The sequence below is a fragment of the Betta splendens genome, chromosome 2 (genome assembly GCF_900634795.4).
Source record: "Betta splendens chromosome 2, fBetSpl5.4, whole genome shotgun sequence".
NCBI lineage: Eukaryota > Metazoa > Chordata > Actinopteri > Anabantiformes > Osphronemidae > Betta > Betta splendens.
The window spans coordinates 20,103,757-20,245,577 of NC_040882.2; the positions used below are offsets into that span (position 1 = coordinate 20,103,757).

At 44.9% G+C, this 141,821-nt stretch overlaps 1 protein-coding gene across 6 annotated transcripts; it reads right to left on the reverse strand.

The window, feature by feature from the left end:
• Positions 1-10,660: 10,660 nt before the first annotated feature.
• htr2cl1 (5-hydroxytryptamine (serotonin) receptor 2C, G protein-coupled-like 1) lies at positions 10,661-97,495 on the reverse strand. 6 transcript variants are annotated; one of them, XM_055506996.1, is made up of 10 exons: positions 97,276-97,495; positions 90,503-90,801; positions 50,953-51,069; positions 32,206-32,304; positions 27,926-28,833; positions 20,858-21,058; positions 16,531-16,694; positions 16,295-16,445; positions 14,857-15,092; positions 10,661-14,512 (listed from the first exon to the last, which is right to left on the reverse strand). In XM_055506996.1, the coding sequence occupies exons 5-10, from the start codon at positions 28,299-28,301 to the stop codon at positions 13,952-13,954; spliced, it is 1,689 nt and encodes a 562-aa protein (XP_055362971.1). In that variant the 5' UTR covers positions 28,302-28,833; positions 32,206-32,304; positions 50,953-51,069; positions 90,503-90,801; positions 97,276-97,495; the 3' UTR covers positions 10,661-13,951. The 6 variants fall into 6 exon arrangements, with proteins under 6 accessions (XP_055362971.1, XP_055362972.1, XP_055362973.1 ...); XM_055506997.1 differs by lacking the exon at positions 97,276-97,495 and adding an exon at positions 90,909-91,007; XM_055506998.1 differs by lacking the exon at positions 32,206-32,304.
• Between the last annotated feature and the right edge of the window lie 44,326 nt (positions 97,496-141,821).

Here is a 141,821-nt window from a genome sequence, read left to right on the forward strand (position 1 = left end):
TTACTTTTAAAAACGTTATAGCTTAAATATGTGTATACTCTTCTCAAGCATTAGAAGAGACTGTCGATTCCAGTCTCATGTTTGTATTTCCATTGCTAGCACCAACAGCGTGTTAGCCCCTCCACTGAGGAAGACCCTTGAAGACCACTTTGATGTGCGAGGGCCTTGGATACACAGCACAAAGGAGCTGCATGTTAATACTGTACACCACGCTTCCTGCCAGCCAATACCAGAACAGTGGGCAAATAGGTTAAGAAGCAGCATTAGCTATGTGTTTAATGTTCACCTATTATTATTATAATTATTATTGAATGGTTCAAGGGTTTTTATTGTCATTTCAATCCAAACAGTCATGTAGAGTGAAACAAAATGACATTCCTCTAAAATTACAGTGCTATAATGACGACAGACCTAAACACAAGACAACACATTATTTAAAAAATTTAAAATAGAATAAAAGCTCCAAATCATAAATCTAGAGCTAAAGATTTTTAAATAAAAGCTAAATGGAAGAAGGTTTAAAATCCAATGTAGTTTAAAAGAACAAGGGTACGCCAGTTAAACATACAGCAACATAGCAACCATAGGTGACAGTTCCTGTTTGGTTCACCTCTGACTCCATTCACAGTTCCATTGTTTTCATATCGTTAGTTGATGGATTAGTATTATAAAAGTCCAATCGTGGTCTCTGCTCATATCAACATATCACTATAAAGTCTGGAGTTATGAGAGCGCTTGATGACAGATAGGATGGGAAATCCCTTAATCCTACTCCCAGTTCTACCGTCATCCATTTATCACCACCCACAGCCACACTAAGAAGCCCACCCACCCACACTAGAGCAGTTCCCAAAATAAGCCTTTACGCAAGTAGCTACAATGAGTCATTAAAGCACAGACAGATGTCAGTTTCTATAACAGCTTCTGTGGAAAAAACATTTCCCCATATTCACCATTCATACTACATAATTAATCTTTTTCCATTTGTGTTTCACATTGATTTAAAATGACTTCACTTTAAAGTAAAATAAATTATATTTTACAATATTAAATATTGTTTTTAATGTTTCTATCAACACTGCTCTGTAATGTCTTTTACAGACATCATTTTGATACCAAAAGAGCAATAACTGCAGCATCAGTCACGCTAAGTCTGTTACTAAACCAAGTACAAATACGCTAACAAATGTTTGATATCGTTCCACAATATCTAGTCTAAATACACTATATGCCATATTACCTCGAATACAATAGTTTTTTTAATTAATATTAATAGTCTGATGACATATAATTAAAATGACACAAAACATCAAGGATTGATTCATTTACAGTACTTCCTCCCTCACTCACAGCTTTCTAATTGTTTGTTTAAAGTGACCTCCTCACTAACCCTGAGACAATGAGGGCTAACAGACTCAGCAAATGACCAGCATGCTTTTAAAAGGTCATTAATGGCTTGAAGGAACGTTGTTTCAATTGATCGGGAATCTGACCAGGCCTTATTGATCCAGGACTGATCTGAATTAAGGAGATAAATCAAAAGATGAATGGCACTGCAGTAACTCCACAACTCAACTAATCCTGGATCAGTCTCGCCACATGCAAACCTGCTTTACGAAATATTAACGACCACATGGCACCGACTGGTGCATTTGTCTGTGGTTTTATTGAATCCTTATCGCCTACTTCTCTAGCAACATGTTACTGTACTATGTTGCTTTGCTGCCACCTAGTGAGGCCACCAGTAAAAAAACAACTACAACATCCACTTAATGTGCAGAAAGAAAATGCTAATGGGAAATAAAAAACAAACAGTAGAAGAAGAAAGAGAAGTGTAAATGAAAAGGAAGACGGAAACCAGTTATAACGGCAGCGAAGTTAAAAGACAGGCTGTCCTGAGAGCATCAATTATTAATAGCAGCACAAGATTTCCCCTTTGATCGGTCAGACGGGATAATGACTGGTAGAGCTAATGAGGCATGGAATGAATGAGGCTGGAATCCAGAGCACAGAGCAGCAGACAATGCACCAGCTATTAGACAAGTTCAGCCGGCGTACAGCATCCACTGTACGTTCAGGCTTTGACAGCATCCTACAGCACTGAGTAAGCAGCAAGAGGTCTGACTCCTGGAGAGCAAGCAGCTGAATGACCACTAACCGTCTCAGTCTTTCAGCAATGTTAACGCTGACACCAGCTGTTCTTTTCCTGCATGTACAGTATTAGAATGACCTCAAACATTATAATGGCAAGACAATTTGAAATCATAATGTCTTTGTTTGGGATTTTGTAGAAAAAAGAAAGAAAAGAGAGAACACTGGACTCAGGTAGAGTATGAGGACAAGGTGAGTGCCTCCGCGCCACCACAACCTGTTAAGGCTATAAATACCACAATAAAATACAAAGATCTGGAACATTTGAGTCATCTGCCATTTCAGGTGGCGCTTAATGCGGGTGAGCTTTGAACGGTCATGCTGAGCCACGCTCGCTGACTGCATGTCACATTTCCCCAGCTCCGGCTTTGACTGTTACAGAACAGAACAACAGAAGGAAACAGTTTAGAAGTCAATAACACGAGTAGGAGCAAAAACAAGGGAGCAGATATGGACCATTTGACCAGAGCATAGAAAGACGTGTACACACACACGCACACGCACACACACACACACACACACACACACACACACACACACACACACACACCGAGTGGAAGACAAAGAGGCTGTTGTGTGTCTGAGTGGCCTGGCTTTTCACCGCGCTGGTTTCCATGAGAACACAAGGCCGAGGGAGCGAACAGGTGGTCACCTCAAAGAGCACTGCGACACATCCTGTAAGCTTTTACGAGCAGGCTGAACAAGCCGGACAGCGACACAGAGTCGCTAACGAAGTAACAGGCCGCTGCTGGGGTTTACTACAGCGCGCCCTCCCTCACCTGCCTGTCACCACCAGCGGCTGAGGACGCGTTTGGACCTAGAAGTACAAGTATTAAACAGCACACTGGAAAAATTATGAAAATGGTGAAAATCATTAAAATTAGCACAAGTAAACTTGAAATTTAAAAACAATGAAAACATTTTGTCTATAAATCACTTTGTGTAGGAATCAATTACTCTAAATGTGTGTTGGTGAGAATGAAAGACTCATGAGGATACACTAGTAGCTGTTAATAGCTGGAATAGTGGTACTAGCCGTACTACTACAGTAATGATGACATCAAGATAAGCACAGAGGTGTAAACCTCAGTGTGGTTTACCACACCTCCAGCAGGAAGCTCATTTCCACATTAAAGTATAATTATGCACAGCACGCAGTCTGCCGCCACTGGAGGAGTCGTTATTAGTAAAAGCTGATCAGTCATCTCTTTTTAATAAGAACACCACCAGTGCTGCACAAGCAACACAGTGAAGCGCACTCGGTGAATTAAAATGTCATTTTGCTGCCTATTCTGCTGAGAATACAAACAATCTGCACGGAGAACCACTGCACTGCACTCACAGCTTGCATTAATTAAGCACAGTAAATAAACAGTCATTTCTGTTTCTTCTGTTACTCCCTCGGCTAGATGAGGCCTGCTTCATTTGCAAGCTGATGGGATTTGTGGCTCATGTGTAAGAGCCCTTCAGTAAATCTTAAAATGCATAGTTTGGAACGGAGGACTGTCTTCTTAATCAGTGAGTTTCTTTGGAGAGCTGCATCTATGAAGCTCAAGAACTCTCACACAACACTCACATTCTCACAAACATGACGTTATACACAGTCAAGTCCCTGAGCTCCACTGATTTCTGTCGGTTTAGAAAGCGTAGACGCTTGTCTTTCCGACCATATAAACCATTTCCAGCAACAACAATCACAGCGCAGTCACCAAACGCTCAAAAACCAATAACCATAAGTGCATTCATTTTCCATCACTTACTTTTGACAACTTCTGAACCACCAAACGTCGAACATTCGCGTGTGTGGTCTAATTCTGTCCATTACGATGTAATTCAATAAAGCCTTTAGGTCCACAACACATATATGTATATATGTATGTATGGTCCGAAAACTGCAAGTGTTCTGTTTTTTCCACTTCTGTGAGCCATAACTTGCTAAATTTTAAACCGAAACGAACACGGAGGATCCAAGATGGAGGCCGCTAGCGTCCCGCTCTATCGAGACCGAACCAGACGGAAAATGCCCATGTATGGGTAACCATGGCAACCCTTAGCCAATGATCTGAACCCCCCCCCCCTCCCCCATGCGTCTGGAGTTAACCTCGTAAATGCTGGATGAGAACGGACAAAGCAGCCGTGTAGAGGAGAAAGCGCTGATTCCGTACACACACACACACACACACACACAACCGTCTGCAGCCAGGTCAAAAGGTCAAAGAAGAAGAAAGAAGCCTGCTCATACTGTACCTATGAATTAGGACCCAGATTGTTACATAAGCTTTCAGGTTACAGTAAACGCTAATTTAGCATTATAGGGTTGTTCGACAGCCTGTAAGCTTTCATATGAGCCTTTCCTGGTGTTTGTAGGTTGATGCAGGCAAGAGATGTGGCCTATTAGGCTTGGTTGAGTTTTTCAAAGAAAAGACATTTGCTATTAAAACGTGAATGCTCAGAGGTGCTCTCGGGTGTATGTGACCTTGGCAGTGCAAAAACATTCTTTTCCAAAAGGCATTTCATAAAGTTGAGGGCGAACATCAGGGTCAATGTTTAGGTCCGTTGCTGTTTTATATATTAGTTAAGGGTCAAAGGTTCATGTCCAACTACTACATGTCTTACTCTTACAAGCATTGATATATTAGTGTGCTGTACCAACAGAGTCTTCATTGTTGAGACCTGACCTCAACATCATTTATCACTTCTCGGACGAACTAGCAACAAGGTAATTTCCCCCACACAGTGTTGAACAGATGACAACCATGGTTTAGTGTTCAACAATCCTGTGTAGCTCTAATTTCCAGGTCTCTACAAGCATTTAGCAGTGTGGTGTACTGTATGCACTGTCTGAGACAGTATGTACTTTATAAATCACTTTGTAATGAGCCACACAAGGAAGCAATGAGGAAACAAACAAATCCGAATACAGTAGCATTTTCATTTGTAAACGCTAATGGAAGAACAAGCACGGACGATCTGATTCATCATGACTTCACATCACAGATCTCAAAGCTCCACATGTTTTTCCTGACAGATGGTGGACATCATGCTTCTGAGGAGGCACATGTCTGATCAGAAGACTGTGAATCATTCGCTGGAAAAATAAGCTGCACGTCCTTCTAATATAATATAAATAGACAAACAAGGTTCCTGCATTTAGATAATTAACACCTACATGCTGGAAAATAATTCAAATCAGCCATGTAAAGGTAAAACTACAGATGAGTGATCATCACCAAGGTTGTGTTTTAAAAGACGATATTACACAACATTTCAAATCTAGAGACACGCAGTGGGTGTACTGTACGGCTGAGGCAACCGTGGTATGTAACTCTGAGCAAAGTTGTCTTTGCATGAACACCCAAATATTACACACTATTACGAGCAACAGAGGTGATAATTAGAACAAAACTGCAAAAGCTCACGTCCAGTGTCCACAGCTGCAACAGCTGACCTGTTACACAAGCAGCGACTGTGTTGCTATTGTCGTTTTGCTGAGTGCTGAGGGTGTGTGAGTGTAGGTGCATGGAGGCATGTGTGACAAATACCACTAGAGCTGTGTGACATCATGCCTTTCACATGATAGTATAAACACCCAGGAGGAGGAGGAGGAGGAGCAGGCAGAGGAGTCGTCAAAGGGGTGAGAACATAATCACAATTCAATAAAGTTTTAATTTATAAATTTCAGTCTCAATCGCTTTAAATATCAGACAACATGGTCCCCTTTTATTTTGGCTCAAGTTTCGTCGCTTTCTGTCGACGCCCTGTTTGACGGCAGCTATAAATTGGACAGCTGTATTGTATTTGGGTTTCATGCCACCGCCACAGTCAGCAGCTGTCAGTGCAGCAGCTGCAGAAAGACATTTGTTCTCACTGCATTTTGTTGTCTGTTGAAGTCTCTGTGGAAAACAATAAGGCCGCAATCCTTCTTTTTGCAAAGCATTTCATTTTAATCAGTTTTTGACGAAAGGGGTTGAGTGTTCAGTGATGCTTCGATTTGACAAGAAAGGTCTAAATGATCCTGCAAATGGCCTGAACCAATAAAGAGAGGAAGAAAAGGAACAGTGTTAGTCTGGTTTATATCAGGATTCATGACAGCAACAAGGGGTGAAAGAGAAAAAGAAGACACAATGAAGAGAAAAGGTGGAAAATGAAATAAACAGAAAAAATAAAGAAATAATCAAAATGATGATAAAGACGAAACTGACAAAAAGGTCAAAAAAGGAAGACGTAAGAAGTAAGAAAAAGGAAAAGATGAAGAAGAAGAAACAAGAAAAAGAGCTGGTAACTAAGGTTGGTTGTATGTAAGTGTTTAGTAACATTTGGTTTGCTAATTGTGACACTCTCGCTCATGGATATGAACATCTACAGGACAAGGGGAAAGGAACAGCTTGGCAAATTTCTCTCAAAGAAAACCGAAATTTGATTCCACCTGTGTACACTTACACACACTAGCGACTAAGCTGTTCAGTGAATGAGGAGACTGCACTATTTTTATGCGACAACCCCGTGTGGAGCTGAAGTCACCATGTTGGCAGTAACGAGTTCTGACAGGTGTGTGTGACTGTGTGTTTGCGTGTGTGTCAGTTAATAGTGGCTCAGTGGGGTCCTAACCCGCAGCTGCTCACACTGACAGCAGGCTGTCTGATTGCATCACTGTTTCACTAGACACACACACACACACACACACACACACATTCACACACATACTCACACACACCATATTTAGATACCACCCCTCTGTCTCCAACTGAAATGAACTTTATTTTTCAGAAATCAGGTAAGGTTTAAGACCTTACACAACTAAACTGAATAGTATTGGACCAAGCACAGAACCCTGTGGTACTCCAAAGATATTCCTAATCCTAGAAAATTGTTGAATGCAGCACTAACAGAGGACAGGACAGAGACCAGACCATTGTCTGAAGATAATTAGTGACTCTTACCAGAGCTGTTCTAAATCCTGACTGAAAATCTTTGTACAGGTTATTCCCACTCAGGTGGTCAGATAATTGTTTAGCCACGATTTTTTATGAATCTTATAAATAAAAGGGTAACTTTGAAATGGGCCTATGGTTGGATAGTTCTCCAGGTTCCAGAGTAATTTAAAAAAAAAAAGGTTTAACCACAGCCACGTTAAAAGCCTGTGGTACATAGCCCAAATGTAAAGATTGGTTGATTTGATTTAATATGGACTAGCTAATTAAAGGTAGAACATCCTTGAGTAATCTGGTTGGGATTGGCTCTAAAAGACATGTGGAGGACTTGGAGGAGTTAATTATTGAAGTTAACTCCATATGAGTTATGGGGGGAAAGCTGTCTAAGTAGGACAGAGGACTTAATTTATTAAATTTATTAAAAATGATGGATCTAGACAGATTTCTGTCTTTTGGAGGTAGACACTGATGAATGTCTTCTCTACTGGTGATAATTTTATTAGTAAAGTAAAGGGTTTTAGTAAAGTCATTTCTGCAGAGATTTAAAGGGATAGTAGACTCAACACAGCTATGACTCCTGGGGTTGTTTTTGTTTTCCTCAGTTAAAAAGGAATAACATGTTTTTCTAGCAGCACAAAGTGCTTTTTTATATTGTATTAGACTGTCCTTCCATGCAATGCAGTTTACATTTATTTTGTTGGAACGCCGCTGCCTTTCTAGTTGTCAGAGGAGCCACTGTGTCTAACATTGTACATGGAGAAGCTGCAGAATCATCTACAAGACTGTCCACTGTAGCTCTGTAACTAAAAATAAAGTAATTAATCCATTAATGCAGCCCAAACAAAAGCAACCAAACACTAAAGCTGCTCCACACTGGCCACTGTGAGAGCGTTAAAGGCGTTAACGTGTCTGTGCTTGAGCCTTGTTTTGTGCTGCCTCCAAGTGGCAATGCTGCTCCACTATCTGCTCAGGTTGATAGAAGACATACGCTCATAGTTTATCTGTGCAGTGTTTGCTTTGTTCTCTATTTATTTATGTTTCGCTACATTATCATTTATTTTCCATGATGTTTTCTAATAGGTTTACTTCTCTCTGCCCCGGGAGCAACATTCCTCTTAATAACCGTGTTTCACACTGGTGACAAGCTCTGAGCAGGAAACTCCTTAAAGGCACATCAATCACAGGAGCGAACACATGCACATTTGATCTGCCTTCAACATCAAGTGACTGGTGAAGCAGTACCTTCAGGCTAGAAGTCATGACTATGCAGTAATGCGAGTACTAGTGCCTGTACTGTATACAGTAGTACACTATGGTGAGGCTTTATGTGAGCTCCTTTGTGTTGGGTCACTCACCTCCCGGTGACTTTCTGATCCTGTTGTTTGTGTATGTGTGTTTATGACGACTGCCCTTTGGTGATTTACCATGTGTGATGGTGTATTATTAGCACTGATGTTTCATACCCTCACTCGTGAACCAGACCTCGGGAAAAGGGTCCAGTTCTAAGATTTTAGAGGTCACTATAAGAGCATAAAAATCAGGTGGGGGGGCACTTCAACAAATCCTGTGCAGGAGGTTTTTAGTAGATGTAACAGTCATGTGTCAGTCTCTATGTTCCTCTCATCCATGCTCAGCAACAGTACAAACAGTACAGCTTCAAAAGATATTCAACAGCTTTGCTTGTTATTAGAGAAGCTGCTGCTTTAATTTGTGTTAAATGACAATAACTAACGTACTGTAAATCACATTGGGAGCTATTAATTTTTAGTGTAATCACATTACTGTATGTGCCTCCTGTTTTTACTTATTTCTAGTGACGCATGAACTTTGAATGTTTTAATGTTAGGCACATATTATTTTAAAGCTTTTCATACCTTTTTTTGCAATAAACACCCGCTATTTGTTTGCCACAAAACTTTGTATGGCATGTGGTTTGCAGTTACAGTATATATAATACATGGCACCTTCCTACTTTGGTGCTATTGACAGTACTCATTCACCCATTCACACACAGACCATTAGTGGGCTGAGCCACTGGGGAAAACTCAACATCTTGGCCAAGGAGACTTTGACATGTGACAGTAGGAGCCAGCAATTAAATCAAGATGATGGGCGGATGACTGCACTAGCTACATACTATACACGCATGCGCGCACGCAGGCACGCACGCACGCACACACGCACACGCAGGCACGCACACACACACATACACTTTTTTTTTTTTTTATTTTTTTTCTCGATGTTTTGTATTTTTGTAAATTGTAGTACTACTAATATTTCTTACTTTTGTTCAATTTTAGGCAGTATGTCAGGATACCTAGGAGACCCGCTGCTGTTCCCGGCGTCACCAGTGAGCGGCGCTGTTCCGTTAAATGGGAGATTAACGCGTCCTGCAGGTTGGGCTCCTCAGGGTTTGTCGCTGTCTGTGGTGCTGATTCCAACCACCGTCACAGCTCTGGACGGAGGCGTGGCGCTGTCCTCGGTGCTTATAACAAAGTCTTTATCTGTGCACATGCGTAGTTACGACCCCTGTCTCAATTTAGTATGATTTTATAGCGTATTTTGAAGTGAAATCACATAAAGACCAAAGCTCAGTCCTGCGCTTCGTTGCTGCACCAGCTCTGCAGGCTGGTTTGTCATTTGCACATTAGTATGCTACGTCAGCTCTGCTTTATTTACCGCTGCAGTGTGGCACTTAGTTGGATCCAATCCGTTTCCCCTGTAGTGCCGCTCCACGTAATGGTGCAGCCGTGGGTTTGAGGGGCGAATAGAGGACGATTTGTTTGCAGCATGTTTGCATTTCATCTCTATAATCAGAGTCACTCGTGCGAGCTGCAGCATCTTGATGACTCCAGAGAGGGGGGAAATGCAGTTATAAACATATTCCCTCATTAGGCGCTGATGGTTATGGAGGCGACGTGGAATTCCAGATTCCAGTTCCAGTTGTCGAGCGCCACTCTGTGGCCATGCGTGGTACTACAGGTAGGTCTGAAACAAAGGGGTGCACTAGGAAGTGACCAGCCTTTGTTGACATAGAGTTCTAAGCTGTACAGTCAGACAACTGTTTGTGTATAATAAACTATCCAGACTACAACAGTGTGATGAACTGAAGGGGTCATGACACATAACACAGAGATGGAATAAGAGATGATTCTTACATTCTAAACATACATACATATAGATTGTACTGTAAATTAAAAGAAGAACAGCACAACGTGACTTATGAAGGAACAGCTCTGATGCTCTTTGGAGCAGATTGGAATCGATTGTCCAAGTTTTTTGAACTCTTTCCAGACCAGGCCAGAAAATCAAATACGAGTCTCACTTATCATGGAGGATTAGGGCCGTCATAAAAAATGTCTTAAGTTTAAGGTCAACAACCTGGTGAAACATATTTATGTTGAAAATTATTGGAAAAAGCTTTATATTAAAAACAACCCAATTCATGTAAAATGTGGATTAACAATTTTATTCTCAGCAGGTTGGACAGGGTTAGAAGAGTGTGGATCCGTCAGGGATGTCTGACTTTATGACTGGACTGTTAACACTTTATCTAGTGAACAAATCACACAGCTGTCCACGCATTAGAATAATATTTTAATAAATAAATTGCAGCATCACACTGGAAAAAAAAACTCATGTACATTGTGTGACGGCCCCGATCATTGTATAAACTCAACAAGTTGTGTTCTAGACAAATACACACAAATCAAATGGTATTAAAAAACTGCTTCTGCATAAACAAAGAGCCAAGTCGCTGGTTCCGGAGCTGTTTACAGACAGAGTTACGCGCTGGGTGACACCGGTTGGAATCTATTGCCCATAAACCTCTGATTATTACACCTCCTACTGTATAGTCGACACGCTGACGACTGATTAGCAGCATTTGCTTTTCAAATTTGGTTTATTGAGCAGTTAATCTGTTACTGCCCATAAGAAGTCACTGACATTCACTGTGCTGCGCTGAGACGATCAAAACCACTGAGATGTCTGATGGTTGGCTGGGAAATAAGGGTCACGAACTAATGGTCATAGTCTTATACAGTAAGTTCTTTGTTTAATTTGTGGATATGAAAACAAACACAGCTTCTGGACAAAACTCTGCAGTATACGTTAACATCTTGTGCTAATTTGCCCGTGGATCGGACCTTTAAGCTGGGATTCGGCTCACGCTCATCTCCTACCGCTCACTCCAGATGAGGCTCTGTGAGCCTTAGCTGTCAATCAGATGGGAGGCGGGTTCACTCTGAACAGGCTGACGGTCCAGACACACGTGTATTTTAGAGTCTCCAGTCATTTTAGCAGTATGTGTTTGGAAGAATCAAGGAGACCTGGAGAAAAAACTGCAACCGCCACACAGAACGACACCTGGACCACGCTGGTACCGAACCCAGAACCTTCTGACTGTACAGAATAAAACTCTGTCTATAAACGGCTCCAGCTGTGTCTGTACACGCCCGTCATCACACTGTCACGTCATTGCAGAAGGGTGTGATTGCTGTCTGACACCGGGCCGGGTCAGACCCAGTTCAGTCCACCGTTGACGGGAACCCAGAGAAGAAGAACACGGACTCACTGACGGCCTGGCTGCAGCTCTGCTGCCTCACGCATGGATGCATCGCGCATCCTTCCTCCCGTCTGTGACCTTTATTGTTGGTTTAGTAGAACTAAATGCCCGCATGCTTTGTGTTGACTGCTCTTTGTTCTTCATTCTCTCCCTGCAAAGTGCAGACTACTCGAAGAAAGAGAGGAAGGAACTAAAACAAAAGGCCGAGTGAGGACGGATTGAACGACACTTCAAACATGCAGTGTCTGCAGGTCAAACCCCACGTGTGGGTTCGTCGTTAGCTCACGGAGACCTCTCCGTGTGGAGAGTCTGAGGCTGAGATGGGACAGAACCAGATGCGAGTGCCTCCTACTTGAGCTGCAGGCCTCAGGCTCCAGGTGTGACGGGTCCAGCGCAGGCTTTGACCTCCGGCTTCAAAGGGTTTAGAATAAAGAAAGTGAATCGAAACATGGAGGTGACATGTAAAGATTTTTTACTTATGAGTCAGATTCCCAAAACAGAACATTTCCCATAACTCATTACTTTCATTAGACTCCTGCACATTTCAAACATGTGCTAAACCTTGTGACATCATCAGGATTATTATTTATTATTACTATTGTTTTTGGAAAACAGAGTCACACTCATCATTACAGGTAGAAGTGGTGGAACGCCTGTAGTAGCTCTGTTGAAATACCCACTTAATGCATATGGTTTCATTTCTGTTGCAAGCGTGACCTTCAAAATTCAAATCCCACACAATGTTTGTATCGATGCAGATGCAGAGTGTGTGACAGATGCTGATAAAATGTGAGGGGGGGGGGTGGAATCAGCGTGACAGGGCTGCGAGGGTGACTCCTCGTCTCCATCCAGTGGGAGCCTGTCTCTTAGCGTATCGACTTTGTGTCCATCGCTCTGTGGACTTGGGGGGGTTTTACCCTCGGACTGAGCGTCTAAACAGCCGTTCTGGGTAACGGCGATGCTCTGATGGAGCGTGTGTATAAGGCTTTCTGATTAACATGCAAAAGCAGCAGTGTTGATTCTTTCCTCTTTGGCTTGTCTCTGTGCTGTCTAAGCAGAACCTCACCCTGGATGACGACAGAAAATCAAGGAGGTGACGAATGGTCGGCCTTGAACGTACAGTCTTGACTTAAAAAGAAGCACAAAACAGTTTTATTTGCTTGTTCATTGGAATATGTCTCAACTCCTAAACAGATAATATATGTGTGCCAACTAATGCGGGTTGAGACGTCCAGACAACAACCACTGATGTATAACGTGTGTGTATCCAGATATGAGCTTGAATCCTTAATGTAGACTGGATGTTTCATCGTGTCTGAGTCTAATTCATGGACAGACACTCATTCTAATCGTACCCTGTGATCAGAACATTTCTACTAACATCTGACACTGCTTCATTAGAGGGAAAACTACAGTAAGTCAGCCCTGTTATTTGGACAATCCTTCGAGTTGTAGGAGGTTTAATGAAGAAGCAATGAAACAAAGGATGAGGTGATGCACTCTAACAAAACTACCGTTCTTTTATTTTGAAATGTAGTAGTTGCTGTCACACTTGGAAGGTGGGTCTAGAATATAATCGTAATGAAGAGAAGCAGGAGCCTGTGTTGGACCGAAGGCCTGCCCCGTGGGTTTAGCTCTGGCTGTGACCTGTGTCACGTGGCCACCAGGTGGCACTGTGAGTCCGCGGGACACCAGCTGCGGTCGTACATTCCATCATCTCGGTCCCCGCGGGCGAACTTTGATTGCGGCCTTGAAAAGTTTCATTTGGAGTATAAAATCCCACGTGTGCCAGCTGAATGGCGGGATCATACAATACGAGCTGCAGAGGTTCATTCAGACTGATGTTCGACAGGCCCGACAAACAAAAGCACTGATTTGGTTTCGTTTGCTTGTCGCGGGGAGAATCCACGGGCGCCGGCGCTCGGCGGCGGCAGCGGCGCGTGCTGCTGCCTGCAGAGGGACTGCTCGCCTGGTCCACATCCCGGCTGGGACCTTAGCCCCCATGAGGGGCACCACGCGCGGTAACTGACGAGCACAGGTATAAATAAGTACAGGCATTCATTCTCCCACCAACAATTCAGCAAACAAACAGAAAACAAACGCCGGGTTCCATTCCACGCGGTTCAAGCCCTCCTTTCAGAGGACGCGCGGATGTAAGTAGTGCACGTCTGCGCGGGGATAAGGTTCCTCATCCAGAGCGAGTCCCCTGGCAGCGCGGGCTCACGGCAGCCCGGCCGAAGGCTGCGGGGGCGCCGCTCGGCCCGGCGTCCGGCGGGAGAAGACGCGGCACGGCGGCGCGCGGTCACACGCTGCTGGTGCGCTCCGCGGAGGCGGGGCCGTAGCTCAGCAGCGACAGCTCCTGCTCCGCCTCCGTCTCGGAGAGCGCGCCCGCGTTCAGGCAGTCGCTCAGGCTCTGCGACACCGTTCCGACCTGCGTCCCGTCGTCCGTGGTGTCCTCCGGGTCCACCGCCAGCCGCCCGTTGTCCCCCCTGCCGCCGTTGCGGCAGTTGCTGTTGCGGTCCACCCCCGCTTTGCCGTGGCCGCCCGTCAGCAGCGGGGTGACGGTGTGCGACGGGCACGGCGGCGGCACCAGGAGCATTTTGCTGTTGTGTCCGGCCGCGTTGGCCCCGAAGTTGTAGCGGCAGCGGATGTACCTGGAGAAGGCCCTCCGGTAGGTCTTGTTGAAGAGCGTGTAGACCAGGGGGTTGACCCCCGACGAGATGTAGCCCACCCACACGAAGACGTTGAGCAGGTCGTGGAGCACCGAGACGTTACAGGACTCGTGGCACAGCACGAAGGTGACGTTGGTGATGAAGAAGGGGCACCACATGACGAGGAAGAGGAAGAAGACGATCCCCAGAACCTGAGGGACGCGAGCAGAGGAATGAACAAAACAGGGAGGCAGGAGGAGCTAGAGCATCATGATTAGATGGTGTTGTGGTTCTATGGCTGCAGATTTACTCTGTCTCGTCTGCCTCGATTCAGTGAAGGTACCAGGCTAATGTAAAACAGAGAACGCTGACTTCTGCCAGACATTCACCTACAAGCTTTGAGTCCCAGAATGTGCTTGGCGTTCGAAAGCAGTCAGAAACGGCTGCTTGAGGCTGTGTTCTGTGCGGCTGCTGATGCTGATGCTGATGTGGCTTGTTCAGGTGCGGAGCTTCCCGTTGGTGCCCGCCCCCCCCGGCCCCGCCCCCTCTCTCTCACCTTGGACGCCCGCTTCTCGTTCTTTATGGCCTGCATCATGCCCCGCCGGCCGTGGCAGCCCGAGGAGTCGCTGCGGCCCGGCCCGGCGGCCGGCGAGCTGAGCTGGGATGCCGCCTCGGAGCTGGGGAGGATGCTGATGCTGTCGGACGCGGAGGCGCTGAGCAGCAGGCCGGGCTCGGCTCCCTTCAGGCAGCTCAGGGTGTTCCTCCGGCTCTGGGGGGGCGGCGGGTTCAGCTCTGTGGGAGGGCCACAGGAGAACGCATCTGTACACACTTGACTGATACAGTGATCGGGAATACAAATAGACACGCGTGCTGTTGTTTAGCATTAACCAGCCGTAGCATGCATCATTAAAGGGACTTGGCGTCTAATAATCCTCCCAGGACCACGACCAGTAAAAGCTTGTCTGCGCCGCGTTAACAAGGCTGCTGACATTTTGCAGAGAGGACGACGGGGGAAGAGGTTAAACGCAACAACAAGGCCTGGTTGGCGCCGTCCTGTTTGGGCCGACGGAGGTGACAGACGGGTGCAGGCCGGCGCTTGATGCTCCGCTTGGAATCAGGGACTGGTCGACGAAGCGATTGGTCCATTATCATCGTTTTTGAAGCTTCATATTCATTGTAAGAGTGTTTCACTGGCACATCCGTGCTGTTTTGTATCAATCATCCATCACACTATGCGCAAGTGCCTACCAAGTACATGTACTGCATTTTATATATTCAACAACAACCTCTCCAACAAATAGACTCTTTCCATTATCACTAGCTTGTCCTAGATTCACCTTGCGATGCGTTTTATCATCTGTTCCACTGCATCCTCTCTAAGAATTGATGCAGAGCTCCACGCAAAGTCAGAGGTTTGGGTCTCAGTGGGCCCAAGCTGAGGGCAATGCGGTATATAAGACCGGAACAATGCTACACTTGTTTGCCAGACTGACATTTTCTTATAACTTATGGCTTTAATATACTTCACGTCCCACCGTCTAATAAGGGCTGCGTGTTCTGTGGATTCAACTGCAGCTAATAAATCAAGAGCTGAGTTTAATAAGCCAGATAATATACTTCATTATCATCATTAGCTTGCTTAGCTGTCTCCGTGCATGAAGTCAGTCAAACTGCTAGATTTCCACCCAGTGACTGATCACGTTGATGAGGCAGCTCAGCATCAGATGCAGACGTCCTGCTGCGCTCGAAGCCGCTCTGCCTGCAGCCAGGGTGCAGGTGGAGCCTCCACGCTATCGCACGCCCAGCCAGCAGAGCAGCTTGATGAGCTTCTCGACTTACAGTCAATGTGATGTGCAATGGCTTTGTGTTCTTGCTGGGAGAGAACAAAGCCACGTGTCTGTTATGCAATCCAAGCTGCTGATGCTTTATGTGCGAGTGGCTGTTCGGTGTCCAGAGGAGTCAAACAAGCGGCTAAAGGCTGACGGAGCGTTCACCTTCCGAGTCCGGAGGAGCCAGCGTGATCTGAGGAACGTGGAAGCCGCTGGGCAGAGGCTGCAGCTTGTTCGTCATTGCTGGTGTGTGCAAAGGCTGCTGGGAGGAAGTCTTAGCCTCGTAAAGGAAGACAGAGGCCTGCCTCTGGAGCACCTGCGGAGGAGGAGGACAGACGCAAACAGGGTGTGAAGCAGAAACGCCGCTTTACGCAGCGCGAGGGACGAGGGCGGACGTCTACCTGAATGGTGAGGCAGTACGTCACCACCATTATGACCAGTGGGATGAAGAAGGCCACAAAGGAGCCGATCAGCATGAAGCGCTCTTCGTTGAGGACACAGCTGCCGTCAACAAACACCTTGTCCTTATTGAGAAGGCCGATGACTGGGATGGGCATGGACACGCCTGCAGAGAGGGGAGAGGGGAAGCATCACGTTCCATGCTGTGTAATAATTTAATCATTACTTTAATTGTAATGAACATAAATGGAGCAGATTATGGTGGCATGAATTAAACATGCCTTTTGGACTTCTTAGTGTGTTTGGTTAAAGGGAGTTCATCGGATTATACCGGCCCCTTGGACTCCGTTAGAGACACCCCCGATAAAAGGCTGAGGTGAGAACGAGCCTGTGGAGGCCGAGCTGACGTTCTGACCTGCTATGATACCGCCGGCTAATGATGCGCCGCTCTGTTTCAGAGAGGAAAGAGAGAGGAGCACTTTTAGCTTTAAAGCTCCCAAGCCGCTGGCAACAGGAACATTTAGACAAGTGAGGACGTCTGAGTCGCCTGTGAGCTCTGTCACGGCCGCAGCGCAGCCTGAATAATTCATTTAACTGCTTTCTCTCGCACAGCTGGCGACCAGACCAATATCACATCACATTTTCCCCCCATCCACCCCCCCACACGCTCCCACCGCCTCAGCGGTGGATATATTATGGTAAGGAGGAGAATCCATTCGTTTGTCGTTTGGGGGGACCCACCCCTGACCACCGTGGTGCTGTTTACAATGTGACTTTTAAAAGTCACAAGTCCTACTTCACGCTGGGCTGTTTCAACTATTCTCAAGATGCAGCATATTCCAGTCCCTCGGGTGATAATCGTTATCTGCTCACGCCACAGCCGCTCGCCCGCTCAGTAAACATGCACAGGGAGGCGGTGAGCAGCCTCTCTGTGGCAGATCGCAGCGCCGCCGAGCTGCTGGAGGAAGATTACTGCACCAGCAGAGGCAGAGCGGCCGAGCCATCGGGGTGTGAACCGCTCTCCAAATGTCTCCACCAGCGAAGGTTCTCAGGGAACTAAAGGAAATCGGGTTCACGCACAGAAACATCCCATCCAAAATCAAAAGCATGAGAGCAGGACAAATGTTAGCAGCTCTGTATATACATGCTAATCTGACGTGGCTCCTCCCACTCCTGAGGGCATGCGGGTTAATTAATTCTAATTAGACTCTGTAGCACACATGCATAATTGTTTCTCAAGGTGTGGACCTGTGATAGACTGGCGTCCTGTCCATACTGTGCCCCTCCTGTCAGCCAGTGACAGCTGGGATTGTCTCCAGCTCTCCTGTCATAGCAGGATAAGGGTGGATATTAACAGTTGTCTTATAGGACTAGGGATAAACCAAAGCGTTCAAATATTCAAGATCATCCATCCATTCATCATAATATCACCTAATCTGTCAACACAGGCCCATCACTTTTATGGTGGACGTACCTATGCCTGCATGCATGGCAGTAGCTTGGGTGGGAGCGACCTGAGGCCAGCACACTTCCTGTACAGCCAGACTGCTGTTGTGTTGGGTGTTTCCTGGCTAATCCTTCAGCATTGATTACTGTAAGCTCTCTTAAACCCCAATCACAGCAGCGTGTAGCGGTGCAGAACCTTTGCAGGGGTCAAAGAAACGCCTGAAGGGAAACGCGGGGGGGATGATCTTATAATTCAAAAGCAGCCGGTTGTGAAGGACTGCGGAGGAAGTGAAAGTCCGTGTGTTGTCCAGAGGTGTCCGTCATCTTGAGCTGTAGCATCAGTAAAACAACTTCAGAGAGAATGTGTGTGGGTTTAATTCAGGCAACATGTGTCTCACAGTGATATGCATCAAACAGACCGGCCCCTGCAGTTAATGGATGGATTATAGATAGGAAAGGATATGAAAATAGATGAATGATACAAGTTTCAGTGTTTCATTTAGTTTTCCATTAATCTGCAATTTCAATTTTAAATTCTATTGCAATTATTAATTACAGCAATTTAAATATATTAAGATTCATCTTAGATTACAACATCATTAAAGTGCCAGCTCTCCTCACTCAACTCAACTCATCTCCTGCACCGGCTTTATTTGTGTGAGGGTCAGAGACACTGCAGCCAATCCCAGCTGTTGTTTGGGACCCTCATGGACCCTGGACCGGTCGCTGGTCCATCACAGGGTCTGACAACATGTGATGTGTTTGGACTTTAGTAGTAGTAACTTTTTAAGAATCAGTGTCCAAATGCTCCAAAACAACCATCAGAGAAGCATCTGACTCGAACAAAACACAGATGTTCCACTCTGTATTATAATCTTACTGACAACAGCACTTCTGACAATTATACTGTAGTACTGAAATGCCTGAAATGTGCGCGAGTGCAATTAACTGTGGCTGAAACAGACGGAGGTAATTCGTGCGTGTCCACTGCTCAGCATTTCAAATCTGTCTTCACTAGATGGACACTTCACGTTAGCTGAGTGTAGCTGCATCCGTTTCAAGTGGTCCAAAGAGGAAACGGGAGAGCAGCAAGCCGCAACTGCAAGCAGGCGGAACCTGGTTTTCTGCGGGTCGTTTCCTTGCAAATCCTTCAGCACGGATCACTCTGAGCGCTCTTGGACCTCCGTCACGGCTAAATGTTGTGATGCGCAGCCTCTCGAGGGGTCAAAGAAATGGCCACACACAAAAAAGGGGGATTTCTCCTGATTTAAGAGCAGCTGGTTTTGAAGGATGGCCGGGACTAAAGCAACACTCCACCTGGTATCAGAGGGTCTTCATCATCTCCTGTGAATGCAGCTTTCATGGAGTGAGAACCCCTTTAGACATACAGTTTATCTTAGTGTTGGTGAGTCCGGCTTTCTGAACACGGACCTGCTGCGCCTACTGCATGTCTGCATTTACAAACGAGCACTTGGTCAGACAGCCATTAGTCAGGACCATTAGAGTGAAGCTCTCACATGGCGCTGGACTCGGCACCACACGGCTCCTTCTAGATAAACTCACATTTGTGTGTCCAAGATCTTCGCCCGCCATGTTTGGTGAATGGACGTCAAGCATGAGCAGCTTCATCATTTCCTTTGTGCCGTGAGACAATAGAGTCCATCAACCGAGTGCTTCAGAGTCAAGAGTTTTATTAGTATGGAAATAGTCTTTTGTGGCGGCAGCTTGAATACAGTACTTCGGCATTTCAATTATGTGGATGATGCATATTTAAAATGAGCCTGCAATTAGAACATTTACATAATTCTGTGTTTTCATGTATGTCTATGACGTAACGAAGGCCATCCACAGCCACAGGGTTGTTTAATACGTACTTTACTTTGCTAACTGATGCAGAAGGTTCCGTTCTATGAAGTCTGATTATAGTCAACCTAAACATATGTTGTTTCTGGAAGTACCTTCACATGCAGACAATCAAACCAAATTGGGTTTATGGCTAATACAATGACCTTGCATGAGCCAAATGAGCCTTAGGCTAATGATGGCTCAGTGTGTGTGTGTGAGTGTTTGTGTGTGTGTGTGTGTGTGTGTGTGTGTGTGTGTGTGTGTGTGTGTGTGTGTGTGTGTGTGACTGGACAGGAAGCCAGAGGTGAAACACACAAGAAGAAGAGGGCAGAGTGAAACGTGAGAAGAATCATCTTGACACTTTCCACAGAGAGAAGCGTCAACTTACCTCAACTCTCTCACACACACACGCACACGCACGCACGCACGCACGCACGCCACGCACGCCACGCACGCACACAAACACACACACACACACACACACACACAATTAAAGGCTGAAAGGCTCAGATAAGAGGGAATATACGAAACGTCACTTAGCAAAACGTTGCATCGTGGCTTGTTATATAAATTGACTATGAAAGGCCCTGTAGGGATTGGAAGAAATATATGATGCAAATCACTTCCTACTTCAACAATGAGCTGCCGCTGCGCTTTGAGCGTCAACAAACTCACAATGTTCCCAAGGTTCCCAAAGTGAGAAAGTCTGTTGATTGGCCGCTTTCACAAAACGCCAGGGGATCATAAAACACCCCCAAATTTAATAATAGTCATTAAATGACCAGCGCTCTGTTTTGGTCTGTTGCTGGTGGGCAACAGCATTAAAATAACTCCAATATAACAACACCCACCCAGCGTCATGATGAACAAAGAGGAGATCAACACCTGTGACAGAGTGGCGGGGAACATGTCGGCAGTAAAGGTTTATGCTACTGTACCAACAGAGAATGATCAGGCAACAGGTGAGTTCAGTACAACTACAGGATCAGCTACAGTAGCGTGAACACAACACATTCATCATGCAGCGTATCTTCTGACCTATAGATATGGTCCAGACCGCTGCGATCTTCATCATGGCTTTGGTTCTGGAGTTGAAGCGGCTGTGCTCTATTGGGTTGCGGATGGCGACGTATCGGTCCAGGGAGATGGCGCACAGGTGCATGATGGAGGCGGTGGAGAACAGGACGTCCAAGTAGATCCAGATGGGACACAGAGCGTTGGGAAGAGGCCAAACGTAGTCTGAGGAGAGAGGAAACGGAGAATGTGGACGGTTGCGATACAAGTGGCTCATTGGCGATCGCTGGAGCTAATTCCGTTGACTTTAAAGCAGCGGTTAAGAACATCATCAGGGTCAGCAGAGTAGCAAGACTTCATATGCTGCGTGGAGAGGCTGACTAAACTTTAATTAATTAGAGCACATCAAAGCACAGCACATTTTACAGGCACTAAATTCAGCAGTTCCCCTGATGAATCAGGTTCAGGGAAAAGTTAATATGGTGGCTTAGGATTACTGCATGGAGGTGTTTACATGAGCACGTTCACAGCCAGAGAGAATTACTTATGATTAGAATGTTACTTTGAATGCTGCTATTGTTTAAAATACAGTACTTTGCCTCAGTAATAAGGTTGACAATCGAATGTCGAGAGGAAATGGATTCAATGCAGCGTTCAAAGGAATAAGTGACTGCTATCAGTTACAATAAAATAGAGTTAATGTACAGTACAGGCCACATGTGTAAGACATCCAGAACAGGTCTTATAGCAACCGCTGAGCCTTTCACATGACTTCGAAGACACAACACATTGTTTCCAACTCTCTTGCACCCTTGTTTATCAGATATCTTCATCCTTAGAGCTTTCCACACCAAGAAATGAGTAGGCGAGAATTTGTCGTCAGCTTGAAATCCTTCTTGGATCAAAGTCTTTGTGTATTAGATGAACAAAATGTTCTGGTGAGGAGCCTGAGACGGCATACGGCCTCCACATCTCTGCTTTCGAAAAGGCCTGCAGCTTTTATTTTTAGCTTGGACCCAAGTTCTTTATTTATTCTGACACGCTGATTTAACAAACGCAGAAGCACCACTATTCAGTACAGACTTGACCCAGCTTCAAATCCAACCGTCCGACTCACTTTGACCTAAGAACCAATAAGGGCGGCGGCCCGACATGACAGACTGAGGCAGACATCAGGTGCAATCGGCAGTTTATGAACCTGGAAATGAATATTTTTTGTTGATCCCTGAGGACGGGATCCTTCCTTTCTTGCTCCTGCTCCACAGGGAGGGTCGAGGGCCGGAGCCCGTGACAGCACAATATGCTGTGGAGCTGTTAGGGAATGTGCGTCTTGCCTCAGTGCTCTGCAGCACCAACAGGCCGGGCCACGGGAACAGAACCCGCCTCTGTTGTCTCAGCACGCGGACAGCGTGAGGCCGGCACAGTGACTAACAGGCCCAGAGAGACGCACGTCTGCAGGTTAAGCTTTGCATGAACTGGGGTAAATGAGTTAGTTTGATTGACAGGCGCGCTGCCTAGCACAGTGGAATGAAATCCTGCGAGCGTTCCCACCAGCCGGGTCCTGCTTCCATTCATATCGTGAAGGAGAATAAACTGGATCTGCTGCAAACAGATGCATCTCCACAAATCTTGGTCTTGAACCAAATTGACGATGCTGCACTGTACACTAACACCAGACCAGACTTATGTTTATTTGAAGCTAAGCAATGTTTTATATCCAGCTGTGTCAGTTTTTTTGTAAAAAAAAAAAAAAAAGGGCTTCTGCTGCTTCTCTGTGCCTTTTTTTCGCCTGTGGCTATTTACTGTCCTTCCTTCATGGAGAACAGGAAGCACGGCAAAGCAAACACACGCATCTATCATTTCACCTCGCAGTCGTAGGACATGTGGAGTGAATCACGTGTGTGTGTGTGTGTGTGTGTGTGTGAGTGTGTGGGTGTATGTGCCGAGTAGGAGGCCGATTGCGTAACTTTCAGAGGTCAAACATTTATTGGGGGCTCTGCATGACACATAGGCTACACACACACACACACACACACACACACACACACACACACACACACACACACACACACACACACACACACACACACACACACACACACACACAGGTGTTATGCAGCTGAATATGACACATACAGTACAGTTAAACGTCATAAGTGCAGCTACAGTAATACCAGAATAAAATATTTGCCTAAAGATTGGGTATAAATGACTGTGCAACCAGTACTTAAAGAGTAAGTTCAATCACTGGTGACGTTACCGTTTGCAGCCTGGCCTCAAACTGCTTTAGCAAAGCATGTGACATTTATTCCTAATGGATCAAATGAATCATTCAGACCAAACACCCAGTGGGACAGTTTTAGGATTGGGCCAAACTGAGGCCAGTGAACTGTACGGACAGTATCTGTTAGGAGGCGGTAGCTTTAGCTTCTTGTTAGCTTCAGTTTTTAGCTTCAGTTTTTCTAATTTGCAAAACTTAAAACCGCACCTGTCCAATCTATGACTCCATTTTAGTCAGGCCCGGGGTTGTTGTTTTGACACCTGCCGATCATAGTTTACATTAAACCAAAGCCACCAGATTAAAGCAGCAGGTGGTGCCTTTGACTGACTAGTGTAATCACGGACTTCACGGCTCACCCAGGCTGAGAACTGCTTGTAATGTAGGAGGGAATTCAAATAATACAGCAAATGGATACTACGTTAAAAGTATAAAACTTATTCTGGTTCCAGGAAATGATTATGATAAAATTCGTCTTAATGTTGGTGAATCAGTTTACAAGACTGTTTGTGTGACAGGAAGATGCACGGCTGCACATTAGCACACGGATGAAAAGAGTTACCTGAGATTTAGGTGGAAGCAGTTATGGAATAAATAGTAATGTTCTTAAGATAGGTCCATGTGAAAGATGCAACACCTGAAGCTCATCTTTACATCCTGGAAAGACAATGGCTTCAAATCAGTTCCAAAGACATTCTGTTTGTTTTAAATTGTAACTGAAGAAATACTGACAAGCCCAGAAGTAGTAGCCAGTGTAAGTTAAATGCCTCTTGCTGTTTTCATACACATTTGGGTTAAAGGGTGGCAGTAAACTATCAACCAACCCACAATTTATTGCACCATCCCTCTCCCGCTCTCATTGTATTTCACATTACAGTCCCTCTGTTGGTGATAAGTTGGCTTTCCTTTTCAATTTATTCACAATGAGATGATCTATCCACAGTTCAGGGAGACTTCCAATACCATTGTGTGTTATACATGTGCGTATTCTTCCAATTAGGGCTCCACACGCACAGACAGCAATGAGCAATAGCTTTGTTTGCATTGGCCTGGAAGGCCACATCCTTTTAGGCTGTCTTAGCATTGGACTGTAGATTCTGAAGTGTGTGTGTGTGTGTGGTGTGTGTGTGTGTGCGTGCGTGTACGTGTGTGTGTGTGTGTCCGCCTCCTACTTGCTTCCGCTCACATTTTCAAACATCCAGCCTCCGTTCTACCACGTTAAACATTTGTCCCCTTCACATTGTTGATGCCTCCGTTAGTCAGTTTTTTTGTTTGTCACACCTGCAAATATGAGAAAATTCCTCACTTCATATATTATCAGTGTTTTTTTTTTAACACTTATATCCTTATTCACAGCGCAAACAAAGAGCCAAGGAAGGAAAGTAGCCACATGGATCCAAATGACACCTTTATGGCCAAGGTAACATTTAGATACAGTAAACTGTCAGTTTTTTAAATTTCCTGTTACTGTCAGAGCTCAGATGGCAATTTATTCATCATGTGCCTTTGTGCGTCTGAGTTTTGAGCACAGCGAAAGAGAAAGTCCTTTGCTCATTATGCAGGATTGAAAACGAGTTGGGATTTACACCACAATTACGTCTTCTGAGGAGCTAAGCAGCAGAAATCCACCGTTTAGTCACTGAGCGTTTTACACGCTGCCTGATGCCTTGTCTAGTTGTCTGCATTTTAATAGGCTGCGTATTAGATGAGTGAATGTCTGCAAGAAGGAATCACGTTCTGGATTCTCTAGTCTCTAGTCTGGGTTCAGGAACCAGCTTTCTCTGGACGCCTTCAGCTGCGGCTTGTGTCTTTCTGCCTTCATTATTGTCAGTGTGAAACTGCGACAGGTCCATATTACAACACTGCCTCCCCCATGTTGGACACATGACATTGCTCCTTTAGGGTCATTAATAATCTCATTCCAGAACATTCAAGGCTTTTTTGCTCTTTTTCTTATTCTAACAAGACTTTCCTGAGCCACTAGATTTGAGCACTTTCAATGTTGTTAACTTCACAAGTGACTGTAAAAGCTGACCTGACGACCGGTGCCGTCTCTCTGCAGGACAGACTTGTTTTTCTACGTAGATGATATAACACTGTCAAGGTCTATGAAGAGGGAATCATGACGGTTTCCTTTTTTTCTGACAATATTAGACTTAATCAGCATGATTATAAACAATTCAGTCCAAAGAACATGTAGTGCTTCATTACGAGATCTGTTGTTCTGCAGCTAGAAAAAGGCAGTCGGTGTGTGAGTGTGTGTTGCCGTTCCAATTAGACAAATTCAAACTAGCCAAGACTCGTGTGCCAGCAGATTGTGTGTGTGTGTGTGTGTGTGTGTGTGTGTGTGTGTGTGAGTACAGCTCAAGTGTATGCACATCTAAATTTGTTAAATTACCATTCAAATCATATTTCATTATAACTGTCATCATCATCATTAGCATAATTAGCATAATCATAATCATTGTCATCATCACTGTTACCACAGTTGGAATGATTTACTGTTTATTTAAATTGTCTGACAACATCTTATAACGCGCCCGTGTTTGCATCTTTGATCATCCATTGATGTAAATCATTAAATGTTACGTTTAGGTTAAGGCTGGGTGAGCGGTGTGATGGGTGTCGGCCTTCTAGAAATAACACACGGCAGTGTCGTCTGAATTGACGAAAACGTGTGTGTGTGTGTGTGTGTGTGTGTGTGTGTGTGTGTGTGTGTGTGTGTGTGTGTGTGTGTGTCTGGTCTGTGACTCAGCCGGCCGATAGGAATCGATGCAGTCAAGTAGCCCAGTCTGATGGATAACACTGCACGTATGGATCCAGACTCCAGTCAAGTGTGTGCGTGTGTGTGTGTGTGTGTGTGTGTGTGTGTGTGTGTGTGTGTGTGCGTCGGCTGGGACGGGCATTCCTCCGCAGCTGTGTGTCCCAACGACGCGCTGCGATGTGATCGTGCAGACGTTCGCGAGCCGCAGCCAGACAGGCCGTGCGCTTGTCAGCGTGTGTGTTTGTTTGTGCGAAACATTGATTACTGCAGCGAGCAATCAGCAGCGGCAGCCGCGGCTACCAGACAGACACCGAGTTAGCGAGCGAGTGTGTCCATTGACCATGCACAGCCCATTAAGCAGCAATCAGCCGTCCCTGTCCTGCTTAGTATTCCTGAATGATGCCTGACAGCGACGGAGCGCAAAATGAATGCAGCAAGTTTGACCAAGTAGTGCTGAGGTACAAAAGGGCTGCGAGCACAAATGAATGCAGACAGTGGATGCAGGACAGACGCACTCCCTGCTGCACGATTACATATTTAACTGCTGCTTCCATTTAGAAGCTTTTTGTTTACAATGAGTCTGAGAAACAAAAAGAGTGCGTTAGACATCAGCTCCAGCCAGAATAAGAAATAATCAAATAACAAGCTCTTCCCGAGTTGACATTGTGGGTTTAACAGATTGAGCAGTCTAGCAGTATGAGGATCAGTATATCATGATTATCATTATTAATATTTAACAAATACAAACTACAACTTTCACTGAGGATGACTGTGCCTGTTTTCTACCGATTCATGCTGTAAACACACACTCAGATACATGTTTTCTATACTGCATATTGATCTGTATTGAATCTCCAGTTCATCTAGTCAGCCTTAACCACTGTGTTACCCCTTCATTCTCTCAGACAATGTCACTGAACCATTATTGGTGGCTACACATCAAACAAGCCCCAACTTTTACTTTATTTGCTTGTCTGCAGCCCGACGCCAGAATTACTGTATGGATTCTCTCGCTGTCATGTAAATGACCTGCGCTGACTTTTCGGAATCTGCTCTTGACAAGTGTCACACTGGTAAAATGAAACATTCTCCTCTTTCTGGAATTTTTTTTGTTCCTTTCTTGGAAGACAGCTGCGGTTTGGATTAAAGGTCAAGCTCCAGAATGTGAAGCTCTGTAACAGATTTTCTCACTGTCTGCTGCGCCATCAGTTCTTTTACAGGTACACACTATACGAAGCTCTCCTTTGCAGCGCGTAGCGACGTTGGATGAGTCACTGAATTCAGGGTGTTTACTCAACACTGAACAGTAACTGAGCGCACAGCCTGATATGTAACCTGCCATCTTATTAAGCTAATGTGTGTGTTGATGCAGAATCCTGGCACCGATACTGTAAGCAAGAAGAGCAGTCAGGAGCCTACTGCGATATTGCAATTATCAGGATGGCATCCGCTGAATCGGTCGCAAAATATCAATGCGCTGCGTCGCAGACAGGCAGTAATCATTGCGATAATTGCAGCGAGAAATGTTTTAAAATAATGACAGGGCGCATGTGACAGTGCGCTGGAAAAGCTGGTGAGTGGGAGGGCACTCAAGGAGACGTCTGGGGAGTGAGAGCCCTTTGGTGGTTAGACTGAAACACAGGCCAATGTAAAGGAATCAGGTGGAATAATCTGATGTTTGTTCGTCTTATCTCCCTTCTTGTGCTTCACGCCTCAGGAAGCGCACACTTAGCGTTGCCACGGCTGATGGGCATGAGAAGCGTTTAAGCTGGTGCACGGGAGACAAAACGTTTGGAACAAGACGAGGGCAGCCTGACAGCTCGAGCAGCTTGAAAGGATGTAGCCAAATCTAGACTGTCTTCAGTCTGTGGTCATGTCCATTTGTGAGTTTTGGGAGGATGTGCTGTGAGGTGGAGGTAAAAACGGGCTTAGGTCTGACTTCCTGGACTAATGACAACAACATTTAATGCTACTTGGCAGCTGAGAGCAAACTAACGCTGAGCTTTAAGCTCTAATTGGGGTTTGAGTGCTTTGCAGTTTCACGACTTACCATAAAGGATGTTAATAAGGGAGATGGGCATGACCAGGATGCCGACCAGCATGTCCGCCACGGCCAGAGACCTCAGGAAGAAGTTGGTGGCGTTCTGAAGTTTCTTCTCCAACGACACGGCCAGAATCACCAGGATGTTGCCACCTATCGTGAGTGCTATGATGATGAGGATGAGCAGCGCAGGCCAGTTCTTCTCTGTAATCGCTGTGCTGTTCACAGACTTGTGGGTTGTATTTTCCAGAAAAAAGCTCTCCGTTGACAGGGTTTGGTTCAGGTCTATGGGGCCGTTGCTCGGCCAAGCCATCCGACTACCAGCCTCCAGAGACGAGGTGGTGGTACCAAAACCACCGAGGAGAACCCTCGCCGGACCCCTCATCACAAAGACCGAGCCTTACCCTGGTGGAGGTTGAAACAGCATAGACTTCCTGGTCAGCAGGAGGAAGAACAACGTAGATTGCTAGATTTAACGAGCATCAGGGTTATTTTTTGAGTTTTAAAGCATGCCTTGGATTCTTAAGCAGGAGGCGAGCATTAGGACAGTGGAAGCCATCAAACAGGGAGCGACCTGCTGTATGGAGAATGACGGAGGATGGGGAGGAGCTAGCTACAGGAGTTCTGGAGTTTATTCCGTATTCCCATGAAGTCGTGGTGGCAGAAAACATGTTTGCGAGTGCAAAATCTCCCATTTCCGGCCAATAACTTGTTGGCAATGAGCTGTCCTGCGCTGCGGCCGCCTCCTGATGTGTTCAACATGGCCGCATGGTCCACATCCATGGCTGGTGTCTGCTGCCTCCTGCTCCTCTCAGAGAATTAGCTTGTTTGTCTTAGTTAATCTCACTGGTGAGGCTGGAGGCGTTCAAGAGGCTTCGCCGTCTTTCAGGTCAGTGTTAAGGTCCTATCAGGTTGATCTGCACAGGAAAACAGGAGATCAGGTTACTCAAACCCACTCATCTTTACATCACTCTGAGATTACTGTACTATTGCAAAGTGATCATTGTGTCTTCCAGTAGGTTTCTGAAGGAGTGTGGTCATTCTGACCAGCACCACAGCTTCTTAATGGCTGCTTGACTCAATCTGACCTCAACCTTTGCGTCAGTCTCAATTAAACTAATTAGTTTTCCATCATCCACTACTTCTTTCAGAAGATCACTGCACTGACTTCCAATAACCTTAAGCGGTTTCATCCAAGCAACAGCTTTGGTGTCTGCACCCTCGCATCCTGGCGGGCGTGTGCTGGATGCGCCCCACTATTGGCTGTCCTCTTCAGTTAACCTCAGCGCTCAGGCAGCTTGGTGATTTAGCACCTCATAAATGTTTTCAAGGATAGGTGGAAGAGGCAGTGTGTGCGTGTTGAATGGAGGAGTGTGGCGGAGCGCGTAGGTGCGATAGAGGAAGTGAAAATCACACCGTAGCGCTCTGAGGGACAGAGGTGGGCATATTGTGAGAGATTGTGTGGCTGATACGATATTGCGTTACCTGCATACGTTTGCTTTCTGTGGCTAAAACAATTGATGTAGAGGTTTAAGCAATGTCTCCAGATTCAGGCTGGGATGTTTTCTTGCATTCTTAGTATCCTCTCAGAGAACTTCTCACGTAAGCTAAAAAGTTCCTCACCAGGAACAACTTGGGAAACTTCTCAGGGCAACTCAGAGCCAGAAACCTTTGTGTCACTGTAACAATGTGGTGGGACCAGGATGCTGGGTACGGTACAATGCATTGTATACTTATGCAAATTGAACTTAAAAGATTGTGGAAACCTGTAAAACACAATGAAATGTGTGGGCGCATGTTTAAGAATGAAGAATAAGCTTGAGCGTGTGGTGGAGATCAAATCGGAGCACATCTCCAGACGGATGTGGGCCTCCAGCAGAGCCGGATCAGTGGGCGCTGAGCCTATTACGACAGGAAGTGTTACAGTATGGGAGCCTGATGTGTGCGTGTGTATTTTAGTCAGCGCTATAAGCAGAATAATAAAATGTCTGTGTTTGTATTCCGCCGCTCCATGTGGGCGTGTTAATATTTGCATTGTTTAATGTGAATCGCTTGTATCTGGATGCGTGAGCGTGTACATTTGTCTCTGTTTTGCTATTGTTTGTTTAAATGTCTATGCATATATTAGGTGTGAATATGTGCAAACACAATAACTCATTTCCTTCCTTCATCTGTGTGTGGGCAGATACGATGTGTGTATATATGCAACATGTACAAACCTTCAAACAAAAACTGCTTATAAGATGTTTTTGCACCTTTTTGTAAAACAGCCCAAAACGTTTAATCTTTTAAAATAATTAATGCGACTCTTCTGCTGATTTGCAGCATCTGTAATATTAATATTAGCTGTTCTGTTTCTTGCCAAGCTTAAGGGATCAATATCCCTTGTGTGTCTGAGCAATAGTTCATCAGTGCGTCCAGTGTTGCTGTGCAGCATTTGTGCTGGTTGGCATCTGTGGTTTTACGTGTCACTCATTCTGTTCGTTGTCCTTTTCATGGGCATTTGAGGCCCACAGCTGAAGCTCATAGCAGGAAATAAAGGAACACTTAAGCCTAAAATATGCAAGGTGTGGATGTAAAATGAATCACAGCCTTGTATCACCATCAACAGGATGCGTCACTGTTACATAGGATAGCGAACACAATGTGTTTTTCTGCTTGAATGCATGAAGTAAAACATGATTCCTGCTTCTCCTTTTAAGCTGCTTTCCTCGTTTTTCATCATTCGTATTGCAACTCCAACAATACTTTTAACCACAGCGATGCTTCCATTCAGCCTTTCGCTGGGCCTCAGTTCAAGCGCTACCACCTAAGTCTGAAAAAAACAAGATAAATCTCTCCAAAACCGGACTTTCTATAGTCAGACGCATCTGTAAATTCAGCAGATTAGAGGAGGCTGTGAAGCACGTTTTCTATCAGGACTTATTGATTATTTGTCTTGGCCATGTCGGAACTCTGTGCAACATAAAATCGGTTAAACAGTGGGTTCTGAAAACTAAGGCCACTGACATCTAAAAGGTTTGGGCTGGAACATGAAATGAAAGAAGGCTGAGGGTGTAAATGTGTGGGCATTTCCGTAGGAATGTGATGACATCACCTCTGCACTGCTCCGTCTGCAACAGAACGAAGGCTTCCTCTCAGCAGAGTCCACAGGAAACGCTGCAGGTGAGTTGTTTAAGTGGCCTGATAAGGTGGTTATGCATCACAGGGGAGAAGGCGAGATGAAAGCTGATGGGATGGAGAGCGAAGGACGACGAGCGCGAGGGCCGGGTGAAAATGGGATTAAAGAGATAAAGGTAACGTGATTGGGAGGAGAGGAAACTGACGAAACGCGCAGATGAGGACGCGGAGTTGGGAATTATTAGTCTACCGATGCTCTTTATGCATTTAATCATCTCTTGCTGTTGTTAAACCTGGCATGAAAACACAGTTCATTAGCTCCCGACCACAGATCAGATGCATGCAGCTGGAGACTCGGGGAGGATCACGCAGCCAAAGCCTAGTTAAGGCACAGATGTCGCTTTGCTGCTCACCACAGGGACAAATTGCTGCTGCACTTATGTTTGTTTAAGTAAATTCTGCTCTACAAGATAAAACCGTGTAGGGTGACAGGGGACTGAAAGGGCTTTTCTTCTTATTGACTGCCCTGCAAACAGCACTAACTGCTCTTATTTGCGGGGTCTCTGTTTCACAGCCATAGACACCAACAGCTACAGTATAAAATGACTAAATACCAAGTTCTGGAGCAACAATAAGCTCATTTGTATTTGGCATCAGATCCTTTGTGCTTTTTTCCGTCTCACAGCACAGCTGTTGTGCTGTGATAGCAGATCTGCAGAACAAAAACAGCCTTCGCCACAGAGTTCGGGGTTTTATTGCAGCTAGCATAAATAGTGGAGTTTCTCAAGACTCGAATGGCCAGACCGGAAAGCAGAGCCAGGTAAATGCTCCGCCTCAACAGTTGGGTCACGGTCGCGGCATCACACGATGCTGCAGCGGCGTATCCTTTGCTTTAATGCCAAGACAACAGCAGCGAGAGAGCAAGGGCGCTTGCAGAAAGTGCCGGGCTGCATCGCGAGTGCACCTTTGAAGCTCCTTCAGTCAGAAATATTGAGCCCTTTGAGCTCTGCCAGCGCGATGTGGAGGCGCGCGTGTTTGACAAAGCGCTGAAGGTGCCGGAGGAGAGAGAGAGCGTGTCAAAAGAGACGACGGGGGCAGCGGGCGAGGAGCGGGATTAGAGGAACATCAGCCCCCTTACTTCACGATGCCTTGCAAACCACGGGACTGACCTGTGCTGATGTTTTGGGCTCCCGGCAGCAGGGACCCCTCCTGCTTCCTTTGACCTGTCACTCCACAGCGGCGGAGTGAAGGATCGGCATCATCACTGCCTGCAGAGTCACAGGGAACAAGGGGACGATGACTTCTGATGCTCCTTTGTGGAGCATTTCAGATCCAATCATGACTGAAACCACAGTGACTCCTACACACACACACACACACACACACACACACACACACACACACACACACACACACACACACACACACACACACACCAGCCCAACGTGGAAGCTGACATTTCAGAGCAATATGGTTAAAAGGCATCAACTTTATAATCCGGTTTTGTACTCTAGTTTCTAGTTTCATTCCAACACATGCCTGTCAAGACCTCTGAATGACGGGAGAAGAAGAAAACGTGAATCAGATCTTCCAAAACACCTGAATGCCTTTGAAGGAATCTGTCTCACATTTGCACCTTAGGTGGGATTTAAGGAGCCTTTTCGTGGAGCATTACATTATCACATGATCTAATTACAATACATTCCAAGACCCAGAAGAATGTTTACCGGCCCAGACGGTTAATAGCGAAGAGACATTACTCATCAAAATGTACAAAGGGTGTTTGAATACAGACATGTTCAGATGACAGAGAGAAGCAGCTTTAGGGGAGAAAAAAGCCTTCAGAGAAAAGAGGTTGTGCAACATCACTGCACGTTATATCTGATATAGATTAGCTATCTAGCCTTTTATCCACTACAGCGTGCAGCATTCATTATGCTTTGCAGACTGGCTGTACTGATGCACAACATAATGAAGCGTTGCTGTTGTGCCTTATAAATGGTTTGACATTCTGGAAAACGTCCTGACTCATAGTTAGATAAACGATCGACCATTTCACAGCTTAGTAAATACTTAGTATCACCACCACGTACTCAACTTAGCTTCAACACTAACAACAGAGGAAACTGTTAATAAAATCCAATACAACACACATATATATTATATACATACATACATACATATTTTATATAGCAAACTTAATCCTTTTACACATGTATGAATCCTCTTACATGTAAATACACATATGTAAATTGAAAACATGCTCATTCAAATTTAATTCAGCTGAAAGTGGAATAAAACCCAACATCTACTGAAACAAACCAGACATGTAGTGAGAGAAGAGAGAAAAGGAAGCGCAGAAAAGGCTGAATGTGGCTCCACTGCTGGGTGAAGTAAAGGCCATTAACACAGAGCTGCTGCTGGTCCATATCATCCTGTCGCGTGTGCGTCACAGACAGAGTGAGAGCGATTGTAACCTGAAGATATTTGATCTGTCGACTGCCGTGAAGGATCATGGAGAAGAACGGGTTTGTATCGTGTGCGGTTCCGTCGGTGCAGCGAAGGCTCCACACCGCTGCATGTGAAACCGATAACAAAGACGTTCTTTAAATCAGCGACAACAAACTCGGCTCCTCAGAAAGACAGTGAAATTTGGGCATCGCAGATAGAGAGAGACACAAAAAAGTGGGAAACTCTAGAGAATTATTGGCTTACTATCACAGGGTTTACTATTAAAGAGGAAAACAGGTGGTGGGGACAAGGTTTGAGTCTCCTGAATGCTTCTATTAAAGAGTCTTCCTTCATTGCTGCCCAGTGTTTGCTCAAGGGCGGTTGTTGAGTTTGACCTTAAAATCTGACGTGCTTTGAAATGATCCTTTTGTGATTTGGCCCTATATACTGTAAATAATCTGATTAACTGTGCAAAGATGCACCCGGGGTATACAAGCAGGAAAGTGAATGAAGGACATGAGAAAAAAGGGAAAATGTCAGCCCTCATTCTCCACATGCAAAGTCAATAATGAGGTAATGAAAATAGAATGTTTTTCATTGCTATAATGGCTACTTGTTGAGAAACTCATTATCTTTTTAAAAGGCTACTTGGCAATTAATCAGAAACAGTATCATTAAACCAAGCGAGAGAGGCAAGAGAAGGACAGTGGGACAGACGCCCACTATAACAGGAGAATGAACCACAAAGGGAAGTGAGGCATTATGTGAACGCGAAGCTCAGAAGCACCTTCACGTCGAAAGAGATTAATTAAGCCTCAAATAGAAAGCGACAGACGACAGGTTGCCACTGAACTTTAGAAATGCAAACTGTTTACATGAGCTGGGTTGAATCAAAGAATCGACAAACACCCTTCAAAACACCACCTTTCAATAAGTCTTTAATATAAGTTTAATTGTTTTTGAGCTTTAATGTCAGCTAGTGTGTATCACGTGTGGAGGGGTCGACAGAAAACACTTTCAAGAGAGTTTTAGAAATGTCTAAAACGAAGAAGATTCATTTGGGAGGTTGACTGTTTCATGCCGTCATCATAATTCAACTAATTCAGTCAATTTATTCATAGAGAGAATGACACATTCTGCTTCAGGAAAATGTAAATTCTGGTTTTGCAGTCTTGGGGAAACTGGAATAAATTTGCCGCCTGGCTCTTCTCTCTCACAAATTACAGTTCACAGATGAAATACAGATCGAAGCCTAGAGATATTCTCAAACACTCCTTAGTGGTAGATTTAGAGGCCATCTTTAATTTATGTGATTAACTACAGAGGCAAGAGGCACTGAAGTGATCTATTTGTGCTCAATTTCTACCATCTTCCACATCTAATTTGAAAAACTCAAGTACAGAGAGAGCGGAGTATTCAAAGACTAATGCACAAACAGACCTCACCAGAAAACAATGAGTCCAATATTAGAGATGACCAGAGGCGGACTCCAACACAGAGCCAGAGCCAAATTCACAGCAACAGTAAATTCAAAAGGCGGGTGATCGAGAGTCAAAGGATCTGATTATTGGGTAAACGGGTCCAAAGGGCAAACAGGCTGCAGATGACTGAGGCTACTCTGGCAGAGTGATGGTGGGAGCAGAGATGCTTTTACAGCAGGCTGATTCGGCAACAACAGGCTTTCAAAGCAAATGTCTTAAAACGTGGGGTATTTTGCAACTGCTGAACTGGTATCAACTTTTGATTTGCTTTGCTTAAAAGTGTTTAAGGGACTAAACCAAGGGGAGGAGGGTGTGTATGTGTGTGTGTGCATTCCCCACCGCTGTCAAAAATCCCATTAAAGCACAGTGAATGTGTCAACGCGAACACCACAAGCACAACAACGGCTGACAGTAAAATACAGGCAATCGCAAGGACATTTCGCCATCTCAAAGCAGGTTGTAGGACAAGGCGCGCTTGATTTATGTTGTGCTCAGCCAATGTTCCTCTTAACTAAACAGCCAGAAGAAAGAACAGAGAGTGTAGTTGCTGGTCGCGCCAAGCAAACATTGTTCACAGATGGAGGCTATCAAAACCCAACCCATCTCTGCACTGTCACCAGTTCCAATTCCAGCTACTGCAGGTGAAAAGGAAAAGATAGAGTCACTTTGCATCACTTGCAATATACCAAACGACTGAGACACGTTTGAAAGCCGCCCTGTGAAAACATTAACTCATTTAACTGCTTAAAAGCCAGAAGTCTACAGGAGTTGGTGGAGGCCAAGACAAAGATAAAGGCAGAAATGACGCGACTGGATGCTAACGGCGCTGAAGTGGATGGATATTTACCACTTTGGTGACCTCGAAAAGTAATTTTCTACTAGGTCACTACACAAAATCAACCTGTCATTGTGCGAGCAACAGTGTAAAATGAGAGCGAGCTGGTGGACGAGTTGATTTCACACCGGAGGGAAGGTGCAAAGATAAGAGAGCAGCGAGGTACGAAACTGTGGGAAGGCGCGAGACTGAACGTAAAACACGTCCAAGTCTGGAGCGTGTGTTCGTGAGCGTGTGCTTGTGTGTCATGGTTTGTGTCTTCAAGGTAAATGAGTCTGGTGCCACTTCAATACTCGGGTCAGGTGAGGCGAGGAGTGAAGAGAAGGTCTAAGAACATCACATCAAGCTCCTCTTCGTCCCTAAGTCAAGCTATGAAAGCCTTTGCTGTTACTCTCACTCTCCATTCGTTGGAACCAGTGTCGTATTAAGTACATGTTGGGAGGGATTCTAACCTTTTTTTATTACATGGTGGAAGGTCTATAGCAGCACACAGCAAGCGCTGAGCAGTGAAGGAGTTCCACAACTCTGACCGCGCTGTTTGAGCCGTGCTGGAGGAAAAGGCTCATTTCGCCGCGTCCCCACCGCGGTTTTAGATTTTATGACTTAACCGTCACATACATACTCATAGACAATCCCAACACTGATCCAGCGACATAAACATGAGCTACGATTAAGCCTCGCAGGCAGCTGAAATGGTCTAATTACACAGAATGCGCCTCTGAAAGCCAAATGAAATATTGAACATTTCTGCCTGAAAGAAAACCACACTGAATGAAATTACACAGTGGGTGAGTCTGAACAACAGAGTGTAAAACGGTGAAAGAATTGAATCCAGCGAAACCAATACACATTAAAAAAAGATGGCACAAATTGAGTTTTCCATTCACCCGTGACTCCTCTCATTCATCCACTCGTCTCTATCAAATCATCTAGCGGCGGCAGCGTACTTCTCTGCACCACTGTTTTTCTCTCCTGGTTCAGTTTTTGTGGATATTGAACCTTTTTTCCATCAAGCGGAGGGACACAATATTTAAATAGGCAGAAGTTCACCGGACTTACAACTTGAAACACAATCTGCCAGGTTGGAGCTGTCTTTACTGCCTCCAAGTGGCCCTCGAGACATAAAGGATAATTATAGCGCATTATTGTTTAGTTTCATATTTTTGGCAACGATGACTTTAGGGCTGTGCTATTCAGAGAAATTACTATAAGAAAAAACGCCAGATGGGACGAAAACCAGGAGTCGATCTACCTCGATTCATGGATTTGAACCCAACAACTGGACTTTATTAGATTTACAGTATGCCATGATTGTAACTCGGTGAAAACTTAAACCTCCCTCCAATAACCAGATGACCTTGTGAGCACATGAAAGCATTTTGCAGCAGAATCCAATCCAACAGATGCCTCATGCGCAAAGAAACAAAAACATTGTTACAGCACAATGTACAGATGACGCAGGTCTCGACTTACACAACTTTCAATTCAACCGAAGGTGAGGCGAGACGTCCTTGGCTTTTATTCGTTGGGAATATAATCAGCGGCGAGCGAGTGAGAGGAAACAAATACACTTTGTCTGCGGCGTGTGTTTATGTGCAGTTTGTTCCACATTCATGAGCGTTTTTTCGTTTACCAAACAGACGGCAAGGTTAGAAGCTATTGGACTTAAAGACACTATGAGTGTGTGTGTGTGTGCGTGCGTGTGTGTGTGTGTCTTACGCTATTCTACGGTGCAGAGAGAACTTATCTGGTCACATACAGCAGCAAGGTTAAAAGCTCTTTCATGCTGCTTGTGCTCTAAATATCTGCCATGTGCTCTCATGCACAACAAAGATTGGGTGTGTTTGTGTGTGTGAGTGTGTGTGTGTGTGTGTGTGTGTGTGTGTGCAAACATAATCTATTTTATTAGACCCTAGTTTGCCTACATAATACACGTGTGTCAAGTGACATTACCTTCACAAGACACACAAAGGAGGGAACTGATTTTATTTATTGCTTTGCTTGGTTGAGTTCTTTTTATAGGAAACTCTGTGGTCCTAATGTGCTGTGAGTCAGTTTTCTGTTCTATATGATGGTTGGTAGTGTTATTTTTCCTTTTTTCTCTATCCCTTAAAAATTACTTTCATCCCCTCATTTCTTTACTTCTGATCTTCCCCTTTTATCACATGCATAGTTCCTGGTTCGTACTAATTTCCTACTGGAGAAATTAAAACACTAACTTTTGCAGATGACACTGTACTTATGTATGAATGCCTCTCTCTAAAAACAACCTCTGCCTCCCTAAAAAACAACTCCCTAATTTTCATTTGTGATGTCCCCCTATAAGCTTTGAAAGTCCAAAAAAATCTCTTATGTTCATGGGAACTTTATTTGTTTATATAATAATTATGACACAACATAATGACACCTAACTGTTTCAAGGTCTAATCGTTGTCAATTGAAAGTGGCTTTCATTTGTGACAAGAATGTATTTATAACTCTGCAGTTTTGTTTGCCCAGTATAAAATGAACTGTAATTTTCTATATTCTAAGCATTTTAAAGACTTTCTGCCCTCAAATATAATTATGTACAAAAATAAATGTGACAGATACACACAAAGGACAGAAGATCTGAGACAGGGAGAGAAGAGGAGCCTGACATGACTAGTCTTTGTGCAAGAAAGCTGTCAAGGTGCTCTTTGCCCTTGAGTGGGCAGCGGCACACTCCTCCATCTCTTTGCTTCTTCCTTTCTGAGTCTATCCATCTCTGCCTGCCTTCGAGTAAATTTTAAGTGGAAGAGAGGAAATCTGGCACTTGAGGTGGAGTGACACATCTTGCACTCTTACTCCAGATATTTATATCTTCTTCCCCCCTTCCCTTCAGCCCCACTCACGTTTATCCCCTGCACTCCACCTGTGTCTTTCTTTATATAGGAGCAGCTCAAAAGGCGGTTGTGGGGTGAAAGTCTAACATGCAAGCATTTAAATGCTTTCAGTTCAAAATATTATTACAGCTTGTTTACTCAAAACTAGCTAAAGTGACTTTAATTCAGTACGTGCATTAAAGTGAAAACCAGCAGTGAGACGTATGCCAAAAATGTACAAAACTACAGAAAGATCAAAAATAAAATATCATGAAAATCTATTGAATGAAGAATCTCTCAGTTTCACTGACCTTGAATTAATAAGTTATGAGTAATAGTCTGTTATTCAGTTGCACCTTTGTGAATTTCCAGAGATGGATATTTAAGGCATTAAATAAAAAATTCTTTTCATTTAATATAATGTAATAAAATAAAGAAGGAAGATGCAGAAGTTCTTTAAAAAGCAGGATTGAGGGTGACATTTAGTTAGTTTACAGTTTTCTGTCTCAATAAAGCTAAGACATAAATCTCATTAATTTATAGTAATGAAAAATGTTTTTGGATTTTAGCACACAGATTGTACGTGATGTTTGAGTAGACACCCTGAATGTGATCACCTTCCTCCCATCTGCTTCTCTCACAGCCTTCACTGCTTCACTGTCCACACCAGACTCGCAGTGAAGCGCTGAGCTGCTGCTACACGTGCTGAAGAAAGACAGGCTTCTGATCCATTTACAGTGGCTGCAGCGCGCACACAGGAAGCATTGGGCTACACGTGCTGGTGTGGAGGTCAGGTCTCCGGTGATGGATAGGTGAGAGCCGCACATTCACAGACATTTAACCTCCATTTAGCCATAACTCCAAAACGCTTATTCGGCCGGTTGTTTTTCTTCTCGTCCTCTTTATCTGTCTCTTTTCATCTTGGCTGATTTCAACCCCGTAACCTCTCTACTGCCTGCAGTGGGTTTCTAGGCCAATTCAATATACTACAGCCATCATTATTCATTACAGAGTCAGATTTGCCACTTTAAGCTGCTTTTTTCATCTGGGTTTTGGCGAGTGCCTCTTTTTCTCCTCTGTCTTCATTCGCTACTTCGTTTTTTCATACCCCCCATTTTGCTCATTATTCTTCCTAACTCACATCTGTTGTTGGTGTGAAGAAGGAACTCAGTTCTGTCACTCGCCTGAGAGAACAGCCTCCTTTGGTTCATGGTGTCCACTGCCCCTTTCTCTTTGTTTCCCTGTGATCCTGTTTGCAATTTGTACCAGACAAGCACATTTTCAGTCAGTAGCAGCATGCATTCAGTTCCCGTTGAATGACGAAGAGGTTGTTTGGTCTAGTTTGAATGTTGTAATGCCACACTCAACTGGCCCTGGACTGACGCCACACACACACACACACACACACACACACACACACACACACACACACACACACACACACACACACACACACACACACACACACACACACACACACACACACACAGAGCAGGTTGTGTCATTTTCTCTCTGGCCTCTCTTACTTCATCCCTTCACCGTCTCATGCCTGTCGTTTACTGTCTATTAGTCCATTCATCTCTTCTCCCACAGCTCTTCGTCCCTCCCTCCGGTCATCGCTGTAACGCATCTCCTGGAGGTCTCCGACCATTAGGACCCCTTCAAACGCACTGATCGCCCTTGACTGTGCTCGACCTAAAACACTTCTGCTGCTTTGACTCCCACTAATCACGTAGACGACAGGCGGCACTAAAGGGCCCTCATGTTCAGTGTTATTAAGAGGTTGAGAAGAGAGCCTTAAACTATAATATATAGACATGCACAAAAATAAATAACAGGGACGTAGAGACACACAGCTCAAGCCTTGGCTGGTACTGAGACAAAGACAAGGCTATAAATAATCATACAGTGAAAACAACCCAACAAAATGTGGATTCACACAAACAACAACCAAGGACAGTGATACAAACAAACACAATTCGAGGAACAGACACGTACACACACACACACACACACACACACACACACACACACACAAACACACACACTCACACACACACACACACACACACACACACACACACACACACACACACACACACACACACACACACACACAGGTGGGTGGAAACAAGGTCGTAGGCTGCAATCGGCAGTGATGGAAAGTCAGAACGAAGAAAGTACAAAGCGGGGAAGAATGAAGGGTGAGTCAGATGAATAAAAGGACGACAACAGCAAAGAAGCTTATTTGTGCAGGGCTTGAAAGAGATGACATCCTGACGCATTCTAATCACGTCGGACGTCAAATTCTGGAAAATCAACATCAACAATATTTTAGTCACAAGCAGATTTCATAGGTTTTATTATGGTTCAGGGAAGGGTAAGGTGCTTGGAAGACAATCAATAAAAACAGATTCAACAATTACTGCAACTGTGAGGTTCAGTTTAATTGATAACAAGATGAACACAGAAGACTGCTTTAATATCACATCTACTGTACGTCTGATCACATCTAAGCTGCTGCGTCGGTTCGTGACTTACTTTACCTCCATCGGAGAAAGAAGTTACATGTTGTGTAAACATGTAGGATTGTGTTGACACTCGCAGAGGTTGGGGGTAATGCGCCATGAAATTAAAATACTCAGCGGGGTTTTGTGGAGGGCCTTTCAATCAGTCAGAGAGCTGTCACTCCAAGCGAACCGCTGTGTGCACCTACAGTAACATAACAGCTGCTGTCATAACCCTTAGACCATAGTGGTCATGACTGTGGTGTTATAGGTGACCTTGCAGCCCAAATGCTCCAAATGAAGGTCACAGTGGTAATGACAGAGACCGTCATCCTTTTTAATACGCGTCAGTTATGCTAAACATGAGATGAATGAGCGGAGCTACACATCACAGACATAAAGCTGTAGTGGTTAAAGAGTGAAGATAAATTAATTATGGCAGATGGGTGCATGCCTGAGCTCAGTAAACAGCAGGCTGGCTGCAATAGATCACTGTGACTCTGATATCTGCTCAGATTCACACATACGCACAGTAATTAGAGTTAAGGCTATGCAGTTATGACTGAAATGCTAAACACACACACACGCACACACCTTACTATGATTTGACATTGGATAAAGCTGTAGTGAGGTTTAAGGTTTGCCTATAGCTATCTGTGTATGCGATGTGCTTTTTGTCCTTGTATTAAAACCAGACCTGTAGAGGCCACTTGGTAGCGCAGTGATTATGATGCTTCTCCTTTCATCTTCTCTGACCAGTCCTGATCAGGGAAGCTCAAGTGTCTCTAAAGTTCCCTATAAAATTTCTGTCATTCAAACTGACCTGAACAGAACTGGACTGGACTTTTGTATGATGTAGGAAAAACTTGGAAAAAAATGGAGTACAGTGTATGATAAATGATCTAAGTGAGGTAACGTTTGGCCACTAGTCCACAAAGTATGAGAAAACATCACTTTAATCCACCAGTAAATGAATCTGTATCTTAAACATGACTAATTAATGAACTGACATACTGTACTAGTTGTAATACTGGGTCTATTTAATATTCTATTTGTTTGAGGAAAAAAGACAAAATCAACCCTATAGTGAACCAATAATGAATGAATGCAACGCAATACTGAGAATGTTTTCTATTTCAGCCCAAGGGGAAGAATTTCAGAATTAACTTCATATCAAGCTGTTTTAATCCAGCCTAAGCATTCAGCAGTGAGAACAAAGAAGCACGTTCAACCAGAGGACATGTTTTATTCCAGGCATTCACTAATAAGTAAACTCCTAAGGCAAAAGATCTGAGAATCCATGAGCACGTTGACCACACTGAACTGAACACACATCAGGAATTCAAACACACATTACTTCCATGCACGTGCACAAGATCATTTCATGCATGCGTGTGGTGTTATACTGGAAACCAAAGGTGACCTCGCTATACAAAACGAGTGGAGACGCGGTGAAGGCGCGATGGACACACACACACACACACACACACACACACATACACACACACACACACACACACACACACACACACACACACACACACACACACACACACACACACACACACACACACACACACACACACACACACACACGGGACATCGCCGTAATAAAAGCTTCATTACGGTGGCGTCTGCTGCTGCGACTGTCACACGGCGGCTGCTCACTCTGCCCTTTAGAAGCTCTGCTCGGCCACGCCGTCAGTCAACATTTACATTCCTCAGGCTCACATCCAAGGAGATCTGCCCTATCGTCCCAACTAAACGGCCGCGTGACAAATTGCATGCATTTCCAGCCAAGTGGGAAGAATGAGGTGAGGCAGATGCATAATCTGAATCATTATTGCCACTTGAAGTCAAAAGTGTTCAATTTAAATGAAATATTCTCCTGCCAACTCCGCTCCAATGTGGATTCATTCATTCAGGTGGCGACAAGATTGTCTTCTGCTCCGCGTTCCGGTTATTGAAACCTGTCTTGTCAGTTGACTAATGAAAACTGTTTATCGAAAATGACCCTACCTCCCATAACAAACCACGGCAGTTCATCAATCCTTAAAGGAACACTTCAGCAATTTTCAAAATGAGTTGACCAAAAACAGTATCGTTGCCTGTCGGGTAGTATTTAAGAATGAAGGGACGCTCTTTATTACTCTGCATCAATCCACCAGGGCAGTTACACATGCGTAAAACACGTCATCCTCAGCTGGCCTGGCAGATTGCCATGGACTCACAAACTACAACTAGTGCTTCCTGGTATTCTCTGTACTGTAACTGCCCCAGCAACAGCCAGACTGAGAGGGGGCGGAGCCAGGTTGAGAGGGGGCGGGGTCAGGCTGAGATGGGGACAGAGCCAGAGGTGGAAGAGGCCGCTAAAGTGAAGGCTGGCTGCACGGAGCCAGGGTGTCAATATTCAAATTCCATCCTAGAAGGTGCCAGTAATGCACGAATTGTGGATTGCAAGCCACCAATAAAACGCAAGAAGAAGGAGCTTTCGTCGGCGTGGGGGCAGCGACGGACAGCAGATAAACACGGCAGCGTGCCTCAGTAGAAACAGAACTGCGCTACAATGAATTTTACTGCTGCAGATTTCTCTTGGATTCTACTGCTGACGGGGGAACGTGTGTGTTGTGGATTATTAGTTTTATGCTGCATCTAAACAAAGCAGCAGTCCAAACTAGCTTCAGGATGCCACAGACAAACCAGAAAAAAACAGCTGGGACAGAACGATGGAATGAGCACTAAGTAAGTACAGTAATATATTCGACCATTTATTGTTTTTGCTTGTGCTGTGAAGTTTGAGGACCCTTACGAGCTGCTGGTTGTCGTGTTCTGTACTGCTGGGAGTAGCATACGTTGCTAACGTTAGCCTGTGCATTAGTGTTTGCAGGTAATATCAGGCCCCGGAAGGAACAATCGTCTTGTTTTTCTAGCCACAAACAGCAGGCGAAGAAACGAAGAGGGTTTGGGCTAAATGAAGAATCTGTGGCTTTCCAGCAACTGTCTGCTTTGATCAAAAATTAAAGGCTGCAAAGCAATGTCCGAACGTTTGTCCGAAAACTGGAGGAGTAACACGCCCTGCAGGATCAGGTAGGCTCAATCACAGCAGGTCAGGAGGTTCATCAGAGCGCAGCGCGTTCTGTGTGTTGTAGGATATGACCCATTTTCAGTCACAACACATACTATAACACTTGCGCTTTTCCCTGTTTTCTCTGGACAGAGACCATCAATTTCAAACATTTTTGTACATTTTAACTCATAAAATGTCAAATTTTTATAATACAACTTTTCAGCGAAGCACCCCTTTGAGTAAGTAAACTAATATAGGATTCCTGTCCCTGTTCAAATGGACTCACATTTTTCTGTCTTGCAATCATTGCTGGATTTAAGAGTATCTTAACATTCTGTGGCCACTGTTTGGCCTCCTCCTCTGATTATCCTCATCATGATGCTCTATACATTTTACAGTATAGGCAGCATGTACTGTAGAGCTGGGTCAATCAAGCACAGACTGACCTTTGGTCTTATCCTGCTCAAATACCTGCTCACTTGGAAAACAGACAGTTTGTTCAACCAAGAACGTCTACTGTTCCCAACACATAGACTCCTCTGAACAAATCAAAGATGTTAGTTTTTATTACTTGCATGAAAAGTCGATATTTGACATTTAGATGGAGGTTTTCTAGTAGAATACATTAACTTTGTATTAGCTGCTTGACCTAAACCGTTGGACTGTCTCCTCCCACAGTAGTTCATTCTGCAATTTGTCTTTGTCATCACCATCTCATTGCTTCCCCTTTTGTCTTCGCCATTTTTATTTGAAGTCTTGGCATGGAATTAACTTCAAGTGCACATCAGACTGGGACAAATCAGTCCAATACCTTCATCACTAAATAAACCCTCCTCCCGTAGCAGAAGATGACGGAACAGAAGCAAACACTGTGAAGTGATAGACAGCACTTGAGCCTTCACCTTGAATTCACCTTCTTGACTGACGACACACACACACACACACACACACACACACACACACACACACACACACACACACACACACACACACACACACACACACACACACACACACACACACACACACACACACACACACACACACACAGTGTTGGTTTCTCCAGTGACGTGTGAAGCTTTATTGTGTTACATCCCATCACCTGTCACCTCAAAGAAGAGGGCATAAGATGATAACAAGGAAATGCAGAGAGCACATCAGAAAGAGAGCAAAGATGAATAACTTTGGGACTTTAATGTCTAACTAATGATCCTTGTAGAAAAGAAAGAGGTGAAAAGTAGAAAGAGACAAAATACACATTAGGTTACAGCAAAAAAACCTTTGAATGCACGTGTTCACCAAGCTTGTTTATTAGCTTTACTTCTACTGCAGAAATAATCACTTCAACTCTTGTTGCCTTTGTTTTGTCAAAATGTTGCTTCCTCTACTCCACAAGTGATTGCCCATTGTGTGAATGTGACTTTACTTTGATAATTTAAACTAAAAAAACAAGTCAAATTTGTGAAGCATTTAATTTGTGTCTCGTTTCTAACCAACTGATAGTCAAGGCTCAATCGAGGCAACAGAGAGCACAGTAGACGCTGTGGTGGTCAGGCTGTTGTTATATACAGTATACTGTAACTATTCATGATGTGTCAGCCAGCGTCCACACTAAGCTCTAAAGGAAAGTTACCCATCCTGCCAGTTCGGGATTATTGCCCTCTTGTCTAATGTCTGGAGGAGACTGAGAATGGATGTGGCAGAGCTGGAGTGTGTCTCTCACAAAATGCAGCATATGACAGTAGAAAGGGCAACATCAAGTGAGAGCTGAATAACTGCAGGCCAGACAGCTGGAACGCGAACAACCCCATAATAAGGGGCTGTACTGTACGTTATGAAGCAGTTATTGTGCTGGTTTTTCTTAACCTTGGATTCAGTTTAGAAAGTTTACACTAAATACATTTTCTCGAACATTGTGTGGGAAATATTAACGGTGTAAGAAGCTCACAAACGTGATGCTTTTATGCTGTAACAACTTTCCCGGCGAAGGCAGATTAAAAGCTGGAAGTTGGCTGCATGGCTGTAAATCTCCTCTTGACAGCTTAGCCTGTCTTTATTTTCTGCACAGATGATTGAGTCAAAGCCAAATCACAACAAACAAAAGCCTGCAAGTCTTTCGTTTCACTGTTTAAAAGGACTCACACCTTCACACGTCCCACCTACTGTACAGCATTGGGGTCGTTCCTACTTTCCATACTCATAACAAATGTCGCTCAGTGGGTTGAACCCGTTTCCACCGTCACATACATGCTACGTCCATTTATCACACTGAAGCAGGACCATCTCCTACTGTTACTCTCACTCTGCTGCGGCTGAATTTTTCAGAGATCCTGTCCTTTTGCATTATCACAAAAAGGACTTTGAGGATGAGAATAAAAGGGAAAGAGTAGGAGGAGCGATGTGTGTGTGTGTGTGTGTGTGTGTGTGTGTGTGTGTGTGTGTGTGTGTGTGTGTGTGTGTGTGTGTGTGTGTGTGTGCGTGTGTGTGCGTAGGCAGTCCTCAAGAGAGTTTTACTCAGCATTCTGACACAGCTCTCCACTCTTAAACAGGAACATTATTGGAGATTAAACAAAAGGACACACACCACACGTTCTCCCTCTCATGCACACTTACACACTCCCATACTGACACTTTTTGATGTGCCTGCCTCCTTTATAAAAACGACCAAGTAGGGCTGACAAAACACCCGGGCCCCCCTGGGGAGAGGCGGAAGAGAGGCAGGAGTGGAGACGACGAGAAGACTTTCCCGTCATTTTAATTGCAAAGCTTGTTAGCTTTTTGTGTTGTTAGTGCCTTATTAGCATGTCATTATAAAGGCAGAAGCATTTGATAGACAGCCAAGAGGGGAGTAATTATTTTATGGGTATATATGTGTGAGTGCGTGTTACGCATGCAGCCATTATTTTGTGTTTACTGAAGATTTAATAGTTTAACACTTTTCTCAGTGGCCTTTTATCCAGCATCCTGTCATAATACAGCTGAAGTATGATGCTCTGCTCAAGGGCACATTGACTGATTTCATACTCCGGTCATATATTTTAGCTGAAGCTAAAGCACTTATGACCCTGCGCTCCTCATATTTAAAAATTTATATATTCAAAAGTGAAAATGGAGCACTTAAAACACGGAAACTATTTGGTGACATGCAGCATTTTCCCTTTTGCGTTCGAAATACAGTGGGTGTGAGAAGAGCTAATTTGGGTTTATGCGCCCAGCGGGGGCGTAGTGATGACTTGTCAACCATGTGTCCCAAAGTTGGAAAGCCCATATCCACTGATTACCTTTATTCCAGGAAGCCTGCGATGCGGCTGTGTGAGACGCTAATTAAAGCCTCATTGCCTTCTTCATTAGCAGAAGAAATGCTTCAAAAATCCACAAACTGAAAAGGGAAAAACACTGCATTTAGTTTCCAGCCCTGTCAGAAACAAGCATGGTAATGTCATGTCCTCCTCACGGAAATTATTGGGAATGAGTGCAGCTTCTGCGCAGATACACACACATCTGAGGTGAAGATGGCTAGCTTTTCTAGGAATGGTGGAAAATAATTGAACCTCGGACATTTTATTGAAAATGTAAAGCTAAGGTCAAACACCCACCAAAGTTAGTGTCCTAGCACCAGTGGAGTGTATAACCTTATGACATCAGCACCATGGACAGCTCCAAAGAGACTCGCTCACACAGATGATTCAGGGCAACCATGTGGAACCTTCGGTCCAATCAGGATAAGTGCTGCAGCTATGCTCAGAGTAAACAACACACGACATGCAGCAATGCAGATAACTGTCACTGTTAGGCAGAGCAAATAGCCTGGATCCATTCTGATTGTTATGCTGTATATATATTTTAAATCACACACAGCAGCAATAGTTACTGTAAATATTTTAGCATACATACAGTACATCTAAATGTAATCCGAGTGCCCACAGGTGTAGCTGTATAACCATCAAAAGCCTTCATATGGACAAGCCACACAAATCTCTCAAAAGCCTAGAATGACCTAAAATAAACCTCCAAACAGTAGTAGCCAAGACTTGAGAGAACAAAACACGAGTGGGCAAAAACCCAAACAGAATAACCATAGCAGCACAGAACAGAGAAGGAAACTTGCTTTGTTGTTTCATAGCATACACCTTTTTATCAAGCACAGCTTTGAAAGCCAGTGAAGTGAATTTGTCTCAAAGCTCAAGTCTTCAGATGTCGTCTGCCAGCAGATGCAGTAAGTGTTCCCTTTACAGTTAGTTCCACTGAAGTACTATTTGCATATACACATGTGGCACTAGGGCGGCACGGTGGTGCGGTGGGTAGCACTGTCGCCTCACAGCAAGGTTCTGGGTTCGATTCCCGGGTTTTCCGGCTTCCTCCCACAGTCCAAAGACGTGCATTAGGTTGATTGGCTGTGTGTGAGTGTGTGTGCGCGAATGGTTGTGTGTCTATGTGTTGCCCTGCGATGGACTGGCGACCCGTCCAGGGTGTACCCTGCCTCTCGCCCGTAGCCAGCTGGGATAGGCTCCAGCACCCCCGTGACCCCGCACTAGGGAGTAAGCGGTTAAGAAAATGGATGGACATGTGGCACCAACTTACAGCTTCAGTAATCTTATAGCATATGAGATATATCACTCTTTATTAGCTTTATCATTAACCTTTCCAGGTTTCTGTTTTTTGAATAAATTGGAAGATGGGTGCGTTAAGAAACACAAAAGTCTGTTTTCGATTCACAGTGTGTATAACTGTACTGTAAAAAGTAAATCATAACTAATAGGTAAAACAATCTTAGCTTCTGTGAGATAAGTAGGGAAGTACTGTAGAGAGGGTAACTTCATTTCAGCCATCCTCCACAGCCTCCACAGGTGCAGAGATAATGAAACACCAGATCGGAAAGTAAATAAGCAGAGTAAAAGAACGAGGTGCAGAAAACACTCATAATCTGTAGGGCAGTAATCTGTGAGTATGTGTTTGTCCCTTGGGGGTAGTTCACTGACTCACACGTGTTCTTATCAGAACGATTCACACTTCATTACAGCTAAGACCTTCAGGCAAACGCACACAGCACAAACAAAACAAACGGACTCTGGCTTTTAGGGTCATTGATATTCTGAATACGCATAAGGGCCGTGTGCGGTTTCACTTTGTAAAACGAGCAGGAAACCAGGAAAGCAGGACACAAGCACAGGTAGAACAGTGTAACAGAGGTGCTCTGGCCTTTATAGACTGGTGGCAGCGAATGGAGAGGAAGAAGACGAAGCGCGAGTGCGACATGCAGCAAAGAGACGAAAGCTCCTCCAGAGCCGAGGGCCAGAGAGACTAACTAGCTTTAGAGACATGACCTTTTCCTGTGCTCCCTGGTGTGTGTGTGTGTGTGTGTGTGTGTGTGTGTGTGTGTGTGTGTGTGTGTGTGTGTGTGTGTGTGTGTATGACTTAACATCTCAGATCTACAATACAATTGAACAGAATAGCCCTTATTGTCATTCTACAACACATATACAATGCAATTGGATGAGCTCTTGGAGTCCACAGTTGTTGAACCTGAATAACATATTGTCATACAGTATGTAAGGACACTTTCTGGAACGGTAGAAAGAGTTCAGCATCTGTTGTTTCACCTTATCTAGTAGATTATGCCTTGTCATCACACGAGGAGTGTAAAGAGACAGAGAGAAATCCTGAAACATGTTATATTACAGTACTCTTTTGCTCATGCTACACTTTGTTGTTTGTGGGCTAAAATTATAGAAAGATACTGTATGATATCGGGCCAATAGATATCCTGATTTATTTAACAACAAAGGAGACACCAAAACAAAGAAATCTAAGCATAGTATAAGTATATATGTGATGATAGTCCTTGGATCAGAGATCAATAATTTAAGGACATTAAGTCAATACTAAAGGCATCCACTGAATGTTAAAAATATTCAGTTAATAAATAGTTTAAACAGACAAACCCCCACAAAAAAAACAAAGTGACCAAAAACATCACCATGGTCATAAATCAGACCCCTAACACACACATCTCCTCATGATAGGATCCCAGTATTGCCTTTCGTTTTGACTCTGCATCAAACCCACTCGAGGCGTCATTTGTGTAAAGATGTGTTTTGGTTGGACCCAGCAGTTATGTGTCAGGGACCTTGCATTGTCACAATGTATCAGATATGTTTACTGTGAAGTCTTACTTAACAAATAACAGCAGGCGCCTCTTTGCTAACTAGCACAGACGCGAGGTTAGAGGCAAACAACTCGGCTAATTAACGTAAAGTTGTCAAACTTGGTTGGAAGCTGCAACTTTCCCAGAGTGACAGAGATGCTGAGAGCGAAATGGGCGACTAAAGAAAAAGGGAAGAGAGACAGCGAGTGTGTCCTTTAAATAGACACCGGCGGGTGTAGGGCAAAGCCGAGATGAGAAGGAGGAAGAGAGGGGAAACCTGCTGGAGGGGGGTAATGAGGAGATCTGAGTCTGTGTGCATGAGGGGAACACGCCAGTGAACTTGGACACGTCTGACTGTGTGTGTGTGTGTGTGTGTGTGTGTGTGTGTGTGTGTGTGTGTGTGTGTGTGTGTGTGTGTACGGCCTCATGTGGGAGTGGTCCTGCTCAGGGACAGATGGCGCCACAAACGCTAAACGCTGACGATCCCGTTGAATCAGGCGCTAGATGTGACGCTGGCCTGTACTATCTGACAGGACTGTGTGTGTGTGTGTGTGTGTGTGTGTGTGTGTGTGTGTGTGTGTACTTACGCTTGCTGAAAGCTGTTTGGATCTTCATGTGGATGAGCTTTTAGTCACTTGTTGCATCTTGCACCTGTTGAACACGCTTCTTCATCTACGTCCAGGATACGGTTTGAGCTTCTTAGTCTGAAACACAAACAAAGGTAGGGTGTGTCTTTAACTTACTTAAACTCGCCAGTAAAAATGTATTAGGATTGACTTTATCTGAGCTGTTAATGCACAAAATGGCACGTTGGTACCAGCGACAATAAATAGCCTGAATACGGGCGGGGTGAGCATTTACAGTGTGTTCTTAGGCTGACAGCGCCTTAACAGTGTTTATGACGGATTATTAAAGGCATGTTAGACTTAGGATGTGAGAGATGACATGAGGTCAAATACTGACTCCGACCACTGGTCAAGCTCTGCCTGAAACTGTTCAGACTCAGATTCTCAGGTACAAACATACAGTGTCACGGTGGAAGCTGGGCATCAGAGGCTGATGGGAAAGTCGCGGCTTCAGACCTGGTGAGGGGCCTCGAAGAAAAGCCAGAGGTTCACCAAATAAATGAGTCCTGAGGGAAACGCTAACGTCTAGACTAAATGTCACGCTCATGCATCATATGATGCAGTACAACTTGTTTCTCCTTACTCTGTCTGCAGATTCATCAGCTGTGTCATTCTCCCCTACATCTACTGTGTGTGTGTGCTCACACAAAAAAAGCTGTTATCTTTTGCACCCACTTGTTTTGTTTGTAACAATTCTAAGCCTGAGATCAACCACTACCTTAAGCAAAGGCTCACATCACTGTGCGAGCGCTTGTCCGAAGAACGAATAGGCGCGAAAACACACGCAGACGTTCTTCGCACGAGTTCCAAGGATCTAAGTTTATCTTCTTTGGGAGCGAGTGCATTCATGTGCGTCCTGTATTGCTCTAAAAAAAAACAAAGAAAAAAAACACCAACACTTATTGATTCCCGCTCCGTCTTCGTCCATCTCTCTTTCTCTGCTCTCCTTTTTTCAGGTAATTGTTGAAGTCAGCAGTGAAGCTGTATAATAAAGTCCGGCTGAAGTCCCCCAGGGCACGCGCCTTGGACCTGCGCTATTATTACAAGAAGGCACAATCACAAGCGGCCAATATAAGGAGCGCACGGGTCAATGCCACAGTGCTGGGTGTTAGGAAATATATTGCCCTGTCATTCTCACATTCATCAGCAATGGAGTTCTGCGTACAAACTTTTTAACCTTTATCTGTCCAGGGGAATGTAAACCCTGATTAACATTCAGACAGTAACATGCCTCCAAATGCACATGGAAGAAGCAGAAAGAGAAAATAAACTTTGCTAATTCGCTAATTAGCTCTCCTGTTACCACTGGTGCTGGGAATGGAGAATGCCTCAAACCAATCACAAGTCTCAGCTGGAACAATCATAAACAATAAGCGCCGGGTCCACTGGGCCACGCAAGTGTTTCCTCTGCCTTTAAAAAGCCTTCCGAGTCGTTAAATAAGACCTCAAAAAGGCAGCGCTCGGGCTCCGAGGAACAGCTCACAGGGCAGGAGGCGCTCGCCCTTTAAATTGTCGAAGCTGCTTTTATTTCGTTTGTGAAAATGACTGAGATGCAATTAGTTTCAAGTCAAAATGACAGCGACAATACCTGGCCTGCAGCCCCAGAGTCTAGTACTTTGGGGGACAGTAAGGGTTTAATTTAATATGCGTTGCATCACTTAATTAGGTTATACTGAGGTTATGTTCGATTCCAGATAGATAAGTTGCCTCTTCATTTCAGGAACCTGAAGGAGCGGAACAGTGGGGGCTTTTAAAGCGTTCGTATTCTGCTTGTGTCCCGCCTCTTATTATTAATATACGGCACAAAAATTAACTTCCACGGGCTCGCTTATAGAAATGTAATCCATCACAATCAGCATTTAAGATGTGTTTGCTTATTCCCCAAGGTTACTGCATCACCCTGTGCTAATGCCGCTGAAGGCAATGATAGAATAAAAATCTACCCCATGGACGTCCACCGTCAGACCTGGGCAGGTTCTACTATGCGCTGCCCGTGCACAATTTAAATAACGGTCACGTCGAGCATCTGTCTAGGACATTTCTTCTCTGAAACATAAATGGATTAAACCGAGTACAGTTTCCCTATCCAAAGAATAACCTTTAGAGCCTTGACAAATAAATTCATTATTTAAATCAGGGGAGACTCTGAGGTCAGAGCAGTAAATTTGATAAGGTTGCACATGCAATAAATGCTTCATTTAAACCCATCCAAGTAAAACGGATAAAAGTATTTACAGAAAACTGTTCCATTCTTTGACATTTACTCTTACGCAGGCCAGTTTATGGTCAGACTAAGAATGTTTCTAAAACATGCATGGCTGTTGGAAGCGTGTGTGTGTGTGTGTGTGTGTGTGTGTGTGTGTGTGTGTGTGTGTGTGTGTGTGTGTGTGTGTGTGTGTGTGATTACAGTCATTTCAGTGCCTAATGATGTTTTAAAGACTTAATATTGGATTATGTGGCCTTTAGAGTTTGCACCTTCTGTCTGGAGGCTGGTTGCTGAACTACTGTAAAAGCTGATGTCTGTATGCTAGTGTAATAGCAATAATAAGATCACAATTCTGCACTTGAAAATAGCCATGAAGCCCAAACACAGATTTGACTGAGGAGAATGTTTATCATATTTCACATTTCCTAATGTTTAGCCACTGTAGATATTTAATCCTGGACCAAAGAGGAAAAAGTCAACCTGCTGACGTGACTAAAACACTATCGAACGCGTCCCCCTCAGCCCGTATCTACAAAAACAATAACAGAGCGAGAGATGTTAGAAAACACACTGGGAGATATTGAACCATCCAGACATCAGAAATTACATCTCTCTGTAACAGCAGCTGTAATTAAATTCAGATTGTCATGTTGTGGACTTTAGAACCACATCCATTCACTCTGAGCAAAAACAACATCACACCCACACAAAATAATAAAAGAAAATAGCAAGCCAACACAGACTCAGCAGAAACACATTAGTACTGAAACGTTTTTTTAACTCACCCAAGACCAGATGCTGCAGAAAATCAGTCTGATTCAATCCAGAAAGAAATGATTCTGCGACTCCTGGAGAATTTTAGGAAATGCCTAGTCGTGATTTGAACCGCTTCACAGAAACAGCGACTAAGCAAAATCACTTGAAGCACTTAAGGTAATCTATAGGAAGGGCTTATTAAAGTAGTGACCAAGCTTCCAGGAAGGACCTCTCACTTCCTGTGCCAGTCACTGCAATTAAAAGTACGCTTGTGCAGATTTACAATCCTGGCAACTTCCACAAAACCACCATGGCTCATTGTAGAAATCAATAGACTTTAGAATACATTTATATGTAGTATAAATAAATAGAATATATTTATATGTGTATATATGTATGTATGAACGTATATGTTCAGTTTGTTGTGATCTAAGTCAGCAACACTGACCAATACAGATTGTTTCTTAGGAATCCTTTAACCCATACAGTAAGAGCCCAGAACCATTTCTACTCGAAGGAAGAAAAGAAAATGAACCATGTGCAACACATGTTCTTTGTGACACCAGTGTCACTGTGGGATCTTATGGGACAAAGCAGATGGTTTGAGTGTAATAAGACTTTGCATGTACTGTATGTGTCCCAAGTTTTACGATGCACCCTGGAGCCAAACGTAGACAAGAGTAAAGATGATTATTTTCAAAAACACACTGCTTTGCTATAACACAGTGCTTCTAAAGTTCCCTCTTGGCTCAGTATTGGCCTAATGGAGAAAAAGATCAATGCTTTCAGTGGGCGTGTGGGATCAATAAACACATAGGTTAACCTACTCATTACATCCAACTCCACATAATAAGCCTGGCGAGGCTTCAGCAATATTAACAGATGGCTTCAGCAGAACACCCATGTGTTGAGTGGTGAGGTATGGAAATCTGAAAGATGCTGGGTGCATGGAGTCAGTGTGAATCAACAGCTGCTCCTAAGGAATCCTGCTCGTTTGGGCCATTATTATAACCAAGCTTTGCTGCTCTCTACACTCTGGTGACAGAAATAACCAAAATAACATTGGATGATCATGTCTCCCAGGAAAAAAGCATGTGTCAAGATGAATAAAAACACCCACAGTTACACATGAAGCTACCTCAGGAGTCCGAGGTCCTTTGGACTGGGATGAAGAACACAGGTGGAATTGGCAAAATTTAAACCGCACAATGAAACAATGCAACAGCTAAACTCCAGAAGTACTTTAGTACATCAAACTTCAGGAGCCTTTCATATTCCACTTCAGTCCCAGCTGCGTGTGGTTTGGATTTCCATTTGTTTAAGTCTGTACTACTTGTACAGTTCTGTGCCAATTTCTATACACAAATAATCAAGTCACAGCGAAATTTTTTATTGCCACACCACAATTTGACAGTAAATGTAATTGTAATTGTAAATATTGGCTTGTGTCTTCTGGTACATACTGTACTACACCAACACTACTCTACAAACCAGTTTGTTTCCCTAGAAACCAGTGTCAAAAACATGCATGTCAACTTCCAGGATGTCGCACGCACGCACGCACGCACGCACGCACGCACGCACGCACGCACGCACGCACGCACGCACGCACGCACGCACGCACGCACGCCTCCCTTTGTTAAGTTTAAGACTGTCATGCAGCAGGATGAGACAGGCAGCCGCTACTCCTTTCTTTGTCATCATCCTCGTTCACTTCCCCCTCTTCACTGTCCCCATCTTTCTCTGCCTTCCTCCAAGTCCATTATTTCTCCATTAAAAACCAGGATGACCCATGTAATTGCCTCCAATAGCTGGCTCCTAATGAAAAAAAAGCCATTGCATTAGTGGCGAGATGCCATATGTTAGCCAGTGTGTGTTTTTGCATGTCAAGCTGCCGGCATTGACCAGAGATGAAAATATTTTCAGTCAGACCTGCCTGTTAGAGGCTTTTCAACAGAACCTGTGAGTGTGTCTACACACATGCCAACCTGCTACAGCCCTGACCAGCACAGATAATATTCTCTCAGAGTCTTTTAACCTAACTCTGTGTGTGTGCGTGTGTGTGTGTGTGTGTGTGTGTGTGTGCGCGCGTCCAACTGTATTCATAGACATGCATAAATTCCCTTCTATGAGTCAGGTGATGACAGAGGAGAGAGAGAGCATTCAACACCATGCAACATGTGGGTGTTTATGTCGGTGTGTGAGAAGAGGGAATGAAGACGAGAGCAGCAGGACGCAGGGATTCTGAAAGCGAAAGAGACAGACGGGTTCTATACAGACACACGCATGCACACACACACACAGTTTCTTTTTTCAAACTGAGTGTAGCAGTAAGGAGAGGCATCGGAGGGCAGCAGTAACCATTCCGTCTGGGCAGGAGGCACAGAAAAATTAGGAAGGGATGTTTTAATGTTTCACCAAAATGAGCTTTACACAATACAGGACACGTGTCTGCGTGGTGGATAGAAATAAAGGTGAAAGGCTGTACAGAGATCAGTTTGTAAATGGAGAGGTCTAATCGCTATTTGCTTTCTTTTACTATCAGGTGTAAAAGCCCAGAAAACCAAGGTATTGATATGACACAAGACAACGTCTCCTCAGATCATTAAGTGCTCCATTAACTTAGAAAATCCATAGATGCAACTCACCGCATACAACACTAACCACACGTTCACTCAGTAACATTTCAACAACGTAACTACGATAAAACATTGTGAAACAGAACTCAACAACCTGCTACCGCGGCTAGGGTTCGGTAATTAGCTTTATTGCTCCACAATAAACAAACACAAAGCACACGTAGAGGTCATCGACTAAGATATATTATGCCACGAACAGTTAGCAGGAAGCATTTATACCAGTAAAGGGAGGAATTACTATACAAGACACAACTTCTCTTCAGTTTCTGTGTATTAAGGGATGCGACGTGAGCTTCAGGGTACCGCAGTAATTTACTTTCTCTGTAATTACATTTACTCATGATCCAGTCCAATTCAATGTGAAACGGATACCGGCATAGAACATACGGTTTGCTTAACTATAACTATTTTTAGTGTAATTAAACAAACTCTACTGTCTTTGTTTTCAACGTTGTTAATTGTATAACACTGATAAAATGAGTTTCCGCTGAGGCCCATTACGGGGAACGTTTAGAAACCACAGGCCCCTGTGATCCAGCTCATCAATTTTGGACGCAAAGTATCAAGTATGAAGTATCTGGATATGAAGTCTCCCCAGCGACGGGGAAGCAGGATCTTCCTGGAGGCAAAACGTTGCATATTACCTGTAAATAAATAAAAGGATAGATTGAAATTGGCAGAGCTGTAAGTTAAACTTTTATGATGCGACATGGACATCGCCGCAGCAGGATATTATGTAGAAAGAAGCTCATTCTCCATCACCATGAAGGTGGGAGGCAGCGATAGGTAGTGTTACACTATGTGTTACTGTACATCCATTAACATGTGCTTTACTGATTCCTATCCTCCTATAGGTCGCTGGTGCTGATCACAGGCCCACTGCTCTCTACACAGTACAAGGTGACAGGCTGTTAGCTCAGCGGTGCTACCTGTAGTCTGCCACACCATCCTTTGTTACTTTGGTTCAACTGTTCGCCTTCTGTCCTCCTTCATGGTTAATTATAGGGCAATAACGAGGCGAATGTGTCATCTTATGTCCACGTTCTACCGGCTACTGAGAAGGAATTAGCTGTTGGTCTGGACCGAAGGGAAATAAAAGCCGCTGCACTGAGGGAGCTTTTTCACCAAAAGTTAGTTCTTGCAGATCTTCGTGCATCATTCATTTGGCGTCTTGCATCTCTCCCCTTTCCACTTCACTTGCTCTCTTTTGTTCCCTCAGGGTTTACAGAGGGCGATTAATTTTCTCCCTGCCTTTGCTTCTTCAACCATTGCTTGCGGAATCTAGTTATCTTTCTTGTTATATGTATGGATGGTAGCGGTCTACCCCTCCACCCGTTCGCCCATCGATCCATCCTGTGGAATCTTCACTGTCATGAATTCAACACCTCTGTCTTTCTATATATTGGCTAGAGTTTGTGTGTGTTAAATCATTTCCTTCTCCAACATTCTTAGTCTCCAGTTTAATATATGTCAGACCTTCATCCTTTTATCACTTTATGGTGTGTCGCGCTTCAAAAGGTTACTGTCACCCCCTTCGCATTCAGCTACAGTATCTTTAATATATGGCACTTGAATTTCAGCAATGCGACGTCTCTAAATCTTCTCTCCGTTCGGTTCTTTCATTTCACTTCCTCTCCATGTCCCTGTAAGTCCTTATATCTCCCCCTTTCTAAAAATCGCCCTGTCATATTTCCGCCGCATCGCTTTTGTGTTTATCGCTTCATCTTCACCTCCTCAACTTCCCCTTTGCAAGTGAGCCAACATTTGCTCATCTTTTGTGGTCAAGTGTGTCGGGATCAGAGTCGAGGAATCACAACTCGAGTGTGAAAGACTCAACACAAAGGAAGACTTTCCAAGGTTATTTTTTAAGGATTGTGTGAAGTAGTGACTGATCCGTCCCTCATCTTATCATCACTGCCCAGCCTCAAGCCATATGTTTGCCTCCTAAATACATTGACACAATATGGATCAGCTGCTCACTGCTTAAATTTAAATTTCGATTAGCTGTGGTTTTACTTCCTCTATTTACGTCTGTCTCTTGCTGCCTCCCAGTGACTGAGTCACATTTAGCACGTCGTGAACTGTGTAACTGTGTAAGTGTCCTGCGTTATACTGTACTATACTTAAAGCAACTCCTTGAATTATTGGACCCTGTAGGCTCATCCTCAAAACACAACTGCATTTATTGATTTCATCTAAAGCTGCCTTTGAGGAAACCTTGACACTGAGAGGTCTTTCTTGACCTTAAAAACACAAAACAATCTTGACACAAGTTCTAGTCAGTAGCTGCTCTGCAGGTTATAATCATATCCCACTCACCAGGAATGTGGACCATTGGATTCGTTTGCCGAGTGTCCTCACTGGGATTCCTCCACCCACACGCTTACTATTACAAACGTACAAATGTTCTTACGTTACCTCAGTGGTTACACAATGTCAATACCTGTAAAAGTTTAATCTGGTGCCACAGGGCCTCAGTGCCCAGCAAAGAGAATAGCACAGAGGTGAGTTCACGTTAGCCAAAGCCCTAGCGAGGTACGGCGAAGGGGAGAAGATGCTTAGCATGAAACAATGAGCCCCGTAGATGAAAGAACGCACGGAGGGAGAAACAGAGAACGAGGAGCCGGATTCCTTATTTCCTGACAGTAGGATCGTACAATGAAGGCTCCAATTATTAAACGCATGATAAAAGGAAGCTGCACTGCTGCCAGCCAACTGTGTCTCATCATGTGTGTGTAAGCAGCCTCGCTTGGATTACTATTCCTCAATCACAACGCATGATTTTTAAAAAAATGACACGCCGTCCTCGGGCGTGCGGATGTGCTCATACAGTAAAGCACAGAGGGATTTCCTCGCTGTGGCATATGCCTGCGAGCATGTGTGCGTCTTGCATGCATGGGCTTTGTGTGTGTTTTATCCATCCTCCGGCGAGGCCCCACGCGCCGTCTGCCTCTGACAGTGTTCAAGAGACAGAGTGAGAGGGAGAGGTGAGGACTGCACGAGGAGGAGGAGGAGTAAAAGTAGACATAAAATCCCAAAAAGAGGATGGAGTGAACTGTGTGTATGAGTAAATACTAAGATAAGAGGGTGGTCAGAGGGAAAGCTTTTCATTTTCTTTCTCGCTGTGTCACCTGCAGTCCCCAAAATGACTTCACCATCCCGCGTGCCGCCATTTTGGAAGACCAGGTGCTGCAGACTTTATGTATCTTTTCATGCTCCTCCCCAAATGGTGGACCGTGCTGTGAATGAAGAACAAAAAAGAAAAGCACGAAAACACAGCTGCTGGAGAGGTGAGAGGGATGTAGGAGGGAGACAGGAGGAGGCGGAGAATAAGAAGAGAACAAGATGATGAGGGAGGGAAAGCAGGAGAAAATGGAGGCTGGAGGAGGAGAGGGGAGGTTTTCCATCCTGTTTGTTTTTCATTAGAGGCTTCAAATCTAATGAGAGGCTAAGAGCGAGACAAGAGGGAGACAGACGCAAAAGGTAAAACCCACACAGCGATGATGGGAAATATGCAGATACATCAGAGGAGAAGGGAGGCATAAAACGTCCACAGCCGATAGAGGAGTCGGGAGCTGATAAAAACTATGCAGATAAGATGTATTAATGGACACAGGCATAATGGCGGCATCCCCAGACTTACTGCCACTGCATAGAAACCCAGCACGCAGCTCAGGGACTGTGTGTGCGCGTCTGATCGTAAAAACAGACAGAATGCGTGTTTGCTGCATTCGTGCGAGTCTTCGCATTGTTTTAGCTCCGTCTTCATTTCCAGAACAGAACAGAATCTCTAATTAAGCTGCCCAGCGAGGTCTATCGCAAACTGTCGGCGCGAGAGAGCAACAAAATTGGAGGCAGCAAAATAGGAACAACTCACGTTAAAGACACAGGTGAACACTGTGATGTTCAACACTGTCATCCACAGACCATTAAAACACATCATTATGGTTGTTATGTTGTTTGGCTCCAAACTACAGATCAACAAGACATGTATTTTTGGACTGTGCTTCCTCACTGAGCTGCTGAGTCCAAGGAGAATTAAAGTCAGTGTTAAAGTCAGTCCTCAGAAATTGACTTGACCATCAACATCCCTGCTGTAGTAGTTTACCGTATAACCATAGAACATCCTGTTTTCAGAAGCTGTCCAGGTTCAGCTGTGGCAAAGCAGGCCCAGATCATGGTGCTCCCTTCACCGTTGGTTTTGTTTTTGACGTGTAAAGGCTGAACTCATGGTGTACGGCTGGAGATGCTACAGTTACACTGTGTTGCATATGGCTGCCTTATTAGGAGGAATGTAAAAAAAACAGAGTGAAAGCCAGGCTTTAACCGGCTAATCTATTTTAAAAAAGTCGAAACGCATCAAGGAAAGAAAGGTAAACCTAAACCACCCATGGTTGGGGTGAGATACCATACTGATGGAGCAAATATAGAGGAGCAGGAGAAGGCTGACCACCCTTATCTACTCTTCCCAGTTCATCAGTTTTTCAAGACATCCTAATAAGTTTTCTCTACGTACTCTACATACTGTATATATGCATGGATGGACAAAAATCTCCCAGTTGACTCATCAATAGACACAATCTGCTTGAGGTAAAAAAGGAAGAGTCATAAGCTGTCCACAGAAGAAGAAGTTGACTAAGATTCCCAAGTTACTCCCAATTACTGCTCTTACAGTTCTAAACAGTGCAAATTACACTGTTGAAAGAAAATGTCACTTTACACAAGACTAATTACAGAAACAGCCAAGACCAGCCCCTAGACTCCAAACACTGACGTGCGTCAACCAGAGCGAGCTCTTCAGCGGAGCCACGCTAACAGTCAAAACGTGACCAGGTCGTTTAGTACGCGGCTCTAATGAAGTCTAACAGGCGTCAGACGGGTGTGTAATGTAGTGCATCCTCCTCTGAGGAGCCTCAGAACGGTGACTTCTCCACCCAATAATTCACTCAGGTGTGTTACAGTAAATGGAGCATTACCTCAACCTGAGCCAACTTTCTCTGCCTAAATGAACACCGTGGCTGCATGTGTGAGATTATTTGTGTACAGTAAACTGTTGTTTATCGTGTGCATTGTGTCACATACAGATAAAGGCTTTTGAACATGCTACAGATTGCTGCTCCCTCCATTTCACATTACATGCCTTTCTTTTCCTTTCTCAAGTTCAGGCCTGCCCCGAGTCCCCGTCCTGTTTTCTCTCCTGCCCGTCTCTTTTCTTTCCCGATGTAATTTAAAGTATCAAAGTAAAAATAAAATCGAGGAATACCAAACAAAGCTGAACTAGGTTCTGGCAGTTTTCTTTTCAATATGCAACTGTCTTTTCAAAGGCAGGAGGATTAAATGTCTTTCTCTATTTGCACAAACAGTAAGCTCAACCTTGACTTCTTCCAAACAACATGCACTGAGGATTCTGTAGTGCATTGCAATAAGACACACACAAATCTTTCAGCTTCTGATACATAAATTGTATGTGTCGCCCATTCCTACAATATAACATTTGCTCAGTTTGTTTGAGGGGTAAAAGCAGTCAGCTGTCCTCCTCTACCATCCTACATACTGTACAGTGACTACTCTCGCCTGTTATTGTTCCCACACATTTCATTTTGTTTTATTATCCCCTAAATGTGTCATATTCACTACAGCTCCTCCCTCACAGAAATGAGTCTTCCATTCAGATGAGACCATTCCTCTGGCCAGCCGGCTTCCTAAAAAGGAGATCATCCTACTGGAGATGGCTGCTGTGTGCACTAGAATCAAACCCACTAAAACAATCTCCTCCTGAGCTGCAGCTCCCAGCAGTGCTGCTTTTAGAGATGTCCTCTCAGTGCATCCCACTGTTTCTTTCGGACAATCCCCTGAACCATGACACTGTTTGTTGTGCTGGTTTTGAAAGGTTTCCTGTTGTTCAGACCTCCCTGGGATTAGTCTACACAGCGAGTAGAGCTAAGTGGGTATAAATCCTACTTCTCAGATTGTTCATTGATTGCATCAATGCTTATTGGTTTATAAGTTGTGTGAGTTCATCTTTTTTGTTTTATTAAAATCCATAGTATCTTTTTGAAATCAGAGCATAAGGATGAACTGATTATATTTTGCAGGTTATTTGTCAAGGTTACTTTGAGCTGAGATATCCTATTCTAGTTGACGCAATATGTTAGACATTCATTCATATTCACTTTTTCTCATTGATGAACTAATTAGACACATGATGTCCCCAGACAAGCCGCAAACTGCACATTACAAAGTGATGTTATGTAGTTCCCCTGTTGGCCTTGCCTCCACCAGAGTCAGGGTGTTGCCTAATTAGCAAGTCTTACAAATGTCCTCCTGCACTTGGTCACATAATGTTACACGTGTGGCCTGTCTGTTTTTTTTTATTACGCCATTTCCCCATTTGTTCCTTTCCTCTTTTCCCCTTTCATCTTTTTCATTGGCCACAAGCTAATTATCCATTGGCACTCCCAATAGGATTGGCTATCCCACATTAAGCTAATTAGCATGCACCTAACGGACAAGCTTGGCTGTACAAGTGGAACATAGATGGCAGACATGAATGAAGAGGTACGGCAAGAAAGCCCTGCAACCAGAAAAGGAAACAGTCTCCACCAAAGGAGAAAAAGCTCTAAAAGCATTTGAGCTAATTGGAAAAGAAAACATTGAGCAGAACAGTTTGATCTTGTACTGAATGTGACATCACTGATAAGACAGATTATTTTTGTGACTGTATACAACACACAGTCTGTCATCAATGTGGCACTAAAGAAGAATTTGACATGAGTCAATATGTTGCTCAAGCTTCTTGGTACCAGTGCTGCAGCACAGTGAGCACCAGCACAGACAGTTTGAGCTTTCTTTATTTCCACAGAGGAACAGGCCTGTCACTGAGACCACCCACTTCTATATAGATTGCGGGGAAAGACAAACACTATGGTGACCCATAGACACAGCAAAGGCTACTTGCCGCTTACTGCTGTGGTCGTTCAATAGGGCAGTCTACCGTTTATATGCCAGTGAGTTTGTATGTTCTATAGATACTGTATATGGAATATCTATAGTTTTCTATAGATGGTGTGAAATTAAATATCCTACACTGGTAAGATTCTTAATTAATCCTAAAAAATCTTGGTATCACACAAAAGACAATTATGTAAACTATCTGCCTCTAATATGTGGAAATGAGATCTGGTTGTTTTCCTTGTGTCAGACGTCCTTGAAACACAAACACGCATGGCGTCTCTGCATGTCTCAGCCTCCACATTGCAGGCGCTGTGTGGTACAAGCACAGATACACACAGCATGCACAATGAGGAGGCCCGGACACGCTGCGTCGTCGCCGTGGCCATCGCCACGGGCTAATCCGCGATTTGACGGACTAACAAATGAGAATGACCTGCTGGTCAGCGAAACAAAAAAGGTGCATTGTCCATGACGGGAAGCAGAGCGACCGCGGAACGGGCTACGGCGGCGTGTGCTTGGCTCGTTGCTCACTGTGCTGAGATGAGGCTGACATATTGCCTTCAACATTTGTAAGTAGGACTTTAAAAGGAAATTCTCAAAAGGTTTTCTGTAGCTGCTGCAATCAACCCACTTCTTATTGTTAGCTTTCTCTCTGTGTTTTTAACTGATGCTTTGGCCCTAAGGATTAGTACTTGTTATATATTCTTGCTGGTGCCAAGTGCGTTTCATTAGCTCTGTATACGACAGTAAAGGTCAGGCTAATTTAATGTAAAGAAACTGTTCAGGGGGCCCGAGTGTTGCTGATTGATTACACTGAAGGCAACTTCCCTAAATCACATAATACGACTTCTCTCTTGGTGTGTGTGCGAACTTAACTGTGGCATTTCTCCTTCAGTGACTCTGCTTCTTGGATTTGCTACACTCCCTGAGCTTTAAATCACTTCATTTCAGTAGCCTAATAAGTGCTGCCTCCAACTTTTATGATAAAAAATTAGCCTACACCCGGCACAGACGTTACACTCTATTTCGGTTTTAATAGGCCCTGTGACAATGGCATCCTATGTATCCTTTAATGAGCTGCGTGCTCCATGGTGTGACCCCGTGCTCATTTTGATCCCATGTCCGAAAAAAAAATTGAGCATGACCCGAGAAGCTGTGTTACCTACCTAATGACTTCTCTATGGATCTGCTTGTATACAATTACAGCAATTGTACAGTAGTTACTGTCTAACATTTTCACAGATGAGTAGCAGCTCAACAACAACAATACATTCCTTCCTTAAATTAAACTGCATTTGTTGTTCCTCATTTTTTCTGGATGTTTTAATGGCCATCTTCACTAGTGAGCAAACGAAAGCAATGCAACGTGAAAATGGTTTTACTCACGCACTGTCCGCTTCGCGAGCCATACAGTTGGTTGATTGAAAACGAAGGCTTCCAAGCTCTCTTGGCGGCCACGCACGTACCAATTCCTCCCCGAGTACAGTGGCAGGTGGAGAGATAAATTTCCCTCCATGTCATGAGCAGAGCAGGAACACTTTTAGACTAATTGGAGAGGCACGAAGTGGGATGTTCACTTTATTGTGACAGTCAAGGACGGGGCATCCTTGTTAAAACTAAACTTTCAAAGGTCCTTCACTTTTTCTACCTCTAATCACAAAGACCCTAATAATTAGACCAAAATATGCATATATGGCACAAGGAACTCCAGTGATAATTATAGAGTAATCATTTAAAAAGTCTCATGCAATTAGCAATTACACATTTTATTGAAAAGACATTTTTGTTTGGTCCAAAAGCATCTTTGTCTTTGCAAAGGTAGAAATACCAGCCAAGTCAGAGTATCGTTTTCTGACTCATTCATAAACTTGCTTCTGCGGCTCGTCAGACGCCTTTGCCATCCTGACTACTCCTTCCAGCCAGTGACTCAAGATTTCCCAGACGCTTTCCTTTAAAGTGCGCACGCCAAGGTTCTGCTTCAGCCGTGGATTGTGTGGGCGATGCGGTCTGAGTCACTGCTTTCAATTTGTTTACATCCCAAACACAGTATGCTAAGTTATAGCTGTAATTTCTCCTGGGCCAATTAGAGTAATTTAGTCAAGATAATACGGTGAACGTAACATCTGGATAAACAACAGCAAAAGCTTACAGCATTATCACCATTACTGTCGGTGTAATTTAAGCCAATGTAAAAGTGTTTTATTAAAAAGGTAGGATTCAGTGTGAGCTTTGTTTCTATAACAACCAGCTGCTACTGCCATCAAAGAGTACTTCAGTCCAACTCTCAAACGCTCTAGAAACTCCCACAACACAGCTGGTGATGGTCAGAAAAATAAGAGCTGCCAACTGTTTTACTGCTACTTTACCCCTTTTGCTTTTATTTCATCCAAACATGAAATATGTTAACCTCAACCTAGAGCTCAGGCAGTGTTTCAGCCAACAGCATGAACTGGCGTCAAAGTTCCAGTCCCCAGAGGATAAACCCTACGAATGCAACCACAGACCGTTTGATTATCCAGTGACATGTGTTAGGCTGCTAGGCTTCGTAACAGATGCTATTACTGTAGATGGATAGGCACAAAAAAACTATGCAAAGATGCATGGTCCCTGGGGAACTACTCTATAGTCTTATATAATGTACCTAGGAAGTGTCTGTGTGATTAAACATCCATTGAACCATCAGTGCAGACCAATCACAGCACATAATAATAAGAAGAATAAAGTGACCTCTAACCTTTGCCACAGTCAGTATATTATTAAAGTTTGCACAGTTTGAAGCCAGCAATTCTAAAATATTCCACCAGAATATTTCAGAAGTAAATTGAAAGTGACGTTGGTGCTGTTCTCGTCTTTAGAACTGAGCATATATGTACACGCTATTTCATCAGTCAAAGCTGTGAATCTTCCAATACAGGTTCATCTCCATCTCGCTAACCTGTAGCGGAGGTGGATGATGAATCCAGCAGCGCTGAGGGAGAAGCACTGTGGGTGTTTCTGTCAGTGATAGACTTTAATTATGCAGCAGCTGATACAACAGGATGAAACGACGTCCTTCTGTCTTTCACACTGCTTATAAAACAGCCCTGTCAATCCACATTTCTACTGATGCATTGGCACTTCAACTCATACATACCAAAACTATGGTGAAATGAAAAACAAAAGCACATCACCCTTGAGGGCCCTGAATGATACGTTTTTTTCAAGAAAGTTATTAATTGCAGGTGCGAGTGTGTCCATCAGATATCGCTCCCATGTGACCTACAGGGTCAAAAGGCTAATAGCAACATGTTAGTGAGCTGCTGGTGAGTCACGCTCCACCTCCAGGCTTGTACAGAAACCAGTACGAGCCACTGAATCCCTGATGGTGTGTGTTCTCACGCAAGTACTGCACAGTAAGTACAAGCTGGGTCTTATTTGGTCATTGTTTATGAATTGTAATATTTTGTTCAACTATGAAAAACAGACATGAAAAAATGGTTAAGCTTTAAAGTTTGCAATGTTATTGAAAGGGTCAGACGCAGGCACACTGCACCACTTCCTCGTGTGACTCATCCTACAGATGGGTATAAATCTTGGCAGAAGTCAGCCTGTCATCCAGAGACCTTTCAAGAACCTTCAAGAATATTTATGGTATTTTGACATTCCAGACGGTCACGTCCTCTGATTTGAGTCAGTGGCTCTGGCTGTTGTGGCTGTCAACTCCTAGACGCCTTTTTTTTTTAAAGCTAAGTGGTGTTAATATTTACTGCACAAGTGAAGAGAGTGTGTGACAACACAAACTAACACTGGTGAGAACTGTGTAGGTGTGTGTTGTTGTGGGTGGAGGTTGTGAGGTGGAGTGCTAATAATACATTTGTGCCGATTACCTGTTTGGAAATGTGTGTTCTCAGGTGTGTCACGGTGGAAGATCAAACACTTGAATTCCCTTTGTTTCGTCTGTGGGTTGAGAAAAGTTGGCGCATGCTCAAGAATCACTAATTGATCCGGTTACCTGTGGAGAATATTAAACACGTCTCTGACACAAACACCGACGCAAACAGCTATTTGCGCAGCCTTTGATCACTGAGGCACCTTTGAAGTTGCATCTGAAGAGGACGTCGCATCCACAGCATAAAATTGTTAAAATTATTGTACTTTAAAAAGACTTACGTACATTTTTATACGCCAGTATACACATCAGTGCAATGTATTTCACAGAAGCCACGACACAGAAGCTAATTAGGCTACATCATCCACAAAGAAGCAAACCGTGTACTGTAGGATATTAAACATAATGAGCTGCACTAAAAGGGTTTTTGGTCCAACATCTGCGCTAATGCTGACCAAAATATACAAAGATTTTCACAAGCATAAATCAAAGAATTCAATACATTTTGCATTTTAAAAGGCAAGTTCTTAAGACTGACACACCACAAAATTAGCCTAAACATGACAGCAGTGCAGGACCCAAAATCTGACATTTAATAGGCAATAATTGGTGAGAGGGACTGATTGTAACGTCCATTCTTCATTTAATTTAAGTAGAAACACAAATAAGTGCAAATATAAATCGTATACAGTTAATATTACAGCCAAACTTCAAAATGTACTGCAATTAGCCTAATTCATGAAGAGGGCTCTTGTCTGTTTTTCTGCACCTAATTGCAATTAATGACTTAGCAAACTGAAGAAGCCCAGGAGGCTGGTGCTGGTTCTCAGCAGTGATGTACAGTGCAGAGAACATGAATCCACAATGAGAGCAATGCTAAACATCTTTGAACCACAAACAGGTACAGGGGCGAACGAGTACCTTTTTCATTTAGTGAACAAGCGTTCGCGACAATAGACCGATTTGTGCACATAAATATTGGAGATGAAGTATTGGATTCAATTTGCAGTGGTTGGCCTCAGTGGGAACGTGCACGCTAATGACCCTCAATGAGCAGTTTAACGTCTTCCTCACTGTGTTCTCGCTACAGTCGTCTGTATATGTTTGTTTCTCTGCCTGTATCTCTCACACCTTCTGCGGTTGTAATATTTAGCTGTTATCACAGTTTCAGCTAATCATCACACCTTCAATCAGTGTGATGCTGCAGTTGCTCGCAGGGTAATGGCTGGAAATCAATAAAAACTCATGTGGCAACTGGAAATATTGATTTAAGCAGAAGAGAAATTCACCACTTTACACACACACACACACACACACACACACACACACTAGTTCACAATGCTAAAATGAAGAGCTTTTAAGAAGCTTTAGGAAATATCAATAACTTGCAGCTAAAGCACAATGACGACTGTATGAACTAGTTTGATGTTTTATGAAAAGTGTTTTCACAAAAAGGCATTGAGGAAATGTCCTCACATTCGGCACCAGCATTTACCTGAAGTCAGGAGTTAAGTGCAACTTCATTTTGTCAGTCAAAGATCAAATGCTCCCTCCATCCATCTTTGTGGACTTGATTTTAGAAACACTTGGAAGACATTTTGTCACATCTTGATCAAATATTTACATGGATTGAAAGATGAGATGATTAGAACCGACTATTTGGCAAAGGGCATTAACTGCAGGCCACTGATTAAACTATACTCTGACAATAATTATTTAGGGGTTGATTCAAGCTTTACACAAATAAAATAACTGTTTCTGTTCATATCTCTCCATTTTCAAGACATCGCTCCTAAATTATAATTTTATTTATAACCTTTTGCCCATGTATTTTCATTCACCTTTACTTTAAATGTTTTTCTTTGCATTTTTTTTATTTTAAACAAGAGACACAGCTTCAGGTTGTGAGTTACAGTCTCAAACACACCTACATCGCATGCACAGGGTTGCGTGATTACACGGCTAAACAAACAGGGGAGATTTGCATGACTAAAAATACCTTGGGGAAACCTGCTGCGCTGGTGTGTTTGCATATGTGTTTTCCCAGGGTGCACACACAGGACCAAGAAGATGTAGGAACACATCAGATCTGCATGAATTTCGATGCTTCACTGTTCTTTAATTTAGTTTTAATATTGCACGAAATAATAACAAATGAGGGTAGAGTGAAAAGATGCCTTCAAGGTTTCTTCGAAGATAAAGTGGAAGGTAATCAAACTTCCTCTCTACTCATAGTGCAGGACAAGCACAGCCTGTTAGTCCACCACAGAACATTACACTTTGAAAGAGAGAAGGGAACAGAGCAGAGACGTAGCGAAGCCGGAATCAGATGCACGAACGCAGTGAGCGCCGACACTGAGGTGGGTGAGGAGCGGAGAGCAGAGCGATGACGCCACGCTCTGTTGGTCCGAGAGGTTCCAGACAAATCCACTGTGACACGCTGAGGTCAAAGGTCAAACTTGTTCCTTCTCATTGAGTCTGCCCCGCTATCACACATCCCTCCGCTCCACTTGGGCTCCCTTGTGCACCAACCTTGATCTTTCCTGCTTTCTTGTGCGTTTTATTTTAATAGTAGCTTTAGCAAGCTTTTCATATGTGCTGATGTTTTGGTGCGCCCCATCTTTTTCTGTCATCCAAGATGGCGGTTGAGGTCTATGTGAGTTGTTTTAGACCAGGTTAGAGCTACAGAGATTACCAGAGTTGGTCAAATCAACCAAAAGCCCTCTCTCAATACTAGTATGAAAAATAACAAACCAGGTGCCTGTGGTTGCAAGAAGGGGGACAGAGAGCTATAGCATGGGGCTAAGAGCTAAACACAGGACTTAACCAACTTGGGCCCAAAACGAGACTTTGAATCTGACTTGAGTTTAACTCAAGCTTGGCTTGAAATCCATGGCACGACTGACTTAAATAACTAACTTGGTTGATCTGATATGTGGATAACAAATTCTAGCACACGTCATGGCTAACAAGGCTTGGTTCAATTCACGACTAATATGGGAAACAATGCGTGACTGACACTGCTCAAGGAGCAAGGCAGGAAATCCTGACAAAAGCATAGCAACGTAACAAGATACAGAACAGCAGTCGGTCACATCTCTCTTCAGACACAAGAAACGCAATTACAATCAAACGAACCATGAGCCAGCGACGGCCGGAGGGCTGGGTGAGTATCTGGAGGGAGAGCAGAGGACAGGCACAGGTGTGTGGAGTTGACTTGATTAGCGATGGTTTCAACAGAGGGGAGAAGAGGAAGTGGGCGTGGTCCAGAGAACTAGGGATGTGGCCACGGGGTGAGAAGCGTGGGAGAGAGAGGAAACAGAACGGCTGTCAGAGAACGGGGTCCTAATAGCAGCGACCGGCCAAACCATGCATCCAGACCAGCAACAAAACATCCTCACACATTCATTATCTGAGCCGTTTCCTGCACGAAAAATGATTTTCTTTCATTTTTCATCCTGTGTCATGACAGGTAGATGGACACCGCCGCTCACTGTTGCACTTCAACTTGTTATTTCCAATCCATCTACCCTCCTCGCTTTTATCGCCATCTATTCCCCGAGCTTTCCAGCCAAGTCTCTCTTCTGCTCTTTCTCGTCTTTCCTGTCATCCTCTCCCATTTCTCACTCATATACATTCAGTTCATGCTCATCTTCTCTCTGTGGTTCTTCTCCCCAGCTTCCTTCCTGTCCATCACTTTCTTCATTGACTCCTGAGTGTTTCTTATTTCTATTTGAGAGGCGAATCTTCCATACTCCAGCAAGAGGTTCATTTTGATGAGCCCAAAGCATCTTTGATCAAAAAATGTCTGAGTATACATCAAAGGACTTAACTTTACAAGATAACAGTGGAATGTCCTAATTTAACTAAATAAACTAATTATAAAATCCAGATCCTGTTGAAACATCATTGTCAGACATTAATTGCCAAAACAGCTTGAGAGCTGCTGAAGAGCTGCATGGGACAGAGGCCCCTAACCTGTTTTGTTAGTTCACAGCTTGCAGGGTTTCGCCAGATCAGTGCAAAGTCACTCATATAATTATTTGCCATCAATCATCGTGACACCGTGAAGTCAGGCGTCCAGTAACAACGCATACCTGGCAAGTTGTTTTCTGCGGTTCAGTGCTAACAAACAAGCTGTGCTGTTTGCTTTGTGCAAGCCTGACATCTGTGCTACTGTGAACATTCCTGCTGGGTATAGTACCTGGCACCCGGTCACAGCAGGGCAGCGGAGCAACGTGGACCCGTGACTGGCAAAGATGAGCTGCATGGCTGCGTCCAAATGAGGAAACTCTACTTTGTAAACTGTTTACGTCAGATTTGACCTATTTGACATTCAACAGGAATAAAAACACTCTCAACATCTAAATTACCATGAACATGAATATAATTAAAAGGATAATTTTGTACAGATCCAAGATCTGCATATGCAAAAATGCTCTTGCAAATGTAGCAAAATCAATCAAGAGAAAAAAAAAACATTAAGATGACATTCTAACGAACTTGATTTGAACTTCCAAGATGAGGAAGCAAATGAGGGAATGAGGAAGGCCACTCGGTAAAACTATGATTAGAGCCCTAGTGACGATGACGACTCTGTGGATGACATTTATGTCAAGCCCAGTGTCATCAGTCGATCCTCACCTCCACCTGCAGTGGAAAATGTCATTTAAATGACTAGAGGACAGACACACAAACAACTGGCTGCTTCTTGTGCATCTGACATCCTGGTAACGTTCCAGCGCCTCCTCCCTCCAGCCATTGTCCTTGAAATGACAAACGTGGAAGGGATTAAGCGGTCAGGACCGGCGTGTGCATGTGGCTGACCTACACAGGCCGTCTAATACTGGCTGGGGTGCACGTCCTGGGGCGAGGCTGCTTCCACTCTGTGGAATAGATGGAAGGGTGCTTCACTGGTTGTTAGCTGGATGTTCCAGCATAAGTTGGCTGTGGGGTCACATGGCTTGATTCACAGAGACGTCCATAGATAAAACATCAACATAAACATACCATCTTTCACGGAGGAAAATAAACTGAGCATTCGGTACAAAGTCGGGGCTCTGAATGTTCCCGGTGAAGTGAACCAGCGAGCAGAGCGCCGTCACAAACACGGGCGTAGATCAATATTGCATTAAGTTGCTAATTCACCAAAAGGTTAACAAACACAGGGCTCAATTTGTAGTACACAGCTAATTACCAGACTCCATGGCAACATTTTACATCTTGTATCACTTTTGGTTATTATTATTATTATTATTATTATTCCACTGCAGATTTACCTCCTGTACAGCGTCAACATTGCTGGTTGTGCTAAAGGTCAGCTACACTCAGTGACTGATAGGCCGGTTAGGTGGTTGAGGCAAACAGGTCAAACAGGTGACAAGAGTCGACGCAAGAATATCATGAGCAGCATTAACCATCCAGCACAAAGAAAGGTTGTACACACACACTAATGTAGGATGCAGTCTAACTGATCTAGCTCTGCAATGTGCAGGCTTAGCGCTGTGTGGTAATTAAATGAATCCTTATCACCTGTATTATACAAACAACCAAAAAGCGCATCACTCCCGTTAAAACAGTATTGGTGAACACATAGTTCTTGCTGACGTCCTCCTCCACAGACTGCATCAGCGCTGCAGACAGTATGAATCACAGCCGACATACTCCTTCCTTCCTGAATGTTCTTCCTGGATTTGTTTGTTGGAGATGGAGCCAAAGAGCAAAGCAATTAAGAAACACCGGACTGGAAAGTGTGTCTGAGCTTTTGATTTGCATTTGTTTGCGCGCAAACTCTGCAAAGCTGAATGCAACGCACCTTGTGGGGAGCAGAACATCTTTTATTAGACTGCCGCGAGCTTGAGGTGTTTGGAGTACGGCTCTCGGCAGCGCGTTATTTTAAGAGATGCACTGACAAGGGTCAAAGGTCGGCACAGCAGCTGTGGATTTTTTTTATATACTCTGTAGGGTCAAGCAATCGAGTTAGAGAAGAAAAGAGAGAACAAGAGGCAGAGTTCAGTCAGTAAACATAGAGGGAGTCGTGGCTGGGAGCTGTGGGATACAGCGCTCAGCTGATTTATGAGACAACCGACATGTGAAGTTGTCCCCGCTGCTCACATGGACTTAAGCCACACATACAGAGTCCGGAGATGGACCTCAGCACAGCCAGAGTGAGCAGGAAGGGTGAGCTAGTCCGCCCTGTGCGATCATGAGCAGAGCAGCCTGGAGCAGATACGAGCAGGCGAACAGCCCCAGAGTGGAACCTCTCACCTCCCTCACATCCTCTGTACGCGTTACTGCTGCGAGGCCTTTCCTGCGTGGATCCGTGTTCTGCTCCTGTTCTCGTGGGCTCCGCGTGCTCGGCTACTCTAAGTCGCTAACTTGTTGTTTTGGGACATGCCCGGATGAAATCGAGTCACAGGAGACATGTTCTGATCCATAACAGCGACTAGCAGGCGTCATGAGCATCTCAGTAAAAACAAATGCATCATCTATCTTTTAAATGTAATGTCTACCTATAAAAGCTTATGGGAGAAATGTTCTGCTGACACTTTGTTGACCCAACCTTCCTTCCTATGCGCAGACATTCCAGCTCCTCGTCCTTCGTCCCCTCATGTGGCTTCACCTCCCTCGTATCCCCTCTCCATCTAGTCATCACCAGATTTATCTCCCCGTCTGTCCATACCTGCAGCACTTGAGACGATCATCGCGCCCTCAAACATCGGCTCGTCTTTGAATCCCAGCTTCATTGCCATTCCCTCGGCGCTCACCCTTCATTCTCCTCCCGCAGCCGCTCCTCACCCCTGCCGCCGTTACTCAACCCATTCATGATGTTTATACCACCTCTCTCACTGTCACGCTATAATTTGGTTTTTCGATCACACACAGAGTAGGAGTCACTTTGCTTGTCCAGAACAATGAATGCATGAGGATTTGACTTGGTGACTGACAAAATGAATGAAGCATATGTGCTAGTCAGTGTAAAATGACATGGTGAGGACACTGTGGACAAAAGGTTGCTTCTCTGCATCATCCAATTATTTCCATCATGCAACTGTCACCCTGTCATCAAGTTCACTACTCATTCATCCTCGCAAACTGCCTTCATCCGTCTCTAAACCTTGCATTTTTTCTTTTCGCTTCTTTTATTTTGCCTAATGTTTAATTTGCGTTTTCTGCCTATGCTTTTACTGCCGTTCACTATTTTTGCCCTCCAAGGTCATCACTCCCTTCACTGACTTTATTTCCCCATTCATATTTTCTTTTCATTAACGCTCATGAGTCGTGTTTGTTCACATGTATCTACAGTATCACCTAGAATTTGATTTGCTTAATTTAACTTTTTTTTGGTCTTATATTGGACATTTGATTAACTAACTGCAAACCACACAAGGACGAAACATGCACACGGCTGAAGCCAGTCCAGGGGTCAACCTGGTTCTGTCTAATATACTGTATGTATGTATTTATATCACTACACCTAGATTATTATAATCTGACTTTCACAAACACTTTAGATATTTTGCAAGGTTATGATGTGAATGAGGTCTGGCAGTCAGTGATTACAGTTCAATCACATCGCTATCACATCTTATCTGTGCTACGCCTGCATGTACAGCTGATGAAGAGCTGATGATAAATATCTACATCTATAAAGTCAATAAAAACATGCAGTTGGGTGCATTTAATCAGAGATTTCACACTTTAAATTTAAGGGCCTCCTTTTAAATGAACTGGTGTTTTAACCTGTGTAAATCCTCAGGAGTTGGTGAAGGGCCCTTTCAGCCACGCTGACCTCTCCAGCTGCCGTACAGCTCACTTGGACTCATCCAGACTTGATGAGACTTGAGACTTGCTAGTGGTGAAGGCAAATGTGAAAAGCCAGCGTCCCATTACGTCGTGTAAAAACTGCTAATAAAGTTATCTGCCTCCTCTGCAGCGTGAAGGTGGGCGGTGCAGGAACGCAGGGACGAGCACAGCCGATAACGCTAATCCGAGGAGCGAGATTGAAACAAACGTGGGTACGGACACGCACAGGTCCTGACACAAGGGCGAAATTCCTGAAAGGCATGTTTGTACAATCCCTGCATGTCCTGTTTGTAATAACACATATTTGCTTGGTTCAATCTGTTCTGGTATGGAAAACATCGATACGACAGCTATCTGAAGCCATCCTATAACACAGAGCCACTGAAGTGTATCAAAGACGTCCTTGTCCCTAAATTGAAGTTGGAGAAGAACACGAAGGCTGCAGAGGGGGGCGAGGTATCGATGCAGGTGAACCAGGCACATGAGCGTACGACAACGGTGAGAGGCTGTCCACTGTGGCTGCTTGATGAAAGGACTGTGGAGAAAAAAAAAATAAAAACTGTAAATGAAATCCAGAGGATGACTTTGAAGTGAGGATGACCCGTCGGAAGGACCAGTGTAATTACTGCGTTTACTTTTATCATAATTTACAGCCACGGTGGCAAAGCATCCCCCTGCTGAGTCAAAGATATCGGAACCAAGAGGAGATCAAAGGAGAACAGGTGTAGGAGAGCAAACTAGGAGAGGACCTGAAGAGAAAGCGGCATCAGCAGAGAAAGTCTCAAGATTTATGCTTTGGCTCTTAATAATCAATAAAATAAACTTGTCTTAGTTCTTCTTGTATTTCCTAACCTACTAGAGTATTGCAACCAAACACAGTCTCCTGAAAAGTATGCAGCAAACACAAATACTAAGATTTAATTACAGGTTATGTTTTTTTTTTCTTGTTTCTGAGCAGAAGCTGTCAGCTGTCGGTACGGAGGAGCTGGTTCTAATGTTTGAGCCACTGTACAGGGACAACCACGTCTTTAACAGCACATAGTGTAAAGGGCTGGATGAATGCAGTGACGCTTAAGGTTTGACTTACCTGCTATGGTTCAGGAGTGTCTACCAGCATAACCCATAACTCATCAACAAATGTGTTGGGCCGCAGCTAATAACCGATCAACAGTCATATTCAATGATTTTTCTAACACAGCGTCTGTTAATCGGATGCGACTGTGCTTCTCTTTAGCCGAGTGCACGTGAGTCGCAGTTTCTCACCCAGACAGACGCACAATCACGCAGACGGGTGGCGCCAGCGCGCATGAACAACACAGCTGATTGTGACAGCTATAAATCCTGACACACTTTTCATGACTTTGCATACGTGACATTAATTGCACTCGCTTTAATCCCCCCTGCAGTTTGGCCACAGATGATTTGGCCCCGCTGAAGCTCTTTTAATGGCTGCTGCAAAATCTCACACTGCAATGTGACGACTGCCAAATTATGCTGATCGCCAGACCTTCATGGTTGACGAAAGCTGCTAATTGTTATTCAAAAATTACCAACTAACTCTGATTAAGTTGGCTCCACCTGTTGGAGGAGGACGGGGGAAAGAAAGTGAGAAAAACTTTCACACAGCTTTAAAGAACGATTCAATACATTGATAAAAAATAATCTATTTTCACAAATCCTAGGTCTTTGGAAAATGCCAGCATGAAAATATGAAGTTTTCTTAACAAAATGAGCCTAAGACAAACCCAAGTAATAGAGGAGAATAAAAGACGGTCAGAGATAAAGTCTCCTGAGACTTTAAAGCTCAGCATAAATTAAATGTTGCATCAGACCCGTCTGCTCCTTTAAATCCTTTCCTAAATGGACCCAGCCTGAAATGTCAACAGATGAGTAATAATGGTGGAAAAACACATTGACCACCCAGACCGCTGGTGTGTGTGTGTGTGTGTGTGTGTGTGTGTGTGTGTGTGTGTGTGTGTGTGTGTGTGCGTGCATCAGCTGGATGTCTGTCCAGCGTCTTAGTGTGAAAAATACGGATCTCATGTCAACCTGTGTGTCACCGTAAGACTGACAGACGTCTGCTGGCACAGCAGCCCGGTGACACGGTGAGATACAATGTATGCATATGTGGCTTCAGGTGGATGTAAAAGCCACAGACACACACACAAACACACAAACCCCCAGTTTCTGTATGACAGTGTGAATCTGGCAGATGTGGGTGTGTATAACTATTATAGAGCGCGTGAGGCGGTTGACATCAGTCTGCCGCGGTCGGGGGGGTGTGACAGTGAAAACCATTACACCAGGCTGTCCGTGTGGTCGGCGATACCCACCTTCTGCCATTAGCTGCTCCTTTGTGGCACAGAGCCAGAGGGAACAGGGGAAAGGCTGCATTCCAGACACATCTTCTTTAAGCTGCTATTTTAGCTAATGTCACAGAAAAAAAAGGCGTCTAGACGACACAGGCGGGAGGACAGATTCATCAACGTCGGCTCCAGAGAAACACAGACACACACGAACGTGCGCGTCTCGTTGGTGAAAGCCCAGCAAACTGTGTCCAGGGGCATTGTGGGACTTTGGCGCCGGGAGACAGGAGCTGGGATGCGACTCCAGCTCGATGCCAAACTCACTGACAGCATTACTTAGTATATTGACATTTTTACACTGGCAGAGTTCCATCGAGTCTCTCAATCCCTGATTCACTGTGATATGATAGTGTGTTATCTTGACTATTGCGACTCATTTAATAAAAATAAATAAATGGTTGGTCTTCATAACATTTTGGCCTGATTATTGAAAGTCCAACACTCAGAAGCTCTGACTGGACCTATGCATATACTTCACATATCAACCACGGTCTACTTTTACTTTACTTGGCTCGCCCTCAGAGTCTTACAGCAGTAGTTGTCAGGCTCAACTGTGATTACGCACTCAAAGCTCTACACAGACAAACCAGATGCTTCGCTACAGTAAGAGCCATAAATGGCAACTGAAACCCGCTTTTACTGTCTATCAGGCGCTGGCTGCTTGACCGTGCTCAGTATCATCAGGTTCAATTACAATTACAATTAAAAATATGGTGGAACCGTTAAAGACCTTTTTATGTACTATCGTTTTTCTTCGTGTGAAAGTTTATTGTTGTGTAAAACTTTTCAAATCCTTTTCATGAGGCGTACATAAATCCTTACCATTGTGGAGACAGAGGCGATCTGACCACGCAGCTTTCGTCTAGGTCGAGTCTGACTGCCCCCTACTTCTCACCAGGCATCAGTGGGTTTTCCAGTTAATCTGTCAATTCAAAGTCAAGCCCTGCTGCTACACTTTAGTGCCCATGCCTGAGCTACACAGACCATTTTGAAGGGAAATTACAGGGAGCTGCTGTCAGTCCTGCCAAGGACTCTTTATTCATTTAGGTTCCAGCCAACACATGAATTAAAACACCCAACTTGAGAAAGAGAAATATTGAGTCAAGTCCTTTTAAATCAGTTCATAATTGTGGTCGACACTGTTGTTAGTAGCCAGTCGGATGGGCTGAAGTGATAGTAAGTGATAGGATCAGGCACATAATGTTGTTAGGGAAGGACAAACGAGTGTGAATAACAAACTGACATAGAATAGACCAATTTCTTATCTCCCCCTTGTCTTCCTGAGCTGTCGGCGCCTGAGGGTGACCTAAAGCAGACAATCCCAGAGCGACAGGAATTAAAAGAAAGACTCAGCCGACCGGCTTTCTCCACCCGGTGTCTTATTCCCTCACAGACATCGTGGTAGGATTTATCGACTGGTAAGTACGGGGCAAGCAAAGGTGAGACAGAGAATGGCTGTGGAGGAATATATAGAAAGGCTACAATAGAGGGCCGAGGTACAAAGCGTAGCAATTGAACGGGGAGCTTGAAACGACGCTGGGAAGGACAGAGCTGGAGAGAGACATTGAGAGGAAAAATCAATTCTAAAGAGAAGCGAAAAGAAACGCTTGTACTCTATAAAACCACGCATACACCTTCTGCTCCTCACCAACACCACATGATTTCATCAACTATGTAGAGACAATAGCTGCTCCTTTGCCGCTCTTAACACCCACGGCTGCTTCCGTCTGACTGCAGAGGACGTGTCACTGTGACCCGCTGGCGGTTTAAGACCACTACAGATAAAGACAACACAGCAGTGACTGCAGCACAGAGCAGCGCCGCCGCCACAGAAACGTCTTCACTAATACAACTCCGATATGGCGGCTCTCACTACACCTGCTTGTTCCAACAAGCAGCTGAGGACACGTTTAGTTTGCAGCCGCTCGTTCCCCGCTATTACGTCGATGAGACCTTGGCTTAGCGTTAGTTTCATCTGTCTGTCTTCATTTCCTTTCTATCCTCCGTTTCTTTGATTGATTGCCTGCGGCGTCTTCTCACAGTCATTCTGTTTCCGCTCACCATCTGTTGTTTTGTCTCCCTTTCATCAATTGCCCTTAATTCCAAAATAGGGAATTATATGACACTCTGATATGCGGATGAAAAGCAAATTGCCAGGATGTTCTCAGTGTTTTCGCTGTCAGTTGGTTTTCCTAGTAATGTGTTTTCTTTCTTTCTTCTCAAGCAGAGAAAAGGCAAAAAAGCTATTTAGTAAGCTTCATTAATTATAACAAGTTTGGTCTCAAAAGCGTTATATTATATATTGTAATTATTTCCACACACTGATTTGTGTAATGCAGATTAGAACCAATAGAGGTGTTTGTGTTCTGTGCTCCATTGTTGTGCAACTAACTGATAGCTAATACAGACTTTTTGGCAAATGAATATTTCAAGACTCAAAGCTTTCTACGGTGCGATCCCAATGCAATAAATCTATTCTTCATTTGCCTTTGGAGGTTGCAAATTTAAGGAGTGCTTACAAGGGGGGGGGGGGGGGGGGGGGGGGGGGGCATTTGTTTCTATGCTTCACAGCCTAAAGTGGCATGAACTTGTGTGGCAGCCTGCCAGAGATGTAAAGCCAGAGCTGAAATCTTCCTAAGCCCTGCTAGAGCATTCCCTTTGGTCTGGGATGGGGCCAGATGTAACAGGGATTTGACTTTTGGGAGCATTAGCTGGCTCTGCCTTGTTAGATCAATCCTGGAAACAGAAGTGTTGGTGAGAATTCACTTCAAGCTTTAGAGGAGGTCAAGCTGCTTGAGACATACAGTAATGGATGGCATACAAATCAGCAAGTTAAATCCCTTAATAAAGAATTGAAGCTTCATAAATTGAAAAGCCTTTTGCTAATCTCTTCAACTTTTTGCAGACTTTTTTTAAGCCTAACTTGGTCAACTGAACACAAAATCTAGAACTATTCTTTAACTATTGGGTTTTTCTTACTTCTTACGTTACTTCCTACTACTCTGGTGTTGGGCAGCTCCCTAAAGGAGAAATAAGTCAGGCTGAGGCACAGTTAGCATTGTCTGTCCAGAAGGTGGTAATATTTATAATCTGCACTTTTCTGCTACATGTGAACATAATGTTTAAGGCAAAGGCTATTAAGACCCTAGTGTGTTGACCAACCAAATATAAATGAGGACTTGTGTGTGTGACATCATCAAAGATCAAGCACCTGTGATTAATAGACTCACCTGAGCTTGGCTTAATAGGGTGTTTATATGAAGGTTTAATGGTGCTGGAGGCAGTGTTACAGACTGTCTGGCTGGCACCTTCACTGGAAATTGAATCTTCTAACCCTGGCAGGCTTAGCACCTTTCTCCACACCTTGATCCGTGCACACTTTAATGAGTGCGCGTGAAACAGGCAGGAAGAAAAAGCAAAGCAGAGGATGAAGGAGTTGTGAAGTTGATAAACTGACAAGCGCTGGAGTATTTTAGCTGGTAAACTGCGCTTGGCAGCATATATGGTAGTCGAAGTGTGTATGTGTGTGTCAAACTGTCAAGCAGCAGTGGAACAGACAAATCCCTAAAGCACATCACCTTCAAAGGAAGACTACCCCAGAGACTGTGCGAGCGCAAAACTGTGTGCGTATGTGTGTGGGTGTGTAGCAACGTATCAGAAACAGTCACACTGCAGGGTCGTTGAGGAACGAGGAGAGGTGAGCGGAATACAGAGCAAGGGCGGAAGTACTGTAAATGAAGAGGAAGAAGTGGCGAAGAAGGAAAGGAGAAATGGAAAGGAGGCGGATGTGATGTCAGGGGAGAGAAGGAAAGAGCAAAACTGAGCACGGTAAAGAAGGAAGAGGATGGAAGGATGAAATAGTGAGCGGAAGAATTGGGCCTAACGCTAACAGGAAATGACAGAGCAATAAAAGGAAGGAGGACACTATGAAGAAGACACAGTGTGAGGCACTAGAGAAAGGTATGAAGAATAGAGGCGTGGTAGAGAAGAAAAAGGAGCCAAGTGTGGGTAGATGAGAAGAGGGTCAGAAAAGTAGAGGATTCGGCAGATGTCAAAGCTGGAAACGAAAAACGAGTGGATCAAAACAAGGGATGGAGAAAAGCTGCCAAGAAAATTCTAAGCCATGATGGTTGACTGGGAAGGAATATGGCATAACAAAGGCAGCGAAAGAGAAGGAGACGACAAAGAAGGGACAGAATGAGGTGGGGGAAACCAACAGAGAGCAGGAGGGAGAACGGGAGAAGGAGAAAAGGCTGAAGACAGAAAACCGTCAAGAGGGAAAGAAAAAAAAACAGGAACATGAGCCAATAACATCTATTGTTTTTCGTGGGTTAGCAAACACAATCAGACTCTGTAATGACATCATCCTTACGACAGCAGCAGAATGCAGTGGCCTCGCTGTGTGTTGGTCTGCGTTTGGTCATCATTCATATACGTTTTAAGCTCCTTCAACAGTTGATGAATGACTTCAGGGAATAGTTGGAAAGCTCCAAGCTGCTTAGCCACAGTACACACACACACCCACATGCACACCCACATGCACACACACACACACACACACACACACACACACACACACACACACACACACACACACACACACACACACACCATCTTCACGCTGACAGGTGTGAAATAAACCCTTTTTCTCCACACCCAGAGCCCAGGGGACATACAGTACTAGGGATGTGGCATGTGAACACAGAGCCTGTGTGTGTGTGTGTGTGTGTGTGTGTGTGTGTGTGTGTGTGTGTGTGTGTGTGTGTGTGTGTGTGTGTGTGTGTGTGTGTGTGTGTGTGTGTGTGTGTGTGTGCGCGTGTGTATGCGCACGCAGGTGCATGAAATCTTCTGTCATATCTGCCTTGTTAAGTGACAATCATGCAACTTTCCGTAAGTGCACAGGTTTCTGCTCAAATCCAACAAACTCCTGCAGGAGCAGCGTGAGAGCTGCCCCGGGGGGCGTCTGCAAACCTCCAGAGCACAGATTAATGACATAAACCAACTGTGGTTGTTTGCATCTGCCACGACGACGCAGACATGAAGCACCTGAGCACCACACAGCTGGGGCTCAGCAGACACCATCAGTGTTGTACGGCTCATCAGAAAATGACTCGTCACTTTTAGACGCTGCCTTACCCCGAATTACCTGGCAACACAAATATTCAGAACAAAGAGACGGTTTCACATTTGAGAACTATACTGTTTGTATAATATGTTTTGATGACGCTTTCGATGCCATCATTAAAAAAAAAAAAAACATGCACTCCACTTTGTCTGCGATGGTCTGGCTAATGCTGTTTGCAAATGGGACACGTCCAAAACGCGGCCACTCATCCGTGAACAGACAAAGCACTAGGCTTTTAAAATGTATGCCATGTTTGTCACTACATGAATGACTAGGAAACCTTACTGACTGTTAAAAAAAATAAATAATATACCAGCCGCCATTTTCATTCCTGCCTCTGTACATGGCAGCGATCCTCCAGCGATCAGTCGCACTGGTTGTGACAGACGACCTACATGGGGTTAAAAGTTAGAGGACCTGAATTAAAGTCCTGAGTAAACAACATGTGGTACTACTGTAGATTCTACTGATCTAATCAGTATATAAATAAAATCAGGCATCAAAGCAGGCTAAGGATTTTATTGGAAGAGCAATGTCAGGATGTGGAGACGCACTCTGTTATTCACACACATCCTGAATAATCATTGGTAATGTTCTTGAACACCCTCAGACAGTATGCAAGCACTTATATATATTGGTTATTTATAGCTGAAGCTCTTATCCACACACGCACACACGCAGCCATGAGTGGCCATTATGTCATCTAATTTATTGATGTCCTTGACTTTCACCTCTAACAAGAACATGAACCATGTGCAACCCCCTCCCAGATCAAACATGAAGGAATAAGACGAGGCAGCCGCCTGCAGACAAGTGGCAAGAATGAGAAGAGATGACGGCAGCCACATCACAGACAGAGAAATTGACACGGGCTCATGTGGGAAGTAATTCACACTTTACCTCACACTTACATGTGATTTGAAAGCTCGCTGCAGGGGGGGAAGCAACGCAGTCTGATGGGAGACTACCACCTTGGATTTTCTATTAGAAAGCATCCTGGTGGTGATATTGGCTGATTCTGGCTCTTCGTGAAACTATGCATCACATTATTCATTCATTCCTTTTTTTATGCCTGCCATACAATCAATTATTGTTTGTTTTTATGTAGAATATCTTGCTGTGAAATTGGTTGGATTGCTGTACATCAAAGGATTTGCGGCACTGGTAGACACCCACCTTCCAGTCTTAGCGTGTCCTTTTGGGGAGTCTTCGCTTGCATTTTCACACAAGGCAGGTGAGTGTCACAATCTGACCTCAACGGCCCCCAAGGTGTAAACAAAGCGAGGACTCCATAGGAGTTAAATACCGCAGTCATAATGGGAGAAACCTCGAGAGCCTCATTCCAGTGACATGCATTAAAGTTCCCAGTTTCAGGAATCTTGGAATAAGCTGAAACTTGTGCTAACAGAATGAGCTTGTTGTGATATGACTGGGGCATGATGATGTATCCTGTAGCAGTAAAAAGTGGATACTGTCCATTTCTGGACAAGTCAGGTTGTGCTTTAGTTCTATTCAAAGACTCAAATGTTAAACTGAGGAAATAGGTTTAAGACTGTCCCATTCTTGTTTCTGGGGCGCTTATACTGTACATGCCACAAACCACTGCTTAGCTTAACTTAGCTGCTATCATTACCACCTACTGTCCTTCTGGAAACTATGTTAGACAGTGATATGAACCTGTAAACTGCCTGACATGAAACTATCAACCTTGACCTGTCATTGCAATGCTGTCACGTTGACACTGACGGCTAATAGCTGGTCTGAGAAAGCTCGCCTGGAGGACGTGGCTGCAACAGGACAACGAGCAACGGGCAGCCACGGCTTTGATCTCAGTCAAAGACTCTGAAATTAGGTATTACAGATTTAAGATGCTGCATTCAAAGTTTGAGATTCTTAATAACATTATCAAATGTCTGAATCTCATTCACGTGCCATTGTGGTTTTTAATCAGATGTTTCTCTTTATCTTCCACTGTTTCTGTTTAACTGATGACGCTGTAGAAAGGATGAAAGAGCCTTAAACTGGAATTAAACCGATTTGATCTTGTTTGATCTTATTCCAGATAAATCATGTATTCTACAGCTAAAGAGTTTAAGGGATAAGATCATTTCATTTCAGCACATTAACAACTTTAACACTGACTGAGAATACAAACCAACATTAAAACAACAGCACAACGTCGCGCTTTACTACGCTGTGTCTAACTTTACCACAGTTTCCATTATGCAGCTAAACCCTAAGGTTGGGACGGAACAAGAATGCAAGTAAAACGTGGCGCTTCAACGATCAACAGCCAGAGCATGAGAAATTTCCTGAAAGGCTTCCAAGATGAAAAGAAAAATGTTATCATAGCACAGCCTGTCTGTTAAACTTAACACAGAAAAATGTGTTCCCAGAAATCGTTCCTTCATATGAAAACATACCGCGGGGATCTTTCAGGCTGGTAATGGCTGACAGCTGCCGATAACTGACATACTGCACTTGTGCATACTGGATAATCTGCGCGTATTCTTTATTGGCTCTGTTGAATGTCGAACGGAAAGATGTGTGTTGGACTAAAGCACCTATACATATTTATGTGGCTGCATAAAGTCGAGGTGCGAACCACTGCATTCATCTAATTCAATGCCCCTGTAGAGCTGTTAGTTGACATGTTAAGACACAGCTTTAAATCATTGGATCTACGCAACAAACCACAGCAAACACACAACGGAGAACAGCTTGTGGTTCTTTCTTTCCTCTCAACAACCCTTCTCTTCTTTTTATCGATCATTATTCTGCACGGTTTATGCTTTCCTATCTGACCCTTTCTCTTTGTCTTTCTTTGAAACACATTTCAAACATATAAAACCTTCAAGGCCTCTGCACTAGGAGCAGCAGCATGCACTAGCTGGCTATACATTCCTGTAGATGAAGGTCCTCAGCCTTCAGAGAGCCTTTTATGTGGGGTTAGTGGCTATTCAAGTGTAACTATGTGGAATCATTACGGTTCAATGTAATGACGCAAAAATGTGAACAAGTCTGATAATAGTTGAGAGGAAGGACAGAGGTGACTTCATTAAAATAAAGCTTTGAAGTACAAGGATCAAGGCAGAAGGGAGAAATCCAGTCACTTAAGCTGGGTTTTGATGTATTTTGACTTACTTTCTGAATTATTTAAATATTTATTAATCACAGTGTTTTGTCTTTTTTTATCTGAAATATGATTCACAAGAGGGGCGGCACGGTGGTGCGGTGGGTAGCACTGTCGCCTCACAGCAAGAAGGTTCTGGGTTCGATTCCCGGAGGCGGACCTGGTGCCTTTCTGTGTGGAGTTTGCACGTTCTCCCCGTGTTTGCGTGGGTTCTCTCCGGGTTCTCCGGCTTCCTCCCACGGTCCAAAGACGTGCATTAGGTTGATTGGCTTCTCTCCATTGCCCGTAGGTGTGTGTGTGAATGGTTGTGTGTCTATGTGTTGCCCTGCGATGGACTGGCGACCCATCCAGGGTGTACCCTGCCTCTCGCCCGTAGCCAGCTGGGATAGGCTCCAGCACCCCCGTGACCCCGCACTAGGGAGTAAGCGGTTAAGAAAATGGATGGATGGATGATTCACAAGAGTTTGGCTGGTCAAACATTTTATTTTTATCCATTTAAAGCCTTTCTAGGACTTCTAATTACAAATATCAAAGGGCCTCACGCAACCACATTAGATATAATCAAAATCAGAATAATAGCAACATGCTCCTTCCTGCCAAAAATCCATACGTGCATCCTTTTGAGGGCTTTGATACGTAAAGGTTGAAGGGAAGCCTAGAGCCTCAGCTGTCACTGCCTGAGAGGCAAGGAGCTCGCCAGGCCATCACAGGACGCTAGCTTCTGTACCATGTGCTCTGCACCACAGGGAAGGTCTGCTGCATGGTAGTGCATGATAACCACCTACTTTACCTAATGGCAGCTAGACGAGGGCCCTGCTAGCCCACGTTTGGCCTCATGAGAACAGATTCAGCAATTGAACACTTTGATAAGCTCCAGCCTAGGTGGAAAATCTGGATCATTTCAATATCCCTCCATAGAGAAGACCTTGAATATATGCAGGGTGGCTCTGACTCGGACCAAAACAATAAATCAAACCTATTTCGAGCCTGAATCCACATGGAGCCGACAAACCTTTATCAAACTAAAATGTATTAGTTTCACGGATCATGAAGGCCAATCTGCCACCTCCATTCTCAGAGAGGGCAAGTTGTAGGTTTCATTTCAAACCTCTTCAGGCAGTTTCCATTTTTCAGTATAAAAAAAACCATCTAATGTTCACTTGTTAATACTTAAACACCCCGCAGCGACATCCCATAAACTAATGGTTTTCCTCTCACTTAAAAGACACTGAATAAAAGCAAGTGACTCATCTTAAAACAAAAGTTTTCCCTGTTCTGTGTCTACTTTCATCTTCACTATACTGAAGGCAATGAATTCCTTTAGGAGCAGGCGGGGACACATTTTGACAGGTCATATCTGTAAGACAATGATTTTGACTTACTTAAAGGAACTTTGTTTTTATTCGCTTTGTTTGCCACCTGAGCCTGTCAAAGCGTGGAAATCCTGATCTACACACACAAAACAACCTCGCTGCCACTATGTGAGAGATGTAATCCCACCACAAAAGCCCATGTTGATCTTGATTTTCCATTTGCAAGAAGAAAAGCAATTGTAGCATTAGCATCTAGAGGGACTGATTTACAATTGATGGGGTTTGTCCATTGCCAATCCACCACTGGGGGCTGGCTCTGATCTGTGATCAGTGATTTGCTCCAGCTGTCAGGTCGCGGGTCTACAGAGACAAGAGCGGCAACGGTGACTGCTGTTGGTGTATGTGTTGTTGTTTCACATGACTGATTGTCACTTTAATCTTGTGAGAGACTGGGGCAATTCAGCGAAATGAAATCCTCTTGCACCAAACGACTGAATCAGGCATCGCGAGCGGAGCTGAACACAAACACACCGTGGGAGGCTGGGCTTCCGTACTTACGAGGGTAAGTGGTTGAGGGGTGGGGGGTCTAAAGCTAAATAGATATGATTGATTCAGGAACACCACCAGACTACCCCCATGCAATCAAATTCATGTTAGAGAGATTTATTCATTCACATGGAGAGATTTGAAAACAGATGGTCCTTATCTGCAGCAAATAGCAGGCTTCATGGCTTTCCTGTTTGTTCAATGGGGGCCATAATTTTTATATTGAAAATCATTCAGCTTGAGGAAAGTTACTGATACTTATTAAAGCTGGTGGTCCATGATGCAAATGAACACTCCTCACTAGGCCCCCTGGCCGCTAGGGGTTGGACAAGTTAGACACAATATGACTTTCATGCTATTTAACATGTCACAGGTTGAAATCCATCCAGCTTATCCAACTGCTTTCCTCGTTTAGGTGCTGAAGCCAGTCATGACATTGAGCACGAGGCAGGCAAGACTGACACGTCGCCAGTCCATCACAGGGTCGACACCCTGAGACAGACGGCCATTTATGCATATGGAACGTTTAAAGTTGCCGGTTATCCTGAAGCCAGACTACCTGTAGAAAACCCACCTACCTGAAGACTGTTTTGGAGAAATATGTGACGCAGTTCCACAGATACTATCAATGCTATGCTCCGCGTGAGCAAGCAAAACCTAGAACACAGCACCAAGAGATTGTCCTCATAAGGTCCAGAGGTAAACCTGGTCCTCACACAGGCACCGAAATCTTCACAGACCGGGCCCACACACACACACACACACACACACACACACACACACACACACACACACACACACACACACACACACACACACACACACACACACACACACACACACACACACACACACACAATGTTGTACAGCGTCGTATACACTCACGCACACATTCCCATAAGCCCACCACACAATCGCATTTCATTTCATTCCCTGAATTACCTGGCACCCTCTCAAAATCCATTTTCCTCCTGGATTCTGGCTCTCTGATCTCATCCTCTACAGTTACACTTCTTACCTGTGATCATTCACACCTTTTTTTTATATTTAGGTTCAGCAGCGACGTTTGAAGCCCACTCAATCACTTCCATTCACTCTGTTAATGATTCCAATCACTGCAGTGGCAAAGGGCGCATCCTGAAGCATGAAGAAAGTATGTGTTTATGCCTGACCATCTGTCATTGTGTGAATGTGTTTAAAGTCTCATCTAACATCATCCCAGTCCATCAAGTGATTAGTCTGTTGAACAAACAGCCAGTATAAATCACTCTGCATTCATTTATTGGGCATCTGTCCTTCAACGTGACCGCCATGACAGCACCAGTGTGAAAAACGAGGGTAAAACGTGGTGAGTCGAACCACCGCCCACTGAGCATGACTGAGCATGTTGAAATGGAAATGCGGACATGGAAAGGGGCAGTGGGAGCCTTCGAGAGCGGGGGTCATCAACCCTTCCCCAGTAGTGAGACAGCTACATTTAACCAACAATGTCGAGGAACTGTGGCAATGGAGTGGAGAAACACAAACCGTGTCTGTTTCCAGCCTGATGCTTCTGAGATATTCATTTCCATTTTCATGACAATAAGTCACGTTGAATTGCCAATTTAGCTTCAACTGAGACTGGGGATGCAAAATCAGAGACTGATTCATTTGAACTGAGCGCAAGACAAAGAGAGTGAGGGAAACGGCAATCCGGTGCCTTACCACACGTTTAAACATGAATTTGCCATGTGACATCCAGAATACAAATGGGCTATTAATTTAAAACGATCTTAATTTGCCTTTGCATTTCCTGGAGAGCACAATTTGTTTTGCCACAGAGCATCCGAGCTGACAAACGACTGACATCCCATTTGTGGGGCCAACCTTGGCTAAGTATTTGAACTGGAGTCACAGGCTCCATCTGTGGGACGTTTACTGAATCAATCGACGTTTTCTCGAGCGGATTATGTTGTTGAAAGGCGGAGAAGGGGGGAAAAAAATCTGCTCCCAAAATGTCCCAAGCGCTCTAATCCTCCCTGGAGACAGGTGGATTAATGGGACCTCCAGTGAATAAATACGCACACAGGATAACGCATTACGCACACACCCACACAAACACGCAGCTAGATGATTTAATTCTCAGATTTGGTGCAGGTATTTACAGCTGAAGCCCGCCCCTCTCCCTCCCCCCCCCCCCCCCCCCAGCAGGGATGAGACGCAGCGATGGGCACGCCACACCCTCCCAAAGAAATCTGGCAGCGCACTGGCACAAGCGTGAGCAACATCCCGAGACTCCAAGCTTGAAATAATCCATTTATAATTCAAATAAAATAAAATTAGGAGCAACTTTAACTGTCGGTGTAAATTAAATATTGTTACGTGATGGAGCGACTTAATTCCACATGAGCGAGTTGTTTATCACCTGTGTCAAATATTTAAAAGAAATAATGATTTTTGGAACTAATTATGTCTCTTTCCATTTGTTTCTTCGTCGGGAAGGAATAAGGCAAACCCACAGTTTCCACCAGGACTCATCTGCGTGAACGACAGCGTTGCTGCTTCTGCTTCTTGAACAGCGCGTCGAGCTCTCGTTCCCCACGCAGACCGAATCTAAAAGTTTCCTTTAATGCAAATGTGTTCACCCTTCGACGTGAACTACAACTACAATATGAGCAACTTTTCTCCTTGGGGTGGACACAACTCAAAGGACAGCTCGGTCCTCCGCCTCTGAGCGCCTGTGTCAAAGACACGAGGCACTGAAGTCTAGTGTTTTCTCTAGGGGGGTTCTATGAGATCCACATTTCCATTTCCACTCACCGTGAAGACGTGCGGCTGCTGCTCCTGCGAACTTGCTGTTTGCGGTGTCCGTCTTCTTTGTAGCTACATCCCTCTGCGCCGCTTCAGCGCCCGGACACGTTATGTCCGCGTCCTCTCCTCGGCTTGAAAAACGCACGTCCGCCTCTGTCTGAGCTTCTGAGCGGGCGGAACGCACGGTTCTGTCCTGCTTCTGCCGGGGTTTCTACCAGCGTGTCCCACGCACGGCGTCCGATCGCCCGGACGCGCGCGCCGGACGCGCTCTGCTGCCCATTGTGGTCCGGTGCGCGCCGCCACGCGTCCTGCACCAAGACAAAGACAGAGCAAAGACAATAAATCCTCCTGTTTGAAATCCACACCAAATCACAGAAAACTGTTAATTCGCGTATTTAGCCGGATGTGGTGAGACCTGGAAAGTTTGGACATCGGAGACTGGAGCACGGAGAGGATGAGAGAAGCGACTATGAATGACTCCTATTGACTGGAGCTGAGAGAGGAGGAGGCAGAGAGAGAGAGAGAGAGGGAGAGAGGGAGGGAGAGAGAGACCACCAGTTGCCTCCTTGTGCCAGTGTGACGTTTCAGTTAGGCATTAACATATAAAAATGCAAAGACTTCGACTGTGGTCAGGCTGCGCAGTGGCTGTGGGGCAAGGTTGGAGAGATTCATGGACGTTACGTATTTATTTGTGCCATTGATAAGGGGTGCAGATTATGAAGGTCAGATTTCCAATGTAGATGACAAACTATAAGGTTTACACTAAGCGCTCATGTTTCTGACTTCAGGTGTCACCAACTGTGCAGAGAATGGAAGGTTTTTGATTCCATTTACCTTGAGCCTCGGATCTGAACCAGACTGTTGTTGTGGCTGAAAAACTGTCAGTTTCACATTCGTCCACCTGTGTTGAACCTTGTGCATTTGCTCACTTGGAAAAGAGACACAGCGATGCCCGGCATTTGGGAATGAGTGAGTCATTCATTTCCATGTTTATACACAACAGGCTCCTTTAGTTTGTGATGGCTGGAGTCCAGTTCCTCATTATGCACATGCAAAGCCAACGTGACTTACACTACATTGACTACGGTGACCTGTGTCCACCCCTCACATCAATCCATCCGTCCAAAAAGCATGTGAGGAACAGCTACATGTTGAACAAGCCAACAATTCCTATGACTTATACAAACAATAGGTACACAATTCTGACTGCTCCTCACAAACGGTAACTGGAAACAAGAATTAACCTCATGTGTCTTTAGCTTTAGCAGTTGTATTGCACAGAATACCCACGTTGCTGGGAGTAAACTCTCCCCATTTAACCCTCTGGCTCTAATCCTGCATCTTCACCCCTCCATGCTGCATTGATGGTTTACATCTTATTGTTTATCCCTTTAGCTGACACATAGACACACACGCCATAGTCCTACAATATAACATTTATTCCATTAGTGCACGTGTTAAAAGGAGGCAGTGCTTTGCAAAGTTCTGTAACCCAGCAGCACAGGATGGTAAAGAATCACTGTAACCATAACTACAGGTAAATGCTCCACTGCCTTTGTATGAAATATTAACTTTTACACTCATTTTTTGTAGACATTTTTTGTAGCTTGACTTTTGTTTTGTGTCGTCCATTTTAAATGACATTTTAAGTAACAAGCTGCAGGTTAGTGCTGAGTTTATTTATAATCCTTCCTTACACTATATTATACCACGGCTTATCACAATCTTAAGTGTCTTGCACACACAATACTGCAGTGAATCATACTGACTTTATGTACCTTGTATTCCTCCTCTAAACCAAAATGTCACCATCCTGCTGGAAAGAATAACAATTTAAACATCTTCAGTTTATTCTTTATTTTGTTGCAGTCACATCACAGTTCAGCACTTACTGAACTTAATATTTATAGGATACCCACAACATTACAGCAACGTAAATCTAGACATACATGTACAATAATAAATTGTTAGCTCTGGTTTCAGTGGTGATTTCTCCACTGCCAGTTAGATGATTGACATTATCTGTATTTACCTGCAAATAACCTGTAAATTAGTGGCTGACTAAAAGTAGCTTACTTCTGACCCTCTGACAGCTATGAGACAAGAGTATAGGTCATATACAGTACCAAGCAGTACAATACTACACTTCAATTTTATAATCATATGAAGGTAAGATGTTGTGGTGGGCTCAGGGTTCACTTCCACTTCTGGGTGTCTCCAGCTGCAATCGTGTGATAGAAGTGCCGCCTGGATGTATGTATTGAGCGCCGTTAGTCGTCTGGACTTACGAGCTTGTTCTACCAAATTCTAACATTTATGCTAACTGTTTTGTGTTCCAAACTTAGATGTTAATTAGTTAGGTCTCCACAATAAATGTTGCTTATCTGGTCAGCTATCTATAGCTTGTGTACCATAGCCATTGCATTTGCAGGACCAATACAACAATACAATTTACAGTACAATAAATGTTACATATTGTTATACAGTGGACCATTTGGATTTTATATCTTAATTGTTACAACTACTTTACTTCGTTAATCTGTTGTTTTAGCACAGACAGGGTTGTCCTCTTATGCAGTTTATTTTTCAATGTCTTATAATGTCTATTGTTTATATTTGACATAGGAAAAACTGATCATTTCACTAATCTACACCTATGTTTGCAGTACCTTTTTGAGGGGTGTCATGGTCTTCCAAATCATGATAAGAACAACAGAGATCACATCTCCCCAGCCGTCTGTCTACAACTATTCCTGTCCGGATGCAGAAACAAATTTCCAGCATAACCAAGTTTACCACCTACCCAGGACTTCCACAGCAAAGCTGCAAGGGCCTGCAGACGCTTCTGTTCTCAAACCTAGGGCTTCTCAACTCACCCAGTAAGCTGTACCTTGCAAATTGGAGTCTGAAGATAACAGTTTTGTCCAGCTTTAAAGTACTGGTGCATTTTCTGGCCGACAATAAAGTTGGCTTTAACTATTACACATTTCACTGAACTCTGTTTTTATGAGGGGGAAAAACTTAAACTTTACACAGGAAAACATAATATTGAAATTACATTCTTCTTCTTTTATATCTTTTTAATATGGTAAACAATAGAGGTGAACCATGTATGCAAGTATAAATATATATAAATAATCAATTGCTCAAAGATGGCAGGTGGTCTAAACCCAACATAAGTGCCTTGTTTATCAGAAAACTCTGCCCTGACTCCACGTATGAAGGGATGAAGACATGGACTCTTTGCCCCAGGAATCTCCAGCACCAGATTAAAAAATCTCTGTTGGCTACCTGTAATGACCCAAGATACACACACATATTATGGTCAGGTTTATCAAAAATTACCAAAAAAAACATTATTTATATAGTAGTACTTTGCTTCTAAACAAGCTCCTGCTTTCGACCAAATGGGCTCAGAATATTTGATATATCAAACATTACTAAATGTAGAGAAAATATGTAAGGTCAATATATAATTTGAACCAAAGCTATGTTCGTTCCCAGGTAAGGCATGCTGTGATTACTCTAAATAGTAAAGTGTACAAACACTTTTTCTGTATAAAATGAGGCTTGTCAGAGCAGCAGCACAAGTTAACATTAATTATATGTACGGTGCTCAAATACTTGAGCATTAGCAACAGTTAACATTAGCAATTGCTAGTCGCTTGCAAATTGCTGTATATAAATCAAATAGGTTAAAGTAAATGCAACAATACCATTGAGACACATGGTCATGACACGAAAATACATGAGACATACAGTCAAAATGTAATGACTTCAGCAGCCTCCTCTCCAGCTTCAGGGTAAAATTCTAGATCAAACAAATGTGAATGCTTGGACTCCACTACTGGAAGTGACCATTGTTGTTGCTTTGTTGAGGCCTGTGGTAGGTCGTCTTCTTCTGTGGAGCATTATGGCGGCTTACATGCTTTCTAACCCAGTAATGGGTCAAAGAAAAGAAAGGAATGTGCTTCCGTAAAGAGGTGTGGTGAGTAACGTAGCTTGTCGTTTACCTTAAAAATCACAAATCATTACATTTAGAATACAGCAGCAACCTCACGTACAGGATATCAGGTGCCCTGTGTGTCCTAATATTGCAGAGGCCAGTTGAAGACAGTCAAGCTTCGTCTGCTAATCGTTTATATCCATTTCATTCATCCTAAAACTGATCATCTGGAATGAGACTGCATTTTGTGGTTTATAGAGGAAGGCCTGAATGTCACAGATGCTCCTCCTCATTGTGACTTCAGGCTACTGCTAACTGATGTACTCCATTTCCAGGCTCTTCCCTTTTAACTAAATTAGAGAACATTTCTGTGAGAAGAGCAGTTTGTACCTAAAGGAATGTTTGCATAAGTCAAAGTCTAATTTGCATCTGTCTGGTTTAATTTGTTGCCATCCCTTTGATAAACAAAGGTGTAATCAAGGTTTCCTGCAGAGCAGCTGGTTTCATTTTCGATGTAAAGAATTAATGACAATGTTTGATACAACTGATGAAAATAGAATAAGAAGCAGGAACATCTGTGAGATTCAGTTTGCCCCCACCTTTTTTACAATTAGAGCCAATGATCCATGTTGTTACAGTGTACCATGTTACAACTATGAGGGCCTGAATCATCAGTCTGTCCAAACTGAAGCATCCTCATTTGATCTATTCAATGTTTTTGATTCCTGACAGAATATATATTTTTGTTGAATTAATCTTTGCTGCACTTGATTAAACATATCTTGATCAGCAGTTAAACTCTTAAGATTAAAAGATGTTTTAATGTAAAATAAATATAAAAAATACAAGGAACATGGTGTTAATACTCTTAAGTATTTCTAGGATTTCTTCAGCACATGTATGTTTTTCTCTCGTAACACAGAGACGTACTACATTGAAACCAGAAGTCTATTCACTCAGTGGAACTGGTGATCTGGTCGTCATTATGCCATTCATTGCGTTAGCAGTCTGGACTCTTCCCATGTGGCTCATTAACTTGTACATGTAGAGTATGATGGTTTCATGGCAATGCACTTAAAAGTTGTAGAGCACATCCTGCAGGAGGAGATAACAACTTCTTACAACTTGGGACAATAAAAAGAAGGAAAGAGGAAGCCAGAAAATGCACTTAGACAAACCGCAGAAAACTATTCTTTGGTACAATAGTCTCTTTGGAAAAGATGCTCATGATAACAGCTAATGCTTTTGTTACAAGTTGTAGCCACTTCTAAAAGGCCTTGTGGTTAGTTGTGTAGGCTGCAAACTGATCCAAATGGGACTAAGAGACCACAAGATGGTGTGCCTGATGTTCAAAACAGTTAGTGTTGTAAAAAAAACACTCCTAATCCAATGGCTGGTTTCAGAAAGTAGCACTAGGGCTGATAAATGCCAAACTGTGACACTCTTGGGTCCTGACAATTCAACACCACAACCAACAGCTGCTGGATTTCCTCTTATACTGTCACATAATCAGTAGGCAAAACTGCCTACTGATTGCATCCAAAACTGGATGCAACTGCACCACATGGGAGCATAAAGACGTGGACATGCTGTAAGCAGGCGTCCATGATAGCTTCAAGCGCAGCACATGCCCACTGTTAGCTTAATTTAGTCAAGCATTGCTCAGATGTACAGTTGTTCCGTCTGCAAGAGTCACGTCATGTCCTGCAAAGAATCACAAGCACTTATAATTTTGATGATTGCAGAAGAGCTGAGGTGGGGATAAACCCTCCTCTTCCATGAAAGATGGAAGAGGAGGGTTCCCAATTAAAAGCTTATCTATAGGCAGCTGAGAGGGAGGAGAGGGAAGCATGGAAACGAGAGGCTAGAGATAAAGGTTGGTGGAGGCAGGTATGTCTGAGAGCCTGCTGTGAGTCATAGGTAAACCTGCAGAGTTCAGATACAAAGCCTGCTTCCTCATACAATAATCCACCTACTACGATAATAATGTGGCACAATCATTTTGTCTGGTGTGTATCTTTGCCTTTTAAAAGTCTGTGCAGGTTTGCTGTGCGTTTGCTTCATTTGACTGTATGTGCATTATGTCCACTTGTGCACCGTGTCTCTCCAGCTGCTTCTGATACCAAACAAACCAGCAAACGCTCAGTCGTCTCTTCAGTCACTCGCAACACATCTGTGAATAATGGTTCTCACTCGATGAGCTGGTTGTGACTTGAGTTACAGCTGTAAAGACATTTTTCTTTCAGCAGATGAAATGCTTCATTTCATAAAGCTGAAGGTGTTGACTCTGAAAGAGGCTACAGTTCAAAATGTGGTTTAAGAAAAGTGGTGAATAATTTCAGTTCAAGCACACAACAACTTTGCATCTGTTGCACTGGTGTTAAATGGCTAAACACAGTGGTGCTTAGAGCTACATGCTAGAACAATGGTGCTTGGTATTTTTGTTAATAACAGTCGTTGCTTCTAATTTGCAGTGGCGGTTTGTTCACTTCACACTTTAGGACGTCAATGACGTCATACTTAGTCCTGCTTAAATTAATACACCTAATAATAGCATCAAATTGGTGCCACTGTCAGGCCAAACAGAATTATACTTATACATTGCATCATCTTAATAAAACCTGGTCGAGGAACACCTCATTTCCGGAGCGTTTAAAATCAATAATATCACGAGATTAAGCAACAAAGTTTTAGTCCACCAAAAGTCGATAAAAAAGTTTGTCTAACAAACTGTGCGCCGACAACGAAAATAACTATTCATTGAAATTATATGCAGATTACAGTACTTGCAACTGTTTTTGAAAATGTAAAACAGTAAAACAAGGAGTTGGCCGACCTCTGCTCACAAGTTCCCACTTTTCATGAGTGTGTCCGTCTTGAAAATGTCGTCGCCTCCTCCTTCAGCCACCGTAGGTTAGAAATACACCGATAGCTGTTTGTAGCTGGCTAACGGATCTCCGGGCATTTTGACATTTTGCAAAGTGCCGCCTTTCAGGCTCTCGCGAGTGCTTATCCAACCGTAGGACGCGTAGACGTCGCGCGCAGCGTAGGCCTTCTAGCGACTCGAGATCTGATTGGCTTTCGCATCTGACCGTGTCCGTTTGCTTAACTCAGGCAGATTTCCAAGAACCTGACAACACAAACTTGCTGAAATATGATTGGATAAAAACTCTACCATAATACACAACAATGGAAGCAACGCAACCAAGTGGAAAATTTTGACATCAAGAAAATAGATTCTTGTGTGTCTTGTATGTGTGTAGAAAAAACAAAGTTTTTTATGGTATTGGCCAGAAAAATGTTTCTTAAATGTTTTCTAAAAATGTGAAATAAGTGAGATGAAACAGTTAACACTTCAAAGCTGTATTGATCCTCCACTTGGCATTGATTGCGACCACCTAAATCAAAGTGCAGAGTGATGAAAGATGGGAGATTACACCTCTTGCCACCAACCTTACATGTATGGCTTCAAGCTACTGTTGGCAGGAGCTGCTTAAATAACAACAGTACAAGAATATCATAGGAAAGAACAGAAGCAAAGGCAAGAACAAAGCAAAGGTCAGCGCCACAGTGATCTGGGGAAATATCATAACCACACTCAATAAAAACAAAAGCACATTCTCCTTCCATGACACAAAGGTTACATAAAAACAAAAAAACATTGCTTTAGAACGAGAAAGTAGCACAGCATCAAGAGACACAGATGCGTCAACATATACTAATCATGCCTGAATGGCTGAATGTCTTTTGCTGCTCTGTGACCTCGGATCTAGTGCGTTGCATTAAAAGCATTTTCAGACAGTTTTATGAAAGCATCTCTCTTTCGACTTCATCAAAGAAACGCGAGCTAAGACGTTGCTAATGCAGTCGGTGTCGTGGTGGAGGTTATTCCTGTGAAGACGGCCGAAGGTAAGAGTGTGAGGAGAACTAAAAGAATGCAAATGAAGACGCATCTGTGTGCTGATGAGATCGCAGCTGTGGCCTGAGGTCTGATTTTACGCACAGATGTCCACTGGTCAGATGAGCTACCACAATTTGTCCCTCGTTTCAAAATAAAAAAAATAACAGAAAGTTAATTAGTTATTAAAAGATAATAAACCTACATAGCACAGACCTTACTCACATCTTTTCGTTTTCATTTAAATCCATTGGGATAATGTCCAACAGTAAGATCATAAAAGCATTTATCAGTCAAAGTTTTTCCCAGTTAATTTTACAACTTAACATTTTACGCCTCTATCCTGGGCACTAATGTACGTGCCTGATGGCCGGATCTTAGCCCATATTATTCATTCTGTCCAGCACTTTAATACTGAGGCCTGCAGCCTGTGGGCTATTTGCAGAGGTAATACTTTGCTTTGTTCCTTTTTTGACAAGCCACTACATTTGGCATCAGTGTTTCTAACCCAATGGCCAACAGGATATTTTATGGGTTGCAGCAAATTCTTTCTTCTGCAGCCGTGTGTCTGCTAATGGAAGAGAAGGATTCCAACACATCACGCAGAGCATTGGTGAAAGCTGATTTCCCCATCTGTGACATCAGTGGAGGCAGATCTTCAGTGGAGAATATCTGATGCAACATCATAGAGATCTGAAGACATTCTTATTCAGTTTTGTGCAGTTTGATTTGATTTGATTTTTCTTTCATATGCTGGAAAGACTCATATATTAGACTTTAGTGCTGCAGGGGGCACCAGGCAACGGGGGTTCAGTGCAATAAAATAATTTATATCTTTAAGCCATTGCATCATTGCTGTCTTTGATGAAAGTAATTATAAGGTTATAGATTAATTAAAAGGGGCTAATGACTTTTCTTTGGGGAGATCATCAGCAAAGGCTAGGGTCATCTTTAGGACAGTTTCACCCCAGCATTTAATCGCAGCATTAAGGTTCAGAGTGCACGTTTTTATGCCTTAAGCACCTGTCATACACTTGTCAGATAAGAGGAAGTCCCTTCACATATTAAACAGGAAGACAAGAAGCTGGGTAGAAACCACAGGCACCAACTTAAAGGTCAATGACATCAGATGCTTCCGAAGGAAACCTCCGTAATGGGACATCATTAGCAAAAATGACAATACATGTTGTCCTGCATAGGACAGTGACTGATCCTTGACATTGATCAAGTTATTATTTCCATGATGTTGACAGTGTTTTCACCAAAGATCCTACAGGCACAACATTAGAACTCACTCTAACAAACCAAATAAATAATTCACGCTTTCATTTAATTGGACACCACTGTAATTTACTACTTCACTACTCTTAAAGAAAACTGCTGCCAAATATTTTTTATTGAAGAAACAAACCCACAATCTATCAAATATGGTGGATGTCACCAAAGCCCAGCTTGGATATTTTACAGCTCCGATACAAGACAAAGCTACATCTTTAGGCCTAGTGTGGGAGCATGTACAGCTAAAACAGCCTGTGTGCAAAGCATCGGACATGGCTCAGGTGCACGGGAGATGAGGAGGCACAGGTCAGGGGAGGCTGCAAGCTGCTCTGTCACGCACCGCTGGTCTAATCGTCCAAACCAACCTCCTGATGCTGACGTTTGACTTTGGTGGAGTACAAGCTACAGTATTTACAGGTCTGTCACCATCACTCATCACCCGTGATGCACAAGTAGGAGGAGAAATCACACCTCATCAGAGACCCACGCTCTTCATCCCACATGGTTAGTGTCTGTTCATGTTACTCTATGGTCAGCTTTTCTGTAATCTTGCACCCAGTGCACATGAGGTTCATGGAAAAATGTATAATTGTATAATGTATAATTGTATCAAATGTATAGAGACAACTTTATTAAAAATACACAAAATGACGACAAACAATTAAAGAAAAAATTCCCAATGCAGACACAAACAAACAATAAGGTTCGAAGAAAAGGTCAAAGTAGTGAATAATGTAACACAAAGCTTTCCCAGAGTCGTGACTTGTCCATTCGTGCCTCGCGATGACACATCACTAGAGGTAAAAACATTAGTTAATCGGTGGCTCCCACTCGAAGGCGACTGATGGAGCGAGTTCTGGGAACATGAGCTTAAAACGCCTGCAACTTGCTGCTTCAACGTGTGTGTGAGGACACAGTTTACCTTCATCTCGACCTCCCAAAGGTCGCAGACGCGTCCTCCTGGTTCCTGCCTCGTGACAGCGTGAACACAGAAACGAGCAGCGCTCATATACAGTAAGGCGCGAACAACATTTTCCTCTTCTTGTTTATTGTTCTGCCGACTGCCCCTGAATCACGGCACATATCGTTTTTAATGAGCAGCCAACTCGTTTCTTTTCAGAATAAAGGCCACGTGTTTGCCGCTTGTGAGACTCGGACAACAGACTCTCGTTATGTCGTCTGGCGATGAGCGGCATTGTAGCTGCGCCGTCCCAGACAGTTCATAACCTGCCCTATTAGCTGCAGATCTGTCGTCTCTCTCCATAGGTGAACCGAGCTGTGTGACTCAGCTGCTGTTGAGTCAGAAACCAGGCAGGGAGTCAGGAAAGTGTCGGCGCCCGGCAGACTGTGACTTTAATAGGAGAAGAAGTCTCAACGCGGAAATGCGATCGTACCTGAACACATGCCACGTGTTCCGGATCAGCATCTGCTGATGGAGACGAGACCGTATTTAATGATTCCAGCTCGCCTCCGCTCAAAAGTGGTCAGAGCGACTCAAGTTAAACAGATGGTGATTTAAAGCCGCCCAAATTAAACAGTGAGACCCACTGGCGACATCAACCTGTCACACCAGTTTGGTAGATCCAGCCTTTGATATGTTGCTCTGACGTCAGGCCTTAATTAAAAATCTGACTCTAGACCAGTGTAAGTTCCTAAAATATGACCTTATTTAGTTATTAATTTTGGTTAATCAAGGTTTTATTATTCTTATATATTTTTTAGGAATAAGTAATGTTCACTTATACTAACTTAGTGAGTTGATTGATCTTTCTTCTCTTTTCTTATTTTAATATATAACAAATACTTAAACAGATTTTTACAGCCATAGATGCTAAACAATAAAACGGCTTCATCGAGTCACTATTTTTTCTCCTGGGCTTTGACAGAGCTCCGCTCTGAGTTCAGCTCCGGTGACTCGTATCGGCCGCACGCGCTCCAGCTCACACGTGCTCCGGTTGTGGTCCCGGTCACAACGGTCGCGCCGCGTTTGCTCCTCTGCTGAGTTGAGGTCAGCGGCCAGTTAAAGACGCCTTTAGATTCAGCCTCCATATGGTGTAGCACTGATCGGAGCCGCTGCGCAGGAGGGAAGCCGGGCCTGAATCCGCCTCCGGTCCGGCAGCCTGAGGGCACAGAGCTCCCCCCTCTGATCGCCGCTCAGCCTCACCTCCTCCTCCCACGGCTGCACCTGCGTACAGTTAAGCGCCCGGCGCCAGAGACGCTGCGGAGAAGCTCTGATCGATGGAAGTCATTTCCCTTCAGTACAACACAACAATAAATGTGTCCAGCATCACAGGCGGAAACATTGTGTGGCAACGCAGCAAACATCAGACCTGGAGCGTTTCCAGAGCACGCTGAGCCCTTTGTTTGGAGCAAAGCCTCCTGGGAGATTCAGCCTAATGTCACCATATGAGCCCGACCCAGGCCTGGTTCTGGTCCAGCATCACTCTGTCAGGAAGGTGTGCAGGTTTACTTCTGTTAGATCCACATCAGTGACCCACGACACCCCCGCTAGAAACGGTGGTGGTTCAGAACACAATGGACCATTGAAGCAGGATTCTGTATCTTCCCCCACAGACGAGCTCAAACTGCTGCACAGTAACTCAGTGTCAGAATGCAGCTGCTGAAGAATTGTCTGCTGAGCGCTACTGTTCTTAAAAGCAAAGTTGGATGGGGATACTGGAAAACTGAAGATGGACATCTTTGTTTCAGAATCAGCAATTCAAAGTGGGAGTAAGTCCACTCTTTTCCAAAAGGGTGCAGTTATTAAATGATTACATCTATTGTCCATGTTGATGGAGCTCATCATTACTCTCTCTGTGATAATCCCTTTCTCAGACTTAAGTCTAATCACATTTTACAAGAAAGGGATGGAGTTGCTGTGGTCCGAGCTGGGATGGATGACTTTCTACCAGTCCGTCCATCTCCTGTGTGAATCCCTGTGCCAGTGCACTGCCCTCTGTGTCGGTGCAGGCAGGTTCGAGGACACAAGCGTCATGTTGCTATGCTCATATTTGACGGAGGAGTAATCCCCACAGAAATAAATGAGTTTAACTTTGGTTCGCCGGCGGCGTGAAAAAGATTTGCCAGGAAATATGACTGTGGCGCCGCTTTTCTTTTCATCCATGGAAAAAGATTTCTGCTCCTGGAAATGGAAGACGGTGGCGCCGTGACAGAAAATGAAGCAAAAGCAGGAACAGGTCACGTTTCATCCACGACTTCTCCTCCTTCTGTATTCGAGTGGACGAAAGTCACCTGTCCAAAGCTGGAGACGCTGGCTTCACTGCGGTCAGTAAAACAAGAAGATGAAGCCAGCGTTGAATCGATGTAAACCATTACTGAGCTCTGCAGGTATTAGTTGTCATTCTGTGCAGCTGCTCTTTCCAAAGCTCACAATATTCCGTTCAGTAACTTGCCCTCTTTCTCCCACAAGGCAAAACTGTCAGTAGGTTTGATATTGGATTTTACATTTGAGGCAAATTACAATTGGAATCTGAATGTGGTTTTGTTGTATGATTCCCTAAAACACCCTCCAAGCCCGACATTCATTCCTTCCCTTATTACACCGAGACGCGATGAGCAAACAGGATAGTGGTTTCCCCATTTACATGAGCCGCGTGAACCTGCAGCCCCCGGTCACGTCACTTAAAGGAAATCACACACGCCGTGCGGAGATTAGAGTCGCTGATGGGACAGAGTGTGGCGCTGAAAGCACCGGCTCCCATTCACAAGCGGACTCGCCCGCAGGGAGCGAGCGGGGCCCGATTATGGCGTAATGGGCTTTTGTGACGGCGCCGCCGCGAGTCGCGTAACCAGTTCGATTGTATCACAAGGAATTATGGTAATAGCGGCGAGAAGCGGCGGCGTGACGCCAAACGTGAGTCACGAACCCCAGAGTGATGCGGCGCCACTCATGAATGAACCCGGCACGGCGCCGGCCGGTTCCTGACGGAGCTCATTACAGCAGGTAGTTACAGCAGGCTGCTTTATGGGACGCAGCATTAGTCAAATGTGAGCAGCGCTGGTTCAACATCGGCTGCCGTGACCTTGAACCAGGCGCCGGTCTGAAAACAGCGAATGGAGCGTGGATCCTCTGGGTGCGATGGCGGTTCTGATTCTGATTCTGCCCATTTAAGGTGATTCTAGTAATAAGACAAGGCCGTCGTCCTGGAGGTTATCCTCAGCTGGACTCAGGCTCCTGCTGCAGATGATGCCGGTGGTGTGTTGCTTTTCTCTTCCCGTACCTGCTACTGGATCTACGGACATTTTTACATGTCCAGCCCTGTGAGACGGACAAATCTCATTTAGATTTGGATTCCAATCTTCTCTCCGGCGCTTTCTTCCATTTTTCGCCTGTCTGCGCCGAGCACGGCTTTCTGCGCGCACCTCCATTAGGCCCGTGTGAGTAACTTGGCATGTACAGGCCGTAGTATATACAGTTCTGCACCATCTCCTACGCGCCGGCACAGGAGGAGCGCAGATGTACGGAACGCTGAGAACTCTGAATGTCTGGAGCCCGAGGCTGTGAGGAGTGATTGAGTAGCACGCGTGCCGCGGCGATAGCAAACATGCTCACGACGCCGCACGCAGGTCCATTTTCTCCGACGGTCAGATTCCAGCTAGAAGCTACGTCGTCTTCCAGCACTTCCTGCCTCTGTCTGAACACGTCACTGTATCAAAATCAGGCTACGTCTATGTATCACCCACACAAATCGAGGCACACATTACAAAGGTCGGTGGTTCAAGTGCTTCAATTCCAACACAGGACTTCAGATATTTATAGCTCACATCTGGCCAATGTCAGACATGTCCTTCATATACAAACAGCTGTGGTTTCCTACACCTCAGGAGAACAGAGCAGCTCCCTCAGTGCACACGCACATGTTTGGGGACAGTTTCTGAAAAGTTAGACCCCGACTCACACATTGTGTAGCTACGAGGGCTAATTCTCCGTGCTCTGCGGAGACATTAGGGCTATTCTTATAAATAAAAATCCCCGCTGGGACGACTTGGCCCAGCAAAGCACTCAAACCCAGTCACTCCAGCACAAAACTGGTCAGTCCAGTTCCCGGTCCTCCCACACATGCCAAGCGGCGCTATTAAAGAACCTTAAGCAAGTCCAGTTGCCCGAGACGACTCAGCCCGGAAGCCTGTGGTGGATTGGACAGCTTGTTGATGTGGGAGGACTGACTGCTCACTGTCAGTCACACTCACTGACAGCGTCCTGTACTGTCGTCCCTCCGTCTCTGCTCAGCGCGTTATTGTTAGAGCGCAGTCCTCAGGGCAACAGAACCACAAACGTTCTCCAAGTCTTAATAAAGTGCTCCTTCATTCGTGCCCGACAACCGCTGTTTCTCCGCCAGATGAATGCTGGCAGTGCCACAAACAGTCCCAGTGGCAGACTGATATTTGTTTTAACGCGACGCTGCAGTGGAGATACAGCAAATGACTTGGACTCATTGACACTTACTGTGCATCAAACCTGAATGGTGCTGTTGAGTTGCCCGCGGATCCTCTGCTCTTTGCATGCGAAGTGGTTCTGTGGATCAGACCGTGACCCTCGGCCGTCAGCATTGGGGCAATTTGCGGCCAAGGATGAAGCCGATGGGAGAGTTCAGCACTTGAGCCATCAAAGGATGGTGCGAAGCGTGCGACCGCCGGCTGAAGCCGTCACTCACAGAGTCGAGCCGAGTCCTAAAATGAGCTGCAAACAGCATCTGGAGCCATTAGCCGCGGAGCAGACAGAAACGCACCTGGGAGAGCCCGACGGCCCGACCGCTGCGGTTTAACCGTCCAATTAATTTCTTCATCTTTCTTCAACTGGAGCTTCTGTGGCAGCTGATACAGCGGGAGCGGGTCATCGAGAGATACGGCGTTAATGAAGAGGGAGCCGAAGGGGAGGAGGAGGCGGCGCTGCTCTGACGCTCAGAGTTCTGGAGTTCTGCGGTATCACGTGGTGTCCAGTCACTTCTACAGCGTTTGAACCCCAGCCAATGCCAATTACGTTTAATCATCATTATCAGCTGTTGCACCCGTATTCCGTGAGGACGTGCCCATACCACAACGCTGCCCCCACCGTTGGTAGTTTTTACATGTTCCATCAATTTGCCAGAATTCCTTAAAGTGAAGCAGGAAGTGTTGGCTTCACTCACATCTTCATTGTTCCTGTCTGTTACAAGCACAGAGCACAACTAAAGAAATCCATACCGTACTCATCTGCCCATTTATACTCATACCCATAATTATTATTATGCAATACTCCTACAGTTACAGTGTTCTGCTACAGTTAAACAGCTGTAGTGCAGAAAACTACATCCAGAGCCAGAGAGACATGGAGGAGGAGGAGGAGACAAACCTGCTGATTCGACACTTTCCACCAACACCAACGGGCTCAAATCTTACATTTCACCCTCTGAACATCTTGACCTGCTACTCCATATGAAATATGTTTCTATAATGAAGTTCCGACTACAATCCTTTAAGCAGCTCAATAGAGGGCACGAGACCATGTGGCATAGATCCAGAGGCCAGCGCTAGCGGATAATTTAACATGAGGCTAGCGTCTTTACTCAGAGCAAACGGTTTTAAGGGTTTCTAGGAATGATTTATACCCTCGCACTGCACAAAATAATTAGAATCTATTAGCAGGCACTGAGAGGGTATTGATCGGGGAGAAATGACTCAACTATTTTGCCACGTGCCAAGACTTTTGCTGGCGGCGTTCCCAACATGTGATCAGGCCAATTTAACCCACATGAAGAAACCCACAATGAACCGCGTGCAAATCCTCTCAGAGCAAATACTTTGTGACCGAGGCATTTTATGGGACGAGCGCCGCTGAGGTCCTGTCGTTCCGGCAGTTCCAGCAGTTCGGACTTTTTAATACATTTCTTTTACTACAGCGATGTTTATGAGCTCCCACCGTCACAGGCGCTTGTATTTCCTGATTTCCTCTCGGGGCTCCGATGTGGATGAATCTCGCCGCTGAGGCGACAGGACGCGTCCACGTGCCCCGCGCACCCCCTGTGGCAGGGATGGAGAGCTTCTTCCCGGGAGACGCGTCTCTCAGCGCGTCGGCCCGGGAAGAGACTTGTACATTTCACCCTCAGACTGCTTCTTTTTTCCCCCGGACACTCATTTCCTGAGGGCGGCTTGTTCTGCCTGGATGAAGAGATTCTCTGCTCCAGCCCAAACACACATTTTCTCTCCCCTTATCCCTTTGTTTACGGCTGCTCTGTTTGCTATACTGGAAAATGGAACCTGTACAGTACCTCTGTACTGTAAAACCCACTGCATCCTACAGTGAGGAGACAGTCGATAGATCGGATCATTCGCTTTCAAACTGAGTCGTCTGCGTCCAGCGCGTCTGCTTCGGATGTGCGTGACACAAGGTGAATTGTCTGCAAGGTGGCTCTATCATTAAATGTGACATTGAATTTCAATTGAAGTCTTGGTTTCCACAACACTATGTGCACAGAATTTAAGAACCGCCCTCCTGGTGCTAATAATGGTGCCTGCCATGGTTGAGGACAATGACAAATTACCTCTTTCGAGGCAACAGAGACTGTCAGTGTTCGCCTCCTTTTTTCCATTGCTTTAATAACAATGCCAGGTTTCCTCTTGGTAATCAGTAATACTTCTTATTCACGTCTGGTCTATTGATGTGCTGAAAAAAATGACTCCAGCGTGATTAACTTAAAGCCCTCACAGCAACAAATTAATAGCGGACTTGGGCCAATAAAGACTAAGAATTAGTGAACTCCCTGCCTGTTAATACAGGTTTCTCCCTGATGTTGAACATAATCCAGGCAGCATCACAATGCACTTCATAAAACATATGAGCTACTGCAAACCTGTGGTATAAACATGACAGACTGAAAACAATGAGGAATCTGTGTGGAATCAGTTCAGTGTTCAACTAGTCTCTCACTTTCAAATATTTCCACTAATCACACCTTAGTAATTATTAAAAACACATCACAAAGGTCATTTTAGTGATAATTAATGTTTTGTTTCATTCTTGTTTTAACACTTAGCACTTATCAGGTGTTGTTGAAGTGCAATTTGGAAAAGTCAAATGTTGTTTTTCAAAACTTTCTTAGAAATTTCTTAAATTTAGGCAAGAGGCTTTAAGTGATATCTAGAAACACATATAATGCATACAGTGAATTTGCTTTAGTTTTGCTGTGTCTATACCAAAATCATGTAATTGTAAACCATCAAGCAAACAAAAAGCTTCTCCTTAAATCAGTCTATTCATCAAGTCATATTTCCTTTGCTTCCAGTTTATTTGAACATAGAACATTTCCCACAGCGCGGTAGAAGTATTTCTAATCACTTCCTTCTGAACCTCCCAGTGCTACTGCTTTGGCTGCACGGCGCTCCAGCACCCAACCAACTGCTCCATGTTTTAAATGCTGCTTTCCTCTCGTCTAACCTGCTCCTGTAGCGTCTGTTACTGTGTGAAGCCAGTGGCATCGACAGTCAAGGCTCCGCACACTGCTTCTAATACAGACACAAAGCTAGAGCAGACAGAGTCACACAAACTCAACCTGGGGCAGGAAAATAAATTGCATTTCCATACACAGTGTAGATAAGAAGATACCGTAGTCATCATGTATTGACCCTGAATCTAATAAAAAGTCTGATTAAAAAAATAGGATTATAGAGTACGTGTGGAGCCCTAATTCATCACAGTCAGAGAGACAGAAGGCTGCAGCTAAGCTGCCACTGCAGTATATCGTTGTGTGATAACTCATTTTCTAGTCGACTGGGTTAAACACTATCTCGACTCAGTTGTGGTTCTTTTTGTGCCTCTCTCCTCAGTGACTGGCAGCGTCCTCCTCTCTGACTCTCAGGTAAACAGAGGGAAGCTGCATCGCACACAACCGGCCTCCGAATGAAACCGCCGCTCGGGTCAAGCTGCCAGCTGCAGCCCTCCAATGGAAGCAGCCGCCCCGCTTTCCCAGCCAGTGATTTCTCTTCACAGCCTCCATTCACGCAAAAGCTCGGCAGCGGCCGCCGCTCGCTTGCGCGCGCGCTCGCTTTCACTTCATTCAGAGGATCTGGGAGTTCAGCGCAGCAGCTGCAGCCTCTTTGGTAGCAAAAAAAAAAAAATCACACTTCAGTGGGCGAGAAGTCCCTCCACAGCGCACAGGTAAACAGCACCGCGCCGGAAACTGAAACACACTGTGCGTGAAATGCTGACAAACCAAAAGGATGTTTGATAAGCAACTATTTCTATAGGTCCTTGTTATTCTGGGGGAGGAGGGCAGGGAACAGTACCTGGAAGCAAATAGCTCCTAAGATGCTGGAAGTTAGTGTGTGTGTGTGTGTGTGTGTGTGTGTGTGTGTGTGTGTGTGTGTGTGTGTGTGTGTGTGTGTGTGTGTGTGTGTGTGTGTGTGTGTGTGTGTGTGTGTGTGTCTCTAATCAGCCAGTTGTACAGTATAGTGCTCCAGGCTTCTCCAATGGTCAGGTGGAGGAAGCAAAAGCAAAGCGTCTGCATTGTATGTTGAGCAGCTCAGTACTGCGCTTTTGGCGTTTCACAATTATAAACCCGGTCACGTGGAAGCTGTATTACTCTGTCAGTGCTAGCTTGATGCATGGCTGACTTTAAGCACCGCAGCCTATTACTCCCAACAGAAAAAAGTACAGACTCTGAAGCTCGGCTTATTACTTTCCCAGATCACTTATATCATTTTATTGCTGCTTCACGTTTTTAACATAAAATGGTGGACCAGTAACTAAAGGCTGTTACTCGTCCATAACTTGGGGATCGTAATGGCATCATGTGGAATTTATACGTACTGTAGGTGATACGCGGAACATTTTTGGTCATTGATTGGTTTACAGGTTTGAAACCACGTCAACGTGGACTCGGAACAGCAGGACATGGAACTTTAATGCATCCATCACCTGCAAAACAAACAACCAACACAACAGGGAAGGAGATCAGAACCCAGTGCAGCAGAGGCTCCAGAAGAATAAAAGAGCTGAGAAAAGAGGACAAGAGGGGATTTTCTTGCAGTGTATTTACTCCAGACTTGTCTGAGGTGGTTTATTTGGATTTTGGAGTATCTATTCTTTACATGGGTGGTGGAAAAGTGAGTCTTTGCGGGATTCTGATGTGTACAGTAAATACAGAACCAGAAGGAACATCTAGACCCATTTAAATCATGAGCAGGGTTCTATCTCCTATGACAGCGAGCAGTGAATGTGAACTTGACAGCCTTCACTCTGTAATAAAAGCATTCCACGATGAATTGAGCAGAGTAATATACTGTCCGTGTCCAATGGTATAGATGAAATATTGAACTACTATTCCTATAAAATATATATGTATTCTTTTATGAACCCTATGTGCATCTGCTGCTCAAACCAAATAGAAGGAGAGAATTCACACCGTGTTGAAAAATTCAGGTTCCTTTACCTGCCGTCCACTGTCTCCTGGTGATGCTCAAGTTAGGGCCAGTTACTGTAGGAGGTTGGTTGTACTACCTGTATACTTTTCATCATTTAGCAGACTGTCATGTAAGAAGCCCATGCATCTCCAATAGGCAGCGTGTGTGAGGTGAGCCGCCCTCACCTGTCATGACTAGGTCGACGCACACCAAGAGACGAGGACGGGAAGGACAAAGAGGTCCAGTCTACAGAAGAGCAGCATTTAAATGCAGGACGCAGACGCGCGTGAATAGACCTTTGATGATGTAACCCGCTTCCAAGAGCACTTAGATGTTCTGCCAAGAGAACGCAGTTGAAAGCGCCACAAAGTGAGCAAGATGATGTGATATGTGCACGTATGGGTAAAAAGCTGGATGACGCCTCTGAGGAAGGTTCTGTGACCTAACGGTGGATCCGGACCTTTTCAGCTTTAACACATTCTGGTTTACCACAATAAGGCAGAGATGGTGCACAGACGTTTTCAGTGAGTCAATGCTACAGCATCTATTCTAGTGCCATTGATCAACTAATATAAATATTCTTACATTTTCATTTTGTTTGTTCTAAATTACAATGCACGCTGTTCTGCAAACTTAATGAGTCGGTCTTAAAATAAAACTATGGTTTGTGGAGCCATATGCCGTGATTTATGACTCAGAATGGGACACCTGTTATGAGAGCTGCAAGCCTCATTTAGCTGTTTTTCCCACATGCATGTAAAAACTTTTAAGTGCAGGTTGGAATTGACCGATTTCATACTCTATTTGGTAAAAGGAAAAAAAAACACGAGTTAAAAAACATCCGAGGGACACAGAAAGACACACAAAGAGCTAAATAACGGAGGAGAGGAGAAATGGGGTGAAACAGGCATAAGGAATTCACCGGAGAGCGGGTACACGCAAAATGAAAAGACGCTGCCAAACACATTGAGAGCAAATGGAGTAAAAACAAAAACGGGCGGGAGAGACAGAAAGCCAGCGCTGGCAGCTAACAGGAAGGAGCGTGTTTCAAGGAACGGGCTGTAGGGCAGCGACAGGACAGCGAGGCCCACACGAGACGAAGGAGCCGAGTGGAGCGAGGCCGGCGTCTTTGTCGGACCCCTCACACGCTCCTTCCTGCAGGGCAGGGCCTCGTGCACACACTTGGTTCTTTTAGCGTCACCGCTGGGTTGGTTCCCGCTGGACGAGCCCTCTGTCCCTCCAGCTGCTGTGCCGAGGTTCGAGCTCAGCACTACAGACGTCTGCAGGTTAACGCCTGTCACGCGCCTTTGAATTCCTGGGGGGTGAAATGGCACGAAACTGTTACGATTACAAGTGGAGCCGCCAGTAGCAGAGATTCCCACATCACCATTCATTTATTAGCTGTTCTCAAAAATCCAAACACTACCAGCAGAGTCTTTACTGTATATGCAGGGGTTGTGTGAAAATTATAATATTTAAGAGAAACTGAGCAAAGGCTAATTACTATGAAGCCAGACAGTTATTTGCAGTGGCGTGCGATGAGGTTCGTGGCTGGTGAGGCACAAAATCCTCTGGAGTCAGATTTCACAACCATAATACCTTTAAAAGAGTGTATTTTTCACTATTTTATTGTCAGAACGTGTATTAATACTGGCCACATTTCACATTTTATCATCTTTCGTATTTCACCTAAAGAAACATATTTGGTCTTGAAGGAACATATCTTTCATAGCATTAAGAGACCTGACCTGTAGCCTCCATGTATTTTTCACAATTCATACTCATTCTAAAGTATAGAGAGGTGTAGATGTTCAGTTTTTACTCTCACTCAAGGTTCAAATTTACTCCTCAAACACTTGAATTGTTTTACTTAGTGTCATTCAGTAAGTCTTTTTAGAAAATTGAAAACCATCTGGGATGCCCTGCGTTAAAGGGTGGTAGCAGCGCCCCCTTCTGGATGAGGCAAAGACCTGTCCAGCCTCCCCTCATGAGTTTTCTTGGTTTTAGTGCAATCAGAAAAGTAACCATGCCACAAAAACATCAATAAACACGTTAGGCAGGTTGTACAAAGTCATGGTGTAGAATAAATTTGTCTGAAGGGTGCAAACATGCTGGGGACAAAGTGTGAAACAGAAAGGGATTATGCCTTGTTTCAGCCCATTTACTGACAGTTTTAACATGGTGGCTGAGGCGCTCCTTGCTGACGCCTCACTTCCAGTTTCTCGCCATATTAGATCAGGAAATGTGCAGGATTAGAGATTTTTTCTCCAGTAAATGTTAAGATAATTGAAATTATAGGAAAAATATTTTATAACATGTAAAAAAGAGATAAATTGACAGAAATTCATTTTTATTTTACGTTTTTTAGTCACGTTATGGTATTGTTGTCACGTCCGGGCGTTTACACCCGGCCTTTATACTGAAAGGACTTCCTGTTTTATTTTGTATACTTCCTGTTCTCTCAGTTCAGTCCCCGGATCATGACACACCTGTTAGCAGTTAACTAATCACACCGGTATATAGCATCCACCCCTCACAGACTCCAGTTGCCAGATTGTTGCGTGAGATCACCACTTTCCAGCGTTCCTAGTTTAGCCTTGTTGTGTACCGTGTTTCTAGTTCTGACCTCCGACTCTGAGCCTGCCTGATCCTTGTCTGCCTTGTTTGTTGCTACTGCCTGTTTCAGTCAAAACACTACAATAACAGCTGAACACGTGATCTAAAAATGGAAAAACTATCATTTTCTATCTTGTACCATTGCCTGCCCGACCACGATTCAACGCCTGACGTATGGTATTGTACTCACCTCTTGTATCTGACCTGTGTCTGCCCCTGACTACGCCTCTGCCTGATCCCGTTTAACCTGCTTGATCTCCTGTGTATGACCCTGCCTGGATTTGACTCTGCATATTGGAATAAACGACACTCTTTAACACCAGAAAACCTCGTATTGTGCTGTGCATGTGGGTCCGTAATCTACGCCGCCCTGACAATTGTCAGGCTAGGTGAGGCCCCGCCTCCGCTGCCTACCTTGCACTGCACGTCACTGGTTATTTGTTGATTCTGTTTATGTAAATGCCAGAACTATCACATTTGTGATCGGTCGTGGGGGATTTTAAATCAGAGCTAGAATGAAGCCCCACAGTAGATGTACACTTCAGTGATGAATGACTAATATATGTGACACATGTTTACACACCTCTCCCTGCTAGCGATGAGCGCAAACTGTCCGAGTAAACGGTCGCAATGTTAAGCGTCACGTTTATCGTTCTGTGGGGTTCGTCAAGCAACATCCTGCCTCTCCTGATCTGATCTCTCATTTAGAACAAATGAGAAATCAGGGGGTTCCCCTGAAGTTCTGATCCAGGCTTGGCTGCGTTCTTCGCGGTCGGGTCGACCTCGCACCGTGGGGCCGACGGGGGGGAACGGAGGCGGAGGGTCCGTCGTTTTCATTTGAACACTTCACACCTCCTCTGTCGCCTCCTCCCCGGCGTCGCACCCCCCTCCCCCGTGCTCTGCCTTTGTCTCGCCGCTGAGTCGTTGTGAATAATCGCTCCGCCGCTCTCCCCTTCGCCCCGCTCTTATCAGCATTCGGCTGCTCTCTGCACACACAGCTTGCCCTGACGGCACCGCAGGCTGCTCGCAACCGCACACGGAGGCACGTCCACGCGTCCGCCCGCCGTCGAGCTAATCGGGGGCCTGTGGAGCTCAGCGGGGCCAATCACGCCCCGGGAGCCGCTGACGGCGCCCCGATCGATGGCCCCGCAGGCGGACCGGGCTTCCCTGCTCGCCCTCCCGGCCGCACCTCCTTCTTCTCCACATTAATCCTCTATCGATCACCGCTCCCCGGACGGATGGATGAGTCACCGGTGAATCACGCCCTTCCTCCTCCTCCTCCTCCTCCTCCTCCGCTCGTCTCCAGGCCTCCTCTCGCTGCCGTCGCCGCGGAGCCCTTTGTCCGGCCACAGTTTGGCCTCGTTCATCACAACGTTTCCCCAGCGTTTCCTTCCGTCATTTGTCCTGCTCACGAGCCAGAAGGAGTTGAAAAGGTTCGAGAGCAACAGCGCAGAAACATCAGAGAACATGAATGATCGTTTTCAAACTCCCACCAGTGTGTTTTACTTTTTTGCACATCTTTTACAAATGATTAACTTTGTTTCATGGCTTTTCCTTTCACCGCCGGTGGCCTGATGGCGCCTCCTGCTTCTCAGGAGCAGAGTTCGGACTGTGGATGGATGCTGCGACGTGAAACGACCTCGTTGACCCTTTGGTTCCTCTCAGTCGTCAGTGGAAGCTGATAGTTTAACTGTGGCATAAACTACAGATCCTGATTGAATATTGAACCTATTTACAATAATTTTGAGGTTTGTGGATTTGGGTTTTGCTGTTGGTCACGTTTTGCAGGACGAATCCATTAAGAAGATCTAGCAGTTTGGATAAACAACTGCACTAATGATATTTATCCATGACAACGTCTGCCTTCAGGCGATTAACTCCTCCAAATTTTGTCTCAAGCCCAGAAAACCTCATCAGGACTGAGACTCTTCACAAAGATCCAGATCAGTATGACAGCGTGGTGATTCCTTCGTCCTTCTCTTACGCTCTTCATCTTCCTCCTCCTGTTAATGCCCCACTTCAATAATCTCTTTCCGTGTTCATTCAAGGACACCACGTAACTCATTAAAGGCAATAAAGTGCTTTTCATCTATTCACAAATGAATTGTTTGTCTGATTGTTTGTTTCATCCCCTCTGCTGATACAATAACGACCCCCCATGGTGTAAAACGCCAGATTTTAATTATGCTGACAGACAGACAATGAAAGACCCCCCTGGGTCACTGTGCACAGCCTCACCTGCCCACACAGCGGTGAGACTGGGCTCTCCGCCGCCTCCCATGCACCGCTCCACGAAAACAAACGCACCCTCTCTGTCGCAGTAAAGAATGATCCAGTCTAATGAGAAGGAAAATCTCTGTGCCATAAGTCTCCCCAGAGGATTTCTCTCTGAGGTTCTTTGATCGGGGCGTTAACAGCCACTTTGTTTTCCAGTACAAATATGATCAATACCTATAAAGCCAATAAGGTTCATTGTGACAGAGTGATCCTCAAGGACGGATTTTCACAGATGCTGAAGTGCAAGAATAAATCAATTTAAACCCAGTTCAATTCACTTTATTTATTTAGTGCCAATTCACAACAAAAGTCATCTGAAGGCACTTTAAAAAGCAGGGCTAGGACCGCGCAGAGCCCAAAATACTGACTATCCAAGAGCAGAAAACCCAACGAAACCACCTGAGCAGCGCTAAGCAACAGCAGACGAAGAAGCACAGCCACAAACGCAGTTTAACTAAAATACAGCGGGGAGGCAGATTAAAGAGCCCCTGTGGAAACTACTGACGAGGAAATGCTGTGTTTAGTTTCCACTAAGCCTTAACTGGGTGGAAAAGACAACCACCTCCGCTGGAAACCAGCGCCGCAGCGAGGGGAGGATCCCTGAACGATGCCTCTGGCAGCCTGGGAACTTCGCTTGGTGCTGTTGGGGTTCTGACGCGACCCGGAACGACTGGACACAGAGTGACACTGTGACACTGAGTAGCAACAGCTGCATCACGACCAGCTCGGGATCAGGACTGGAGCCATACGAGTTTTATGTCGGGCCATTTGCTTGAGGTCAGTGAAAACCCTCTGAGCCTAAAGGGTTAAATATACTTGAGGATTCTTGGTGATCAGAGCTGATGCTTGTACGAGTTGTATCGTTTGCTGTATTCACTGCTTTGTGTTTATTGCGCGTTGTTTTACTACAGTAGCGAGCGGTAAACTGTGTTGAGCTACCGTAGCATCCCACTTGTAAATCCTCTCTAATTACCCGACTGCCATTAAAGCGAGCCTGGCTTCATCAAGCGCATCATGGTGGAGAGAAACCCCGCGCCTGCGCAGCGACGGCCGGACTGGGGATGAACCGTGCGTTTCGAAACGGTTGCCGAGGGCGACGCGGCTTCAGTCGAACGCCTCTGACCAGGCAGCCATCAGTCAGAACCAGACTTCCAGACTCCAGCCTGACTCCTAATGGGTCGTGATCCCGGCTCTGCGGCGGCAACGCGGTCGCCTCATCTCTTGTAATTTGCCATCGTGGGACACAAAGCCATTGAAAAGCGGACACAATCACTAGCAGAATATGAATGAAAAGCAAATTACCTTCATTAGTCAGAGGAGCGGGACTCGTTCGCACGCTGAGACCTCACTGTGTGACACTGGTAAGTGATAGTCATCCACGGTAGGTGATTTACGGCAACACGGCCGAGCCATTATGCTAAAGGACCATTACAGTGTTTGCGATCGGCGCCAGGTTCAGTGTTAGAGAAAATTACAGCCGTCTACGACTGTGTGAAGAGCGCTTCGTCAAGAGGATCAGCTTTAATTCAGAGCCTGCGATCCGTTTGTTCGTCAACAAGGTGTGAACTTCAAGACGGCCTCATTAAGGCTGCAGCGGCCGCTGACGTGAGACAAACACACTGTCCCGCATTTTCAGGGCTTTCATTGAACGTCGGTTACGCCTGCATTAGTCAGTGTTTGTCTCATTCATCAAATACAAATGCACTGAAGGATTGAGGTTGGAGAGTTTTGTAAAAAAAAAAAGTCTAAAACACAATATCATTTACAACAAAACTTGATTTATGAATAAAAAAGGTTAAATAAAAGTGATTTATTTATTATTAACCTTAGCTGGGAAATTATTCAATACATTTAGTTTTAGTTGGGTTTTTTCATGCTTTTTCTGTATAAGCTTGTTCTTTTATGATGCACATTGACTGCAGGTAAAATTTGGAGCAGTACGAAGGTTCTGGTTCGGGTCAGGTGTCCACACTGAAATTAGCGCGTGTATAAATAAGTATTTTTGTGAGTCTGAGCCGTCGGTGAAGCCACAGGCAGAGGCAGATGGAGGGAGCAAACGAGGGTGAGGCACAGATGTGGCTCAGTGAGTGTGGGAGTGTGCGTCTGAAACAGAGGGGAAGGCACTCATAAATTATGGACGGCGTATTCATAGAGGAGGATGATAATTAGGAAAGTGAGAAAGAAAGTTGAGTATAAACAAAGAGCGAGCGGAGACTATAGACGCCGGAGTCTGTTTGATCCGACTGTCAGTCCGGTCACAGATTAGGAGTAAAGGCGAGAAGTGTGATGTTGGAGTGTGTTTAGGTTCAAATGTGTGGACCAACAATCCAGAAGGAGCTGCTGCAGAAGCTGCTAAGAAGATAATTGGAGGAGATTGAAGCCGCTGCCCCGAGGGTTGTGTGCTGATGCATCCACCGCCGCACTCCCAACGCTGACACGTAGTCTGCAGACGATGCTGCGCATCAGCCTCGCGCGCGATTCATATACTTCTGCGCTTCCGGCAGCCCGCTGCTGGTTGCGAGTTTGAAACCCTGCGGGGCGACCTGTCAGCTCGCGCCTCCTCGCGTCGCCTCCAGTGCGCCGCGGCGGCCGTGTCGCAGCCCACGCGCGCGCCCCACCCGCTCCGCCCGTGGACGCGCCCGTCGCTCCGCGGGCACTGAAGGTGCGCTCGTTCCCCCCCCCCCCCCCAGTCGACGCGGCTGATTTTGATTGACACGGGCTCATTGTGTGTCTGCGTGGCGTTCACGTGTTCGAAGGCTGCGAGCATTCTGGGCATTGCATCATCTGAGCCCCACAGACGAAGCGAGCTAAAATATGCACGTAAAAGCAAATCTGACTAAGTTAAACAGGCAGAGGAAGGGAAGCAGATTTATTTAAATCCGGAGTTCGGCCCTGAAGGGTTTGCAGAACAAACGTCCCGTCAGCTTGGCAGAACCACAGCTTTTATTCAGCTGTATTCATGGTTTAGAGCCAAGTGTGTTGCATTAGGTCTATGTTTATTCATTTGATGCATATATTTGTAGCATTTGTGAGTGATTAGTCATTTACTTCTTGTGTACTGCTGTTATTAAAAACATGTTGGTTATTATTTTTACCGTCACTCCATTTGCTCTTACTGTGTTTGTTGTTATTTGTGACTTTGTGATCTGATCACATTTTTTTTTTGCAGAACAACAGGAAATTGCAGTTAGTTCCCCCGATTCCGCTGCACGTTATTAAATCAAAGTATCATAATTAGTTTAGCGTCTTTTTAGTTATTCTATTCACATTTAAATAATGAATAAGTAAAAGTACGGACCAAATGAATGCACTTGTGTTTGTAAAAGTCTTTGAACCTGTCTGAGTCGGGATTTAGTTTCTCATTTATTTCCAACAGTTGACAATAATCATTTAAAGCAATGGGATCTTCAGTCACTGAGTTAATCATAGAGTCATTTATCAGAGACAAACTTCACCTTGACCAGATGTTAGAAGGTTGAAAGCCGGTGACTGCGCCTCCTTCTGCTGAGTCTTTTTCCTCCCTTCAGCTGCGCGTGACGCAAACAGGAGAACGCGGCCGAGCAGCCATCGCTCGGCAACGAGGAGCAGGGGGAGGAAAGGGAGGGAGGGGTGAGGGAAAGGAGGGCGACGAGACGCGGCCTTAACTGTTCTAACGGCGGGATTCACGACTTTGAGCTCTCACTTCAGCTCCGAAGCCGAGTAATATGACAAGCAATCGCTCTGCAAACCATTGGAATTCACACCCACGGGGAGCGAAGCTGCGCACGAGTGGGGAGACGGCGGTCGCAACCAAGCGCGTCTGTCCCGGAGTGGTTTACAGACGAACTAAAACAACGGTGAACCGGCTGTGGCGAATATCAACACGGCCCTTGTTTTTGTGTGGGCCGGGAAACAGCTGGAAAGAAGCCGGCGGGGGAAGAGAGCGACACGCGGACCGCTTCCTGTTGGAGACGAGCCGCCACGACGGCGTGAGACCCGGTTTCAACCTCATGTACGTCCTCGTGAAAAGCCGGTCCGTCTTCATTGAGTTTCTGTTTAGCTCCATTCACTGATGCAGCACCCACACAACGCAGGTTTCACCTCATTGCTGCAGCGACGGCTGTTAAGGCCAGTGTTCGTGTCAAACACGCTCCTCTGGAGGAAAACAAGCGCACCCTATCGCTTATCTCCCTGAGCCGACCATTAACCCGCGTGCGCCCGTATCTTCGGTGTCAGTTACCGCAGCGCGAACCGCCTCCTCCTCTACACCCGAAGCACGTGTCAACGCGCGCTGACGGCAGCTTTATCTCACACCAGCGTCGGCCCGGATGTAACTTGACCTCAGCTCCTCCATAACTACTTAATAGCCACCTCTATCTCGTTGTGCCAGGGAGGTCCCACAAAACCCACCCTCTGCCGCGCCCCTGAACGCAGCACAAACACCTCGTTTTCAGCTGCTTCTCCTCTCATGAGCATCGTCTTCTGAGCGCTCCTCATCCTCCGTCTCCCGCTGCTCCATCCAGTTTCACTGGGGCCTCAGAGCTTCACCGGATCTGAGTTCACTGTTCACCCTTCGACGCCGCCCTGGTCCGATCCGCTGTCTTCCTGCCCCACGGCCTTCATGCAGAGCACAGCGTAGCACCTTCAGCTTCCCGTTCGCTGTGAGGAGGCTAAAAAGTGCAGCAGATGCCGTTGGATTTGAAGAAGTGCTGCTCACTGTGGGGTCACTCTTTAAAAATACTGCATAACGCCACCAAGGACTCACAAATCCTTCCTTCTAACAACACAAATGTGATTCTAAGATGTGACATTTCACTGATTTACCTTCATGAAATGATCCAGACGTGACACTTCACATCTGGTCTGAGCGGATGTCTCTCCTCCACCATGTCATTACATCTGAAGCAGTGACCCAAAGGCCAGTGGTCTCCTTTCACCGATATCACACAAAAAGCCAATTGTAACATTATCATCTTTCCTTTTTTTAGGCACGTTTTTCGCCCATTTGCTCCCACCTCATCCCTCTTTCCGTCCATTTTTCTCACTTACCCTCGTGACAAGCCGGGGGTCGTGATTGGTGATGCCATATGGAGCACGGCGCTAAATGCTGCGTCGTCTGTGCATCGTGTGTGTCCAGAGACCCCACGCAGCATATGTCAGCTAGCGCGACCGGGGTGGAATGGCTGAGTCTGTGCGTGTTTGGGGGCTGGTGGTGTCACATGCTTTATGCACGGCACACAGATGCAAATGGGAAGCTAGTTTCTCATTCCCCACTTGCGCCTCATTCGTGTCTTTCTATTGTACATGTGTCAGCGTCTTTTCTCCTTTCACGTGTGACTGCGCTACGTTTGGGTAAACACTGGTTTCGCCGTGCGGATGCTCCGTCCCTCCACATCTGGTCCCGCGTTCTGTATTTCCAAGCAAACCTGGAACGGACGACAGCCGGCCGCACACGGAGGCGACCACACGAGGTGACGTGAGTCACTTCGATAAGACGCGGAACAAAAGCTTGGAATGGAAAAATGTCCGTTTTCATTGCAATTCAATTCTGTTCAAACCCGACTGTGGAGAACGGTTGTTTATGTAGCCAAATGAGAAGCATGCACACCAAGCATGCTGTCAAATAGGGAAACGCGCAGCAGCCTGGGGGTCACGACTGCGTGTGACTGACTGGATACCCGCGGATCCGGACGCGGGAGCATGAGCAACACGAGGCCCGGGAGACACATCGCGTCTGTCACACGCGCTCGCGTCAGCTTCCTCTGAGCTGCCGTTCCGTCAGCTCGTCAGCCTGTTCAATACACCAAAGGCGTGATTAGAAACCAAACCTTGCAGGTTTCTATGTCCGTCTTCCAGGTCGGTGTGTGAATGTTTATAGCCATAAAACAAAAGGGAAACCTGACGTTTGTCCATTTCCTTTCGCGCCGCCTGCTGTTCTCCCCTTTGGTGTCGCTCTTCGTCGCCCGCTCGTCATTACGCCCAGAGTCGTTTTACAACGGAGCTGCACAAGGACGTTATTATACACCAAGGACGTCATTAAACTCACGCTGCAAACCAAACTGAGCATCTCCAATCTATTAGTCCACTGTACAGCTCGAAACAAGTCCTCCCCATATCATGTCCTCTCCACCACATGGCAATAAAGGAAATTGAATGGCCTTGAAGCTGCGACGTGTGAATTTGTACAAGGGCAAAAAAAAAAAAAATTCAAAGACAGAGCGAAGGCTGAGAATACCTCACATCATTTCATATAAAGCACTGGGACCATAAATGGATCAAATAATCTCAATGGTCAGTTCATTAGGTCAAACTCTGCAGTCTAATTTAACCCATTAATGCAACTCTCCGAAAGGTGATGAGTCCACTTCATCTTTAAATGTCAAGTGTGTTAAGAAATGACCCCTCATTCATATTAAATGTGGTGACCCCACCCCCCACTGTGTCCATCATAAAACAAATAATATCACTGTTCATAACTTAATTTGTATTTACTAGTATTTTATATTTAACCGTTTCCAAAGCTGGTCTCCTGCTCATGCGTGGGTTTTGATGTAGGTGCAAATCAGACAAAATCTTGATCGAGGTTTTCATAATTAATGCATGAAAGGATTAAATGTCTAAGAGCTACTGGTCTAATTGTGGGACAGGTGTCTCCCACCTTCCACTCTCTCTGCTGCCAAGTCACAGTCAAGCTGAGATCCCGCCCCACATGAAATCTGCACGCTTACGTTATGCTGTAATGTGGTTCTGCTTTTGAATTTAGCTGTTTTTTCCAGTCTACCGTGGCCCAGCGAAAGGCTCCTAAGTGCCTGATAGCGTTTTCATCTCAGCAAAACAGAAAAGAAGCTTTTATCCTCTTCACACAAAGTAGCTTCCTGTTTGTCACTTCATCCATAAGGGTTGGTTTACAGTTTGGCCTGCATCTTCATTCTGGAGCCACTACATTCAATTACCCTGAAAAGATGTGAGATGTTGTTTACCGAGAAACGAGATTGGTGACATGTGCCTCTGCGTGCGGTTTGACATCTGCTGTGTTTGTTTAGGAATCAAAAACATGATGTGACAATAAATAAAGAAACGTGTAAAATGCTTTTTAATTATTATGTGCGGTTCAACAATGAAATGAGTAAACACGCTAATTTAATTTACAAGATGTTGACTTGGAGCTTGCTTTACCCGGAGCAGTGGTGACGGTGAGATCGGAAACAAGGGCCCTGGAGCAGGAGAGAGGCCTTCAAGGGCTTTAAGCTTTGAACCAGACCCATCATGAATAACTGCACCACCAACAGGACACATGGCTAATAAAACTGAAAGAGTGGTAAAAAGTAACTACTGACACAGTTACTGAATGGGCCCACACGAAAGTAGCAATCGGAGACATCCCAGTAAGTCCTGGAACATGGAGGCCGTCAGAGAGCCCGCTTTCCATTCATCCACATTCCACCTTTCCTCACCAGGGTCACTGAGACATTACTCATCCATCACTGATCCTTTAGGGGGGAGGTCTAACTGGGAGCCTGTAGGACCTGGTGCGTGGACAGGATGGGTCCCACAAGGCTCTGCTTTAGACCCACTGCTTCTTGTTCCATCTGTATAGAAAGTAAAACATATACTGTTCTCCACTAAATTATACTGTGACTACTATAAATGAGTACGTATATAGTCAGTCCTGTCATCCAGGCCTTGTTTTGACCTATGAATATCTTCAATTACACGTAACTATTTAAGCTTGTTCTAAATGCCAATGAAACAAAACTGTACTTCACTAGTGTGTAAAGCTCAGATGTCACCTGTCATCTGTGAATATTTGGTGAAGGATGAATATGTCTGTTTAGCCAGGAGATCGTCCTACTGTTTAATTATCCATATGCACTTTATGTCCAGTGTGCTACAGTATTACTGGTGTATATTCTGGGACATAAGCCACTAGGACACAGAAGCTGTCTGGAGTTTTATTCAGAGTGAATGAGTGCTTACACTCTTCCAGCTGCACTCACTGGGTTACACTCTGACATGTCAGTAAAGTGGCCTCCTCTGCTTTTCTGAGCCGACTTGGTCGTTTTCCCCCGTCTACGTCCTTTTAGCTTTTCATTGTTTCCATGGTTCTCCCTGTTTCTGTATCAAGGTTTCATATAATTTCATCAGCAGCCGCCTCAAATCTGCGTCAGTCTCACTGAAACGGACTTCACCTCGTGTCTCCCCGCTTCTTATCCATCCCTGCTGGTTCTCAGCACCATCCCCTCCATTACTGCTCAGTGCGCGTGATGGGCAGCTCGGCGATGCCGTCGGAGTGACAACTTGCTTAAGCCTCGAGAAAATAGCAGACTGACACCGAGCTGCTACTTGGATCCCTTCAAACGACTAATACCTTTCAGGCCGTCAAACCCAAATGCCTACGACACCCAAGACACATCTGATGGCACCAATAAACACAGCCGGGGCTCAGCCGCTCAGCTGGACTGAATAGACTAAGAGCTGTTTAGAGCGACGGAAAGCAGAAAAGATGGGATTCGGGGGGTGCTGTTGTTGTCGCGGCAACCCTCCCAGAGGCTATATTATGGTCTGGGAGGCCTGTGGATCATAGCGGTCGTCCGGGAGGTGGATTGTTTGAAACATTTCATGGCTGAAGCAGCACAGAGTCAGAGTCGGGGCCTCACTCCCCTCCTGGTCTGCATCGCCGTCCCTCCGGTCTTTGTCGTTACAGTGAGAGCCTGTGCTTCCTGTGTGCCTCTCCCTGACGTCGCTGAGAAAGAGGAAGATGCAGTGGAAGTAGTTCCACTGTATCACGACACACGTTCAGTCTGTGGGTCAAACACACATGATCACGCACTCACCTGACTCACAAGGTCGTCACTCGCGAGGGGTTTCGATTCAGCGTCTGCCTCACAAAGAGTTCATTTGTCACAGTTCTTGGATTCTTAATTTGCTTCAGACCAGCGGGACCATCTGTTGTTTTCCAACAGGACAATGATCCAAACAGCGTCTCTTAGCCACAGCTAATTGTCCCAGAAGGAAGGTGACGAGTGACGCATCAGACCACCCGGCCGCCACAGTCACAGCCCAGTGAGATCAGGGAAACCATTCAGGTGCCTGCTGCTCCTCCTGGGGTCCATCGAGAGAACGGAGCTGTCGAGGCAAAAGAAGATTTGGGCTTTTCTTCCCCCATCATCATCCGACGTTGTAGCTGCCTTTATGTAATTCATGTTTGTAAAGTCTATTGGCCTGTATCTCTGACGTCTCATCGGCATCAGACACTCACCCTCTATAGCTACTGCACACACAGGCATCATTATGTAGTTATGTAGGTGCGACTGAATTAGTGTGAAATGTCATTTCTCCTCCCCGGGTCATTGGTTTAATGAGCTCTTAGAGGTAACGCTGCTATTTTTACTGCAGGAAGAGGAGGTGTGGAGTGGAAGCATGTAGGATGCAGCGAGAAGAACAAGGGGGGAGCTATTTGTGCGGATCAGCTCTGTGTCATCTCAGTCTGACAGCGGAATTACACTGAGCGTCTGCCGGCAAATCAAGGAAAGGTTTCTATCTGGAGCGAAAGGTCCATATTTGTAAAAGCAAAGTTAAAGCAAAGTTGAAGCCTGCAGCCACGTGGGACGAGATGTGAGGAGGGGTTCATTGAGACGCACAATCAAACCCACCTCATCCCGTCTCCTCATCTCCGCGTCCCGGCGACGGAGCCGGACCCCCCACGCGGCCGCCGGCCTAAACTGGCTTCTCGCCCAATCTCCCCGCTGCACGCGTCCTGCTACGCCTCGTTCCGGCGGCCCACAGCCCGGCGCCGCTAACGCTCGCAGTCGGGTTCACTGAAGCGGCGCCGGCAGAAGCCGTGATTCACCGGAGCAGCTGACGCTTTGCCGCTCCTAATCTATCCTGCTGCTCCTGAAGTGGCTGCAGCGGCATCGCGTTCATGCTCTTTGGTCTAATCCTCTCTGTGGTCGGGCCGGTTGTGGACCGGAATGAGTGTGTGTGGACAGACTTCTACATATTTTAAGTCCTACAAGCTGCTTTAAATACTCAGCTTTAGCTCACAGGACACCTGCTCTGTGCATGTGGCTTGATTAGTTTCTCATGGTCAGCAACAGGGAAGCAAAAATATAGGATAGCAGCAAAAAATCACTAGCCAGATTTGTCAGGGACAACAAAGCAAAGCAAATATAGTTTAGTAAGTGGCTTGATTTCATCTCATCATAATCCAATGTACGTAATGTTGAGAGAAAATTATACTTTAAATTGAAGCAAATAATATAACTGTGATGGTAACGCATCAGACAGAGCCCGGCATCAGTGCAAACTGTATAATGAGCACATGAACAAATCTTAGTTTTACTACTGTTTATACATTAGTGGTAGTTTTCCCAAGAAGAAAATGAAATCTATCAGCAGCTTGTGGTCGACTGAGCTAAGAGCCCGGACGGAACAACAATCACAGCTGCGCGACCACGATATTCCTAATTACCAGTGTAGAAGCTGCTGTAATTTATCCTGACGTAATACGAGCTTAGGTTGTACAGTATGATATTAACTACGGGCTCTGCAATCATGTTTGTACAGAAATGAGAATAAACATTGTCTGAACTTACTGATTTACTGCAGCTTGTGTTTTTTAGAGCTCATGTGAGAGTTGCAGTTCTCCCAGTGAACGGAACAGCACCGGGAACGACGAGCTGCTGGTCGGAAGCCTGGATTTCCCCGAAAGCTTCACAGTGGGCTCCGCCATAACACAATAAAGCCGAGGTCTGTGAGCACAGGTCAAATTAGCTTCTGTGTGAAAGAGCCATAAAGAACTTTTTACATGTCCCACGTCTCAGCCGTGTCTGGTGGAGTGCAACAACCTCATTACAGGCTGGTATATAGCGGCGCTCCGAGTACCTTTACAGGGCGGCGTGGACGAAGGAGGAGCAGAGGAGGCCATAAATCATTGGGGCTTTTCATTACCCTGCTCGGTACTGTACTCTGCGTCTGGCCGTGACTCAGAGGGAAACACACTGGACGCGGTGCCAAGGCGCTCAGACGGGAGGAAGAGGCTCGGCTGCTATTCTTAGCCCCGTGTGTGACACTGGCGCCGCCCCAGACGACACGCCGCTGCTGGGGAAACCCCGCCGCTGTCACCGCGGGACCCGGCAGGTCATAGAGGCAGGTCGCTTCCCACTGATTGGTTCCCACTGTAAAGTTACTACTTATGATCCAGCGATCGGTTGATTTAATTTACATTATTTTTATATATATTATCAAATTCTAGCTAATCAACACTCATAGAGAAGGTCGAGGGCTGGGCAGTGGTACAAAGCGAACTAAGAGGCCTTCGCATTCGTCATTAGGGCTGTAATAACATGATACAGGCCTCAGGTATTTAGCAGCAGCAATGATTATTCACTGAGCCACTCATCTGCCAAAATTCATTAGAAGCTAAATATTCGTACTTTCACGGCAAAAGTGTGTACGCTTTTAATTTAGATTAATTAACCACCGAGCATGAAATTGCTTTAATAGTCCTAATTTAAAGAGAAGAATTTTGAATGATGTTTGGATTTTATGGAGGGAAACTGTACGACCTATGACTCAGTGAGTCTGTGCATTTTACATGTTCCAGCCCTTATCTCTGACTAATGAGCACTAGTCCAGTATTGGTAGCGCTACACAGAGCTGCATAAAGTTCATCGATCCTTCTCCGTCAAAGGACAACATGTCACATCATTCGCGCTGCTAAAGAGCAAAACGCCCTCCTAAAACTCCAGCATGCAGTCAATGAGCACAAACAGACACACAAACAGGAGCACGTGTTCAGCAGCAGGTTGTTCCGGCGCCAAGTGGACGGAAAACAATGATTAAAGGCTCAGGACTGGGAGGAAAACACATTCACCATTGTTCTCCGCTGTTGGAGAATAAAAAAGATCAAACCACACACACCTCCAGCCAAACTGCAGCGACTGCAAGTGTCCAAACCTCAACACACCGACAGCGATTCAGGCGATTTCCATTTCCAGTTTTTTTTTTCAGCTTTAATTGCAGTCGGATCTGCAGAATCAGGCAGCGTTTCCTCACGTTCACCATGGGAAATTAAAAAGCGGAGCGTTTCCCAAGTAATGCTTTTCAGATCGTCTGCCTTAAGAGGAAGCAAACACTAACACTTGACGCGTACAGTCGACGAGCATCCTCTGTTGTCAGGGGTGCCTGAGTAAAGTGCTCCGCTGCCTCCCACCACTTAACCGCCCCACACGTCTGCAGACACTTCCAGACTCTTTACATCGACGCCGTCCTGCTGTCTCATCCATTAGCACTTCTTTCCATCTGGGTTTTCCTTTTTTTCTGGCCCTTGGTTCAGCTTAATTCAATCGCCGTCTTCTCGCCGCGAGGCTTCAGGAGAGACGATGCACATGAACCTGTTCAGGTTCACAGCAGCAGCAATGAGACGGAGACATAAACTGGGCTGCAGTTGAGTTAAGTGTACTGTAATGAATGTAACAGGATCTTTAAACAGCCATCACTGCCTCTCTGAGGCTTCGATCTCCGTGCTTCAAGCGGCTCTTTTGTATTACTGTACGCTGCCATCAACAGATCCAATGATAACCAGACACAAAAAGCAGGAAACTAACAACGCAGTAGAACTTTGGAGCAGCAGATTATATTCATTTGCATGTGAGCACTAAGACCTTAGACTCTAATTTGCAGCCCTCCTTGCCCTAAGACGCAGGGAAAAGGACAGACCTGTACCTGGGCAGCAGCGCGGTTTGCGTGATCTTGGATCCCAAGCTCAACCGGTAAAAGGGTGTTTAACGTGTCTGAGCAGCAGCTGATCTTCTTTAGACGACTGTACCTGAGCTTGGTGTGTGGCAGCCACGCTGGCAGCTGTGAGGAGTGGAAACCTGCCGCCCTGCTCCCGCGCTCGTGTTAGCGTGTTAGCGCGACCGTGGTCCGGTTCCTCTCAGGCCAACGCTGTGGCTCCCAGCGAACGACTGATTGATGCGCAGTTACTGTGCTGTGTCTCAGCTGTTCGGTCCCATCAGTGCCATCGTTTTACTGCTGTCGACAAATGTCACCAACCAAAAAAAACGAAGAGGGGAGTCGGTTGGAGCTTTAGCGTATGAAGGATGTCATTTCAGAGTGTGAGTTTTGTAAACAGTGTTAGCATGTGTTTAGCCAGCGTTCTATAAACACAGATTCATCAGAGTCCTGCTTTTAGTTATGGGGATTAATTATAATGGAATTGAGAGAGAAACATTGTGTTGAGTTTGCTCTATTACAAATGACACTGGTTCTTCCAATAAATTAAGAGACGCTGGAGGGTTCGTTCTATGTTTCCACCAGCCGTGACAGCGAATACTGTACATATTTTTCACCATAAGAATGGTTTGATTTATTTAAGAAAAAATTTGCTTCTGTTTTTTGTTTAGCATGATGATGTTGACAAATGGCTTTAAAAACTGCCATTTCATAGCAATAAAAGCTAAACCAAAGGAAGAAATGACCTGGTTGACCCTCAGACATCTGTTCCACAGCTGGGCACAGTGGGAGTGACTCAGCGCGCAGTAACTGTAGTGTGACGTACCGACATGTAACTGGCAATGAGCCTTTACCTTCACTTGTGTTCCTCCATCCTCACGTTTCAATTTTGATCACATTTCTTACAATGAGGCAACTGCAGATGCATTACACCAAATCGTTGTGAATCATTTTTATGCCTGTCTGTAATGAATATGGCCAGACTAAATCTAATTAACCTTTCTCAGGCCGATCAGCTTCCAGATGCTCTGGAGATGCTGAGCAAGATCCATCTCTCTGCGCAGTCTCCCTCGCTCATTCTCAGGCAAACAGCGGCGCGGGACGCTGTGCTTTATGTTTTGTTTGACATTTTAAGGTGAAGTGTTTGACCAGTATCGCGTCCTTAATAACACGCATGACACAGCAAAGGCAAACTAAATGCTTTACATCGGTGTGCAGTGTTTATATCTGTCTGGAAGAGTAAAACGACGATGCTGCAGAGGCCGATGGGGAGTGTTTACAGTCTAGCGCACACTTAAATGGCTCTACTGTATGTTTTATTGTATATGCGACGTTTCTTTTCCTACTGGTTGTGATGGTCTGGTTGGTGTGTGGTAAAATGGAGAGAAAGGAACACTGCAGAGCTGAAGGCTGCCAGACGGTGTCCTGGATGGATGGATCTCCTGCCTTTGTAAAATGGGGGGAATAAATTCCTCTGTTTATTTTCAACAGGACGATGTGAGTGTGACCGTCCGCCAGAAGTTAGTCTGTGACCCATCAGATGCTCCACCTTCCCTCTGAGAGGAAAACCAAGCTTCATGTTTAGGTCTAACTCGTGTGGTAATGATGTGATATGATCATCCATCAAAAGGCGTGCGTGGAATCATAAATCCATGGGAAACAGAAGAACGAGCATTCTGTGTCGCTGCAAATAGAAATGATTTGAAAAATGTTGCACAACGACGTTAAAAGCTCGGCCTCACATCCGCTGGCGAGTGTTTATGTATTTTTCAATTATCGGTATCTACCCTCACAAACACAAAGCAGAGACGAGTGGGTGGGTGGATTGACGGATGGATTCTGTTTTAGATCCAGCACTTGGAAAGAAATCAGACAACACTTAAGGGAGAACATTATTAACTTTGATTTATTCCTCAAACGAGAGGAGACGCTTGCTAAGCAAAAGGAGAGCTCACGTCTTACTTCAGTGTGGACACGCACTCTGCACCCAGAAGACACACACACACGCACAAGTACACACGCACAAGTACACACGCGCACACATGCGCACACACATGCGCACACACACACACACACACACACACACACACACACACACACACACACACACACACACACACACACAGGCGTTACCTCATTACTACTGCAGAGTTTCCGTTTGTTTGGGCTTTGAATGCTTTGCCTTTAATGGTGCTTGAAAGGTGGAACGTTCTTCCAGAAGCTCAGCCAGGACGGGTTTCATCCTGATGGTTGCTTCATTCCTATGAATCCAGACTATATGTGTATTCTCCCCCCAAGTGACTTTAAGCCAGGGCCGATGGAAGCAGGTGAGGAGGTGCAGTCCACCTGAGGCATCTCATCTCACAATCTGTTTTCTTATGTTTTCTTATTGCACCTTCATCTAACACATATTTTAAGGCCTTCAATCACTGTCATCAGACAGTGTCACTGGTTTCATTCAATTTTCAAAATGTGTTTTGTGCTACAGCATTTCAATATATTTATCATGATCAGATGACCTGAAGAAACAAAGCAAGGGCTTAATGGTTCAGCAGGACAACTCGGTTTCATTCTCCTAATAAGCAAACAGAGCACACACACACACACACACACACACACACACACACACACACACACACACACACACACACACACACACACACACACACACACACTATCGTTCCAAGGCTGCATTTAGCGGTAAAGTTAAACAGCTGTGGGTGAAATAAACCAACTCCTTTGTGTGTGTGTGTGTGTGTGTGTGTGTGTGTGTGTGTGTGTGTGTGTGTGTGTGTGTGTGTGTGTGTGTGTTCTCATTCAGGCTTGTTCGGTGGGTGCATGACTCAAGGAAACACCGGCAGCGTGTGGCGAGTTCTCAATTACCGTACAGTAGGTGCAGTTTTTGCTTGGATAAGCGAACTGACAAGCGCGTTTATCTACAGAAACGCATCCTCCTCAGACAGCAGCTCGTGCATTGGTGCTCCTGCACAGCACATATCGATGCTGAGCAGCCTAATATTTACTGGGCCTGTTTGAAAAGAATAATGATGCTATTAGAACAATTTTTCCTCTTTGCTAAATTAGTTTATACCTTAAAAGCTTGTGTAGCACATTTAGGAGCAAAGCAGAGTGAGCACAAAAGTTAAACGCACTCAAAAGCAGCGTCTGAGAAAAACAAAGTGTTTAATGGGAAAAGTTCATTCATTCTGACAATTATGAGGCTCAATATTTGGATGTGGCATTGGCTTTGTGTTGTCAGCCTGCTCACGTTCGCTTCCTCCAGCTTCAGGAAACCGCCTGAAAACAGGAAGGCTGCAGAAGATCGTGTGAAACGTATATGAAACACAGATTTTAATACGCGGCAAAGTCACAGGAAGAGAACGAGTTTGTCTCCATCAGCCTCCATCTGCCTCCATCGGCCTCCATCAGCCTCCGTTGGCCTTCATCTGTCTCCATTAGCCTTCATCTGTCTCCATTGACCTCCATCGGCCTCCATCAGCACAAACCTTCTGGCTCCAGGTTTACCTCATACCTGAGGGGCTCGAGTATCACTTTGCACCAACAAGATCAGTCGTCTTTGACAGAATGACAGGAATCATCTGTTGCGGTGTTAAGCGACACGCTTGATCATCACTATTATGGATGATAAATAAAATAAGACTATGATGAATGTTAATGACAATATGAGACACGACCGCCAGCTAACATAATTGATGTTCCAGCCACTCCCACACTGAGCATCAGGCAAAGTGCAAATAACAGCAACCGCGTCCCGTTTGCAGTTAATGACAAAAAAACCCCGCAGAGCGACGTGAACCAGAGAGATCACGGCCCAAAGAGGACCCGTAGCTGGACACTTCCCTCTTGTCCAACAACCACATCTCTCAGTGTCTTGAAGCGGCCGACGATGGCTGATGAACAAGCATCCGTCCGTCCGTCCGTCAGTTCACTGACCTTCAAAGGCGCCGGACACACGTGGGAGGTACAGTAGGAGGTCAGAGAGGAAACCCACACAGAGCAGCACGAGGCCAGCAGCTGGACTCAGCAGCACATCTGCAGGGCTACAAGCAGCTTATCCAAGAGTGTAACACAAACACATCTGCAGCATTAAGAAAGGAAATGAGCTCCACTTCGCCCTCACTGACTGAGCTGCAGCCAACGCTTTCATCTCATCATTTCCATATTCCTGCCACAGTCACTCATCCCGGTGTCTCCTGTGCTATAAATAAACACCGGCAGAGCAACTTCAAGCCAGATGTTGGATTCTCATGTTAATGCAACGTGTGTAATTATGCTCGGACATTTTCCCCCGTACACATTTGTCATGGGGCTTGTTTAAACGCTCCTCCTCCCCCGGAGCCTCGGATCACGCACCGAGCTGAGCGATTGTTCCATCTTTATGAGTGTCAGGCAGGCCGGCTGTATATTCATCACAAGTTCTGGGGCTTTGTGCGGCTGCAGCCTGGCAGCCGGGCCTTTGGATCGGAGAGCCCGTGTTGGTTCCAGGTAGAGAATTAGTGATCAGAGTGAGGCACTGGTGCACCTGTTTCCCCTTCGCATCTCATCTCATCTCATCTCATCTCATCTCATCTCGTCTCGTCTCGTGTGTCGCTCTCGCCGTCACTCGGCCGTTAGACGCACTTGTTTCATTCACGCTCGCTGAATGAAGCTGCTCTGCTGAAGTCTTTTATGAACATTACAGGCCCGTCTTCTCATGGCTCAATGCTCAAGTCCTCCGACGGCCCCTTGATCAGCTGTTTGTGGGAGAGCAGATGTCCCTTAGGTGAAGCTGAACCTCAGCTGAGTCCCAGAATTATTTATTGATTTTTGACTAAACGTCTAATAAGAAATGCACAAATATTTGGGGTAATTAGAAATCGGGGGAAGCCGCTGTTTGCACACTTGTTAGTCTGTGCAGTTCCTTCATTTCGTTGAGACCAACAGCAGCTAATTTAATAGGACTCGTATCAAGTTGAGCTGAACGGAAGATGTCGGGTTATTTTGTTTGTTCTAATATTCAAGTGAGTGCTTTAGTGTGAAGAATCATCCCTGTTGGTCTTTTTCAAACCTTTGCTACTGTTCCTGCTCTGTATGATCTAATACATCAGATAATACAGAAACGGAGAATGACTGAATTTCATGAATGCACCAGGAATGTGAATCATAAATGAGCTAAACGGCGTAGGTGGGTGTTTAAAAGCCATTCTAATGGCTCTGCTGTTCATAAGTGCGCTACAAAAAAACACTATTAGGGACAATATTCAGAAATTCATATTTTCTATGTTCTTGTCAAACTTGATACAGAAACATTAGTGGAAACTGAATCTTTTCCGCTTCCCTCCTAATTTGTAGTGGTTTTCCTTCATTAATGAATCACCTGCTTCGCCTGCTGCTGCCCTCAGTCCTCAGCTTCTCTGAAGGGAAGGATTTGGCCCGCGTCCCTGCAGCTGCCGAGCTCACTGGAGGCCATCGCTCACTCATAAGCATTTGATTTTGAATGTTTCAGGTGCTGAACCTCTGCCGCAGACAGAAAACAGGCCCCGAGCCTTCGACTGTGTGCATCCGACTGTGTTTGAACAGCAGCAGGCGGGTGGAGCAGCATCAGCATCAGCGACACGCAACACGCTCACTCAGCAAAACAGCACGGTCACACTGAAAAATGTCAAAGGGAGAAAGTAAATGTCACATTTACCTGCTGCTCGTTAAATTTAGACAGATGTCCACACGCGCACACACATGCATGCACACACACACACACGCACACACACACGCACACACACACACACGCACACACACACACACACACACACACACACACACACACACACACACACACACACACACACACACACACGTTTTAGATGTAGTGCGTTGGTCATGGAAGGTGTTTCTCCTTTACGCAACCTTAGCCTGCACAATGAGATGCCACCCCCACAAAAGCACAGCTTCAGCCTCAAACAGCCCTTTAAAGCCGTCATTTGCATTAGTGCTCATCTTCCACTTCTCAGCATTTTCAGCATTTGCATTTCTGCACAGCGCCAAACACAAAACGAGTCCTGCAACTCAAACGTAGCCTCTATTTTGCTGTTTCTCTCAGGCTTCTGCACCCGTCGACTGACCAGCGCTTTAAATCCTCATACAAATATCAGTAAACTCTGCTTTGCTGCAAGTTGCATTTTAAATCTGTGTTTTCCCTTTGCTCAATTCAGACCCTCAGATTTATTGTACAGGTGTGTCAATGTATGACACGTGATATCTCGTCTATGCAAGAGAAAGATCTGCACCAACACAATGAAATACAATGAAAATGTAAAATAAGTACAAACATACTGAACAGAACCTGTGACCGTCCTAGGAAAGAAAATGAGGAGCTGCTGTAGGTTCTGCACCAGTTGTTCCCTCCATGATGGAACGTTTCACATCCTGAGTTCCAGCACAGGTCAGTGTGAACCAAGCCGTCAACCACTTGTTGCTTTTAATGACAGCCTGTCGTTCTTGGGAGGATTGTTTCTTCGGTCAAAGCTAAGCTGCTCCAGCTCTCTGATGATCCAACAGCGTCGCCGTACATTCCTATGCTAATATTTATCTGGAGATCCCTGAGGGCTGATGAGTCCACGTCCCGCCTGTTTGGTGATTGTGTGGGTTTACACCCCATCCCAGGATGCTTGTCATGATTAACACGTGCTCCTCTGCCTCTGCTTTAATCAAGTGTTGATTAGATAATTGGTGACGTATAATCTACTGTAGCAGCAGCTTCCTTGTGCAATTTTACATAAATAGTTTGCTGAGATTCAAAAAGCTTTTCTACAAAAATTCATATTCGTAGTTGTGTGCGTGATGAAATCCTTTACTTAAAGCTATCTTGCTTTAACCTGCATAAAAAATATATCTCAAGGGTATATTTAATAAAATAAAACAAGGAATTCCCACAGAGCAGACAGAGGGAATTACTCTGAGCCAGCTCCACTGGCAGCGGATTAGAAGCTTAAACTTGAAAATGCATTAAAAAAAAAACATTTCCACACAAATGGGATTAATTTCATCATAGTGCAGAGAAGCACTGTACTGTAGCTTAGAAAATCTGAGCTCACTCGGAATCAGTGTCACAGGACAAACACGGCCGTCTGCTGCGTTTGGGCTCCGATGGGAGGAGCTGCTCCGGGTCCCTCCAAATATCTCAGCGTTGGATCTGTAAATCAAACTGTAGGAAAAAACACAAGGAAAGGTTTAATAGCATAGAATTAGGTGGAATGAACCGTCCCAGCGTCTGCGTTCATGGCTCCTGTGGTGCAACGAGAGCACGTCCTGGCTCCGAGGATGGAAATAGTTTGACTACAGGCCTGAAGCTCTGCACAGCGTTAGCGTTAAGCTCCTGTTTAGACCTTCAGAGCGTCTGAGTCGATTTATCGGAAGACGTCAGACGCATTTCAAACGGCGGTGACAAGGAGGCGACAGAGGCCAAAGCGGTTAATAAAAATTACAGAAAGCTGTCAGAGCTGCAGAACAGACGCGCCCGCACATGCTTCATCTTCACGCTTTTGAATTTCCAAAGATCTAAAGGTTGGACATTTCTTTTAGGCAGCGCTCATGCAGCGTGAAGGCAGCTTCTTTTCTGTTTTACCGGCATCAGCGGGAGCTGTTGGGAGGTTAAACGTGGAGGACAAAACCGAAAAAACCTGCATGAGCAACAACCACGAACACAAGACACTGGCATATAAATCAATTCTAACACAATAATAATAGATTGGATTTGGGGGTCAAAGGTCAAGGACAAACGACGGCACTTTGACAATTACTTAGTTCTTAGATCACAAACGCGCGACTGCAGAACCTCCAGCACACGCACACACTTCAACATGTGCCTGAGCGTGAAGCTGCTTCAGTGCTTGTGTGGATAGTTGGTTCACACACTGCTTAAAAAGGATCCAGCAGGCAGATTCCTCAGTCATTAGGCGGTGAGCTCAGCGCATGATACCTGTGCATGAGTGGGAAAGAGAAGCCGAACAGACACACTGACCTTGTTCCTTCTTTGCACCGGATTTGCTCTGCGTATGGTGAACAGTGGGAATAAACTTTCTAAACATGTAGCGATTTCTGCTCTGTGGGACTGATGAGTTAATGCTATTATTTATTATTAATTCCCGCTTTGGATTCATACACAGAGTGGTTCTGTAAAAGTTTAGTAGATAAAGTTTTGTGCAGCCCTGAAATGTACTGCACCAACTCCACGTACTGTATAAGTAGTCAAACCTGCAGACAGTTGTCATCAGTCTGTGGAGAGCAGCTCTTACTGTGACTGTACGAAAAATAAACCCGCACAAGTGTAGCAGCCGAGTGGAACTCAAGATGGAAGCACAGTAAACTGTAAAGGAAACAACAGCTTTAACCGATGCATCATGGACACTTACCATCATACTGTATGTGAAGTAATTAGCTGGAGCATCAGCAGCTGATCTGCTGCTGATGCTGCAGTCGACCGTCCTCAGATCCGCGTTCTGGCAGCTGTCAGTCATGACCAGCGTTAAGGACCTGCTCCTGCACTATACAGCACCAGCTGCTGGAGCCTATTAGTACATTTACACCTGAGCACACGATGTGTACACATTCATGAGGGGTGAATATTGGATTTGTTTACATTTTTGTATCCACAATCTATAAATGTAAGAGGATTTCATAGCAGAGAAAAAGGGAATGAATCACCTCATAGTCCCACTGTGAGCATGTGTGTGAGGGTGAACATCTGGAATCAGTGTCAGGTTTATCATTTATGCTTTCAAAAATGATTGGTGGCTTTTTATAGCGCGGCTGTAAATAAACCATGTGCTTTAGTCGACACCGACTGCAGAGGAGCCACTTTAGTGACAGATGGATGAGAAACGCTGCGAGAAACTGCGTTTGTAAAATATTGGTTGGGCTTCGCCTCCGTCTGGTATGCATTGACTTGACTGAGGGGAGACTGGGTGTTGATATTTACGTTGAGCGTGTGTGTGTGTGTGTGTGTGTGTGTGTGTGTGTGTGTGTGCGTGTGTGTGTGAGCGATGAACGGTGGCAGACAAATGATTGGACATTACAGTCGCTTTGTTATCATTTGCCGTAATCTATGGAAGCGCCCAGTTGGCGCACGAACACACACTCGAGCTTAGTCCCCAATGAAAATGTCACATCTAGTCTGCCTCCATTACGCACAAAAAACACTTCCTGGAAAGATGATGGATGACTCTTCAAACGGGCAGAGAAGTGTGGTGTTAATGAATGGATGAATGTTTGGAGGCGCATGTGCATGTGCTGAAAAACACAAAATCCTGCTTATTATTTGAGCTGCTGCGTGCGGCCTACAGTCCAGTCGTCCTCTCCTGTGGCAGTGTGGACCCATCGAAGAGGCTTTTTCAACCATTAGCCTGGAGAAAAAAGGCTCCAGGGACCGAGCCATAAATCCGAGCGCTTTCTGGGACCACGGTCTCATTAACCTCCTCTGGGGACCTGGAGAAAAACTGTGCTCTGGCCCCCTGTTGACTACAATCCATGCTGTCATTTGCTCCCCAGGTGGCAGAAACCAACCACTGTTTGACTGGACGGCTGTTTTTAGCTGCTCATGTAAACCTGTACTGGCCTTTGCTTTGATTTCCATTTAATCATGCATATTTGGCTAACGGCTAAAAAAATAGTAACGCTAATACAATAATGCTAACAGAGAATGATTATATCTAGTGACTGTTAAAATTATCGTGTTAATTACACGAAGGCGATTTGATGAGACAACTTTAAAGCAATTCATATCCTTCAATCTAGTTTTAAGGCTCATATGGAAAATTTGAAATGTAACACACTGATGCCCGCTTAAATGTTGAAACATACGCTTATTACACCACTAAGCACGTATCATAGACGCAAATGCACAATATCGCATCCTGTGTCCGTACAGTCACAGACCAGCGATCAGCTACACACCAGCCTGGGACGTTCATCTGCCACGGCGGCCGCAAACCATCAGGTAGCACAGCTCCTGCTCCACAAACTAGCAAGGGCGTAATGGACTCACACATGCAGCAGCATCACTATGAGCAGTTCACTGGCTTTAATGGCAAACAGGAAATCACGAGGAGCAGATGTGGTTATACAGCGAATTAAGCTGAAGGACTACCTCCAGGCACAGGACAAGTAATATTTCACAATAAAAGCGTGAATGCGTGTCGTTCCCGGCGCCGCTAGAATCAGATGCCCAGTTTATTTGGCCATATTGAAGGTGAGGAAAATGAAGGCTTCTCCAAAATAGGAAGCCAGCTTCAGTCAAACACTCAGATAATACAGATAATACGGACCTGTTCTCACGCTGTTACACGTGAGCAGGAGATTAGATACACCCCCGCGGCGCCGTTGAAACCCAGAAGGCCTGACAGAATAATGTGTTCACACAGACGGGTTTTAAATGGAATGGACTGGTTGTACTGGAGGGAATGGGTGAGCGTATCAGCTGCAGCCGGTCGGGCCGTCGCCGCTGACGGCGCCCACGGGAGCGGAGGATCTGTGGGTGAGCGTGTGTGTCTGCAATAGTGGGCGCATGAAGAATGGATGAGTCGGTTGATGCTGAACTCCAAGAAACACCTCAACAGAGGGAATAAAAAGAGTCCAGATGCAATTTGACTGAGAAAGCGACACCTTCGGTCTGCTCGACTGAGCGTCGCCCAGTCGTGGTCTGATTACAGGAGAACAGTGCGGCGTGGTTCCTCCGGGTTCCTCTACAAGCCTTAGATCTCTGCATCCAGGAACATCTGGCAAATCAAACACTAACGTCCGCGTCCTTGAACACAGGCGGCAGAGACTGAGCATCTGCCGCCCTGACGGTGACTGTCAGGTTCCGCTCTGCTGGAACGTGTTGGAATGAAGGTCCGCTGTTCCGACTACTTCACTGCAGAGCGAGCGCTGGTTGAAGCCAAAGCAACACGCTAGCGAAGTCAGCATCGTCTTACAGGGAAATATGGGATCAAGAATCGCATTTGTATTTAATGCAGGGACACCACAGGTTATATAAAATGTGCACCCTCTGCAGCTATACATGCATAAAGCATTCATATAAATTATACACAAACACTGCTCACTGTATTGTAGAGTATTTGCAAGATTCTCCTGCCTTGTCTAATCACGGGACCCTCAGAGATCTGACAAATTGATACATGTTGAGGGTATTTATCAGATCCCCGCATTGCTAATTGTCACTAATGCAATTAGTCTGGGAGGCCTCACACACACACACACACACACACACACACCGCCCTGAGCGAGCCCCGAGCCACACATTGACATTGATTTTGTGTGACTCAGCCGGACTCACGTGTGGAGTGAGACGACGCGGGTGGAGGGTCGTGTCCTGACAGCATCCATCACCACCGGGCGTGCGGCTCGTCTTCTGTCCGCGGGGACGCAGACGTCTTCTCCCGTTTCCGGATTCCCGCTGCCTGGGAATGCATTAAAGCCAACGCGCTGTCCTCCCGCAGAAACGAGCCCATATGTCGTTCAGCGGCGATTACAAGCTGGGCGCAGATTTTACTGCTGCTGGAGGAGTGGAATAATACGGCTAATAATACGGCTTAGACGTGGGCTACGACGCGTCATGAAGCGCTGCCTGCAGGCGTGGTTCATTATGGAGAGATGTTGATACTCAACGTGTACCGCAGTAAACACGGCGCCGTCAGAAGCAACCCCGCGAAAGGCTCGCGTTGAAACCAGCCCATAGTTATTAACACATAACAAGCACCACCAACACTGGACGCCAACAGTCGATCTGATGCAGTCAATCATCCATAAGACAAGCGCTTATACGTCAAAGGGAGCAACGTTGTTTCCATCCTCTCCAGGTTTTACGCTCTTGTTTCCTTTCCTTTCCTTCCTGTTCTTTCCTTCCTGTTCTTTCCTTTCCTTTCTTTCCTTTCCTTTCCTTTTCTTTCCTTTCCTTTCCTTTCCTTTCCATTCCTTCTTTCCTTTCCTTCCTTTCCTTTCCTTCCTTTCCTTTCCTTCCTGTTCTTTCCTTTCCTTTCCTTTCCTTCCGATAAGTTAGGGTGGACCAGGTTACAGGCATGCCTGCTAGTATTGAAATTACATGTTTTTCTCTTTCTAATATGGTAAGCATAAATTTGAAGCGGCCATAAATAAAACCATATAAATTATATTAAATAAGTTAAAAAAATTTTTAATGAGTGTTGCACTCACAAAAAACACATTTTTACTCAAACGGTAAAGGATTTATTCTACAGGTGGTCTCAATCAATCATATTATGAGTGTTTTAGTGTTTATCCATCAGGAAACTGCCTTCATCTACAACCCAGCATGAAGAGATGGCAACTCAGATTCTTCACCCCAGGAATCCTCAGCACCAGCTCACTAGCCTCTGTAGACTAGATACCTGTAACAACTTCAGATACAGGACATATTACTGTCAGATTTATCATGAATGACAAAAACATAATTAAAAGCAGTAAAAATACGTTAGGTCAATATATAATTTGAACCAATGCTTTTTGTTCCCAGGTAGGTCATGCAGTGATTGCTCTAAATATTATGCACATTTTTTAAATAAAATTGTCAGAGCAGCAGCACAAGTAAGACAAAAACAGTGAAATGTGTAAATGTAAAATGTATTTATTTATTCAGCTATGCTCTCAAACTTATTTATTTGTATAATGTAAGCTAAAGTAGTGTTTTCTATTATTGAGAGTTTTCCAGTAAGTCGTGTTGTGAATATTGAGCTGCACACGCCATTTAGCATTCGCATTAGCAACCGCTAGTCGCTTGCAAATTACTAAATCAATTAAATTGAAGTAAATGCGACATTACCAATGAACACATCTTGCATCACCGAAATGTGTGACTTCAACGCCTCCTCTTCAGCTTCAGGGTCAGATTCGGGATCGTAGACGTATGGTTCTACTACGCTACGAACTAGCTGACTAATGTCGTGCAGTCCTGTAGTGGGTCTTCTTCTTCTGTGGAGGATGGCGGTGGATTGCATTCTCAATGTCGCACTACTGCCACCTATTGTATTGTAACCGTGCGGTGGCTCGTATCCATGGAGCCAATTTAAAAAAAAAACAACAACAAAAAAGGTATGCGCTTCCGCACAGAGGTGTGGTGAGCAGCTTCGCTTGCGACACGCCCAGAAAACACAGCGTTTGCTGATAGGAGGTGAAAACCACACATTGACAGGGGCAGTGTGGACGATCTAAAGGGTTTTATGGGATGAAAATTTACAGAGACCTTACTGAGACATTAAAGTCTAATATTTTTTAGAATGAAAAGCATGATATGACTCCTTTAATGCAGTTATGCAACTGTTAGAAACCACTGAGACAGATTCCTACTGTAACATCTGGATGGAGACTTGTCCAGCTACAACGCTAATACCTGTGTAATGTGCATATAAAGCCATGCTGCATGTTCAGCAACTGCTTTTAGCTAAACGCATCCCCTCAGGCCTGTTCTTCGCTCGGCTCCTCGCAGCTCTTCACACGTCCAACCAAATGCTCAGTGTTTGTCTGTGGCTCATTAGACACAGGCAGCAACCCGCAATTGTTTTGCTTCCATCGCTTTCGCCTGTCACCACCTGCGTGTGTGTGTGTGTGTGTGTGTGTGTGTGTGTGTGTGTGTGTGTGTGTGTGTGTGTGTGTGTGTGTGTGTGTGTGTGTGTGCGCTTCTTACATCGTTTGTTTGGCTGATTGTCACACACACACACACACACACACACACACACACACACACACACACACACACACACACACACACACACACACACACAGTGACAACAGCTTGTAATGACAACACTCCAGGAGAACGTGTGCTGATGTGTTTATCAGCTGCAGCAATACAAACCTTTCCACAGCAGGACTGATAAACGCATTAGCCGCCATCACTCCCACTGTCGCGTTGCCTTCAAATTTCCTTACTTACAGCGATTTTAATTTCAGATCCACAATTTCACCGTCGCTTTGCTGGCGTGTAGAACCGTGTAAAGACAAATGCAGAGGCTATGATGTATGTGGAGCATGTGTTCACATGGGTTTGTAGTCTTCGCGTACAAGGAGAATGAAATAATAGATAGAGACGTGACAGGTACTTCCATACGTGCTGTGAGGATTCAGTCACAGCCGATCTGAGAAAACCGTCCGCACATCCCTGATGCTGCACACAAACCGCCTTCAGCCATGCGACA

What these genes read in the sequence shown, in the direction of transcription:
- htr2cl1 (XM_055506998.1), bottom strand. Translation starts at nt 28,301, where the DNA reads ATGAGGGGTCCGGCGAGGGTTCTCCTCGGTGGTTTTGGTACCACCACC. An exon ending in GGTCTGGACCATATCTATAG is followed by an intron (nt 16,695 to 20,857) that starts GTCAGAAGATAC and finishes CCCTCTCTGCAG; the next exon opens with GCGTGTCCATGCCCATCCCA. An exon ending in GGCTCCTCCGGACTCGGAAG is followed by an intron (nt 15,093 to 16,294) that starts GTGAACGCTCCG and finishes GCCCTCCCACAG; the next exon opens with AGCTGAACCCGCCGCCCCCC.